At 42.5% G+C, this 143,411-nt stretch overlaps 7 protein-coding genes and 1 long non-coding RNA gene across 10 annotated transcripts in view; 3 read left to right on the forward strand and 5 right to left on the reverse strand.

Annotated features, from left to right (window-relative positions):
• Window positions 1-4,194, forward strand: part of LOC126402920 (RNA-binding motif, single-stranded-interacting protein 2-like) — a 25,864-nt gene extending 21,670 nt beyond the window's left edge. The window contains exons 13-14 of the mRNA XM_050065273.1: window positions 60-150; window positions 1,571-4,194. Coding sequence (XP_049921230.1) covers window positions 60-137 — 78 coding nt within the window. The 3' untranslated portion in view covers window positions 138-150; window positions 1,571-4,194. The remainder of the gene's footprint in view (window positions 1-59; window positions 151-1,570) is intronic.
• Window positions 4,195-12,784: 8,590 nt separating this feature from the next.
• Window positions 12,785-22,050, reverse strand: senp1 (SUMO specific peptidase 1). Its single transcript, XM_050065683.1, has 18 exons — window positions 21,414-22,050; window positions 21,110-21,168; window positions 20,815-21,002; window positions 20,647-20,722; window positions 20,351-20,543; window positions 20,095-20,233; window positions 19,881-19,999; window positions 18,139-18,422; window positions 17,911-17,974; window positions 17,657-17,695; window positions 17,470-17,554; window positions 17,219-17,359; window positions 16,639-16,767; window positions 16,313-16,516; window positions 16,140-16,219; window positions 15,939-16,023; window positions 14,052-14,147; window positions 12,785-13,969 (listed from the first exon to the last, which is right to left on the reverse strand). Exons 1-18 carry the CDS (start codon window positions 21,545-21,547, stop codon window positions 13,907-13,909), a joined length of 2,178 nt encoding a protein of 725 aa, XP_049921640.1. The 5' UTR covers window positions 21,548-22,050; the 3' UTR covers window positions 12,785-13,906.
• Window positions 22,051-25,196: 3,146 nt separating this feature from the next.
• On the reverse strand, window positions 25,197-32,476 carry LOC126402974 (protein lifeguard 2-like). The gene is made up of 12 exons (XM_050065353.1): window positions 31,827-32,476; window positions 29,758-29,848; window positions 29,578-29,666; window positions 29,339-29,403; window positions 29,178-29,231; window positions 29,018-29,068; window positions 28,892-28,931; window positions 28,718-28,755; window positions 28,429-28,516; window positions 28,182-28,277; window positions 26,703-26,756; window positions 25,197-26,602 (listed from the first exon to the last, which is right to left on the reverse strand). The coding sequence occupies exons 1-12, from the start codon at window positions 31,839-31,841 to the stop codon at window positions 26,453-26,455; spliced, it is 831 nt and encodes a 276-aa protein (XP_049921310.1). The 5' UTR covers window positions 31,842-32,476; the 3' UTR covers window positions 25,197-26,452.
• Window positions 32,477-32,621: 145 nt separating this feature from the next.
• On the reverse strand, window positions 32,622-35,397 carry mfsd5 (major facilitator superfamily domain containing 5). The gene is made up of 2 exons (XM_050065352.1): window positions 35,249-35,397; window positions 32,622-34,853 (listed from the first exon to the last, which is right to left on the reverse strand). Exon 2 carries the CDS (start codon window positions 34,770-34,772, stop codon window positions 33,324-33,326), a length of 1,449 nt encoding a protein of 482 aa, XP_049921309.1. The 5' UTR covers window positions 34,773-34,853; window positions 35,249-35,397; the 3' UTR covers window positions 32,622-33,323.
• A 1,781-nt stretch (window positions 35,398-37,178) lies between these two features.
• On the reverse strand, window positions 37,179-50,946 carry nr1d4a (nuclear receptor subfamily 1, group D, member 4a). Its single transcript, XM_050064174.1, has 8 exons — window positions 49,829-50,946; window positions 42,853-43,152; window positions 42,671-42,759; window positions 42,219-42,363; window positions 39,440-40,023; window positions 39,156-39,341; window positions 38,811-39,021; window positions 37,179-38,671 (listed from the first exon to the last, which is right to left on the reverse strand). Exons 1-8 carry the CDS (start codon window positions 49,848-49,850, stop codon window positions 38,475-38,477), a joined length of 1,734 nt encoding a protein of 577 aa, XP_049920131.1. The 5' UTR covers window positions 49,851-50,946; the 3' UTR covers window positions 37,179-38,474.
• On the forward strand, window positions 41,389-45,853 carry LOC126402304 (uncharacterized). Its single transcript, XR_007571169.1, has 3 exons — window positions 41,389-41,443; window positions 41,748-41,845; window positions 44,432-45,853. It is a non-coding gene; the product is annotated as an uncharacterized LOC126402304 (long non-coding RNA).
• Window positions 50,947-52,817: 1,871 nt separating the features above from the next.
• Window positions 52,818-100,206, forward strand: rarga (retinoic acid receptor gamma a). Of its 2 annotated transcripts, XM_050064175.1 has the most exons (11): window positions 52,818-52,957; window positions 53,097-53,212; window positions 59,079-59,144; window positions 66,395-66,757; window positions 92,856-93,004; window positions 94,062-94,203; window positions 95,258-95,421; window positions 95,834-96,010; window positions 96,653-96,857; window positions 97,094-97,252; window positions 97,502-100,206. In XM_050064175.1, the coding sequence occupies exons 4-11, from the start codon at window positions 66,589-66,591 to the stop codon at window positions 97,864-97,866; spliced, it is 1,530 nt and encodes a 509-aa protein (XP_049920132.1). In that variant the 5' UTR covers window positions 52,818-52,957; window positions 53,097-53,212; window positions 59,079-59,144; window positions 66,395-66,588; the 3' UTR covers window positions 97,867-100,206. The 2 variants fall into 2 exon arrangements, with proteins under 2 accessions (XP_049920132.1, XP_049920133.1); XM_050064176.1 differs by lacking the exons at window positions 52,818-52,957; window positions 53,097-53,212; window positions 59,079-59,144; window positions 66,395-66,757 and adding an exon at window positions 77,860-78,409.
• A 3,509-nt stretch (window positions 100,207-103,715) lies between these two features.
• Window positions 103,716-118,764, reverse strand: calcoco1a (calcium binding and coiled-coil domain 1a). 2 transcript variants are annotated; one of them, XM_050065368.1, is made up of 15 exons: window positions 118,553-118,764; window positions 117,105-117,269; window positions 116,912-117,014; window positions 113,208-113,410; window positions 112,803-113,015; window positions 112,358-112,500; window positions 112,180-112,249; window positions 111,910-112,065; window positions 111,320-111,574; window positions 110,249-110,374; window positions 109,772-109,867; window positions 108,781-108,868; window positions 108,365-108,600; window positions 107,977-108,068; window positions 103,716-105,775 (listed from the first exon to the last, which is right to left on the reverse strand). In XM_050065368.1, the coding sequence occupies exons 2-15, from the start codon at window positions 117,234-117,236 to the stop codon at window positions 105,748-105,750; spliced, it is 1,941 nt and encodes a 646-aa protein (XP_049921325.1). In that variant the 5' UTR covers window positions 117,237-117,269; window positions 118,553-118,764; the 3' UTR covers window positions 103,716-105,747. The 2 variants fall into 2 exon arrangements, with proteins under 2 accessions (XP_049921325.1, XP_049921324.1); XM_050065367.1 differs by having other exon boundaries at window positions 112,358-112,506; window positions 118,553-118,763.
• Window positions 118,765-143,411: the final 24,647 nt, after the last annotated feature.

Below are 143,411 nucleotides of genomic sequence, written 5' to 3' on the forward strand. Positions count from 1 at the left end.
TTTAAATTGTTACGTGAAACAGTCACTCATGGATTTAATCTTTGCTTTCTCCCTCGCAGGAAAGTGCCGTCCAACAACCTGTTGCCATAGAGACACCCACAGAACACACAACCTACACCTACCAGCATAACAAGTGAAGAGTTCGCAGAGGTGGGTTTTGATCATTTCCAGTGTCTCTGTGTTTGTCTCTGTACATGCCCACATCTTAAAGAACACTTCACCCCACCAAATGAGCATTTGTGTAACATTTACTCATCCAGTGTTACATCAAATGTGCATCTGCTGAACGAAGAATCCAAAAACAGAACCTTTTTCATGAATTCAAATCAAAGGCAACCCCGTTTAACAAGGGCAAAACTATATCAAAACATCTGTTTACAAACTCTCAGACAACTCGAGCAGCATAATCCAAGTCTCATTTATCCAGTCGTAGGCTCAGTACTTCCCAAACAGTCAGCCCTCTCTAGTGGAGAAAGTGAAACTTATCTATGCTCTCTTCAAACCAAACTCCATTGACAAAAACAGTGATTTTACCTCACTGAACACAAGAGCTGCTGGTCTGGTGCTGCTGGTCTACAGCTGCCTCAATCAGTTAGTTTGTGTTATTGTGTGACTTTGGTAACTCCAAACTAACCCTTTAAAACACTTAAGTCACACAATAACACAAACAACCTAACTGACTGAGGCAGCGTTAGATCAGGGAGGTAAAATCTCTGTTTTTGTCAACAGAGTTTGGCTTTGAAGAGAGCATAGATAAGTTTCCCTTTTAGTTCAGATTTCTGTCAGATAGGGATGTATGTTTTTCAAGTACTGAGCATACGACTGGATGAACTAGACTTAGATTATACTGCATGAGTTGTGTGAGAGTTCTTCAACAAATGTGTTGTTATAATGTTGCTGTTGTTAAATGCAGTCCCCTATGACTTCAATTCATCTAGAATTTTTCGTGGGGGCATGTGAGAAAAAGTTTTCCTCACAAATTCAATGTAACACAGGGTGCGTAACTGATATCCTCCTAACACCCAAACTTTTGTTTGTTATGCATTTTTAATTCCTCCTAGCTATTTGGGATCAGTAGGACCCAATAAGTATAAAAAACTAAACATTAGCAGTGATTATTGAGTCCAAATGTCCTCAAACAAGACGATAATAAAGTTCAACGTCTTCATACGAGTCCTTCCAAATTAACAGTGTCTTAGCTTGTTACTGTTGCTAGAATTGTCCACTTTTGTGTCAGGATCGGCCGCAGACTGAAAGATGGCTGCCACCTTGTTTTTACATGGATTAGTGTATTGTGCTTTTACTACCACTAGATGGCACAAAAAGTGTCCATGAACAAGGACAACAGGTCTAAGTTAAGTAGAATGAAGTATGAGGTCAAGTAAACCTGAAATGTGATGTCCTCATATGAGGATACAGAGTCTCAGGAGGACATACAAATGGTCATTTGGGGGATGAAGTATTCTCTAAATCCAAAAATATTTTTTGTCTGCTATGTCGTTACTGCAAAAGGAGACAGTGCAGCTGTAGCTCCTGTGTCTAATTGGCTGGTCTTGTCACCTTGTGTCAGATCTTCCTCTGGAGCCGGAGTGACTCTCAAGGGGCCCCAAGTGCTGACAGTCGGCACAGCGACTCCTCACGTAAGGCACCAGACACTCGGGAGGAACACGGACTGTTACACAGAAAGGACACAATAAAAAAAAAAAAAGATATTTTCTACAAACTCATATTTTAAAACAAACTCTTTTACTCCAAACATGCAAGGCTGGAGGCTAACAGGCAACGGGAAATGGAAGAACAGAACAAGGAGCTTCTATTTTGATAACAGTCACACACACACTACACATGTTTAAAAGATTTTTTTGAACGTTATTCATCTTCTTTTCTAAAACTACTCTGGGGAGCTAGAACGAAACCAGGAAAAGAACATTTCAGCACCACATTTTATTTTGAGTCATATTTTGTTTTGACCTTTTTTTCTTGTAAGATATGCTGATTTGACTTCACTTTTTTTGTCTGATACTTTCAGGCTTTGAACCTGCCTTTTTGTACATAATTCTTTGTTTTGGTGTGTTTCTAGCTTCATGTGTCCTACTTTGATTGATCGGTGCAAATATTTGAAAGCTTAAAAAAAAAGAAAGAAGTCATTCAAAAAGCTGATGACTCATGTTTCAGACAGATATGGTGCTGACTTGGATTAGCGTCTCTCTAAGTGGCAGCAAGTTTATCAGGTATGAAACCTTACCTGAGGTGGTATCGCTTCTTTTTGGCACTTGACTCTCGAGTAATTTATAGTTCCAACAATCTCGACAAAGCTTCAGACAATCAGACGATCACAAAGAAGAGAAAATTTAGGGATGATTTCAAAGAGAAGACGTCTTTAAAAAAGAGCTAAATAGATTAAAAGCATTCCAGAGATTATTATCAGAAGGTTTTAAATATTGGTTTGTGTCGAGCTGCTCCACTTGATGAACTCCAAAGTTTCTTAACAGGGATCACATCTCACACAGAGCTGCCTGTAAATAAGAGATTTAAATTTATTTAGGCTTTCTTTTGATTTCCTTTGATCAGTGTAGTAATGCTTCAGTTATTTTAATAACAATATTATACCAAATTGTCTGAACACAGCAACGTATGAATTGCTGTTTTCAGTTTTGTCCCTTTTAATTAAAAGGTAAGCTGAATCTGCATTACATCCCAAAAAATGTATTTTCTGAAGCAAGATGTTGTTATTAGAGTATGAAGTTCTTATTACACAGACATGGAGATCAACTGGTAAAGCGTGGCTCTGTCCTGTTATATCCTCAGAAAACACTATCAAGGTTTATTATGGATGATCACGGCCAGTACTGAGATGCTTAATACTGGCCATCGTTGTGTGTTTGCATCTACTTCTGCATTTCTGTTTTTCACCCTCATGGGTTTTTTTTTTTTTTTTTACATTTCTTATTTAAAAGTTTTTTTTTAAATTCAGTTTTAATACTTTTAAGATTGATCCTATTTTTCAAAGAAGTTTTGTTTTTTATTTTTGATAGTGTGTTGTGTGCTTCAGATAGCGAGAAATAGATGTTTTTAACTTCTTCTTTTTTTTAAAATAGTGATTTGTTTGTATGTTTGCATACTTCACTCGGTCTGGTTTCAGTGTTGATGTCAAAAAACTTTAAAGGGGAACACCACCTACTGTAAGAATTCAAACATGTTTTTTCCATGGCCTAGGAAAGTTCAATTAATATTTGTGAACATGAGCTGCTTTCTCTCAAAGCCAGAAACCAGAGAAGTAAGTTTCAAACTTGTGATGTCATCAAGTAAGTCTGCAGCTGCTCCATAGACAATGGCTGATTTTTATATCCAAATGAGCCTTATTCTATTGTAAGAAATGTTCCCATATAGACGAAAACCCTGTGACGTCGCAGTAAAAACAATCACTTCCAAAAAGGGAACTGGCACTTGATTAAAATTGCAGATATATAAAATTGGCAAACTTGTGTATTTCTTTTGTCATTTTCAGCTGTAACTAACATTTAAAGATGTATAGTCAAACACAGTGGTCTGACCTATCTGATGTTTCTGCTCCACTTATTTTATGTGCTGTGTATCTTTGCTAGCATCTTTGATAAACCAAATCTGCCAGCACAGAAGATACAAATGTACTGCTGTAGACAGGGGACGCAGCGAAACGTATTTTTGCCACCTAAGAAAAATCAGTATATTACAGGTTGTTTTTAATGGAGCCTGGTGGGTTTGCAATAATGGCCTCGGGTACCTGTCAAAAAAGGATATCTGACGGCAAGGTAAAGTGGGGAAAATATTATACACTTAATTTTAGGTAGATAAAAACTAAGCAGGTGAGTATTGTGCTGTTTCATATAATGTACGTGACACGGAGATTTTCTACCTGAAAGTTATTGTAAACATTGTGATTAACATCTTTCCTAATTCATTGTCTATGGACATGCTCCAGACTTTATACTTGATGACATCAAAAATTTGAGTTTTGGATTTAGGAGAGAGTTCATATTTACTAATATTTTTGGACTGTTTTAACCCAGGGTGGCACTGTGGTGCTGCACTGTCGCCTCACAGCAAGAGGGTTCCTGGTTCAATCCCAGGAGGGAGCCCTTCTGTGCAGAGTAGGCATGTTCTCCCTGTGTCAGTGTGGGTTTTCTCTGGGTACTCCGGCTTCCTCCCACAGTCCAAAGATCCGGCTTCCTCCCACAGTCCAAAGACATGCAGGTTAATTGGTGACTCTTAATTGGCCGTAGGTGTTAATGTGAGTGTGAATGGTTGTCTGTCTCTATGTGTCAGCCCTGTGATAGTCTGGTGACCTGTCCAGAGTGTACACCGCCTCTCACCCAATGTCAGCTGGGATAGGCTCCAGCTCCCCCGCAACCCTCAAGAGGATAAGCGGTTACGAAAATGGATGGATGGATGGATGTTTTAAACCATCGCAATAACATGTATGAATTTGGAAAAAGGGCGAGTTCCCCTTTAATGTTCTGTTTTGTATTTTTATTTTATTTTTTTTACAGGTATTTCAGTTCTGTCTGTGTCACAACTGTTGGCACTTTGCGAACATGACTCCTGATCATGGATGAATTATGTGTGCTAGGTTCAGACGCATTGTTACAGAGTTGTGCCCCAAGCAGTTGGGAACAACGTAAGAGAAATATATGTTCAAAAACCTCGACTTACCTCATCCTGCCAGAGAGATGTAGATTCAGTTTGTGTACAAGGTTCACAGGCAATAACCGACTACACGAGATCTCTTGGCTGTTCACAGCTGGTACTGTGTCCACATCCTTTAACTCTTCCGTCCAATGTTTGGAAAACACGCCCAAGGTCTGATGATCTATGCAATTAATTTATTATCCTTATAAATGCAATACTACAGATATCCAAGAGACACCTCACATTACGACGATGGATCACCTCACAATACGACGTCACATTCTGGCTTTTAACATTTTCATTTTACATACGTTGAGATTTGTTTGTTTTCTGACTGACACATTCATCGTGGGTTCATTAGTTGTTGGTATAATTGCTGCGTTAAAAGGGAACTATTTCATACCAAAATGTGGTTGTTAATATGACTGTAAAAATGTAGGAACTTTGAGTAAAATATACGGCAGGTGAGCTTTATGTGAATGAAGGCGGGTGTTGCCCACTTGTCTACCCATCTTTTTTTTTTTTTAAACCATGTAGCTGTAATTCACCATTCCATCCAGCTTCAATTTTTATGTTCTGGTTAGACTTTGTGTGTCTGGTCCTGTTTGTTAACTATCTTTCTTGCTGAGTAATTGATGCAGTTGGACATTTTCATTTCCAGGAGAAAATTAAACTTCACAGAAATGCCTTAGATTTCACTGGAAGGGATAGTGAAGTGCTACTCAGATTTGATGGGCTTGTTTTTTTCATGCACTGTTAATGATGAAAAGATTTTTGTTATATCAAAGTACTCTGAACATAGATCTACGAAGCAAAGAAATCATTTCATCTTTAATATTTTGTGCTCCATTGTCATTCCATTTTTTTAAGAATCCAAAATATTGAAGAAAAACTGAGCGGTGGCTTATTGAGTCTAAAGAACTATTGCTGCTAATGTTGGATTGCTAAATGTTTAGAGATCTTTTAGCTGAAGGTCATTGAATATTACAGTTACACATGGGATCAGTTTGTAACTCATGTTCAGAGATGTCTGTGCAGTCTTCTGTTTGTTTTGTGCATCAAACGACCTCTCCTCAGTAAATGTTTGTCTGTCTGTGCCATGATGCAGGTCTTTGTCTTCTTCATAGAAAAAAAACCCAACAGCTATTAAACTTTTAACTTGGTTTGATTTTGAACTTGTCATTTTTTTAATAAAAATTTTTCACTGTGGTTTGTGTGCTTTTTGTTAAACAGCGAACCATTGGTAGATTATACACTGAACAAATATTCAAACGTTTTCAAATACTTTTTTATGCACTCAATAGATACATTTCTCTCACATTTTGATGACAAAATTGTTAAAACCTGTGTTAGTGAACATCTCCTTTTTCCAGATAATCCATCCATTTTACAGGTGCGGCATATCAAGATGCTGATTAAACTGTGTAATTACTAAACAGGTGTGTCCTGGGATGTCACAATGAAAGGCCACTCCGAAATGTGCAGTTTGATCACACAACACAAAACCACAGATGTTGCAAGTTTTGAGGGAACTTGCCATTGGCATACCCGTGAACCTAATGTTCATTTCACTACGGTAAAACATCTCCAACGATGTTTCTGTAAATTTGGCAGTACATCCAACCAGCATCACAACCGCACAAGTCGGATGACAAACTGCTGTCAGGTCAAAGCCCTGGTGAGGATGACGAGCATGCAGATGATCTTCTCTGAGATGGTTTGCGCAAAAATTCTGCAGTTGTGCAAATGAATTGCTGCATCAGCTGTTTGGCTGGTTGGTCTCAGACGATCTGGCAGGTGACAACGCTGGATGTGGAGGTCCTGAGCTGGCGGGGTTGCTCATAGTCTACAGTTGTGAGAACGGTTGGATGTACTGCCAAATGAACATAAATGGCATTGGCGACAGCTCATGGTAGTGAAATTAACATAAAATTCATAGGCAACATGCAGCAACGAGCATACAGATGAGCTTCACTGAGACGTTTTTGATGGTTTGTGCAGAAAGTCTTGGGTTGTGCAAACCAACTGTTGCATCAGCTGTCCTGATGGCTGGTCTCAGATGATCTTGCAGATGAAGAAGCTGGACGTGGAGGTCATGTTTTTGTGTAGTTACACGTGGTCTGCAGGTGTGAGGCTGGTTGGATGTACTGCCAAATTCACAGAAATGACATAAGAGACATTATATGGTGGAGGAATGAACATTCCTGTAATCAGCATGACAATGGCACACTCCCTCGAAACTTGAGATAAAACTGCACATTTCAGAGTGGCCTGTCTAATCTGCATCTTGAGCTGCCACGCCTGTCAGGTAGATGGCTTATCTCAGAAAAGGAGAAGTGCTCACTAACATAGATTTTGAAATATTTGTGACCAAAATTTGACAAAAATATATCCACTGAGCACATGAAAAAACTCTTCTGTTTAACTTAAACCTGTGAGAAGAAACTGTGTTAACTTTTAGTTCAGTATATCCTGTAAAAGAGATGATCCATGTATAGTTTCCATACCATTTCAAATCATTCAAAATTATGAGTTCCCAAAAAATCTATATAGGGGCTCCACAAGCAAGGAAAATACTTTCTTTCCTTTTCATGGTATGTTCATCTCTCCAAAGCTAGACAGGCTGCCAGTTCTCATATCCACAGTCCAATATAAAGTGTATCCATGTTACTCCATAAAAGTGCAGTAATCCATCTGGCTTGTCAGAGTCCAAAGTCAGTGAGAAGCTGCAGAGTTTCAGCAAAGTCCCTAAGGTACATCCCTGTGAACAATCATCTTTATTTACTTTAAATAACAAAAATGTGACAAATAAAAGCAATGGTTGGGCAGATCAGTGGATTGAATCTGTAGGCCCACTGCAAAGTCTGACAATGTGTTAAAATGTGGATATGGTAAATGGATGCTGCGCTTCGATGCGCACAATGACGTCACATTTTAGCAACGCAAAAATTGAGGGTTTTTTTTTCTTAATCATGATAAAAATGCCCCGACAACTCATCCAGAGGACGGCTGCTGTGGTCCACATGTTTTTATTAAATCACCCTGGAATCTGTGTGTAAAAGCAAAACTGTCTGATATCCAGAAAGCTATCAAGGTCACTCACCGTTAGATCCTCACTCATCCTGTGGTGATAAATTAAAATAGGCCTAATTAATGCAGTTACTGGCGCTGCGCCACGTGCGTAAAATGCGCACAGCGCCTCTTTAAAGTGGAGACGCACATATCGATCCAGCTGCTGTGAAATGACTGCAAATATCGAATAACTCAAAAAGAAAAGACAAAAATAAAAACAGTCACGGTCATCAGCAGGCCTCAGCTGTTGATAAGACTGAACATGTAGCAGACAGTATGAGTGAGGACGCAGTCAGGTGTGGAGGCTGCATCTACATAGTTAGATATGGACTTGATCTCAGGCCTTTTGAACATGATTGGATGAGACTCTACATCACAGAGGTGAGATGTGACTGTGACATCACACGTGCATAAAATGGAGGTGAAGGATTCCACGGTTGCTATGGTTTGTCTCCAGGTGCATCATTTATACACGAGATCATCATTTTAACACAAACAAAGCCGACAGCGGTCAGAAAAGTTTTCTCTCAGCTCTCAATCGACGATTTCATCCAACTTAACGCTTCTGCTGAGGACTTGTTGCATCCCGACGAGGACTTCAGTCTCACAGACACTCACGGCCAGCGACTCAACTAACTTCCATCATGGAGACTGTAAGACTTCAACACTGTGACTGTTTTTCTGTGTTTTACCGTCGAGGCTTTGAAAGCTCACACATACATTGTTAACAGGCTTTTGAAATTGAAACTCACAAAATTTGACATTTTAATATCAAAGAGGTGAATTCAGAACAAAAAAATCAGATACATGGTTTTCAAAGTACTATATTAGTAACACTTTATCTGGATAGTCCATCTACAGATAGTTTACAGAGAATCTGTAACATTTCAACAGGTTATTAGTTGAGATTCAAGTAGTGGCTGCTAAAATTAAAATACTTAGGCTATTTCTCTTATTTGCTTTCATACACTCCTCCCCACCCTGTAGATCACATGGTATATGAGAGTGGGAATATTTATATTAAAATACTATTTATTAACCTCAGGGGAGACTGTACCAGATCAATTCATCTGTTCATTTAAAAATAAACAAAAACATTCAAAATGGCTGCCTCACTGAAAAAAATAATCATTGAATCAACTTCTGTGCCTCATAAAATAATTTATATCACACATGTATATCAGCCAGCTTCCAGCTAGGGTACAAAGTAATATTGTGAATTTAAGTGTAGCCATGAGTCCAACTCTGAAGTACATGAATTTACTGTGTGATTCCCAGCAGATATGTGAACGTAGTAGTTTGTGGTAATTTAAGGAAGAAAAACTCAGTTTGTTGAAAGGACTAATCATGCTCATGAAGAGTAATGTCATTTTCTCCAGGAAAGTTGAATTTGTTGCAGAAAAATGGGACATGAAAGTCTCATCATTCAGTGCTGTTTGTTGCATTTACTGTACTTGTGAAGCCTCATACTAACATGACTGTGTATTGCAGCCTTCTGCACGCAGGCCACAGAGAGCCAGGAGGCCTGCAGCCCGCAGACAGTGCCACAGTTGATCTATATTGAGCCAGAACTATATCTCACAGAACCAGTTTGGATTATCTGGTGCTAATATTGTGTTAAAATGCACTAGAACACAGGAAATGGCATCTACTTAATTGAAAATGTTCTGGGGGAGGACCCTCTGACCCCCCCAGGGATTTATTTCCTTCATACATCCATGTCTCTGTGTGTTCTTCACAGTCCAATGTTGTGTCTACACAGTTCTCGTGGATGCTGATCCTAACTACAAACTAACTTGAGTAGTCTGTCTAGTTAGTCTGTTTTAAGGCTGTATAATGTGCCATTTGTATAACATATAAACATGTCTAAAGTGCCCTCGAAAACACGCAGAACTTAGCGCCCTCTTCAGTGGTGAGAACACGCTGTATGTGCCCTTTTTTTTTTTCACCCCTGCCCTTCAAAAAGTCTGTGCACGCCACTGCATGCTGAGGTATGTTTGAGTCAAAATCATCAATCTGCCAGTGAAGGTTTTTAATCACATATTTCATTATGATTTAATTTCTGTTTCTTCTGCTCCTCACAGGTACCTGGATGGCCGGCTGCATCCTTACAGTCTGGTGTTGGGGAGGCGCATCAAGCAGAGGCTCTGGGAGCGTCTGGAGCATCCAACGCTCACCGAACCAGTCCGTGGGGACGGACTGGTTCGTGTGGGTGCGTCATACAGGGTTGAACACTATCCTCCCCAGTATGAGGTGGACACTTCAGGCAAACCAAAGCCCTGGAGACCGCCACAGAAATGAGCTAAGCACTGAATATTACTCGTGTTAGCTCAAATATGTAAATAGTTTGTAGTTTAAGTTAAGTTGTGTTTGTTGTTTGTTTGTTTTGTTTGTTACCAGCCAATTGCTGCCACATGCTCCACCTGCAGACATTGGACAAACATCTCCACCAGCAGCTTCTGAAGTTTCCTGCTCCACCTTACATTAATAGCCTCTAATAGCCACGGTCAGATTCAAGCTCTGCCATCCAACAACCTGCACCTCCACCTGCAGATTCTGGCAGACTGCTGTGGCCAAACCTCCACCTACTACACCCTCTGCCAGCAACCTGCAACTCCGCCTCCATCAGCAGATTCTGGGAGAGAGCTGCAGCCAAACCTCCAGCTACCGGCTCTAAACTGTCCTGCTCCACCCTACACCAAAAGCCTGTCACAGCCACCATGAGAGTGAAACTGGCCAAACTTCCACCTACAGCCTCTGCCAGCAACTTGCAGTTGCCACCTCCACCTGCAGATTCTGGCAGACTGCTGTAGCCAAACTTCCACCTACTACACCCTCTGCCAGCAACCTGCACCTCCACCTCCACCTGCAGATTCTGGCAGACTGCTGTAGCCAAACTTCCACCTACTACACCCTCTGCCAGCAACCTGCACCTCCACCTCCACCTGCAGATTCTGGCAGACTGCTGTAGCCAAACTTCCAGCTACCACCTCTAAGGTGTCCTGCTCCACCCTACACCAAAAGCCTGTTAAAGCCACGATGAGAGTTAAACTGGCCAAACCTCCACCTACAGCCTCTGCCAGCATAAACTGGCCAAACCTCCACCTACAGCCTCTGCCAGCAACCTGCAGTCACCGCCTCCACCTGCAGATTCTGGCAGAAAGCTGCGACCAAACCTCCACCTAATCCAGCCTCTGCCAGCAACCTGCACCTCCGCCTCCACCTGCAGATTCTGGCAGACTGCTGTAGCCAAACCCCCAGCTACCACCTCTAAGGTGTCCTGCTCCACCCTACACCAAAAGCCTGTTAAAGCCACGATGAGAGTTAAACTGGCCAAACCTCCACCTACAGCCTCTGCCAGCAAACTGCAGTCACCGCCTCCACCTGCAGATTCTGGCAAGGAAGTTGCAGCCAAACCTCCACCTAATCCAGCCTCTGCCAGCAACCTGCACCTCCGCCTACACCTGCAGATTCTGGCAGAGAGCTGTGGCCAAACCTCCACCTAATCCAGCCTCTGGCAGCAACCTGCACCTCCGCCTACACCTGCAGATTCTGGGAGAGAGCTGCAGCCAAACCTCTAGCTAAACTGTCCTGCTCCACCCTACACCAAAAGCCTGTCACAGCCACCATGAGAGTGAAACTGGCCAAACTTCCACCTACAGCCTCTGCCAGCAACTTGCAGTTCCCACCTCCACCTGCAGATTCTGGCAGACTGCTGTAGCCAAACTTCCACCTACTACACCCTCTGCCAGCAACCTGCACCTCCGCCTACACCTGCAGATTCTGGCAGACCACTGCGGCCAGACCTCCACCTAATCCAGCCTCTGCCAGCAACCTGCACCTCCGCCTCCACCTGCAGATTCTGGCAGACTGCTGTAGCCAAGCTTCCACCTACTACACCCTCTGCCAGCAACCTGCACCTCCGCCTCCACCTGCAGATTCTGGCAGACTGCTGTAGCCAAACTTCCAGCTTCTACACCCTCTGCCAACAACCTGCACCTCCGCCTACACCTGCAGATTCTGGGAGAGAGCTGCAGCCAAACCTCCGGCTACCGGCTCTACTCTGTCCTGCTCCACCCTACACCAAAAGCCTGTCACAGCCACCATGAGAGTGAAACTGGCCAAACCTCCACCTACAGCTTCTGCCAGCAACTTGCAGTTGCCGCCTCCACCTGCAGATTCTGGCAGACTGCTGTAGCCAAACTTCCACCTACTACACCCTCTGCCAGCAACCTGCACCTCCGCCTCCACCTGCAGATTCTGGCAGACTGGTGTAGCCAAACTTCCACCTAATCCAGCCTCTGCCAGCAACCTACACCTCCGCCTCCACCTGCAGATTCTGGCAGATGGCTGTTGTCAAACTATCTCCAACTGACTAAACCAGAGTCCCTCACTGATGCCTCCACCTACAAATTCTTGTAACAACTGTAGCTCCATCTCCACCCTCCTGCAGCAACCTGCACCTCTGACTCCAAACCTGTTGCCATGTGAAGACCTCAGTGGAACAGCAGGGAGCAGAGATCCACTTGTAAATATAGCCTTCATAAATAACCTCCTTTATATCAGTTCTCTAGGCCTGTGGCTTTTTGAGAGATACATCCTCATATAGGTTAACGATAAGATGGATATGGATAAGATAAAATGATTCATCTAGTAAGTATCTTTTAAAAATGTTCTTTTCACACCTAATTGCTCACACAACAGTGACAGCAGATTGCTTTCTGCATATAGATCAATTAATACAAAAAAAAGGGGACAAAAGAGTCTACATTGACGAGAACTATTGCCACTTATGGTAAATATTTATAAATCTTTTAGCAGAAGGTCGCTGAATATAATCCAAGTCGTATATGGGGGTCTGTTCATAGATATCTACCCAGTCTTGTCTGTTTCTTTTGTGCATCAAACGACTGCTCCTCAGTAAACATTTATCTGTGCCGTGATGCATATCTTTGTCCCTTTCATAGAAAAACCCTAGTTATTAAAAATGTAACTAATATCTTACAAAAGACATGATGCACTTTAAAAAAAGCCGAGACACACGTCCAGGTTCTCTCATGTTTATCAAATGTGGCAGTTTTTTATACCAAACCCAAAATAATCTTGAGGTAATACACAATGAACAGTCACAATACATGAGAATTTATTTCTAAAACAGACTTGAATCTAGATAAAAATAGATACGAAATACGTAAAGAAAAAGTATATTACACTGTTCAAGAGGCTGTATATGTCTTAACTATGTACAAAGTTCAAAATATACTGAATATGCCCAAAAGTTGCTGTAAAAGAAAAGAGACTCTGAAATACATAAAATAGACTTTGAACTTCAATTTACAATCGATTTTTATCAAGACAAGGATTTTTCTTTTACCCCTGCTGTTTTAGGGTGTAACTAAGACTGTTTTGTTCCACTTGCAAGTCCGTGGCAAGATCAAACATTCTACGTTCATTATAAATCATACTCTGAGGCAATGTTTTAAGTCTTTTGTGCCTTTTAATCAAACAAATTACAAAAATAGTTGTTTTAGTTGAAATGTTTATATTAAGGAGAAAAACAAAAGCAGAATAAGTCTCATGCCCAGTTCAAAAGAGACAGATTTTAAGACTAGATGCCACTTAAATTTTAGTTTTCCCAGTGAAGTCAATTTTCATTTGAAAGTACCATGAGTATCAAACACTGACAGTGACGACAAAATGTAGCGTTACTGTCGTTATAAAAATGATGCAGCATTATGCAGTCACATCCCTGTAAGACAAAAACATGTAAACTTTGTATGTCTGCATCAAGCTGAACATTGCAGCTCAGAGTATGGTTTGTAAGTCAGTACAGTTCTGGCTGGGCGATTCAGAACACGCAGCGTTTCAGCTGCTTTACTGATACTCCATGGGTGCACCAAAAAACAACAGAGTGGAGTAGAGGACCGGGAGGCAGTGCTTGGTGCTCCAGCAACATCCCGTCAGCTACAATCAGCTGAGGGCTTGATTGACATTAAAGGATGCAAAGTAGCAGAGCTGGTTCCTGATCTGATGAGCTGGTGTGCAAGTCTTTCCCAGAGCAGGATGTCTGTAAGTGGATCCTGCTGTTTAACGTAGCTCAGCCATCGTTGTGACTCGTGTTCCTCACGTAGCGAGCTGACTATACAAGTTCACAACCACGCTAATATCACAACAGCTTGTGGTTCACTATCTCCCAAACCATCCTTCTCCTGAAGTAGGGCATGTGTTTCTGTGAAGAGAAGAGAGGCCACGTAAGACATTTTTAGGCTACTACAATGATAATTACTAGATAAATATTTGTTTGTGATTACCTGTGTGAACGTGATTGGCTTGTCTTTGGTAATGTAATCTGCATATTTGCACGTGAACATTCCACAGTCACTACCATTCATCTGCTGTGGGATTTCCTGAGGGCAAAGGAGGAATAATGATGTTTCATGATGTGAAATTCACTTCCTCTCATGTTTTAGTGTGAAGTTTTTCCCTAGGCCAGCATCCAGTATCATGAGACATTTTGTTCTTGACAATGCAAAAGCATAAATAAATTCTGCTCGGCAGCAGTTTCTCTTCTTTTGATATTTTAGATGTATCCCTGCTAAATGATCTAGCTCATTTATTAAAGTGTAAAAAAAAGTCACAGTAACACAAAGCAACATTATAAATGCTGCCCAGTTCAGACCTAAGATTCGCGACAAGACGAAACCGTTTTAAGACCACTGCAGAGAAAAGTTGCAGCGGTGTGAACTGGCCGGTCTGAGCTCGACTCAAGCCGGCTGATGGTGCCACCTGCAACAGCGCTGATCAAATCACTGACAGCTGGTTTTAGAACATAAAGAACGTCACCTGTCTCACTAGCCAATCAGCTTGTAGTGAAGTCCACTGGACAACTCAAAATGGCCGCAGATGACCGAGCCCCTTTCTGTCCTCACGTGTGCTCGCTGTATGTGCTTGTGCCGCGTCCCACACACACTTTCTCTTTAACTAATTGCTGCTGCTTACTCATATTATTGTAGCATATTTATTAAGAACACAGTCCATTTGATGCTCGTTTTGTCTGTTTTTCGCCGACCATCACTACTACAAATGCAGCTGTAGCCAGTATCTCACTATCATTACGCTCATTCATATTTTAAGAAGCTACAAATTATAATCAGCCACAAAATAGGCCTGAAAAGCTGGAAATCAGAACAGAAGTACAGAGAGTTGTTGCATAGAGATGATGCACTGTCTTATCTAGTTGCATTGCTGTGAACCCGCAGGTTTTTAGAACGTTGCAGAACAGCGCATTGCAAGTACTTGTATGTTTCAACTCAACTTGTCGTGAATCTTTGGCCTGAACTGGGCTTTAAAGAGAAACACAACAAATTACTAAATTAAGATTAAAAGAATTCATGACCAATGTTTGCCTTTTCTGGATTCCCTGTTCACTGTGTGGAGGAATGCGAGAAAAAACAGGTTTTCTTTGCTAATTCAAGGCAACACACAGTGAGTAATTTATCATCAAATGGTAATTTTGCAGGTGACCTACTAGTGGGCCCTATGGTTGTGCTGTAGATACAACCAGCAACCAGTAAACTAACACTTTTTCCACAGGTGCATCATTCTGAAGCGAGGAGATGTGCTGCTTCCCAATATTGCCCGCTTGATGGATGTGCCAGGGAAACAAAGTAGGCTGTATGCCAGCAGATGATTTATAGGCTTTTCCTTCTCATGTAGTGCTGGGAGAGGCTTTCCCCCTGTTCACAAGCCCCATTATTTGTCAAACTAACTACTAGCTACCTAGAATTCACAACAGGCTTTACACAAAACTTGAAGAAAACTTTACAAGTAGCTGATGTCATCTAATCATTTGCAAAACTACAAAGGTGGTGCAAATAAAATAACTGGAAAAATTAAACAAAACAACACCATGAATATGATCCCTCGAATGATCTTTCCTCAAATTCACCTGCAGAAACCTTGTTACGACTTTTACTTTCTCGACATAGTCAAGTTTGATCGTCTTCTTGGTCACTGGTTAACAATGCCACAGTGCAGCATGAGCCTGGACAAGCTGACTAAGGATGAAAGCACGATTTGCTCCAAGAACTACAACCTGAAACTTTCTATTCATAATGGAAACCTATCCCAAAATTCCTAAATACATGCAGTTTGATGACACAGCACAACTAGTTATACCTCATGTGTTTAGGACTTACATTGCGCTTTTTGCTGTGCATAGTCCAGCCTGAGGTATCCAGTTCCTTGCCCTTCTTGTCCTTACTTTCCTGTTGCAGGTAATCACTGGGGAAACAAAAATTAATTACTTTACACACACTTTGATGGATCATAAAAATACATTTAGCTCTCTGAATATATATCTCATGTAACAAACAAACATATCTGATACTGAAACTTACAACAATGTTCGGCATGCTTCATCGTTGCTTCCTCCCATAGAATCAAAGTACATGATAGCCTTTTTGCGGAAATCCACCACCTGAGAGAAAGAGTTGCACGATTAAAAATGTACAAAATATATAAATCCTAAGACTGTTATTTCCAGGTTCACAATAATGTAACTGAGGCTTACAGAAAGGCACCAGTGCACCCCCAAGTGGACAGGAACAAGCAGGATGTCTTTAGAAAAGATGTCCATCTTTTTGGTCCAGCGGCGGACAGCAGAATAGCCGCTGCTGCGCAGCTTGGGATAGAAAAAGGTGTTGAACGTATTGACTGATGGCAGGTTGGGATCCTTGCTGCGCTCCACCAGCAGGTTCATGTAAAAGTTGATCACCTTGGAGAGAAAGGAGGTAGAGTTTCGATTAACTGAACAATCAAAACTGTATGGCTCAGTTGTGCAACAATTATTACATACACAATATAATCTAGGTCATGTTTTTTCTAACATGTACTCACCTCATCATTGAGCCAGTTGAGGTTGCTGAGGGTCTGCAGATCCTTGCGAGTCAGGCTGAGACCAAAACCTTCACTTAAAACTTCATGATTAGCCCCTCTCAGCGCCCTGTTCACTTCACCCTCCATTTCCTAAACAGAGAGACAGCACATATGTAAAAAAAGCAGGATGTTATATTCATTACATCTGAATTTGCCCCAAAAATCATACAGCTTGACAGCCTGCAGAAACAAAATAGCCAATAGTTATAACACCCTGTTTTATTTTGAATTCTAGAATTTTAATTATGTCCCGTTTTATTATTTTAAATCAAAAACGGTGACTTAAATAGTGGGGAAAGATTATTTGCTTAACTACCACTTAATTTAGGCTGCATAGCGCACTTAATATCAGCCTGAGGGAATTTACAATAAACCAACATGCATGATAGAACACCATTCAGGCAAACACTTTGCCCACTCTTTACTTCCAATTGCTTTTCTTCTTCATAAAAATAAATACATAATCTTCTAAGTGGAGCAGGTCTATTTGGTGGGTCATTAAAATAATTTCTACACATGACAAACACTGCATGCTCCACACCTCTGTGAGTTCAGGAAATTCTGGTTTCTCTTCCAAAGGCTTCGGTTCTTCTATCACAAGAGTCAAAGGAACCTCCTTCTCCAAAGGAACTCGAACGTGGACCTCCACATCTGGGCTGCGCTGCCCCTCTTCAGACAGGCGCTGGGAGCCAGTAATAACATGAAACAAGTTAGTGGGATAAAAAAAGGACGAGAAACAATGGATAATATAACACTGAATTTGAAAGGAGGGCTTCAGTGGTGCACGCTTACCTGTCGCAGTAGCTGGGCAGCCAGGGCCTCCTGCTCTTCTATCTGTCTCCGTCTTTCTCTCGCCCGGGAGTCATACATACTAGTCCTACAGTGACAAAAAATATATATATATATATATATATGTTCAAACATATTATCAGTGAATAATGGATCAATAATATAATTAAATACACTGGTGTGTACTTACAGTTCTTTGATCCATAACTCAGCTTGGAAACATGGCACACTGTTGAGACAGAGAAATATGTTATTGTATATGAAAATCAAACACTTGAGTTAAAATTAACAACATTTGAAATAAAAAGTTTTGACATATATGTCTTTGACAAAGCTTGTTTACTCATATTAGACATTGCGTCACTATTTACTACAGTGAAATGTAGCTTGTGATAAAACAATGTAAGAAACAAAATATCAACACTGACCGACACAAATACTAACCTTGAGCTGTTTTGCTTTTTACCCTTTTGTTCATTTACAATAATTACAGAGTCACCATCATGTGCTGCAAGAAAAGACAAGGAGATTACAACCCAACTAGAAATACAAAAGCAAGGAAATATTCAATTCACCTGTGATATCTATATATCATATAGCCAGATATATCTGTTTCACAATGGCTATATTTATTTTTATTAAGTGCACAAACAACTGGGTGAGAAATTTTACCTGATGATTGTGTGTCCTGAGAAGAGTTATCCTGCAGAGCAGATGGGGAGGGAACTGATGTGAGAGTAGCTGCTCTGCTGGAGCTGAGGTCCGTGTCCAGAGACCATGACTGGATCCCTGGCCTGCTGGAGGCCCCAAGTGGGCTGGGGAGGTTGCTGGAGCTCTGGCTAGACATCCCCCTCGGGCTGGGGGGGCTGCTGGGTCCCTCTGAAGTTTCTCCTGCTGCTGACCCAGCAGGAGAAGAGAACTGTAGCAGTCTGCGGCTGGTGGTCAGGAAGCTGGTGCTGATCAGAGAGCGACACGGGTGAGATGAGAAAGCAGACATTATCTACGTTAGGGATGGGAACCTTTAGGCATCACATGATACGATTTGATTACGATTCAGAGGGTAACAATTTATTATTAAACGAAAACTGATGCATCTTGATTCATCAAAATTTTGGATTTGTAAAGGCCTACAGGTTTATTTTTTCACTGTGTGACTATTTACTACTATTAAAACATAGTGTGATGTTTTTGTAATGACCCACAAAAAATGAACAGATGAATTTACATGTATACAGTGTGGCCCTTGTCCAGGACCCTTTTATATTCAAATTCACAAAAGCCAAAATGCATCTACACCCAAACTTTTAAACCAGGGGGTGCCGGGCAGATTGTACCCATCTCCGGTCGCTTACTTAAACCTACTGAGGATATGAATGCTGGTCTAGTGTTCAATGTTTGCATACCATAATATTCCACCAGAAATGCAATGCAATTCACGTAATGTTGAATAATAAATGTTTTAAAAAATAAACTGTATAAAAGCATTAATTAGAAAGCACCAGACAGTCTCCTGTCTTAAGCGGCAGAGCAGCGTGTAGGCTCTTTCTCTGTGAGCACCGGGGAAAGTCAAGACGGTGAGCGGGCGGGCCGGCCGCTGGGTGTTTACGGTGAAACAGACTGAGTACAGAGTTGATTTAAGTTGCTTAATGCTGCACCGGGTGTTGGTCTCGTTTGATAACCTTACTGCTGATTGCTGCTCTGCTTCGTTAATGTCCCTGTCTGGCATAGAAAGTTTTCACACTATACTTCACGTTTGTCTCGCAAATTTAATTATTTAGACATTAAATCAAAACAGGCCTCTAACTGCTGCTTTTTGTGAAGATGAAATACAAGTTAACTTTAGCATGTCCGCGTTGTAAACTGTCCAGGTGCTGCACTGACCAGGTGGTTGAGTTCCGCCTCTTTCGCTCTGTCAACATCACATTATTAATAAACATTTAGAAACTCAATCATTAAGATTTGTGAATCGATGCCGAATCTTCCAAATCGCAATGCATCAAAAAATCAATTATTTACCCTAGCCCTAATCTACATGCAGTCCAGAAAACTCAAAGTGATCAAGGATAGACACAGAACTATTAAAATGTATTAAATGCAGGGAGGGTTTGTGATTGCAGCAAAGATGGATACTAACTAATAGTTGTATTCTTTGCATGCCAGTTCTAGCTACAAAGCATACATGTGACTACCACTCAGGATCACTCAACAACTTCAAGGCTACACAGAGTGAGCAACTGACATGAAAACTAGAGGTTTGGATAAAGTACTACTGTTGAGTCTGTAAGCTTTTGGAGCCCCCCACTGGCCTGTGACTGAATTCTGCCAAAATGTCTGTACTCTGTATTCCTCTACATTAGCATTAAGAGTTTAATTACAGCATTGTTTAAGTCTACTGTATTTGTATGAATACGTACAAATCTCTGTGTGACCTCACAATGCCATGTGAGCTGCCGTTGTGAAGGAAAGATGACTGACCACCGGAGACCATGGTCAGAAGCTGCCTGTAGACCTCTTTCTCCTCTTCACAAACAGACTGGACAACACACAACACACAGAGGAGAACCATGAAATTGACAGAGAAAGGCAACAACTGAGTCAGAAGGAAGTACATTTTTCATGATGTCTGACCTCCTGTGCTGTACAGTGGCGTCTGGCACTGTGCACGCGCCCAGATGAGTTGCTGTGTGTTGGGCTCTGCACTACTTTGATGGGAAAGGTCTTCTCATACATGCTGGTGCAGGAGCTGCTTGCCGCTCCACTAGAGAAACTGCAGACACAAAATGACAGTGAGGCATTTAAAACATCAAACTGTATAATGACACATCGTATGACAAAAAGACAGCAATTGAAATGTTTTCTAGAAGGACAAAGATGTGAGGAATACCTTGGTGTGGTGTATGGTCGGAGGTTTAGAGGCCTGCCTAGTCGTGGAGAAGGGTGCAGCTTTGGGGTGAAAGAGGGCGGCAAGTTGACTGAGTGCCCATTTGTTTTTGGCACTTCACGATGTGTAGGACTCATGCACACTTGTCGCCTACAGACTTTTGATCCCATAACTGACTTCTCGTTGCGCAACCATTCTAGAGTTGGGGAAATATAACAGTACATTATTATCTTACTACTGCACAAACATCAGCAACCTTGATGCAAAAGCTTAAACAACATTTCGAGTCACCATCTAACCTGATTTGGATGTTTTCCACTCCAAAGTTGTGGAGGGAGCAGCAAACGTCTCATCCAGACAGTTCCTGTCAACAACCTTAAAATAAACACATATATGACATTATTAAAAAAAGGCGGAAAAAAATGTGTGGCATCTCTACAGTCAGGCCCCAAACATTCATTCCTTACCGGCATCCCGGCCCAGACTGCTGCTGATGTTGAGGGCTCTGGCTGAGGTTCTCCAGGTGGAGGACCAGGGGAGGCAGGCAGTATATTTCTCAAGGTAGGGCTCACATTGTTCCTCATCCATGTAGCCACAGTGGAGCTGTGATTCTTAACCCCTTCAGCTGCAACCTTGACTGTGTCAATAAGATCTCCTGGATTAATTCAAAACAAACGAGCAAGACTGTAAGCAGGGTGGATCTGATTTAACTATATCATCTCATATACTCACACCATAATATGTAACAAAGTGAGTGATTACCCATTCTTGATTTCTTTACGATTAAGCCATCTTGTGCGATGTTATGTCCATCTTCCAAACTAAAGGCAAAAACAGGTTGATACCGTGACTTACCGTTAATAACACAGAAATTAAAATGAACATTTTCTTCTCACAATGACTAATGTTTGATACCGTAAATGCATAGCAAGGCTAAGAATGGCGGTCCAACAGTAGCGGTAGTAACACTGTCACATACAATAACTTCAAAGTAAATTGGGGTCGGTCTTTTTAAACCCACTGACTTGCGGTTACACTGGGGAATCATGCTGGGAACAGTTCATACCATTCAATTGGTCTTTTCCTTCTTATCGGACTTTCCCTCGGTGCCCGGTGTGCATCAGAGTGCTCCGCAGCTGGTACACCATTGCGAAGATTGGCAAAGCTTGTTTCAATCCATTCGTAGATTTTATTCAACATGGCTCAAAAGTTTGGGAATTAACGCCGCTGGTTTAAAAATAAATCGCTATAGCTGCTTTCAGTCTGCCTGTCAATATAGTCAAACCAGAGGAAGCTAATGCGCTTCATTCGACCGAGGCAGGTTAGCGGAGGCTATTTCAAAGGCTAATACTCCTCACAATTATCATTTTACTTTCGCAGGAAACGAGCTAACCGTTAGCTAGTTAGCTGGGAACTCGCTAGTTGCCTAGCTAGCAAACTATGCTAACTGCCTCGCTAGCTAACGTTGTTAGCTAAACGGCTAATTTATGGAAGTATGTTTAAATCCCAGCAGGAATGCGATAAGTCGCAACCAACGCGTTCGGAAAAACGGCTATCATTTTGAGTCACGGCCTAACTCATGTATATATCCTGAACGTGACTTTAAATTGCATATAAACTCGTTGAAGAATGTTATCTCCCGCTTCTTCCTCATTCAAAACCACAACATGGCTGAACAAGACGCTCCATCAATGCACGCTGTGATTGGATGACTGGATGCTGTAAATTCGAGTGTACCCGTCATCTACTGGTTGATTGCAGACTGGAGGAGACCATTTAATATCACGTCACGGCCGCCGGCATTGACTTCTGAACACAATTTTATCACATGTACACACCACATGCACGCGATTGTTTAGCGTTAAGCTACTATTTTTGTCACTCTCATGTCTTCTGTGTGTCTTTCGCACTCACACACGGACACAATTGCGCGTGGAGGAAAAGCCGATCTTGTGTTTTCTGAATTTTGTAAATAAATTTTGAATGAAATAATCGCATTTTATGCAAAACACATAGGCTAGAGTCACAGTGTGAATTCCCACACGTCTTAATCATTCAAAATGAGACATAACATGATCAAAATGGTTTTCAGCACAGTAGCCTTTCTCTTTCTGCTATAGGGGAGACCAGGGTCAACTGTGACATCTTAAAGGATAATTCGGCATTTTTCAACCTGGATCCTATTTCCCTGTGTAAACTGGTCAAAGAGACTGATGTGAACAACTATTTTTTGAATTTGGTCCAGTATTGAGGGAGCGGTAACACACTATAATGGAAGAACAAGGGGCAATTGAACACAGTCACCGTATGTCCATTAAATGTGGTTATTTTCACCACAGAGTAGCTCAGATTGTTATTATAAGTGCCTGAAGTGTCTCTTTAATTTTCACTTGATCCGGTCTGTTTGTTATTGCCTCACTGCTCTGAAATATCACAAGATGTCTTCAATTACAGCCTGTTACACGGCTGCTGCCCACTCGCTCATTACTAGACCCATTTTAAAAATTGTTGTTCACATCAGTCTCTTTGACCAATTTACACGGGGAAATAGGGTCCAGACTGAAAAAATGCTGAAGTTATTCTTTAAATTGCACCAATCAGAAATGAGGCAGAACAATGAAACTCATGCACATGGTCTGTGATTGTCCCTCTCCGCCTGCCAAAGGACAAACTGATGTCTCATACACTTCAAAGTTTTCCTGCCAAGACTAATTTTTGAGGTTGAAATAATTTTTTCTTCTACAGTATTTTCCTCTTACTGTCTTAATTAATCTTAATGTCGATGATAATGATATATTTGGCATTTTTAGCTTCGTTGTTTCTACCCAGCAGAGTATTTTGTGTGGTATGGTTGGGGTCAATTAACCAACACCATCAAAATGGTGTGCAGCTTAGCACTGATATTAAGATAGGCGGGTTTTTTTCTAATAATTTGAGAAAAGTGTTTTGTCTTCAGTTCAAACACCTATAGCCTATACTCTATTTACTACATATTTTGTGGCTTGGTTCCATGGGCAAATCTTTTGCCTCTCATGCCCTGTTCCACCAAATGAGCTCTGGCTCTTGAACTGGTTTCATTCAGGACTCTTGGAACTTTGGCGCTATCTAGTCAACCAGCCCATGTTTCCACCAGTTTTGTGGAACCATTGTAATGAAGGATGTGCCAACTTTTGTTCTGTTATTACAGATATTTGTTTTTGCCCTAAAAACAAGCATGACCCAACTATTAATGACACCACTGCACACTCTTTTTTGCGTGGCCATTTCTCACTTGACTCCTCCATTGTTGCCCTTTCCATCCTTTCTTTTCAACCTGTAGAATATGACATGCTCAAAGAATCAACTTTGCGGTTTCTGATCAATTTATTTTTGGTAGAAATGCTCTGAATGGTTCAAAATTAGGTGCAAGAATCCGGACAGAAGTGGTTCCACAGTGGTGGAAATGAAAATCAGTCTGGTGACCACGGTTCAAGTCTCACCAAGACCCATTTTCTCACGCTTTCAAACTCTGCAATGTCTATGACTCAAAAGTTGTCTTTGCTTACTGTCTTGATATTGCCATATGGTCTGAAAATAAGTGTGGTTTTCAACTGCTATTTTTGATTTTTAATAGTAGCCCAGTATTTAAACTTAAATTCAAAACCTGGTTTGAGCCATTTACTTTTTACACATCTTATAAGGTACATTTGTAACATCTGTAATTGTACCAATCAGAAACAAGACAGAGCCACAAAACTCTGACATTTTTGTTTTGCACTAAAAGACGAGGCCTCTGTCTTGACACTCATTTTACAAACAACACTGTAATGATGGATATTAAATTGTTTAACTACATCTATATTCTTGGAAGTTTACTGCGATCCTTGGTATTTCTATGAAGGTAAGTGTGTTGTTACAATCGCCTCTGCACATGGAGGTGGATGTAACATTTGACTTCTAGTGTTTCAATCAATACCGTTGCTCTAACATTGCTTGTAAAATCAATTGATGACTGTCAACAAATACAACACAGATACAAGTTACCTACATAAAAACTGTATCCAAATAGCTCAGGAGGTTTTTGAGTATGAGGCCAAAACCAAAAAATGTTACAGTTGCCCACGTCATCCCCTAAATTAAATTGCCACACAGCAAAAATGCAGAACGGGAAGAAATCCTGTTCAGTAAAAAGATAGAATCACATTCTTTAGCATAGTAGTATAATTTGTCCAATAAAATGTTATTAAATACGAAACAAAGTGTAAAATATGACAGCAACACATGGCCTTTATGGTCTTTCTTTAAATACCATTAGCCTAAATAATTGTATGGACCAAACAGCCGGAGGAAAAACTGAACACACAGGCACAAAAATACTGTTTTGACCAAAAAAAATTATGATAGGCCGAAATATATTCCCACTGTGTGCGCTTATTTGTTCACAAATCAATAGATACCCACTGGTTTTCAGGTAATAATTTTTATAAACGGTTCACAAATAATCATAGAGGGATCTTAATATACAGCTGAAATAATCAGAGAAGTCTTTTATCTGCAGAAGAGTGCTGGTAAATAACACACCTAAGACGTGCATTGCATATTAATGACACAAATGTGTTGGCAGGTAATTTAATCATTGGAGAATATTTATAATATCATTAAGACACCTCCACAACGTTTAGTTGTTTGGGCTGAAAATATTAAACTGAAATTAAGCTCCCTATTCTCCAATGAAAAGTGCCATAATTAGTTTTCCTAAATGGATTTCATAAATTGAGTTTCTTAGTAATGAAGAATAGTAGTAAAGGTTATGGAGAGGTGTCAAAGCATTTCATTATTTATCAAATCAGACAGACCCAGTGATTCCATTCATACACAATCACCCTTTAATAAATCAACACAGTAACACCAATGCTCCGGTGAAATGCAGGGTGCTCTGAAAACAATACACTGCATCAGTATCATCAAATGAAGGTAATCCAAGGCCACTTTAGACGACTTGCGAATTAATTACAAGCTCCACCCTTACCATTTTATATAACACACTTTCTGAAATATATCATTCTGTCATAAAAAAATAAACTTCAAATGTCATGAAATATACAGCATTCAAGCCCTTCCACAAATGCAGGCCTTATCAAAAGTTAGAGTAAATCCATGCATGTTTGGCACTGTCATGTTTGTATTTAATTGTCACCACTTCAAACCAACTAAATAGGTTCAATTAATATTAAGACCAAAAACTATAATGCCGACAATCAGTGTTGGCGTTTCCAGTTCAAACACACGTTAGACAAATAACATACTAATAATAAACAACACAAGAATGTGAATGCAATGAATGACAGTCTCAGAGTTAAATGGAGTAAAACCAACACATATTCAATAAATATGAGTAACAAATCAAGGCAGAGATGAGTAGCTACATCCTAAATCCAATATAATATTTTCAGATTGTCATTCAAAAGCAAAATAAAATCCCCTACCCTCCAAAAACAGTGAAGGGGTTTCTTATTACTCACAGTATTGAGACAACATTAGACATGCTTGAGAACACAGGAAGAGTCACATTTGTATTAAAGTTGTGCTTTCAGTCACAAAATCAACACCCACAGCAACAGCCCAAAGATAGGCCGACTACACTTAGTATAGTTACGGCTTTTTAAGAGTCATGCATAATGTATAATAGATCTCTTAAAGAGCTCTGACATCTATTGTCTGCAGGACATTTGTGATATCTAGGCAGGCATGGACATGACGACACCCATACAGCTTCGGATGAACACTCACAGTATGTTTTATCTACGTTAAATGGAGGAAGATTACTGATTGTTTCTCGCTGGTAAAGCTAGTAAGCTAACCCCATAATGTGGCGTGGGTTCACAACATGCTAAAGAAGAGGGGAAAGGCTGTAGATATTTTGGATGTGAATGCTAACGCACATCTATGTACATGTATAGCTGTACAAAAGATTCACAACCTATTTGTGGCCATATCAGTATCAGGCAGAAAAAAATTAAAATAAAATGGAAAGCACTGCTATCACAATCACCAAAATTTTAAAAGACTCTTATCTAGTCTAAATTCCCGTCCCTTCTCTTCAGGTAAGAAAGGTGGGGCAATGGGTTACTCTTGTTTTGTTCCAAAGATTTGGAGGAAGAAAGAGAAGATGTAGATGATATCCAGGTAGATGTTGAGAGTGGCGAAGACATACTCTTCTGGACTCAAGGTGTAGCGCTTGTTGCCCATGACGAGCTGGGTGTCAAATGCCAAAAACTGCAACAGAAAATAAGTCAGTAAGTAAGACATATTGTTTTTTATTTCTGATTCTGATAGTCAATAATATACAATCATGTCCATCAATAGCGGCTCTTACCATGGTAAACAGGATGGCTCCCAAGGCAGCGTAGGTGGCGTCCAACCAGGGTACCTAAATGGCAAAAATGACATGATTAGATGCGATGCTAGTGTTTAGATAACCACATGAAAGGTGCACCATGTAACATCTGAACAGAGGTGGGAACAAATAGCCTATATCAGAAAGTATCCTATTATAAATTACAAATACTTGCTTATAACATGTATCAAAATCAAATACAAATTAGTGGTGTGACAAAATGTATACAAGAATATATTCTATACAAATCGATATTATCACATTTCAGGCATTTAGTAGCCTTAATATGGGTTTGACCTTGACACAAACTTTACATTGAAAACAATAAGCTCTGCTTATTTCTCACATCGGCATATCTTGGAGGTGATAGGCTACGAATTCAGGGGTGCATGCTAGATGGTTTCTGTCAGTCAAAGCAACCACTGACTAAATGAGTGAACAGAAAATTGACACGCAACCGGAGGAACTGAACAGTTGGGCCACGCTGATGCACAAGTTCTTTAAGAAGACTGGGCATTAAGCAGAACAGTCTGACTAGCTACAGTCTGAGGTCTCAAGACTTAATTGTGTTGCCTGTACTTAGTGCACAGACTGAGCTGGGAAAGAAAGTTTTTATGGGCTCTGCTCCTCTCACTTGGAATAACCTTCAAACTACAGTATGTGAACTGGTCTCTCTGTCTGATTATAAAGCTCTCACAAGTACAAGGATGAATGAATCAGTTGGTTCTTGACATTGTGTGTAGGTGTCCTTATATTTCTTCTTGTAGTTTGGCTGTAACTTTTTGTGTGCTGCTGTGTTGGCCAGGTCTCCCTTGTAAAAGAGATAGTTGATCTCAACGGGACTTATCTGGTTAAATAAAATAAGGATGCCTTTTTCAAGAGCAATAAATATAAATGCCACGGAGAAAGTACATTTCTAAGATCTCCAACTTTACAAGCAACCAAAAGTGCAAAAAACATAACCATTACAGCAGAGAGGGCTACAGTTCAAAGTAGTAGAAAGTGGTAGAAACCTCAGGAAGAGCAACTGAGGAGGGATCCCTCTTCCAGGATGGACAGACGTGCAATAGATTGCTAATTGTTGTACTTTTTTTTTTGTTCACTTTAAACATTGAGGATAAAATATGTCTTATTTGAGAATAAAATGAAACAAATACACAAATAAATACACAAATACAAGCTCTTAAAGTATTTTGTTTACAATTTACGTCTTATTTTTTCTGTCCAGCAAAATACAAATTACAAAATACTCAAGGTAATTAGATATGTATTCGAAATAAATTTCATTGAAATAATTCCTTACTATGTGTTTGCATTAGTCTTATGTCAAATATTTGCCAGACTTTACATAATACTGAACGTAACTACTGTACTGTAATCTTGGTGTCTCATCCTCCACACACAGTCTTGCATGACACACAACTGATGTAACTGCTTGTTTTGGATCGTCATACTTACATATTGAAAGGGAAGGACGAGCGCCAGCACCAGTCCAGAGATGAACATGACCATGCAGAAGACGAAGAGCACGCCTTGGTATGATGTCACATCAAGCTGGATGGAGAAAACACATGAAATCAAGATGAAGTATGTTCATCCAGAAGCATGAAAATCTGACACACGTTAATGAATTTTACTCTCAATGCTGCATATAATATATCACATAATATAAAAGCACAGCAAAAGAAAAATGACATTTTCTCACCTTAGTTTGGAAGCTGAAGATTGTGACCAGGAGACAGACTGCTGCTGTGATGCCCAGACACATCACTACTGACTTGGTGTTATAGAAGCTATTGAGACAAGAAACATCCAAACAATACATGCTGAGAATGTTTCAAGAAAACTAAAACAGAGTTCACAACACAGTTTTTGGCCACACACACAACCTCACATACTACGAAGAACAAAACCATTATCTGGATGCAGCAGCCATCATAAGAAGAGTCTAAAGCAGAGAGACAGAGACAATGTAAAGTAACTCAAGACAGTACCTGGACAGCATCCCTGTCATGTAGGAGAGCGAGAGGGTCTGAAACAGGATATATGATAGTCATGTGAGAATGCAGGCACTTGTGTAAAATCTCAAACCATGTGTGGTGAGCATTAACTTTCATAAAATATAAAAAAATGTATTAGTTTTAGTTCATTTTAGCTGTTGTACTTACAAAGATGCACAGCAGAATCAGATTCCATGGAAACTGTCTCCTGTAGGAGTGAGTAACACAGTTTTAACATTGTAGGCGATTTACTTTTTTATGTTCTACATTTCACTATGACAACTTTTACCATACCTTGGTGCAGAGCAGCAAGACAGGGTCAGATATGTGACAAAGAACACAGCACTGTTGGACAACAAAAAAATTGTGTCAGTTAGACAGAAGTGACATGAATCAAAAATGTACAGAGTAACTCTGTATTCCTGACTTGACACTGACAAACTGTGTGACTTACTAAGAGGCCCAGTACCAGCCAGGGTTGGCTTGAATGTAGTCCTTCACTGGGTCACTAAAAGAAACATAGTCTTTGGTTAGCACAGTACCCAGTGAATCTGATCAGAATTACCTGTTCAATATTGTTAAACATGAGAGAAAACTGGTCTAACTAACACTCACCAGAATGTGAAAAGAGCCACAATAGCGAGGGTGACCAAAAGCTGGATCATCAAGATGGCGTACACCTAAAAGAAAGCAAGGCAGAGTCAAAAAAAAAGGTTGTAATATTGTGCTACGTGGACTGGTATGTGCTGGTCAGGTGTTCAAAGTTTAACAATGTTCATTTGAGGTAAATTATCAGTGATACATTCACAGCAGAGCTAATATTGTGATCAATGTGATGCTAAAGCTTTTGATACCTTACGGATGAAGACCCTCCTGATGTTGCGATCATCCCAGGTGAACTCTGTGAGCATCTCAACATCATTGTAGCACGGAGCACTGGTGCCTAGACAACACATTTATGTTGGACGTCAATCTATTTGTTGAAGATAATGACACAGTAACTTTATCACCTGGAGGATTAAGTGTTGTCATACCTGCCGTGGCTTCCTCATAGCTGGGAGGAGCTGGTGGCACTAAGGCCTCTCCACTGGAGGATCCATTGGTGGACTTGTTTGCAAGTGACAGCTGATACAGCAGCACAAAAGACGAAGAATTAATTATCTTTTAGTTTATAGTCGGCTGCACATTTCAGGTGAAAGTTAATCAATATCTGAAGGAAAAAACCCTGCATTTAACAAGAACTTGGAGCTGTGAAAGGTTTCAGATAGGCCTGCTCATCTACCAGTGTTGCATGTGTTTATACTGCTCCCCAGAGTAACTAGTTAACTAGTGTGATACACATACATATAATCTCTCCTTGAAAATATTAAGTTGTAAACATCTATGGGTCAAACTAAGGATCACAATATAATTCAAACCATTTGGCATGGGCAGATTATGAGACAATGGGCCCCTGGGCTCCCACTACCTTTTCTACACAGAAGCAAGAAAACCAGACTTTGTAGTGGTTCGCCTATTTTTGCGTCTCTGTGATATGATTTTGTGTCTTTTTGAGGTAATTTCATGTCTTTTTTTTGGGGTAAATTTAGTCTCTTTGTGGTCATATTGTGTCTCTTTGTGGTGATTTTGAATCTCTTCCTGTTTGTTTTGTGTTCATTTGAGTAACATTTTGCAAGTGAAGTGAAGTTCTCTTTGGCCCCTGAGCCTGTGCCCATTAGACCTGTTCAGTAACCCATCTATGCAATTAAGCACTATTACAAGTGAGTCATACTGCAGGAGCTTCTCCAGCTTGTTAAATGAAATATGAAAAGCATAAAGATGTTGCTGTGTGTGTTGTATTGTACAAGGGTGAATTCTAATAATTTATTTAATCTATTTAACTGTAGCAGCACTGGTAAAGCAAATGTTTTTTTTATTCATGATTTGACAATGTTATAACTAAGCACAGGCTCAATTATTTGGTGATACGTTATTGTTTGGGAGCTAGATCCAGACATGCTGTAGTTACGTTTTTTGTAATTAGTGTTCCTCCACCAGGAAATTTGGAGTCAAACACTTAATTTCCACTATTCTTGTGAATATTTATGCATAAATGTTTGCTTTTGTTGTATTAATTTATGGTGAAAACATCTTTTATTTCATAACATTTCATTTTATCAAAATAAAAGTCATTTGGTACTTTAATGTTTTTTGTTTTTTGGAGGGCAGGGGTGGGGAAGATGACAAATGCTGCACATTGAAGGGGCTGAAATCTACACCTAGATACTCCAGCCTTAATTACATCTATTTGACTCGAAATGCAGCATTGTAAACAATATTTTGTTCACTTAACCCACTTTTCCATTGAAAATGAGTGCTTTGGATATTATTGTAAATTATTCTGAATCTCATTCAATGGTAAATTATGGAAATCCTAATAATAATCATAATAATTACGCTCTGCATTTAAGCTATATAACGTTTTTAATTACACAGAGTGATTAAGGTACTTGGCCTACCAGGCTGGACCTGCAGTCTGCCCTGCCATCTTGTATTTTATACTTAAGATCATGCCCCAAATCCTCAGTGAATATGGAGATGTGACTACTTTCGTAACTAAAGTTATAGTGGGATAAAAACATCCTTTCAGACTGCTTTTTCAACCTGCCCCGGAGAGAAAATCGGTTGTCATGGTGACGCAACATGGTAGACCAGTCTGTGACGCATTTCATTCACATAAACTCCGGTTTCACTCCACTGCTTAACACTGAACACCACAGCATACATGACAAAATGTAACAAGGATAAGACACCATGAGTCGGTTATGTAACAGCTATTTTGCAGCTAACATTACACAGAACAAGTAATTAAAATCCACTACCCAAGTTCTAGTTATCATTCATTGAAATGGATATATCTAATGGTATGTACAGCTGAATAGCCGACATTGCTATTAAACATTTCACAATAGTGAATCTAAAGGGAGACACGCATGTCAGTAGGCTGTTATATAATAACCGAGGCCCAATACAGAAAATCCAAAGACAGATCTATTTTAATTGTCGTAATTAAAGGTAGAAAATGACCAAAATATGGACTGAATGCCATGATGCAAACTCATACCTTGCCCTGTGTCATGATGCCTGTCTGTCGTCCCGCAGTCTTCCTCTGTGTGCCAACCAGTCAATGGGGCTGTGGTGTCTCCTTTCTTGATAACGTAGTTCTTGCAGAGTCTGTCTGAAGGACTGACAGCTGTGAGAAACGACCTCGGATTGATAGTGCTCTTCTTGCTTGCTCACACTGGACACCCTCTGACGATTTAGTGATGTAATCCCCAAACAACGCAGTTAGGACTCGTGCAGATACCCCTCCCTCACCCACGGAGGGATGTTCTAGCAGCATCCAGGTGAAGCTGCACCATAGAGAAAGGCTGGGACTGTACCACAGCAGCAGGGAAAACGGGGAGGACGGATGCCTGCGTGGTGCGTTATGAGGACAGGAGTCCAGAGAAATCTGGAAATACGGTCTGCAGCAAAAACTAGGAAAGGGATATTTCTAACTTTACTCAGTGCTGAATAAAATGTTGTCTGTGGGTTTAAAATAGGTCTGAAATTACCTGGAACACAAGTGGCTTATATTTGGGGAAGGTGAACAATTTATAACTGTAGCTTTAAAATTAATTTCCATTTATTATCTACATAGCATTCATTTAAATAAGTGCAGAATTAAATTTAAAAAAATAGTAGTTATAATCTGCTTAGGGAGTATTTACTGATAATACATGTTCCCTTAAAAAAAACAATCCCAATATATGATATTGCATCATGTGGATTATTTGGAAACCCCAACTGATACTGCTGAACAAATATTATAAAACTTCAATATGTGGCAAAACAAATTCTGGTTACATCAAACAACTATTCATTATGTACAATATGTACACTTTTATTTAAAAGTGTAAAGAGCACAGATGTGTTAAAAATAATACAGAAAAAAATGTCCTGTACTGTAGATGGTGCAGAAGAAGCATTCAAAGTCAAACTTAACAACTTATTTCTTGTTTAAATTTAAAAAAAACACACACAGACGGAAAAGAAAATACAGAAGTATTGTAAGAACTGACATTCAGATTCTGGTCTACACGCTAGTTATCTTTGGATATTCATTGAGCTCTCTGTGAACTATTTTCACGTCTGTTTTTAAACATATGATGGAGCTACTATATTACTGACCCTCATGGGGATACAGACAGATGAAAACAATTATATGCTGTCAAACACATCTGTGGACACAATGAGGCAATAACATGTTATCTGGAATACATCATGGAATGATGCAGGAGTTTTGGACACTTCAGCAGTTTGCTTAACAAATGAAGGTCGATATGGCCATGTTCCAACAGACAGGAAAAACAAAAAAGTAACAAGGCAATATGTAAAAAATGAAAATTCAATTGAATTTTAATCTCCCAAAACACCCCCTTTGGACTTTAATTTCCTTCACTGATAGATATGGCAAAATATAGACTTATGACTATTTCAGTGGAACACATGAGGTCTCTACTGGCACATTACATTTGAAAACAGTAAAGCATAGATGAGTGTAATGTGGTCCTTCTATTCAAAACATCTCCCCCTCCCCTCTGGTTCCTTCCAGTCTCAGGTCTGTGTCATTTCTGCCTAGAGTGAACAGACTGACTACAGCCATCAAAGCTGCCAGCATCATAACTGCACAGCCTCCAAACATGTGTCTGGTGCCGCTGCCCTCCTCCCCTGCACCTGTTCCTGATATCTCCCCATGAAGCGCCAGCAGCCCCAGGCAGGCCAGCAGGTGCAGAGGCAGCCGGAACCAGGCCAGCACCCCAGCGCGCTTTTCCTCTGGGATCACCCTGCCCTGGAGAAAGCTGACTGCAGGGAAGTAGAGCCCACAGGCCAGCTCCAGCAGCAGGAAGGCCAGGAAGGATTCACGAGGTCTAGGTTGGCCTGGGGTAGTTGAAAAGGTCAGCATGAAAAGGGAGAAGAAGGCCATCAGCACAGCCAGGCAGAGAACATGGCCAGGCTGTAGACGGTAGCGTGTGGAGGTGGCTAGGCGGTAGAGCAAGGAGCCGGCCATACTGGCAGCCATCAGACAAGAAAACACTATTCCCAAAGGAGGCCCATGAGGGTCCAGTACCGGGGTCCACAGGAAAACAAAAATGTAGAGGACACTTTCAAACAGAGCTTGCACTCCACCTAGGAGCATGACTCTCTTGTCTGACAAAAGGCAGCGCAACCCATCATGGCAGCTGCGTGAGAAACGGGCCCTCGCAGACAAACGGGTCACACCTCCATTTGGAGCACCTAGAATAAGTTTATGTTTGTCTCCCTCATGGCATTCTTCAGCCTCTTCCTTGCCCCAGTCTGTTAGTACCACCCAGCCACAGCCCATCAAGCAGGGGACCGCCAGAAGAAAGGGGGCCACTGGTCCTAGGTGGAGCCATTCAGCCAGCAAGTTAGCAACTAGCCCTGCTCCCACGGCGAGCCCATGATTCCAGGTAGCAACTTTGGTGAACGTACTTGGGATCCACTCCTTGGGAAAATCATGGACATCTACATGACGGTGCACGTACCAGGCTTCAAATGTGGTGGTGAGTAGGGATGTGGACAGACCCCCCAGGATCCGACCCACAATCAAAACAAAGTAGTCTGTGGACAGCTTGGTGAGACAACAAGCAGAGTAGGACAGGCAGAAGAGAAGACATGTCTGTCTGCGGCCCAAGACTTGAGGGAGCCATCCTGAAAAAGGAGCAAACAGAACACAAGAGGCCAGGCCACAAACATATAAGATGGCTATTTGAGATTCCAGGAAGCTGTAGTGGCGGTACAGTTTGTAGAGGTAAGGACCCTGGAGCCAGTCTGCCCACAAAGCCAACAGGTATGCCCGGAGGAATATACTCTGGAAGCGACGGAAAACTGGGTTGGCTGTGGCAGTAGGAGTAGACTGAGGTGGGGTGAGACGGCGCGCTGCGAGCTCCAGGACAACACACAGGGCAAGCAGGAAAATGATGGCAAGATATGCTGTCACCAACATGGTGTGATAAACTGCACCCACTTGAGGTCAAACCTGGGGTCCCGGGGCGTTTTCAGCTCTCGTCTTTCTATTTCTCAGCACCTGAGGAGAGAAAGGATGAACAGGATGTACATTCAGAAAGATGAACGTTGACGTTACCGTTGAATAAGTTGTTAATCTGTCATGTGAAGTCGTAGCTAACTTTGCTAATAAGCTTGAACTCCAACGAATTTAGTTAACTGCTCAACTAAAACTACATTAATCAGTTACGGAAGTTACCTGCATCTATGACGGAAAGCTTGACTTGTGACAGTTCAGTTTTGTTTACTTAAACACGTAGGCTACAGCGCTCGAATGTACCTATGCTGCTGTTGTTTAGCTAGCGCTAGCATCCAAGCTAACCTGCTACTGACGTTAAAATAAAACGTTATAACTTCCGTTGCTATCCTGCCATACGTTTCCCACCATATTGCAACATACTATATGATATATCTTACCGTGCCGTTTGACATCGGTCCCATATTAGTTTCACGACGTACCCAAGTGATAACATTAAACATATCTGTCGATAAGTGATGGTGTATAAACGGCTACATAGCTAACAGAGCATTCACTTCCGGGATCCGGGATCTGTGATCTCACCACAAGATGGCGGCACTGCTTTGCTTTCTGAGCTCCAGGGGAAGGAGAAAGTTGTTGCCAGACTTTCTCAGAGGGCCAGTCCACTCCAGGTTGGATTTGATTCATTTACTAAAACTTGGTCATTTAAAGGAACTTGCTCATGAGAAATAGTTTGTAGTTTTTCTATGTTTTTTGATGAACTCCTATGACTCCAACGTTACAAATGTGTGCAACATGCCAAAGGCTAATGACCATGAGCTACTGTTGCTCTGCTCTGTTTGACCTAGTTTTAGCTTTGAAGGCAGTCACGCCTCTAGGTGACTTTAACATGCACACCCAAACAGCATACAGGCTATAAACCTGTGTTAGATAATGACAGTGCCATCCAGCTGATGCAAACTGTAGTTGTATGTAGTTGTACTCCTCCCGGAGATCTATACAGTCCTAACCAGTGGTGGAAGAGTACTCAGATCCATTACTTAAGTAAAAGTACCAACAATGTAGAAATATTCTATCGCAAGTAAAAGTTCTGCATCCAGAAACCTGTGTAAAGGGGAACACCACCTACATTAAGAATTCCAATATGTTATTTCCATGGCCCTGGAGAGTTCAATCAATATTTGTGAATGAGAGCTACCCTCTCCAAGAGCCAGTAGTCTTAAACTTGTGATGTCATCAAGTATAAAGTCTAGAGCTGCTCCATAGTAAATGTATGAGTGCCTGATTTTGTGGACCCACAGATGTTTGTTATTTTTTTAATAACCAGATGAGCTTTATTCTACTGTAGTGCTCTGAAACAGAAAATGAACCCATGTACTCAGAACACTCCCCTGGCTGCTCTCAGTGTCATCTGTGACATATTTTCAAATTAATTTTCCATGCAGTTGCTCCAGATTTTACACCCTATGACATCATAAATTTGGGTTTTAGCACCCTAGTTTTTTTGATCTGGGAGAGAGTGTTTCATGTTGAGGCTACTCATATTCTTGGACTCTCTTATACCATAGAAATAATATGTATGAGTTTTGAAACTGGGCAAAGGTCCTCTTTATAAGCAGGGTGCAAAACTAACTTTTTTAACTACAGCCAAATGGCAAGTGTATCCCCAAATTTTACCAGCCACTCAATAGATTACCATTGATTTTTTTGGCTAGTGAGGGTAGCGAATCTACCAGCCACGTGCATATTTTAGCAGCATTTGGCTAGTGGATGGTGCTAAGTTTGTACCCTGAGTATACTGAGTACTCACAACAAAATATGATTAAAGTACTAAAAGAAAAGGTACTCGTTCTGCAGTAAAATGTCTCTTGTGACTGATGTATTATGTATATGCCATTATTAGATGTAAGAAGATGAAATCTGAGGGGTCATGAGATGATTAACGGGAGAGGTAAGGAGAAAAAAACAAGTTCTTCTACACAAATATTTGATTTTTAATGTGTGAAATATGTAATACTTTGACCTCTTTTGGCCCTTAACAGTTATTGAAATTAAACGTGTGAGACATTTGAGGGGAAAAGTCTCTTTGGTGCTTTTATGTAAGAGGTCACGAGTCAAAAAGATTGGAAACCAGTGGTACAGTATTTTGTCTTAACAGGGTATTATATTTTACAAGATTATCATATGTTTTTATGTGAAATCTTAGGCAAATAGCCTGATGTAGTGTAGTAAAAAGTACAATACCTCCCTTTAAACTGTAGTGCTGTGGAAGTATAAAGTAGCATAAAATGGAAGTGTGGAAGTGCCTCAATACTTTACTTAAGTACAATACCTGAATGGACACAAAAGAATGACACACAAACAGAGTAATACATAATTTGAACTTTATATCATTATATCATTTCTATTTAGGAAGAAAGATTTACAAAATGTACAAGATGTGCTCAATCAGCCTTAATCAAACAAGCAAACAGTGAGAAGACCAATCAAACACGATCTCTCACCCAAAAATATCTCTTGTGTTTGTATGACAAACATTGGGGGCAGAGGAAGGGTGCATGTGGAGTGAGTGCTGGTGATTTCAGGGATTATGCTGGTTGGTTACATCATCTGATAGCAGGAAGTGCGTCGAAGATGTCTGAGAATCCCTATTACATTATGCTCCTGTGCAAAGCCCCCTTGGCATGGCCAAACCCCCACCTATTACAGGAAGGTCACTACATTCTTCTTTACACCGAACTCATCCGTCCGATCCGTCACATCAGTTCAGTCATTGATACATAGACATTAGGGTAACATAATATTTACAGCAACAAAAATTAACAAAGGAACTACACAACCCAACATGCATGGGGCGTCTCCATCAGTCCAGATGTCATACGATATCGTGACACAGACACAATGTTTTTGTGAAATAAAATAAAATGCCATTGACTTATGAAGTTGGCATATTCAAACCCAAGGTGTGCCGAATGCTTTCTGGAATAGTAAGAGACAGAATGAATCCTCTTGTGTACAAGTGACACGTTAAAATAGTGGTCTCATTCCAGTACTAATGCAGATGGTATGTTTGTGAAACAGTGATACACAATTACCTTAATATTTCAGATTCAGCTATGTATTATATACAGGTTCCCTTTCTCTTAACACAGACTGACATAGTCAATCATCACTAATGGTCCCTAAATATAACTGTCTTTCAACTGCTGCTTAGTGATGGCCTGTTGATACTGTACGGTTTTAAGGAATAAACAGAAGTGAACTGGCTTTTATTCTTAAGTACAATGAGTATTATGAGCAAGTGCACAAATGATTTGTCCAAAAGGATAATACTAAATCTACATGATAATTTATTTTTTTACTGGAACAATGTCTGTCAAGAGGTGTTGAGGTTTATGTGTATACATGAGCTTGTATGTGTGTGTTTATTCATCCCAAAACATAGTATGAAGATCAATAGTGAGTCAAAAATAAGTTTGCTGCTGCCCTCGGTTATCCTGAAAAACACTCCTCAGATTGCACAACTCCTTGTTCCTCAATTTTCAAGGAAGTCCTCTCCTTGGAAGATGATATCTGTGCAGATGTGTGTGTTTGTGTGTGGTGTACTTAATGTTTCTCTGTAAAACAGTTTGTGTCTGTGTGCTCCACAAAGAAGCGGCCTGCTCAAGGGTCGATGCGAAAGGCCAACAGTTTGTCGGAGTGCAGATTGTTGAGGGTGCGCAGGTCCGGCAGGCGTAGGAGGAGTTTGGGGAAGAGGGCGGAGTCATCTGGGCGACGGCGAGTGATCAGTGACCTTAGGGCACGGATCAGACCCTCCTGTAGCTGTTCCACAGCCCGCATGTCTGAGATGCCAGAACGATCTGAGGAGCACAGAGGACGCCAGTGTGAGTGGTTGACAGACACAGTTACAACATTATTGGTTTATTAACAAAGCGTCGCTGCCCTGCAGCTTTTACCACTGTATTTCTACTCATTAAGTAAATAGTGTGCCTCTCTCACCTGCAGAGACCAGCACCACAGCCATAAAGAGGGCCATTTCATCAGGCTCCAGCCCCAGGGAGCCCAACTTCTCGCTGAACTCAAACATTGCGTCCAGTAGAGAACCCATGCCCAAGGCCCGCAGAGTGGATAGGGGGTAAGTCTGGCCATTCAGGAAGGTCACCGTACGCTCCTCAGCATTAAACAAGGTACAGAACCTCACCATCAGAACCTAAACACGCACGGTACAGAGACAAAGGAACACAAAGATAAGTTTGAACCAAATAATTACATGAGTAATACCTGATGAGTCACAAATAAGGACTCACATATTTTAAATAAATCAACTGGAATGTCTGTCATTACCTGAAAGGTGCCTGATTTGAGCAGCATGACTTGGTCTTGTTGGCTAAGCTCTTGAAATCCTGGGATGCCCTTGGCAAACTCTACCACCTCCTTGACAGCAGGAGTGAAACACTGCGAGAATGATTCCCATATTTCCTGACTCGTGCGCTCTGCCCCTGATATGGGCCATGCGTTGAGGGGACAGGCCTTAGAGGAAAACAAAGACAGAAAAAATCATAAGTTGTTGGTCAGACAAAACACATCACAAGAATATTGATCTAATTTAGTATGCTTACTGCTCTTACCAGCACTTTGGCTCCTGGAGCTAATTTCCATGGGCAAGTGGGCTGGTTTTGGGTACTTCCTGCATTGCGGAAACTGTTATGATTGACAGAGGTGGCCCTTTGAGAGGTTGTACTGTTGGACTGCTCATGATTCTGGTTTGTTGACACTAGGTAGGTATAGCGGTTGTTTTCCACATTGTGGAATGTAGCCTGGTTGTCATTGGGGGCAGCTGGGCATAGAGTGGCAGACGCAACAGGGCATGACTGATAACTCTGTGCAGGGTTGGGGTGAGAGGAGACTTGGGTAAAGTTGGCATCCTGAGAAAAGGAAGATGTGTTGTTGTTGTTATTGGTGGTGATGTTAGCCCTCTTGGCTGCTCTCTCCTGGCTGTTGTTGTTGCTGCTGGTGAAGATGTCACGGTAGGCTCTGGAGATGGCCCCAATGGCCTCTTTTGAGTTGCCATCTTCTGGGCTGCTGGGAGCATCCCTCACCGAAGATGAGTCCATGTCCATGGCAGCTGACTCGTTTAGGCTGTTCATGTAGCTCTGCATCTCATCCAGAAGTCGCTGCTTCTCTCTCTTGGGGATGCGGCCAAAACGCACAGCTAGGGAAGACACAAGAAGCAAGGACAGATTAGCTTTCAGTCATTGTGACAACATGGACATTGACACTGGACATGTTTTATGCCTTATGTTTTCAGAGTTGTATGTTTTTTGATTGGAAAGAATGCTGTCTAAAATTTCATAAAATTATGATATATGCCATTTAGGAAAGACAGGACTACTACTGTTACTTATGCCGGCTATAAATTAGATTAAGCATGGTGAAACAGTTTCCTGTTACACCTCTTTATATATACATAAGAAGCATGAAATCACCTTAAGTGTTGAATGATTCAAGAAGAATCACACAAGTTGTGAGATAAAACTTCCCTCTCCTCACCCATATCCCCCATCCCCCTTTCCACAGTAACCATCAGCTGGAGAGGCTATTTATAGACCCCCTGCTACCATCTGCCTCATCCTCTCCTCTATCCACCCCTGTCTCCTTCCTCTCCCGCTCCCTCCCTCCGTTTGTAAGTAGGGCAGTGGGGCAACGTGAGCGTGATGTCACTGGTACTGAGATCGTGAGAGGGAGAAGGATGAGAGAGGTGGGCTTGAAGCGCATAAATGAGTTGCGAAGACAGTAGTGAGAACATGAAGAGGACTGACATGAGAGACGGTGATGCATGGAAAGTGAGAGTGTATTTGTGCAAGATGGAGTTAGATAAGGCAGGAAAGTTGAGCTGGTACAGCTTCAAAGACTTTTGCAAGTATAGCATGTCTGAATCTTCTTTTTGAAAGTGGAGCAGAAAAACTGTATAGCAATTCCCATATGTTATACGTAAGCACTTTACATGAAGCCACAGTGTTTGGTCAAGTGAAGTGACTTGGCCCAGTAATATGCACAGTACATATTGCTATGTTTACCAAATATACAGTAATCTGTTCATTGCCAGCAGGGTCCCTTGATGAGGATGGGGCCAATAATGTGGCATGAGATTAATCCCTTTCATCACGGTTAAAAAGAAGCAAATGCAGACTAGCGAGCCGGTGCTCTAAAAATTATGCTCTGGTTAGAGGAAGAAAAGTGTGCCATCATGCCAACGGACTTAATAATTTGCCTATATTGCAGAGCCAAAGTCACACAGCTGCCTGGTGTGAAATCAGGGTGTACTATTTATTGTGGGCTGCAGGCAGTTGCATGCGGTTTTCCTGTTTTCGTAATGATTGAGGCAGAGCAAAAAGGGGTTTCTAGGTTGTGGTCCTGAACGCTTTCGAAAATCTCCTCTAAAAGGGTCGACCTGACTGTTTGTTCTCTCACTGAGTCGTATTTTGCCACCCTATTTTCTCCGTGCACCAGAAGTGTCAAGCACATGCAGAAATAACACTAACCTGTTTACTAGATTAGGCAATGCAGGGTACTGGAGGGTGGAGATAAGCAGAAACCATACTGAGAGGAAGAAGGCAGGCAAACTACACCAAGTAGGTCATGATGTATGCGTACACTAAAGGCCCAATTCTGTATTTATTTTCTAGGTCAGCCCAGCTGTTTTCTTAATCTGCCATGATAGGTGATCAATCAATGTTGAGCTATCAGAACTAAAACTAGGTGATGTGAGCATCACGCCTGATAAAGTCTGTCACAACGGCTGGCTGTTTTCTGCACCCTTTGCTTAATTGTTGCCCTATCCCTCATTAATTGCGGTAAGATATTCTGTGGGCATACACAAGGTAATCAAGTTGACCCTGTTCCAATTTCCTAAAATAATTCCTGTGTTTTCTGCAGTTTTCCAGATGATAGATAGCTTCGGGGACTTCAAGGCTCCTCTTCTCATAAATCATTGTCTGAGGGGGAGACGCAAGAGAGCTGAGGGAACATGGTGGGTACGTGGATGGGGAGGGGCTGTGCTGAACAGGAGTGTGGAGTATTGTGGGAGGATGCTGCAAAGGGCATGAGAAAGACACCTAGAAACTTAAGAGAGAGTAGTACAAGGCCAGATGGTAATCTTTGGCAGTGCAGTGACACAGTAGAAGGGCAAGGCAGGTGCAGGTCTGCTGATAAAGTGAGTGACTGAGCCAGTGGCACGATGACCTCAAAAGACTTTCCGCATTACATTTTTCACACAGACCTACATATTAGTACCGTGCCTCTTTCAGGCCGCCCATTTCCCTGCTGCTTTGGCTAATCAGAGCACTGTGGCATTCTGGCAGAGCTGCACGAGGGCCTCTCTCGTTAAAATGTGTCAGGATGTCTCACCATCTCTTGACATGCCAACGGAGAGGCATTTCTTGAAGCGGCAGTGCTGGCACCGGTTGCGGTTCATGCGCATGATGAGACAATTCTCATTCTTCACGCACATCTTGTAGTTGATGTTCTGCTGGATGCTGCGGCGGAAAAAACCCTGAAACAAACAAACGAAAAACAATCTCATGAAACTGGTGCACCGAAAAGCAACGCATTGTTGTAGCATTAATGGTCCACTACTTATTTTCTGCAGTATCAGTACACCGGTACTAGCTGCGCTTTCTCACTCTCTCTACATTTATTCTGCTGTTCTCGGCTACTAACCAAGAAAAGAAGTCGTTGTTGTCACGTTATAGCCTTGTTACATTTATTTTTATCTTATTTTTTCCCCGCGGTATTGGAAATGTTACCAAATATTGGTATTTTTCAAGTTATTGTATCGAAAACAGAAAGTCCAGGCTTACCTTGCAACCCTCACATGCATGCACACCATAGTGGAAACCAGATGCGATGTCCCCACAGACTTTGCAAAGCAGGACCATTCCTCCTGTCTCTGTGGAAGGGTAAACAGGTAGTTAGATAAGCCGAAAAACTTTAATAAACGTATTCATCTTTGAGCGCATCGACACAGTGAGGAAACACTTACTTGTGAATGTTCCTGTGAACCCGCATGGCCTCTTTCCCGCGATGGGGTGTGCATAGGTATGCTGTGGAGTGGCTGCTGCAGGGGGGGCACTGTAGACGTCTGGGAACTGGAATACCAGTTTGGAGGACGGGGTGGTGCACCCACTTGCCCTGTGTTTCAACGCCCCAATCTCTGTGAAGGTAACTTCCTCTGGAGATGAGGGCTGGGAGTGTGAGGAGGGTGACTGGGTCTGGTACCCACTGGAGGGGCTGCCAGGGCTGGGGCTGGAGCTGCCGGAGGACCCTGCATACAGGATGACTCCTGCAGAAAGGGGAGAGAAAAGAAGACATCAGACCTGTGAGCTGAGAGTTTGTGGTCAGGTGATTCAAATTTTAGTTAAAGCTCCTAATTAAAGCACACAATGTTTAAATGTTTCATAGGAGTGGCCAGATGGGGCCACTGAAAATCTTGGGGTGGTACACCGAAACCAAAAGCGATAACTGAATTTCAGGAATTCTGCTCTGCTGTTGTAGTGCAGCCTATAGGCCTATCTATACAGCCTAACTTTAGAGCGTTATTAAGCCCCCCTACTGACAAGCTGCGCTGACATTGTTGGAACCAAGGGATGCCTTAGGTTGTCTAGTTTCACAATATACCACTGTCTTCGGGTATGTATGTATCTTCTAGCTTAAAAAATGAGCCTGCAGCTGTGGGCACCTTTCTTTAACTACCTTCCAAATAGCACAGCACACGTAGTACGCAGGTGACATGGTACTATAGACTGGCACCCTTTGAGTAAAGCTCTATAGACTGGCACCCTTTGAGTAAAGCTCTATAGACTGGCACCCTTTGAGTAAAGCTCTCTCCTGTGTGTTTTGGCTCTCTGAATTAGTTGTGTTCCCCCAACTTGTGCTTCTTATGTAGGCTGTGCGATCTCTATACAATTATTTCCCGCCGTGTGAATGACTTCATGTAATGCTGCTGCCCTCTGATTGTTTCTTTTTTACAATCTAAAGGTCTGTGATGTGCTCTTTTCTATCTGGACAAAAATGAGCACCCCACAGCCTCTTGAAGACACTAATATTGGCCTCCAGTTATTTTCGAAAGAGGGACCAGTGATTGTAATAGAAGGGCCATGGGCCCCCTGCACCCCCCTTGGTGGCGCCACTGCTTACTGATTTAAAAAGTCATTGGCTGAATATAAATTGTATCATAAATTTAAGTTGGCCATCCATATGTTTTTAAAACCGCTCAGCTACTGTACATCACTGGATGTGATGTAATGTTGCACAAATTGCAGGCAGCAGTGAGCAGCTCTGACAATTTGCTGCGTCGTTGCCTCATCCTGAGTGCAATAGGCGTAATGTTGCGCTCAAGCGGATAAAGTGGGCGCTAAAAATACTGCTGGTTGCACAGCAACAAAGCAGACGGGTATCCAGCAGGAGCACCAAGGACGCGTTTTTTCCCTAAATCAAATCTGCGTCATGCTAATGCATTTATATAGGGACCGTGTAAAATTTTCTGTTGTTGAGCTGTGGCTGTTTCTGAAGTTTCGCTTTCCTCGCCCCCCCCCCCCCCCCCCCCNCTCTCGCACTTCTAGTCATGCGTTGTGGATGAGCTGAGACACGGCCTCACGTGTCTGCGGGGTCTGCTGCCTCCTCCGCTCCAATAATAGCCTCGCTCCCCTGGCACCGTGCCCAGCGCCAGCTAACAGCACGACACCTGACCGCCGCCTCACATGCATGGACTCCTGACACGGTTACTGCCCGAACCAAATCCGCAGTCTCGTGTTGAAATACATAACAATCTCAAGTCAGATCTGTGTTTACAAACACACGCTGACTGGGAAGCTCCCCGGGCATGAGGTGGCAACAAGTCTCAGCCACTGCTGTTCGTGCGCCACCAACAGTTGGAGAATGTGAGTCACGTTTTTGCAAAGGAAAAGCCTCAACTGTATGGACCGGACTCGTGTAATGTTACACTAACAACTCAGTGTACAGTAGAGAGACCTTCAGAATGACAAACTGCATGCAAATCAAGTTCAAAATAATCTAAACAAATATAGGTCCAATTTAAAACTCCATTCATGATTGGCTTGCACATGCAACTGAGTGAATTTCCAACATCCACAACTTGTGCCATGGTGCTTCAACCAACTCAGCCTTGTATATGGAAATCATGCATTAGATGCAGTCGGCCTGTTGCCCTTTGCTGCACAATGTATTTGTTTTAGCTCCACTGTTTTGATAATCCCCCAGGCAGCACGTGTTGCCGGTTTGTTGACTCATGCCAGAGCCATAGACAGACCCAACAGACGGGCAGGCCTGAGCCTCACCTCTTCCTGAGCTTACATGCAGACAGCCACAGCCCAGCCCCCGCTCCACCCAAACACATTGCATGTCCACCTGAAGGCTCACATGTACAGTAAGTGTTTATGAATGACCCCTAGAGCCGCTGTGCTGTAAACACTGTCAATTAGCAATCCCTTTTACAGTCTGCTTTCATGCAGTGCAGGAAGGAAACTATAAAACCTGCATGCATCATGTGTCATAGTGGAAAGGTTAATACAATTTAAATGTAAACTTTGCACGCTCCCTTCTTCTTCTTGCCCTATTGTGATTACAGATTAGCGCTACAGAAGGCAGCACTTGTCATTTGCACTCATATCTCTAAGTATCCACAATACAAAGAATAAAAACAGCAGTGCTATTTTTATTCTCTGCATGGGTAGCTTGTAATATCAGTTTCCAAATTGAACTGTTGTGGAGGCATTCCCTTACTTCACATTACATGAAATTCCTTCCTCAATGCCCATGTTGAGCTTAGCCTACCCGTGCAAACACTAATCTGCCTGGGACTGGAGGCAGGCAGAGAAACGTGAGCAGTGAGCTTCACAGGCGCAGCAGCAGCAGCTCCTCTCTGTTTGTCTCTCGTCCTTTATCTCTTACTTTCACTTGTTCGGCTTATAATGCAGGGGCATGGAGAGCCAGCAACACAGGAGAGATAGCTTACAGTTAAGGTGACCATATTGTGTGTGTTTGCCCTTGTGCTGCAAAGTGTATAAACACAGCATGTGGTTTGCTTCTTTAGAGCAATGCAGTGTTTTTATGCTATAGTAAAAATAATGTAGGATATAGGCTGCAAAAAGAAGAGTTGTGCTACTGAGCATTGCCAATGTGTGAGCACTACTTGGGTGTTTGCAGTAGACTTCATTAACTCAGGCTTGTGTAAGTAGGTCAATATCACAGGAACTTGATAGAATTGTATGAGCCTCCAGCATCTCTCCAAACTGATGCAGTATCACACTCAGGCTCATTCAGTCACCAGAGGAAGTGTGTTAGAGGATCACAGAGGATAGCTGTGATGTATAAGCACCATGATGTGATTTAAAATCTTTAGTCTAATATCCTGGGGGTTTTAGGGTGACTGAAATTGCTTCATGTCTGGCACGCGCTCTGTCAAACATAGATTGGAAAAACATCCTTTTCAGGATTGTGCGATTTTATCACCAACATGCAGCCTCAGTGTTACTAATCCGCTATCTGTTTCAGCATCGCTTGGAGAGCGCAGCGGATGAGAGGAGAGATGTTATATTTAACAGCAGAGTCACGTTCCAGCTGAAACGCACCCTAAGCGGATGTGCGCCCTGAACCGATGAGTTGGGGACAGATGTTGCAGAGTCAAAATCGAGTCAGCTCCTACCGCACTGTGAGCTGTGTGATTCAAACAGGAGGTAGGGATGGGAGGGGGGGCGCTTTCAATACAAGCAAAAGGCGCATGAGGCGGGAAAACGTGACGAGAGAGAAAAAAGTTAATGCATGGAATCGCTGACCCACTGACCAAGCTCACCATCACCGCAGGCGGCATCAGCACAGAAGCGTCCGTGAGAGCGGGGAAGCGGCGGGGCGGGAGGAGGGCCCGGGTATCTCACGCGTCGCACGCGGCTCTGCGAGGGAAGCCACGTGAGGAGGCTTTTGACGGAGCTTTCACTGGGAAGACATGAAGCTGCTGCGCTCCAGCCAGGAGCCAGAGCTTCTACAGCCCGCCAGGGGCTTATAATTAAAGAGCCAAATTAAATAGCGCAGCATGTTATGCGGCCGGGTGGTCTGACTGTGCAGCAGCAGCAGCAGCAGCAGCAGCACCGCCTGCACTGTCAGCCAGGCGCTGTATCTAGTTTAGGAACAGTAGGTGAAGTATCAGTATGTGGCCAGACCCAAGTTTATACTGTGAGGGAATGCCTTTGATAATAACATTCACAGGCAACTGTAAAATCATTTAATTTCTGGTGCATTATTGCACAGTTTAAAATACACTTTAGTTGTTTTCTTTAAATCTCCTCTGATAATGAAATTACCCTTCCTTCAAATATATTAGAATAGGGGAGAATGGGTTCAGTGTCCCACTCAGTTTGTTTCATTCAGAGACTCCATGCTGTCAGTAAGCCTTGCATCACATGTCCTACCATATTTTATTGGGGTACTTTATTATTATTATTTTTTTTAGATATTTCATTTTCTTTTTGTGCACAGATGTCCTGAATATATTGACTTTTTTTTTGCATTGATCTCAGTCTGTGAATCTTTTTTGTGGCTGTCCAGCTTAGATGCAGTTTTTTGTCACAGTTTTGCAGCAGCCCTAAGTTGCAGATATTTCATTACCCATATATTTTGGGTATACTGTTTGAATTTTTGGCTCTTTCTTTTTCTTTATTTTTACTCGCAATTGCATAATGTGAAATGTGAATTTTATTGTTAATTTCACCAGCCTTCAAAGTAATGTGGTTATTTTATTTTATATTTTTTTTATATTTTATTTTATTTTATTTTATATTTTATTTATTTTTTATTTTTTTCCTCGGGGGTAGCGGGATGACACTCAAAAAATTTTTGGCGAAGGATACTCAAACCCCCTTTTTATATGTGCAGAATAATGCAGAAAACTTCCACCAGGGGCGTGCCAGAGGAGGAACATACTGTACATGTGTGCATAAAGTTATGCAGCCGACTGTGGGGAAGGTCAATGGGTCTGACTTTATCATATGAGCATCATTTGGCAGCTAAATATAATCTAGTTATAGTACAGCTGAGCACATTTATATTGGTATCAAGAAAGACTATACACAGCTGACTCACACATCAAAGTACAGTTGAGCCTTCACATGAGGTCAACGATGTTTCATTAAAATACTGAACTAGGCAAAAACATATTGCATGTTGAACAATTTGCATAATGAAAATTTGGGAGTATGTAAACTGTCAAAACTGAGCTCCAATATGCTTATAAAAGGTAGGAATACATAACAGGCCAAGTGTGACAGTATATATCTGCATATGATCTACTTGGATCTATTTTGTACTTTGTATGGCACAAAAGAATCATTACAATAATCTTTTCGGTGAATTCAGCCTTTGCATGCAACCCTCCCACCCATTCATCTCTGCAGATGAAATGGGGGCTCTGTGTCAACGCACACACACACACACGCACACACTCACACACTCACACAGTCATACACAATCTCATTTGATCTCGACTTTATGAGCCATACAGCCCCACCACTGCAGCCATATTTTTGCCAAGTTATGATGATGTTTATGAGCTTTGTTTAGATCGCCACACTGACCTCATGAGTGAGATGAAGTCATGTGCATTCCAATAACATATTGAAACATTAAAGGTCAATGAAACCAGTTCAAGGTGCTCACTTACATTTAGATTGCTGAGAGGAGAAATATATATGTATATTACCATTTAAATAGAAAGTAAGCAATGATTTGAACAGTAAAATATCTAAATAAAAGATTGCCACAAAACCAAACATCCTCTAAACATCAAACACCAGTGAAGCCCAGCACATGCAGCTGACTAATACTACAGCTATTACATGTGATTGCTCATTTTACTGCCTTCCTTGTTCCCTGACAAACACCGGTTTGCTTTATCAACATAAACACAAAGTCATAACTCGAGTGGGTTTAGATGAGAATAGCATGTTGACGGTGCACAGGCTGCGCCCATCACCTGTGCTGGAACGTGACTGTCGCTGTTGTAAATGATTCACCGTCAATTAGTAGAGGAGAGCAGGAAGCATGTGCACCTTTGGCTGACCTCGAGAAAGCGCTGCCTAATGCTACTTAACGGATGGGGGTCCTGCGGTTATCAATTTTTATGCTGCAGGCGATGGCCTTGATTATAGAAACAAACACGCCCTTTACGCTCAAAGTGTCTTTGTTTTTTCCTCCAGCGAGATGATAAAGAGGTAGTTGTAAGCAGTTACAAGTTCTGGCTCTGGAAGATTATGATTACAGAGACAGCCAGTGTACAGTAGCTCCACGTGAGTTTGTTTTCATGGAGGGAAACAGGAAGTAGCCAGTCTCACTACAACCATATGGTGCGGCTCGCTGTCAGGAGAGCTGCACTCCAGGCGCTGCGTTTTGACATTTGAACGCAGCGCTGTAACTTTTTTTTGACAAGTTTGCGTAAAGTCTGACAACAATGATGCACTTTTATGGAATCAAGGAACAAGCTGAAGTGATTAAATTCCCAAAGAGGGAACTTGTGCCAAAGTGTCATAAACCAATACAATTACGCACTGTATTCAACCTCTTGCATGTAAAAAAAATCACATTTCGTGCATATAAGAACTCACACATACACAATTGCTCATACAATTTCTAAATATGCACATAAATAAAATTGGAGCTTTAAGTGTTTTACACAATCAATCAAACAATACATAATGGGAATGCCACTTTGCGTTAATTAAATATTTCTTACATTTAAATAAAAGTTATATTTTATTTAAGGTGTAGGCTGAGTCATAGCTAAAATGTCAATGTTAAAATGATCTATTGATTGCTGGCAACATGAAGAATGAAACCGCTAAACAATGGTCTGTTAATCAATTCTGACTCCCAATCAGTTGAGGCATGCCAGACATTGCTATCATAATGGAGCGGTTGCCACATGTCAAATATAAAGTTTAAATGAATCTTACCTCCACCAGGGCTGTTATCCATATCTCTTGTTGATGTCAGTCACTTTAAACAGGCTTGAAGATAGACGTCCGTGAATGTCACTAGACTGGAGCAAAAGTCTTTTGTAGACAGGTGAGAAAGTCAATAAACAGCTTTGCGTAAAACACCTGCTCCATGGAGCGCACAAATGGGAAGAAGTGATGGAAATGTGTCCAGTGCGCGCAAAGTTGCTTCCCAGTAAATTGCAGACAGGTGTTTCTCTCTCTGAGTGTGCTCAGATCTGGTCTGACAGAGGTGAGTTGTTCAGGCTTGTCTTCTCAAAGATACCTGGATGCCTTCTGTGCACAGGATACTGCGCCTCGGCTCGAGCGCGTGTGATGTTGCACGAGCGGAGATTAAAAGATTCTCATGAATTCCAAGAAAGTGGAGTCAGCAAATCCGTGAACGGGGTGTCAGGCCTGACATACACACCCACTGATACAAACACCCACATCAATCACGTTTGCAGGTGAGTAAGAAATGTGACCGCCTTTCCGTTCGCTCAACTTGTGTTGTGTGTGTTTGTGTGGGATTTGGCTCACTCTTTGTATCTCGCGGAGTCCCTTCTCTCCCTCTCTCTCTCCTTCACGCTTTTGTGCCTTTTCATTGGCGGGGATCTGGGGCTGAGGGGAGTTTGATGCGCTTATTCGACCGTGGTATGTGTTCAGTAAAGCCACGCTACATGTGCGCGCTGCATGTGCCGGGGAGAGCGCTGCCCTACTGATACACATTTTATGCAAAACACAGAGCGTGTGGTGCGCAGGGATGGAGAGATTGGAGGATGAAGCACATGGACAATAGGCGTGGCTCACCGTGACTGCTTGTTCTCTGACAAGCGGCGCTGCAAACGGATGGTAAACACAGAGACACGCCAAACAACAAGCGTCAAGTTCAAAGCCCATGTGCCAAAGGAAACTGTAGATGTGCAACTAAACCTATGTCACGGCAAAAAGCTGCTGTTGGAGCGAGACGTAATGCAAACTTTTAACTGTAGCTAAAAATAAGGGTTTTGATTGTGATTGAAATGTTAATTCCTGTTTGATAATTTAAACTTGTATAAATACTTTCACATGATATTTTCAAAACTAGATCCACTCTGCACGCGTCAGTTTTCACACTTTTTATTTGTAGTTATAATTTGAAAATGTGTTGGCGCAACTTTAAGTTCTTTAACATTCATACTGCAACAAACTCTGAAGCCTGCTGTGTATCAACATGCAGGTCAACTGTGCACAGCTTGTGGAAAGCGCCCCCCAGTGGCAGTTCATGGCACTGTTACATCTGTCTATCTATCTATCTATCTATCTATCTAGAAAAAAGTTTCTTACAGTGTCAATGTGAGAGTACACATTGATATTGCAAACCACTAGCTTTTGAAAAAGCATCCATGCACTCATAAATGTGCAGAAATCTCTATAATAATCCAGCTTTCAGTCAGAAATTACATTCAACTGAGTATTTTTTTTTTTTATCACTTTTTAGAAGTTTTTCATTTATTTTGATAGTTCATAGCTCTAGCGCCTCAGCTAAGTCTGAAACCAGGTTTATTTTTGTTTATTTCCCTCTATTTTCCCTCTCTTTTTACATCTCAGCTTTTGAAAATCAAATTCTGACAATGTAAATACATGTGTTTTTGAGTTTTCATTCACTATTAAAGTGATACGCTATTGCCTAAAGGTCTAAGGTTATCAGAAATGACTATAATTTGTAAATATTAAGACATACTAACTAATTATACTTCCTTTTAAGTCCCCTTTTAAAACATACTTTTATCGGACACCCTAAGACTGTCTTTTATTTCTTCCATTTTTATACACTTAAGTGTTTTTATCAGTTCTTTTAAAAGTTGTTGTTTTCATGTCTTGTCTGTTTTAATTATTAGCATGTAAAGCACTTTATAACTGTTTTGAAAAGTGCTTTATGAATAAACAATAGAATAGACTTAATTACAGAGTGATGAGTCTCTGTGGGTGGAGGGAGGTGGGAGGAGTGGAGAAGTGGTGTGGGTATGGGAGGGCACCCCTGTGACTTTGAGGATGATGGTCAGCTTCTTCTTGCTCTCGCTCTTGTTATTGTTATTTTTCTTTTCTTTTTTTTAAATCAAATTATTTTATGTTGATGTACAGTATTTGCACTTTATTTTACTACCTTATTTGATCCTACCTCTGTGCCTACTACAACATTTGATCCCTTATTGATCTCAGGGTATCATGCACAATTGTGAAGTTCAGAGAAATGAGCCTTAAATGTAGATGTTGATTATATGTGGAATCCATCTGCTCAATAAAAGATATTTAAAAAAAACAAAACAGTATTGCAAAAATATTGCACAAGTTGACTCATTATTGCAGATGATAATATAGGGTATTATTATCATTATTATTATTATTATTATCTGAAATAATGGGTCAACGTTTGCAATACTCCTTTTAAAAAAGTCCTAGAATTTGTTATTATTACATATTGAGTACAGCATCGCACTGGTAAATTAATAATATTTTTTATTTATTAATTTTTTTATTATCAACTTTCAGATACAAACGTTTTTTTGGAAATTAACCTGATGTAATGGTTTTATTAAAAAGCTGCAATTAAGAGTCATTTGTACTAATATATAAGCCTGTTTGATCATTTTACATCCAGTAAGTTGCTTTAATGACTCGTTCACTCACCAATGTTGCTTTAATCCCTTCCTCATGCTTATTGGTGTGAAGCTCTCTCTCTCTCTCTCTCTCTCTCTCTCTCTCTCTCTCTCTCTCTCTCTCTCTCTCTCTCTCTATATATATATATATATATATATATATATATATATATATATATATATATTAAGTTGATTATCCCCCCAAAAGATTATACTCAAACTAGACAGGCAAGGAATAGCAAATTTAGTATTTATCATGACTCAGCCTACTTATTTTGTTGTTACGTAATTACACATTTGTTTATTGGGATTTTCCATCTCCCCCTCAGTGACAGGATGGGTGCTGCAGTCCTGCTCTCCGTCACTAGGGGGCGTCACAGTGCCATAAATCCACCCTCACGGTAGCTTCCCATCGACGCCCCAGTCTGTGAGCTGCCGGGACACAGTGACGGATTGGCAACAAACGAAGGTAATCTGACAAATGACTGAAATGATCTCTGAAGCGTGAGACCAAATGGCGTGATCTTTACAAGCTGCTGTGTTGTAGTTGGAGGACTTCTCAGAAGACTGCCCCCCCCCTCCATGACTTTGTTTTGTCTCCTTCACAGAAAAACTTTCGGCGGTGTGCGTGCGCTCCTTCATCCACTATTTATGTTTCAAACTTCTGGGGGGAATGTGCTCGCGTTTGGAGCCGAGGCGTACGCTACTCCAGGCGAAGACGAAGGTAGGATTGTGTACTTTACATAAATCATCTCCTGCCGTGATTAATTGGATGTGTCTGAGGATAAACGTAGCTCGAGCTGCGTCAGTCCGGGTGTGTTTACTGTATATGTGTGTGTAAGACTCAAGCACTCATCATGAGAACACGTTATGGCAGGGCACGAGATAATTACAGGCTGCTCAAACTGTTTGGGGACTGAGCAGAACAGAAGTCGTTGCCAACATACACACCTGCAAAGCACTGCTTTGCCCGAGGCTTAGAAGACAGTCTTCATATGTGTCTTTCTGTCTGTGTGTCTGTCTGTCTGTCACCCATCCCCTAACCGCCCCCTCTCTTACGCACCTTGAATGTGTGCTTTATGTGAATGATGCCAGTGAGGTGTGTGGCTGATGAGAGACTTCACTTTATTCCAGGCTCAACCCCCTCCCTGGTTTGCTTTAGATTAGCTTCCAGGACGGTTGATTAAACTCAGGAAAGCAAAGCAAATGAGTAAAGAATGCAGAACATTTTCCAGTAGTAGACTTTGTGGAATTAGCCTCATGATCAGCAGAGATGGGTTTTTTTTCCTCCATCTGTGCAGAAAAATAGGAAAAGCAGACCCTTAACATGCTCGACTTATACCATATCCATATTTATATACTAACCCTGCATGCCAAGAAGCAACAGCGAATGAAAACTTAGTGTTTTTTCATGTTTCCTGCTCAGTATTTAGTGCCCAACTTTCTCACAAGGGCAGTTTTATGTGCAGGGAAGGAGGCATGGAAAAGAAGACCTTTCCTTTTGAGCTCACAGATTTGCAGTAATTACAGAATCACTTCCATATGTGGCTCTCTGGCTGCCTTCTCGCTGCCCCCACCACCCCTCTCTCTTCTTCCCCAGTGTTCTCTCTCTTTCCCTCTCCTCTCTCTTTCATTTGCATTCTCCCCCTATTCCTCATTTTTTCTGCTTTTTATTTTTTTGGCTTCACCCTCATGCACTCAGAGCGAATTTTTTTTTTTTTTTTTTTTAAACCACAGCTTAAACAAAGTTTATGATAATCAGAACATCCTGGCATTTTTGGCAAACGGCTGTGCTTTTTGGTGATTCAATTAGACCACGCTTGCCAGAAAAAAAAAAGAAAAAAAAAGTTGTGTGCTTCAGTGAGAGAAGCAGGCTAGAGAAAAGAGACATGGACGGGCGAAGGGAAATGTTGAAGAATACGGAAATATGAAAAAGAGGAAAGCAAAAGAATGGGAGCTCAGTGAAGAATTCAAGAGGCAGGAACGGAGCGTGAAGGAGGGAGAGGTGGAACAGAAAATGAGGCAGCGAGAGAGAGAGAGAGAGGGAGGGCTGGAGTAATGCTTTTTGACAGAGGTGGGTTCAAGATGGGTTCATGGTGACATCATGGCTGATTTTTGAGGAAAGTATAGACAGGAGAGCCGTTCACCTTTCATTGGACACACATGTTGGGGAATAGGCAGAGCGCTCATGTGCTGGCACACACGCTGGTAGCTGCGTCGACAGCCTCTGAATGCACCCCAAAAATATGCACGAAGAGCACACGCATACACACACACACTCCTCTTTTTATTTTCTCCTCTTTTCTCCCTCTCCCCCTCTCGTTTTCCCTTAGTTTCTTCTGCAGTAAAAAAGCTTTTGGCTGGGTCTCTTAACTGTTCCAAGCTTTGTGCTCATTTGTTTTTGTTAGAGGAGTACATAGTGGTATATGCCCTTCGGTCCCAGAACACATACATTTCTCCTTTGCCATGAGTAACTCATTTTCCTGTGAGTAGTATTCCTCTGTGTATGTTTTTACTTCAAGGCGGTTGGACTCTAAATGAGCGCACTTTGCCAGGCGGGATGAATGAGCTCCTTCATTTCACAGGATGTGTGTTTAAGTCTGTAACCAAGAAAGTGCAAGCAAGTGTATATTTGTGTGTGTGTGTGTGAATGTGTTTCTGCATGCGTGTGTGTGCGCAAATGAGCGGGGTGTGTGTGTGTTCGCCCTGCATCCCCTGCCTGTCTCAGTGTGGCACCAAACTTCACATGACATCAATCTGAATGTGGGGAAATAGTGATCTCATTACAGGCATCTTGTTACTGATTAAAACCTGCCGCCACAGGCACCAGCTCCCTGCACCCCTTCTCACCTCCCCACCACCAATCCCATCAACCCCCCCCCCCGCTCCTCCTCTTCTCCCTCCCTCTACAATCCATCCCTCTCTCCGTCTCACCCTCCAGTTCTCTTTCCCTCCCCTCTTACTATTTCACACCCCTGTCTCTCACATTCCCTGTACCACGGGCCCTCTCGCCTTCTCTCCTCCCCCCTCCCTCCATCTCACTTTAACCCCTCTAACCTCACTTCCTCCCTCTCTTGCTCCCTCCATCATCCCCCCTTTTTTCCTCTTTCCTCTCCTCTGCCAGCGAGCCTCAGGCCTCTCCTCCACGGCTCCGCGAATGCAAATACGTTGAATCTAAAGTGGAAACACACGACCGAGTACGATGTTTCCATGAATATTTCATATCTTCATAAACACACCCAGAGACGCTGCAAAAGCCGAACAATGCCTGTGTTTGCCGGGTGACTTCCTGTGAGGAATTGCCTCTCTCTCGCGTTCGACTTTTTGTCAGAGCACACTGTGTCTGGATTGATGTCAGGGCAGTGCGTTATGATGTCACAGGCTGAAGTTAATGATACGAGAACGGACGGGGCCATAGGCCATGTTTCCAGTGGTGCCCAGAGAGAGAGATAGCACCCTGATCTATCTTCATTATCCCCCACTCTGCAGCCTCCCAGACACAATGATCATAAATCTCTGCCTGGAGCACACTTCACTGACACTGAAACACAAACACTAGTAACCTCTGACCTTCTCACTGCTACTGCCTACGCGTACTCACCCATGCGCACACACACACATATTCACAAGAGCAGACGTGCGTGTTGCAAGATCTCACACACACACATGCGTAAAGCTTAAACACAACCCCTGCTCAAACTCACTGTCATAATTTAATAAGGAGGACAGCATGCTCCGCGTACTAACACACACACGACTGTCATGTATACTCTGACACAGATGCATGGTCTAAGTCGGCCTGATGGCATCACACTTTACAGTTCACATCACTCTAATGGCTGATTTAGAGTTCTCGCAGCGTCCTACGGCAGTATTTACCTTCCTGTTTCATATTGTTTTCATATTGCTGATTTAGTACTGCTATGTAAACAGTTAAGGGATTTCTATTAGCCTTAGCGGCCTCATAAGCAACACATAAATCAAATGTAAACGAGATAAGGATCAGCTGAAGTGCCTTTTGCCGTGTGGCTCAGATCTGCGCTTCCTGAATATAAGGTTTCTGCAAAAAGGCAACACTGCTTATCCATTCATTCCCTCTGATTATGTACCAGCAAATCCACATCAAAAAATGCATGAAAGAGCATTTCAGGCGGCTACTGTGGACCATATGTGGCTGTTAGGATTGGAAGCGCTATAGGAACGACGAGAGCGAGGCCGGGCACTTGTGTTTTTTATTATTATGATGGCTTGACTTTATCCTGGAGACATATTGGGGTCAGTGTATTTGGGGATAAGATCTCCGCCTGTATCAGGTCAGTTGATTTACAAACAGAATACGTAGCGGTTATATCAGGTCTTAAATGTACAGATAGCTGTGAAGACCAAAAGAAAAGTTCCACATGCTGCATTGGTTTACGATTCTGCCTCAGACTGAGATTTGTGAGGATGTGAAGTGATGCATGGCCAATATGCCTGAAGGGCATCGCTTTAGATGAAGTTTCGGAATAAGTAGTGCATGTATAAGTTGGTTATTTTGAAAACGCTTGCTGCACTTACTCGGCTCTGATATTAATTAAACTAGATTTTTTCGTGTTTAAGAAACATGCATGTTTTTACATTGGCTTGTTTTCCTCAGGAGGTGTAGTTTATCTTAGCTCTGCTGCGGAGGTAAAAGTGCCCGTTGAGGTGCCAGTTGAGGTGTGCCCTCTCCCTCCCATCTCTGAGGTTTGAGGTGCTCCCTATAACCAAAACAACTTGAGAAACATTACATTCAGAAAAACAGGGCACACGCCCAGAACCACAAACACATAAACACAGATCTGAAACATATGATCTCATATGGAGAGAGGGGCATGTTCAGGGGCACACCCAAATCTGTCGCTGCTGCTGCCGCTGTTGCAGCACAGCTCTGCCATCTCACACGGGAACTTCCCTGCAGCTGAATCTGAATCTGAATCTGATGTGCCACGGCTAGTTTCATTTTCATAGCTGAAATGATTTTAGGTGAAGAAATCGGCAGATGTTTTTTTTTTCTCCAGTAATCTCTGATTTAAAAACAATATTCCTAACTGCATAATGTTTGGCAGGATGTTGACAGATGTTGTGTAGCCTAAAAAATGTTGGATTCCAGCTTTGGATGCCAAATTCTGGTTTTCATTTATCCTCAGTGAGAATGTTTTAGATATTCTATCAGTTTTCTTTGTGTCCGATACTTCCTTAATTAGTTTCATAAGGGTCCTCGTACTTTCTTTAATATTAAAAGGGAACTGTGCCATTTTTCAAAACGCACATGTTATTCCTATTGTCTGAGACGGTCCAAAAATATTAGTAAACATGAGCAACCCTTCCAAATCCACAAACTAGAGTGCTAAAACTCAAATTTGTGATGTAGGGTAAAGTGTGGAGCTACTGCCTAGACAATAAAGCAGTCAGAAGAACGTTCTGAGTATATGGGTCCATTTTCTGGTTCACAGCTGAGAACACTACAATAGAGTAAAACTGATTTGGGTATAAAAAAGAAAACAAACATTATGTGAGTCCACAAAATCAGTCTCCCATTCATTGTCTATGGAGCAGCTCCAGACTTAATCCCCTGTGACATCATAAGTTTGAGACTTACCCTTCTGGTTTCTGGCTTTGACAGAGAGCAGCTCATGTTCACAAATATTGATTGAACTTTCCTAAGCCATGGAAATAACATTTGAATTCCTAATTTAGGCGGTGTTGCCCTTTAAGTCCTGTCAGTGGTAGCAGCATCAGCAGTGGTAATAATAGTAGTGATGTGATGTCATCGCTCTGGGAAGATTGTCATACAAACATTACAAGCAATAAAACACAGTGCCAAACACAAATATGAGCAAGACAAAAACAGCACCTACAGGCCTGTAGTGAGCAGACAGGTGAGGCAAAAGTCCATCATGATCTCATGAATCGCTCACACCAGAAATAAAGGTGAAACTACTTAGACTCTGTTGGAATTAAACCCATTGGCTCGCCATTAAAGGATCATCTGCACTAAATCAAAACATTGTAATCTGTGTTCAGGACACTTAAAAACGTCCTCTCCTGTTAAACTGTGAATTTATCGATCAAACACAAATGATCTCAGATCACGATACGGCTCCGCTTTTCGACATGTGCAAACAGTTCGTAGGTAGTGCAGGTAAACCAACTCTTACACCAAGAAGATGAAGGAGAGAAAAAAAGAATTCACCCGAGAGACAAAGAAGGGAGAGAGAATTAAAAACAGAAACTTAAGCTCTCTGGGCCTTTTTCTTCCCTCCAGGCATTTTGTGGCTTGTGAAAAAATGTGCTGTATATTTGAAGTGTTGGGTCACGTGACAAAGGAAGGCTTTATGAATCAGAGAGTATAATTATTTCTTAGTGAGTGAGAGAGTGTGTGCCTGTGTTTGGGGAGTGAAAGAGTGATTTTTAAGAGGTAGAGACTGCGAGGGAGGAGGAGGAGGAGAGTGCAAGTCGGGGAGTGAGTGAGGGAGAGAGTGAGAGGCTCACTGCTACTCTGTCTTTGCTGTCAGAAGGACTCTGATGAACGTACACACATCTTTTCTCCTTTTTTTCCCCCCGGCTAGCTCCGCTCATCAGACCGCTCCGTCAGCCGCTTCATCTGACCGTCTGTCTCGTCAACACCAGAGCGGGTGAGTATTTTATCCTTAAAAAGTTCAGATTGTGTAACTTAAGTCATTGTTTGTCTTCCTTTTTCCTCTCTCGCTGTTAACAGAGGGAGAGACTGCACTTTTTTTTTTTTTTGTTGGGAATGGGTCGACAGTTTTAATTGAAGACAGAGACTCAGTGTGCAAAACACTTGAGAGGCTTTCAGACAATTAATCATTGTTTTCCCCGAAATCCGACCACATTTTTCATGTGTAAACACCAAAACGTCCTAACACACATGTTTGTTTGCATGCAGCGCTCAAGCGTGTTTGTTTCTCTCTGTTCTATTAATGTGAGAGTGACACTGAGTTTATATGAAAACATACTGGAGCATGTGTGCCGGCATGTGCTTGTGTGCACATATGTGCTTATTAGTGAGTGTTTCAAGTGTTACCCAGTGCCTGTGGAGCTCTTTATTATTAGCATATGTGTGTGTGTGTGTGTGTGTGAGTGTGAGTGTGAGTGTGTGTGTGTACACGCTTGCATGTGTTTGATGTGTATGAATGTATTCACCAGAGGAGTAACCAGTCCTTGACCTGTTTTTTTTTATAAGCAACATATGAACACTTGGAAAAGAGAAGCATTGTTTTCCACCTTTTAAACAGCACAGGCTAATTCCTGTGGAGTGAGGTGTGTCTGAAACTCTGCTCTTAGTTTACATCCAAGTTTACTCATTGTGTTCCCATAGTTAGCAGTGTGTCAGTGCAGATTATTTATTATGCTGGCGTGTGTGCTAGGTTAACAGGTTCCACTTGTTACAGCCGTGTGTAACACAGTGCCTTCAGTGCTGTGTGATTTGGATATCAGACGATCAAGCAGCTGATGTCAGAGTGTAGCTTTGATTTTATCGCTTCAGCAGCAGTGACTGGTCAGTAGGTAAACCGCTGCAGCTGGACTGTCTTGGCTTTGCACCTGCTGTCCACTGCTTATTTCCCCTGGCGGACTTGACATAAGTGTGAGGGACAGTTTGATCGAAGCGAATTGAAAAAAAAAAAAACCCATCCACACGGTTGAGTGAGGGATGCCTGCTCGAAGGCCAGTGATCTCTGTGCCGCCCTCCGCTGTCATCTGGTCTATCAGTTTGACTCTGTCAGTGACATCTGGAGTGGAAGAAACGGAGCTCATCTCTGAAGCAGAGTAATATCAGTCGTGCTCTGCTCCTCCAGAGCACCACCCGTGGGTCTTTTTTTTTTTCATTCGAGGACGAGTCGTCCATGCAGAGCAGCTTTTACCTTCATGGTGTTCAGTCACAGCGTTTTGCTCGTCATCTCTGACAGTTTGGAATCACTTATTATTTGTGCTCGCTTTTATAGGCTCCAGATGGGTATGTGTCATTACTCATGATCCATGTACTTGTGATCACAAGTGTGTCAGCTGTACCAAAAAACATTCTCACATTTTTGTGGCTGTAAATATTTACACATCAAGCAAATGACCAGCCTTAACATACTTTAGTAGATGCTCACATACTGTCAGCAGTAATGTAGCAGTAAAATGTGCAGTATGTTAAAGGAAATGGCTGCTGTGGAACGAAATCTTCTTTAGATTAAACATGTTCAAAAGTCTTTAAAAAATAATTGAAACAGGAGAACACAGTATTTATAACAACAATAAGTAATTACCATTTTGTTTGTTAGTATCATTCCTTCAGTAAAACCATCCATGTTTAAAATGTCACAAATTTGTCACAGATTTCTAAACCTGGTGTGTTATGTAGTAATGCCTCTCAGGTGCAGATAAATCTGAGATTTTGTGGGAACCACTGAAACAACTGTTGCCCCATGAAAGCTCCTGTATTGCAAAATCTGCTAACAGTCCTCCTTTGTGACATGACTTTGAGCTGTAAATCTGGGAGTTGTTGATACCTGTCTTTTTCTGGAATTTCTATAGCAATTAAGGCCAAGTTGTAGGGAGGGGTTAGACAGGTGGTTTTAGGGGGCTCTCTGCTACCACACTATAATTAACAAGGAAACTATCTGCACACCATTTCCTATGTCTATTTTTGCAGGTGTGCCGCTCTGATTGTGAGGATTTACATTTTCAGCCTGCCTTCAAGCTCTCATTAAAAGATCTTCTGGCACAAAGTTGAAGTTGTGTGTGAGTGTGTGTTGTGCTGCATGCGTGTGTGTGTTTGGGCCTGCTTGTGTCTTGAGTGTTGCTTTGACTCCCGGGGCTAAAAGTGGCAGTGGTGAAACCCATCCATTATGCATCTCTTTATACAGAGAAAGGATTGTTTTCTCACTGAGTCGAGGGAAACACCTTCCTCGCCACCTGTGTGAATCATATAATTACAAAACAGGAGGCATTAGTGGCACCAACCTTTCAAATCCAGAAGAGTAGCCATCATGCCGACTGTTGCCACCCTAAACTTTCTTCTATTGCTTTATTTCCTGTCTCTCTGACTCTCTCTTTATTTCTCAAAGTTTCTTGCCATCATCTGCCTTTGCCTTTTCCTGTTGTGGTGTGTTTTCTTGTGTTGCTGGACCCACTGCTGAAGTCTTCATGTCGAGCACACCAAAGAGCTCTACCACATCATGGAAACAGCAAGCTGTCAGGATGACTTCATCATGTCACAAAGTGTTTTATGTCTCTCTGACTTCTCACTCTTTCCATACTTCTCTTCTCCACCACTGCGAGTCAACACAGTCTGTTTTGTAACATTATGTTCAAACAAAGAGAAGAAAGAGAGAACGAAACAAAGATTTAGGGATTGGTGTTTGACGATTTTATAGATTCAAAAACCAGGATTGCATAATGGCACTCCCCAGTGGCACTCATGAAAAACAATACCTCTTTAAGTGACAAGTGATTACACAGAGGTGCTACTTTGCATTGTTGCCGTAAGCAAAGACGTGTTTGTGTGATGCCAAGAGCAGTCAGATGTCAAACAAGTTTGAGGCGAAGGAATGCCGGTCTGTTTAGAGACACTGGGCTGTCTGTCACTAGGTGTCTCTCTCAGGGCCATTAGCCAGCCACTTGTTGAAAGACCGGGAGCTGTCAGCTTTGCATCAGATAGCAGTGTTGAGGATATAGTTTTCACAGCCAAAATACTGCTGACGCCAGCAACGAGATCAGATAACACTCCCGTGATGTTTCACTATGAACATTTTAATTCATCTGTCACAGTCCACAAACAGTGGCTCTGTGTGGGCACATTAGGCAGTGATTATGACACTAAGTGATCATGTTGCTCCGAGCAGTTGGAAAAGCCAGTCTGTCAACTCAGTTAGGACACATGGGCTGTAAAATCATTGTTTAACTGCTGTGGTAGGATGACTTCACCCACGACCCAAAACTTAAACATAACCCTCTCCGTTTCCTTTACGAAGTTACTGAACATAAATCACTTTATGATGTTGACAATCGGAGGACAGTGCCTGGAAGACATACAGAGTTTTCTGTCAAAAAAATTAACAGGAGAGGGCAAGTCAGAGGTGGAAAAAGAGTGAGAGGATTCGGTGATTCTGCCAAGCTTTCCCCTGCCAGGATACATGGTACAGTTCATTTGTCTCGAGGCTGTGAATTTACAATTCAATCCTTCCAGTAAAAAGGTTTTGACTTGCTGCTCTGCTGCCTGGACTGACTGGCACATATTTTTTTTATTTCACCCCTGCAGGAAATTTCTTAAAATTACATACTGTGGCCTTCTGGGGAGTTCAGGAAACCCAGAGAAAACGTGTGAACCCGCTCAAGCTCAGAAAAGCGAAACAAGTTTGAATTTGACTTCAAAGGCAAATATCCACAAAGACAAACATACAATTATAACTCAATATAACATCACACACAGTTACTGTAAAGTTTTTTTCTCTGTTTCCCTTACTGCAACAAGAAGCGTCTTCCAGTTAGCGAAACCCGGGCCAGCCATGGCACCCAGAATCCTGCTCTTATACGCCGAGTAATCACCTGTGGTTTCTTGTGCTGACTAAAAAACCCACTGCCTTTCTTGGTTGTGTGGTGCACAGCTTCCTGAGATGCCGTGATTTATTTGTTATGTTTGACTGCAGTTCTTATTGCCTGAGGGGCCTCACTCCGTCACAACGGTTAAGGCACAATTGTTGTTTTGCTCACAGAGGATTTGATACCCTTTGTTTGACAGACATTCAATCTGTGGGAACTGTTCTCTCTCTCCCTCTTTGTCTGTTTCACTCTTGCTCGATTCTACGTCCTGCTACGTCTTTTTGTTCTCAGCAAAACAAGGGAATCTCATTCTCCCTTAAGCGTGTCTCGTCTTGTGGCGCTGTCTCCAAATTGTCCTCTTGATTGATTTCATTTCATTTGCTACATGATAACAATCAATGGATTATCTCAAGTGTAACCAAATGAGTCTGATGAACTGCTGTGAGGTCTGACACGCCACTGTTTACAGAAACAACCAAAGTAAATTTAAACTGCTACAGCGCACCTCTTAGGGAACGACGGAAAGTCCCAGCAGCAGCCGTGAACCCACTCATAGCCGGCCCTGGTGCTCCTCGGCTGCCTGGCTGCTTGCTGCCTCCTGTGTGCCCCCCAGGCTCAAGGGAAGTGGGGAGGCCCTCCATGCCCATTTGGCCCTGGCTAACAGGGGATGAGGTCACTCCAAATTCCCCTTATCCCCTTATAGCCCCAGACGGGCTGGCGAAGTGAGCCTACCACAGGACCCAACATAAAACATAAATGGCTCTGTAAAAAGCTGCTGGGCTGATGTGACTCATTAAAAAACACTGGCGCCAACTCTTTTATTAATTCATTATTGTGTTTGGGGAGAGTAAAGTTACTGGGTTCTATTTTAAAAGGCTGTGTGTGTCTCTCTGTACTCCGTAGCTCTCGACTTCTTTCTTCCTCGGTTTCTTTCGTGACATATATGTGCGAACGTAAAGCGGCACTGCGGTTTATTGTGCTGAGGCAGGATTTTCCGCCTGCGTCTGTTGGCTCGAAACCCATTTAAAGCTTAATTTTTTGGATTAATATACAGTTGCTTTCAGTTGTGGGAACACAAAAGTCACACACACACAAGCACACAATCTTACTCTCCGTCGTGATCCTTCTTTTTCTCACACATCTTCCTTTTTCTCTTTATTGTTCTCTCTTCTCCCAGCACTCTCAGACAGATTGCGCTGCCTTTATGGGGCCTGGTTTGAGTTCATGAGGCAGATACCCAAACGGGCCAAACGCTGGCCAAGTACATGCTCATAACACACATGCACACACACGCACACACTCATTATGAGCCTGTGCGTTGCTGGCAGTTTTGTTTTTCCAGTCTGTACCTCTTCTCCCATTAGGCCCACTGTGAAATCTTTAGTGATGTTTTTGTGTGTTAGCCACACAGTGGAACCGCTGCACAGGGTCATGGTACAAGTTGTATAAGCAGTAGATGGATGGAAATGGGGAGCGGGTGAAGGAGGCGGGGGGGCAGAGAGGATTGGGTATAAGGACATGATTATAGAGAGGAGATGCGGGTGGGTCAGAAAAGGGGGAGTAAAGAATATCAAAAGTAGTTTAGATGAGGGATAGACTGAAGAGGGGGAAAGAAAGAAAGAAATACAGAGAGAAAGAAGGAAAGAAAAAGAAAGATGGCAGTATGGCTGTGTTGGCAGGATGGGGGTGGGTGCCTATCGGCGGCTGCTCCTTCCTGAAACGTGGCCACCCGAGCCTGCCTGGGCCCTGGATGCACATGTGGAACAGTTTACTGTAATGGAACTCTAAATTAGTGGTGGTTTGAAGCTGCCTGCAGCAGTAGGGTGTAATTAACTGGCTCTGTTGAAAGAGAAAGAGCCAGAAAGAGAGGCAGGGAGGGAGCCAGAGCCCTGGAAAAGGCAAGGGGTGAGAGGTGTGTGTGTGTGTGTGAGCGTGCGTTAGTGGGTGCTCTCACACATGTGTCGAGGCCTTTTTTTTCAGTGCTTGATTGCATGTGTATGCGTTTCGGACTGTGCGGTGCATATGTGTGCGTCTTGGAAAGCTCTCCCTCTTTTTCCTGGGCACGGCGCCACCTCCTAGTGCCCCCCAGTGCCCAGACCCTGTCACTGTTCCTCTATGCGTTTTCTCTCAGTTCAGCAGTTCACCGGTTCAGCCTTAGATCTTTTTCCGCCGCGCCCCCCCACTCCCCACCCCCCCTCATTTCTTTGTTTATACCGAATTCATTACCAAGATTTTTTCCCTGCCTTTTCTCCCGGATTCACAAGCCACAGCAGTTCCAAATTCCTTGGCTCTGCTCTTTTTCAAAGCCACATTTAAAAAACAAGCTGATCACACCACCCACTCATGAAATCACGCTAGGGAAGTGAAAGTCAGAAAGAAAACATGAAAAAGAAAATGGGGAGGCTTTGCTGGGATTTTTTCCCCCCCTTCTTGTATTAACAGTCAACAGTGGGGCATAACTGCAGCCTTGTCCACACTTGAGCCTGACTTGTCTGTGCCTACTGTGTGGAGTCACAGTGACGAGCGGGCTGCAGGAGGTTAGAGCCAAAATGACTCTGTGGGATGGGAGCCTGACCTCAAGAGAAGATAGTTGGAAGTGACAGCAGCAGTTAGCAATCAGTGGATCTCATTTTCCCTACCCTCTACCCCCATCGACCCCCCCGCCCCCTCCCTCCCTTCTTCATGGACCCCGTGTCTGGGCCTCTGGTCCTGGGGGAAAGAGGCAGAGAGGCAGGCTGCTGTGCTAGGCTGGCAGCAGGAACAGAGGAGCTCTTTATAGTAGAGTTCTGGTGATTTAAATCATATGGCATAGCCTGGAATCACTGTAGAAGTCTGGAAGCTCTTCAAAACTGCAAGAACAAGAGCTCTCTCTCTCTCTTTTTTTCCCCTCCCTCCCTCCCTCTCGCTCTTCCCTGTTATAACTTTTTCCAAACTTCTTTCTTATTTTCTTTTCCCCTCGCCCAGTCCCAGTTTTTCTGGCTTTTCCTCTCACAGCTCACTCATTCTTTTTCTCTCACGTCTTTATCTGTTTTGGTTCTCGCCGTCCTTCCTCACTTCCTCTTTCCTTCCCATTCCCTCATACCTGGTAGCATGAGGCTTGCACATCCTTCTTACATTAGAGCGGTGGATAAACTATTCTCCGTCCCAGAACGCAGATGAATCGTGGTCTCAGAGTTGACATGAGGTGAATTTTGTTTGTGGAGTCCGGAGAGGCTCTCGAAACAAACCGCTGATTGTATCGTCATGTTCGTGCCAATCACAAAACACTTGCACTCATGTTTTATGTGGTGAAATTATTAGCAGGCAATAACAAATCTCTCTGCCTTGTCTTCCTCAGAAAAGTGAATTGGATGACCCCTCTAAAGTGGAGTCACTAAAACCAGAGGCCTCATCGTCACTCATCCATTCCCCACATCCTGAGAGTCTTCGAAAGGACACGGATTTCAACTTATCCGGGGATTTCCAGGTGTTGTGAGAGCCGCTACTTTCACCCAGCGGCCTGCCGCAGACCCCTGGGTGTGCTTCACTGCCATGGCTACCAACCGGGAACAGCAGGTGGGTCATATGACCGGCTTCCCACCTGCTGTCTACCCCTTCGCCTTCAACTCCATGAGAAGCCACTCCCCCTTCGACCTGCTGGCCAACAGCAGCCTGTTTGGGAGATTCGGTGCTGACCTGCCCAAAGAGATGGCCGCTCTCTGTAAGTCATTTTCATCACAGCGTGCGTGCTGGACTATTCCTCCCTCTCACGTATCATTTTCCATTTCAACTCCAACTACATGTAGAGTCCATACCTTAATTTAAGGCGAGTCACATTATACAATTTGGACGTGCAGTGGAAAGAGGAAAATACGGCTATTTAAATTGCACTTCATTATGTGTAATTTTGTGGAAATGGAAAACCTTAGGGTCTGTTTGTGATATAGGACGAGTGGTATGAAGAAAAAAAAAAGCCTGCAAAGAAACCATGAAGAAAAAGTCCACTTTCATCAATACAATGATTACTCTACTCCTGTGGTTTCCGTATAGATGCTCGTAGATGGTGTGGTTTTGACCACAAACTCTGGCTCTGGCTTCGCTCGTGTGTGTATGTGCATGTGTGTGTATGTGTGTATGTGGACCTCTCGCAGAGCTTTTGTGAGGCAGACAACCCACAAGTCTGCAATTAGAGACAAAACAACATTCTTTCAGTGTGAGGTGATGAGTGCTCTGAGCATCAACAAATATTTGAAAACGAACACAATTGCAATTCAAAGTCTTATCCATGTGTTTCTTTAGCATGACCACACAGCTTCTTGTTGGAAAAAAAAAAAAAAGGTGAGCTGAAGACCGGTTTCAAACAAACAACCAGACATACCACAACAGCTTGCTCCAGCAGTGTCAGACTTGTAGTTTCAGACCTGACCACAGGGGGCACTGTTGTATGCTGAAGCACTAAAATGGGATGATGCATGTACCTCAGAGCACAAAGAGGAGATTGTTGGCAATCCAGAGTGTTTTTCTGTCATGGAAAAACTAGTAAGATTACACACACGTTGCCGACATATATTGCTCTTTGTTCTACACACCTGCTGGTTTCAAAAGGCAGTTTTTAAATCAGCGTTAGGATTCTAGGTCAGGGAGTATCCTTGTATAAAACCGCCGTTGAGGATGTCTGTGTGAGAGAAAGGAAGACAGAGAGTAAAAGAACAGAGGGAGCACTTTGGTTGAGGTTAGGGCTTGAGGTAAAGGTAAGCGGGAGTTATTTGAAATCTTATCTGGGTGCAGTGCTAAAGGGGCGGCAGGTGGTGGTGGGTGGTAGGTGGTGGAGGGGCTATAATGGGTGTGGGTGGCAACAGCTGAGTGCAGAGCCCCCCTGCCTGTGTGCGCAGTCCCCCCTCTCTCCCCTACCACAGCATGCCTGAGCACCTCTCCAGCCTTTCAGCCGTCAATCACTACCTCACCCTCACCCCCTCCTTCCTCCTCGCCGCTGCTGCCCACCTAATCCTCAAGGTATTTTCATAGAACCAGAGCGAGCGAGAGAGAGAGAGAGCACCTGGGGGTAATGTCCTAGTGTGGTGGAATCCAAGAACACACCCTGCTAGGAAAACACACAGATACACACATGCAAACACACCACCAGAGACACTCTTCCCACTCTCTCTCTCTCTCTCTCTGCCTGTCGCTCACACACAGAGCACTTCTTTCATCTAAAAACTAGAAACATACCCCTGACGCAGAGTGAAATCCCACCGCACTGACAGATGGATTCTTTTTTGGGTTTTCACACTGGCATGAGTTAAAACAAAAACAAGTATCAAAAGCACAAACAGACGCAGGCAACCACATGCACTGGGGCCTTCATACATGACTGCTTGTACTGACACATCCACGCTGGCAGTGGTATCGTTCACAAGGGTTAAGGACTGCAATTATTCGGTCTAAGCTCTGTGGCAGGGCTTAAACAAGGCTGGGGTCAAAGATTAAGTCGGGATCATAGTGACAATTAGCGTCGACTCGGCTTTATGTGCGTGGATTGACTTCTTTTAGCTGAACCTTATTATTAGCTGATCAAATCAATGTAATATTGGTCTAGTTTTATTTACTGTGAATATTAGAATCAACATATTTAGTCCTAGGAGTCTCAAATCAGCACAAAATTGAACTTTTTCTGTATTTTTTTACCCAATTAATTACCTTAAAGTACATAATAGAATATTAGACAATAGAATATATCAAAAGCTGTGGCTAATGATAATCAGGTCATGACTGTTTTGGCTATTTGAGTAGTTGTGTACTCTAAAAAATGTCATGACATAGCGAAACATGAAAGTTCCTAGAGACCAAGAAATGTCCTTGAAGTTTTTTTTTTTTTTTTTTCTTCAGTTAATCGACTAATGGTTTCAGCACTACACACGCCTGCAGCTATTTGTGCTAAACCTCATTCAGAATTACAACCGAGTATCAGTTCAGCTCTTGGCCAATGAATGGAAAATTATCAGCTGCTAGTATCAGCTTTTAAAACATCCTTTTGGTGTATCCCTTGACAAGGAATGTTACAAGTCATTTTACTGACAGCAGTCTCATTCCCCCACTCTCTTAAACGTTAGCGGGGAAGACAAAAGGCCTTGGTTTGGACATTCCCCAGGCCCTGTTTTTTTTTTCTCTCCTTCTACTTCTTCTCCAGGAGTTGGCTTAACAGGCCTGCTCATTGTTGTCAAGGCTGTCTGTGGGCCAGACTGAGAAAATACCTTCCACATAAAGGGAGTAGCACTGCGGATATTTCTGTGTGTGTTTGTGTGTGCAGTAAATAGTGCTGCATTCTTGCCCGGCTTCAGAGCTCCGTGCGTAATTGTTGTTAGAAAAGGTAGCCTGGGTGACACCTACCTTTGTTGGGCGTGCATGCTGCGCCGACAGGTCGGAGCACCTCCCACGGCGGCGCTGTGTTTTGGCACCAGAGTGTCTTTGGAAATACCTGTTTTGCACAGTGGTGGGAAGAGACAGGAGAGGGCAGAGATGGCTGTGTTTGCACATGCAGAGATAGCAGGCTTTTCTTTATTCTTAACGCAAACATGGAGGAAGTAGACCCAGAAAACCTTAGAGCTTCACTTCAGCGTTCAAGTCATGTGTGAACTCCCACTGTGGGTGTGCTGCAAGACTCCCATCCTTGCCACCCATGTCTTTATAAACGAGCAAAGGCGTTTGTTCATCCATGAGAGGGTCTGACAGCTCTCTGTGCAGTGTGTAGCAGAGGCCGTTATCAGTTGATCCCTGTCATTATGGGAGCCCTTCAAACAAACAGTTGGAAGCCCATTAAGGCCACTTACTATGTGATAACATCACCACTGAGCCCTGAAACACCTCTATAAGCTTTCACCAATCAGGGCCGGAGCCCTGGCCCCAAAGCCAGCCACAGGGATGTTTTGAAAAGCTAGTAGGTCATTTCCTTCAGCCCACATGGCTCGGACCAAAATCTGCAGTCCTTAGCTGGGCTCGGACTTTCCATTCAGACCGTAATTTTGAGCTTTATGTTGAGTGAGAAAACCCATGAGAGGCTCAGCTGTGAACCTTTTCAGCTGCATCACAGTGGGATGAAATTAAAAGGATTGTATTAATAGAAAGGAATGAGTAGCGTGTTGAAACTTGTGTAAAAGCTGCCTGAGACTGCTCAGTTGTGCCTCTAGTGGAGACAAGGTGAACAGCTGTTTATGTAAAGTGTGTGTTGGGCATGGATTTATACAACACACACACACACACACACACACACACACACACACACACACACACACACACACACACACATGCACACACATTAGCATACTGGCTGCCAAGCATGTATGCATACATCCTTGTATGCGCATGCGCACGCACGCACGCACGCACACGCACACACACACACAAACCATTAAGTCAGACAGACTGTGAAAAGGACCAAAATGTTCCAGCAGAAAAGAATATCCTCATGCAGAGTGACATAATTAAAAACACTCATTGCATTCTTAAACACACACACACACACACACACACACACACACACACAAGGAGGTCATGTTGGCTTAGGGAGCTCAGGGAGTTGCGTAAAGGAGCCATTTTGGTGGGAAATGTGGTATGAGAGGGAATGTAAAAGCGAACCTTTAAATGGAGGAGAGGGACAGCGGGGAAGGATGTCGACGAGCAGAGTGAAGCTCTCCGCTGGATGCGGAGCGGAGCACAAACAGCACATTGTGCCGCTTTATTTATTTTCATAAAGGTTGAAGTGCTGGGTTTCAGCCCGGCCTTGGTGGAGGTACTGTCGGTGGGTACGTGCCTGACTGTGAAGGTTTGGATTTTGCGTATGTGCGTGCTTATGTGGGTAAGCTGTATATTTGAGTGAAGGGAGGGAGGGGGGCAAAAGAGAAAGTGAGCTATGTATGGATATGAAAATGATGAGCTCAGCCCGGCTGCTGCCGCTCACTTCCTTGAAGGCACAGGCTTCCTTACAGACACAGAAAGAATCCCATCTCTGTTTTCTTCTTCCCTTCCTGTTTGCTCTTCAGAAACGGTGATGTCACCGCTCTTTTAAAACTATGAAAGGCCCTCAGAGACACCTGAAAGTTATATTTTCTGTTTGCTCTTGAGAGCAGAGCTGATCCATCTCTGACCTCTGTCAATCTCAGTGTCGTTTACTGATCTCTGTCAGATTTATTGAAGGGGCCGAAAAAACAGCCAGTGCCTGCGGTGAAAACATTATAAATGAGGATTTCGAAGAATTTCAGGAAAAAACTTCAGGAATGAGACATATGTAGTCTCTTATTTGAACATTGCATATGGATTATAATCATTTAAAAAACTGAAACTGATTTGTAATTATGTCTGAGGTGTATTTTGATACATTTCAATACTATCATCCCTGATCTCTGATTTAGGATCACCCTCTGCCAATGTTGTGCATCTTTCTTGAGAAGTATTGAAATCATCATATTTTCTGAGCCTTTATCAAAACCATGCAAGAAATCAATTCTGGACAGTTTCTGTATATAGGTCAAATCCTGCATGTGTTAAACCAGAAGTGTAATCTCTATCCTCTATCTAGTCTACAGACCTTGTTGTGAGCAGTTTCATGTAAGAACTATCCTACTTTACACCAAACTACACCCGTCAACCATATCTCTGCACAAAAGGAAGCATGCATAGACGAGAGGCTCATGCTCATGACAGCATTAGATGTAAACATTAATGGCGTCCTCCTCAGTCGAGCTGTGGTGCTAGGTGAGCTAGCAGTAGTTGCCCACTTCCTTCCGCTCTTTAATGCGGTTGGTGGGTGTAGTTCTATGGAAGGAAACTAGCTCCTGCATTAAACTGCTCACAACAACGTCTGTGGATTATCTTGAGTAAGCGGGTCTAGTGCCATTATTTTGGAGAGAAGGCAGACATCTCTATGGCTGATACCTTCAACACTCAACAACAAACACAAAAACAATTTAGATTGACAGATAGCAGGTAGGTAAGAGGAAAATATGTACTTTTGATTTTGGGCTGAACTGTACCTGTTATCAGGAAAAGCACCATTATAGCGCCATCTGCTCGCTTGCATCTCTGCTCCTGTGACCATGAACTACATAGCAAATTAACAATGCAAGAACTGGACAATTTGTGTGTACTTGTGTGTGATGACAGCACGTGTAAGCGCTGTTTGGCGGTGTCCTTGATCTATCAGTGAGACTGGAGCCTCCTCTGCTTTAATAAACAGCCCTGCATCGTCTGACATCCCGGCTTTCATCTCCCTTGGCGACCGCTAGCCTCAAGATGACAGCTCTCCGAGGCGCTCCTCTCTTTTTTGGAAATCGATTTCCCTCACATTGCTCTTTTTGTATTTTTCAACCATCGCTGGCCATGGTTCAATAGATGAAGGGGAAAAAACGGACTGAAAGGCCCACTTTGTTTTTCCAGTCAATTTAAAGCACCCACTGAAGGAGTTTTTGTGAAACTGAGTGGAATATCTGCTCCTCCGATGATATCCACCTAAACCCTGTCGGCTTATGCACTCTCTTGAATTCCCTTGCTCTTTTCTCTCTCCTCTTTCTCTCTTTCTCCTCAGCCTTCACCTTGGATTTCCTCTCGTTATCCCTTTGTGCAAGTTGGAGCCAATTTGCCCTAAGTGCTTGAAACTTTTTTGAAACTTTTGCGTGTGTTTGTGTAGTAAGTGTGTGTGTGTGCTTGTGCCTGCATGCCTGCGTGTGTGGAAAGTCAGCAAAGGTTGCTGGTAAGGGAGAGGCCACAGAGTGTACTACAGCTCTGACACGATGACAGATGAAGATAAAGAGGCTACTATTAAAAATGGGAGGGGTCTGTTTTCAGATGGGCCTTTGTGGGCACGTGCAAGAGGAAGAGCGCGCAATGGCGAGAAAGGAGGGATGGGCTCTCAGAAGGCGTGGGAGGGCACACAGGCACAGGACAGGCCTATGAGAACAAGACGGGGGGTTTCGTATTTTTGGCCGCACAACTAAAAGATCTTTCTTTTTTCCCCCCATAGAACACGGGTAGCGAAATGTCATGACAGTGCAGATAGAGGGAGAGGGAAAGACGGAGAGTGAAAAAGACTGTTGAAAGATGGCCAAGACTGATAGGGCTCTGAAAAGTAGCTCTGTTAGGCCTTTGGTGGGACCAGCATGTGAACAGAGGCCAACATGGCCGCCGCTGAGAAACGGGCTCTCTCATAAGTCATGCCTCACTCTCCAGACACCTCTCCTCAGTGACACATCAGGTATCTTCAAGAGATATATTGTGAGAGAGTGGAGTAGATGAGTGGATAAGATTACATGTCTCGTCAAAGCTGAACATGTGTAAAACCTGCGGCTGGGGGAGTAGTTGATGGATGTGATGAATAAGAACGCGAGGATTGCGCTCTGTTTTCGCTAACAAACAACAACGTACCGTCACTCAAATAAATTATTACTTTTTAAAATGAGTTTATGAATGTTTTTGGGTGCATTGATCTGGTTCTTTTGGCCGTTCATAAAAGAAAGACTTCAGTGCTGGAATTATGGTCTTTTCATAAAACTGGGCTGTCTATCAGGATACAAAAACTTGGTGCTACATTACCAGAGAAAACAGAGAAAGCTTTTGCTTAAGAAGTAGAAAACCCACAACTACCCGAATGCACTACGCCACACAGGACCAATAAATACCCCTGTTGGTGGTTGACCTAATTTGAGCTCTTTTGTTTTGACCAGGCCCCCAGGAACACAGCTCAGCCTTGCTTTTAATATTTCCCAGTGGCCACTTGCGGTATTGCAGCGGAAAAAAATCCTCTACAGCCTAAACACATTTTCCCAGTAGACCACTATGATAAAAGAGACATCTGTAAAACTGTTGACAGGACACCTCGAGCTGTAGACAAGGTCAAATATGACTCTTTCTACTATGAACTTTTCATCCAGGAAAGTTTTATATTTGTAAAAATTTCCTCAAGCCAAAAAAAAAATTAATAACCTCTGACATCATCACAATGTAAAGTTTATGAGCCAAGTGGGAACTAGGGAGAAACACCACTGTGCATATTCAGTGGGCCACATACTGCGGAAGATAACACAGAATCTAGAAACTTTTATGGTGACTCCACTGGACTTAATGGCTGCCATCTTGGGGTCCGTTATCTAGTTATTATCACACATCTATGGTTTTGTCACAGGAAACAATATGGTGGCCAGCTGATAACAAGGGATAATATATCTTTCTAAAAACATTTGAGGCGAGACACAGGCAACGCAGTAACAGAAACTTGGTTTATATTTGATCAGCGCTGCCAAGTTTGGCAGTCTCATCTGAATTTTGTTTTTAGCCCTCGTTTTTAACACAGGAAACTGTATGATACCCACTTCCTGTTTACTAACTCTTGGGCACTGCTGAAAAGTACACTAAAATATATTTCTGAGAATGTTTTAGGGCAGAAATAGGCCATACTGTGAGAGAATCTTGGTTTACATTTGATCAGCACTGCCTAGTTTTACAGTTTGATCTGAGTTTGAGACAGAGAGAGGAGCGGCTCTCTTTCAATCCACTCTCATACTCTTTGTGTCCGTGGTGGCGGGCACAAGAAAAGTGGAAGTACAACCTATAGATCAAGCAACAGCTCATGAACCAGCGAAATATGTCATCTGGCAGATCTGACCTGGGCAATGAGCACGGAGATCTGAGCGCTGGTGTGATGGAGGAAAGTTACTGTAGTTAATTTACACATACTACCCTCATTGTTGTGATTCTAAGCTGGTTGAAAATCAGGTTAGTACAACAACATTAACTTAAAAAATATATATATAGGCTGTCTGGGTTTTTTACTCTGTGTGTGTGTGTGTGTGTGGTTGTTTCTGAGAGTGTGTGTTTCTGAGTAACCTGAATCTGTCTGCGGTGGGAGGGCGCTCTGAACTGGTGTTCAGTGTCTCTATCATCACCGGCAATCTGTTTCAGCACGTCCACACACTGCACACATGTTCACATCAGCAATGAAAAAGCTCTGCATTCCTTTCAAAATCACCATGCCGCGTTTAGCGCATAGGCATTTGAAAACAAGCCATCTTTATTGCCTCACACACCACTGCGCTGTTGACTGCTTGGCTGGAACCTGAACGACTGTACACAGAGGAAGTGGCAACAATGTGCTGTATACGTCTTATCTGTAATCGGCATCACAGCGTCAGACAGTAGTAAAGCCTGATTTTCCTGGGCTCCGGCCCACGTGGATCCATAAGCAGTTTGGGAGCAGCTGACCGAGCGTCTCTGTCTACTGTATAGATAAAGAGATGAAACATCACATCACAAAAGAAACATTAAAGTATTCTGAATCTGTGTAGAAGCCTGATCTAATCAGCTCAATTAAATGTGATCGAAAGCAGCAGTCACACAAAATGACCAGTGAGTTGGCAGCCACTGAAAATGAAACCTTTCCAAAACCAGAAACAAAAGCAGCGAACTTTTTCAACTAAAACAAATCATGCAGTTAGGAAAAAATGGCCATAGGGAACTTGATGAAATGGGGAGAGTATTTGCAGAAACAGATGGGGGGGGGGGAATTAAGGAGAGCGATGGAGAGACTTGTGAGCCAGAGAGTGAGGGAGAGAAGGAGGGAGGGCAGGATAAGTTTGGGGGGAAAGTTAGTGGCCCAGTGGGGGTTTCTTCTAGAGTTCAACCTCTCTGGCTGGGGAAGGAAGGGGAGGAGGGAGGGGAGGCAGGGACCGGCCTGGGTCAGCAACAGTATGGAGTATGTGTAGATTAGATGTCTAAACTCACTCCGCAAAACCCTCTGAAGCGCTGGAAGACTCTCAGCTCGCAGCGCTGTGTGCCAATAAGCGGAGAACCTGGGGTTAGTGGTCTGAATTATGGTCTCAAACACAGTAAAAAAGAAATGTCAAAACCAGGAGAGCGTCGGATAAGGTCCATAAATCTCCAAAAACAAAAGAGCTTCAAGTGTGAGCACATGATATTATAAATCGATTGTGTTGCCGGTCCAGAGAGCAGCCCTGGCAAACAACTCTGATGTTACAAAGAACATTTGAACACCAGGGGATTAGCCAGTTTTTAGTTTCCAGGATGCTGTTTGAAACTAGCAGCGAGAAAGAGAGAGAAAAAAAGAAAAACACAGGAAACAGACGAAAGACGAGTGTGAGAAGAATGCTTGTGGATCATAAAAATGTGACTCGTGGCAGCGATGATTTAATCTGAAATGCATCCAGATCAGGACTTTTTTTTTTTTCTTTTTGGGATTATTGTGTAAATGGGTGGAGAGGTAGAAAAAGAAAAGAGTTTGACAACAAACTGCTAGCAGGGGGCATCTTTGATATATAACAGTGTGTTATCTAGCCTCACTGTCCTATTCCTGCTGTCATAAAGCTTCCTCTTTATGACTCGACAGCTGTATGAAGAAACACATAAAAACTACTGATGTTGTTTACTGTTTGATGCAACAAAAGAGCTGTAAAATGTGTGTGTGCCTGTGTGTGTGCAAGGCCCACATGTGTGTATATGACTGCTCGAGTGTGCCAGCTCAACAAAAATAAACAAGATCTCTCAACTGAAGGAAAAGCTTTTAGGTCAATAAACATTTTAATCGAAATCATTCAAAATAGCCCGAAACGTGAAAACACGGTTTTCTTCATGAGACAGGAAAAAGAGTGAAGTGTGAGACAGACGAGGAGGAGGGAGGGGAGGGCACTGTGTGTTTATGGAGAGCGTAGCCAGCAGCACAGATTGACAGGAAATGTTGTCTTTTTTGCCTGCTGGGCTGTACCACTTGTACTGGCCTGACAGGGGGGAGATGAATGTGCGGGGCACACAGACTAAAGCCATTCTATTATCATATATCTCCCATTGTATCGGGCTGTTTGCTTTAGCACAGCCAGAGTCAATCCGTCTGCTGAGCAACAGTTAGGACCAGTGACAGACTTTTTTTTATTGACCGCCTATTGATTTCCTTTGATTTACCGTCACTGTGAGGGCACTGCTATGCTTTATATTGAATTATTTTAGAGATGCGCGTAACAGCCTGCATTAAAGAAGGCTTAATGTTTGACAGCCACATCACATCTGCATCCTTGCATCTCTGTGTATTTCTTCATGACGGTTGCTGAGAGATAAATCACAAACAAGGTCAAGAGAACCTGCGAGAAGTGTGAGCGGCACATGGTGTGTTTGTATATTGGGGGTATTTGTCTGTGTAAATGCACGGCGGGGATTGAGCAAGGCAGCCCTCATTTATCACTGTTAAAGCACTTCCAGAGGGAGAGACAGAGAGAACTGCCCATCCTCTGTTCCCTCAAACAGACAGAGAGGAGGGAGGGATCTACCCTGGCATCTGGTTTCTGGGTTCAACCACAGCACAATGTTCTTTCTCTCCCTCTCCCTCTCTGGCTCGCTTTCTCACACACACATACTCACCCGGCCAGTGGCTGGACTTTAATATGGTTATGATTAGAGACGGGGGCTCAGGGAAGGGAGGGGAGGGGGCTCATATTTACTGCAGGGGAACTGGGGGAGGTGCGATGGAAAGACAGACAGAGACAGGGACCAGATCTGAATGGGACACGAGGGGAGGGGGACTGTTTGTTTGCATTCTGGGCTGAAATATGAAACACAAAAGCAGCACGGACAAAAAAAGCAAAAGAAGAATGGGAATAGAGTTTTGTCCTCTAACCAGATCAGTTCTTCCTCCAGTGCAGGCTCTGCTGGCCGGCCCCCTCTCCTCCCTCTCCCTCCCTCCCTCCCTCCCTCCCTCCTCCTGGGTCCCTCGCTCTAGCCCTCCCTCTCTGGCATTCTCTCTCTCTCTCTCTCCACCCCCTCTCAGAGCGTCATGCCGAGGCAGTTGGTTCGCTCCGCCGTGTCTGGGGCTCAGCGAGAGCTGTGAGAGGCTGTTATTTAGGTCTGTTACAGCAGACAGGGAGCAGCTCACCCAAGGGCAGGGGGAGAGTAGAGAGTCAGAGTCACGCTCAGCTCAGCTCAGCCAGGCAGGAACCAGATCTGCATTCCAGCTGAGAGGGAAAGAGGGGAAACTCCAGCATCGGCAGGAAAGGGCAGCAGAGAGAGTGACAGTGAGAGATAAGTGAAGGCAGGGAAGGGGAAGGCAGCAGATTCAGCTAGCTGTTGCTGCTGTTTGTTGTTGTCACTGCTTCAGAGGGTGACGTGAGCGGTGGACGCAGGGGCAGGACGCAAGCAGGACTGAGCGCTCATAGTGATTTTTGCCGAGGGCGGGGGGGTGCCATGTTCGACTGTATGGAGGCTCTGGGAATGGGCCCCCGTCAGCTCTATGATGTCACCAGCCGCGGTGCATGCATGCTGCGGAAGGCGAGCCCCTTCTTTGCGGGGCTGGACCCCTTCGCTTGGACAGGCAGTGCCAGCGTTCAGTGTAAGTGGCATCCTGTTTGGATTTCTTGTATGACACAATCATGTCTGTCTGTCTCTCCCTCTCTCTCTGTCTCTCTCTTACTGCTGGCTTGCTTACCCCTCAGGGCTCGGCTAAGGGGGCTGCTGTCAGGGGCTAGAGAGCAGCACAGGAAAAGACTGGGACAGACAGTCTCCTCTCCTCTCCTCTCCTTTCCTCTCCTCCCCCCCACAGCCCACAGCCAGTTTGAGCTGCTCAGCCATCTGAAAGAAACTCTCTGCTATGATATGATACGCGCTGTGTGTGTGTGTCTGTGTTTTCGTGTACTTGCGTATGTGTGCATGTGTGTCCATGTTTGACTTGTGGGTTTGAGCCCATGGAGTCAGGTTTCAGTGACAATGTGGAGCCACCTGAGGTTTGACCTTGCCAGGTGCTGTATGCTCAAAACAAAACTATGAGTATGCACAGATGAAAGACAGTCAGGAAGAGAGAACACTGGCGCTTTTGGATACTCAAACAGGCTTAGCTCATCGTTCTCTCTTAATGTGGGTTTGACGCTACAAGTTTGATCACTGAAGTATGTCGCCTGAAAGGTTATTGACAAATATAGCCCGTTCTGTACTACATATGTTAAAAGTTTTGTGTAGGCTGCCGCAGTCCTCATAGGTCAGAGGTTTGTTTATGCTTCTGGATACGAGATGGATAATGATATTCCTCTGGAGCCATGAATTAATAAGTAGATGAATTATTTAATGAATAAATGGATGAATAAATTAGAAATGTGGAATGCATACACAGTCTTAAAAAGCTGAGGGATATTCTTTCTTTCCTCGCATTTTTTCAGTCTCGTTTTTCCTCACGCTGCTTCCTCCTCTGACTTCAGACAAGGCTCTGACTCTAACAACAGGCCTGTCTCTGGACAGACAAAACTGGGGTCCATTTCCATACACTTCCAGGGGGCCGCTACCGCTGTGAGAGAGCGTGTGAGAGTGGAAAAGGAGTGGGGGGTGTGTATGCATGGTATGGGAGAAGTGTGGAGGAAGCCAAGCCAGATATGACAGTGGAAAAACAATCAAGAATACAAGAAGAGATAGAGCAGAGGGACAAACAGCTGAACTGTGTTTTTGTTTTCTTTGTGGGGAAGCGTTTTGAATTTGGGTCTGAATTTTTGTGTGTGTATTTTTCTGTTTGTTCGTCCTCCTGCTTTTTGTTCCTTTTTACTGCCTCTCGGGGGGAGTCATCTGTCTTCATTAATCGTGAAGACACCAGCGTTTCAGTGGCTGTCATGCACACTGGCTGAGCTTTAATGAAGACAGATGCCCTGTCAGTGGAGGCCGAGGCCAGGGGGGACTCCAGCCAGCCCAGCCTGCTCTGCTTAAAGCAAGGGGAGCCCTGATGATAACAAGATGAGATTTGTTTATTTAATCAATCAGGCCTCTATGGCCTCGCCTTTTAACCCACACACACGCATACATTTGAAAATTAGGCCGTCGGATTCCACAAGTACATTTTTCTTTTGGGTCTTTGTTTCCAGAAAATCAAAGAGATAAAAAAAAACTCCTGAGAAGCTGCCCCGAGGGTGAGGGAGCTGAGTCTAGCAGAGCAGAGCAAAGTGGAGGCTGGTGTGGTGTACTGTTTCAAGCCCTCTGCGCCCAATAACCTTTGTAAACAAGGCAGCCCTATCCCCGCATGAGGAGCCATATAATGCCTCTCTTTGCTGAAGCGGTTGCCCCTCATTGTCCTCATCAATGAGGCTGATGAATTGATGTTTGAGTCTGATATCTCATTAAGCCAGCCCAGCTGCACAACAGAGGGACCTGTCTGGCTCCTAATGCCACGCTCGCACTCAGCACGCACCCTGCACACAAAAAATAACCAATGGGTTTGTAAAAGGAGTCACCTGGCTCTGGCATGATACTCAGCAATGAATTACTATGGTCAAACTGTTTTTTTTGGTTTGTAAAAATAATTCAACAGTGTGGGAAAACGTGTGCTTTGGATAGAATTTCATGAAGACAAAGTAGAAATCTTCAAATGTTTGGTGTGACAATCTGAAAAACGTTTGCCCCTTAAATCTTACCCCAAATGAGTATATCCTATTGTGCTGGCTGTAAATCTCCTGCGGTGATAAGTGTCACTGTTGTTGGCCGTTGGCCCGGGACAGTCAGAGGACTTAAAAGTGTGTGGTCAGTTTTCCTGTTTTTTTTGTTCGCCAGTGGAAGACCTCAATGTCAGAGGTTAGTGAGAGGCTACGGCCTGGCCAATGTCAGATCTACACCATGTGTGGCGGCCTTGTCAGCTCGCTGAAAAGGAGACCCTTTCAACCAGCTTGGCTTGTGTAATGCTCTTAAGTGCCTTATACCACGGAGCTGGTACTACATCTGAGCTGCCCCGCGCGTAAGGATAATGGACACTGATTTAGTCATACGTCAATGAGAACTGAATTAGTCAACTGCCAGGGAAGCCATTTGAGAGAGCCTATGCAGACCGATCCCCTCTCTGTCAATGTTCATTTGCTTAGAAGAATGAGGCAATTACGATTAGCAGTTCTCCAGGGTCAGAAGAAGGGGAAATGTGTTATTCTCACCAAAACACACCCGTGGCTCGATCTCTCTGAACACTGTTTGGATATTAATTGTGATGCTCGCGAGCGATACATACAAGAGAGTGACATGGCAGTAACAGATTGCCAGAGTGATCCATCACTGTGTGTGTAATCACACACATGCACAGGCACACACGTCTCTTTGTTTTCCCTTAATGTGCTGTTCAAATGTGAATTGAGGAGCTAATTGAAATGGGGGTATATCTCGGCAGCAATGGCAGAGAAATAAGAGCTTCCTGTGACCGCTGGCACATTCTGGCCCCCGATCATTTTCTCCCTGATGGAAGTCCGCAGTTATTTCATTATAATTACAAAAGATTCAATTAAAAGATTAGAATGCCTGAGGGGGCAGGAATGGGAATAGATAGTGGTATCTTGGTTAGGGGGGTGGTGTATGTGTGTGTGAGAGAGAGAAAGAGAGGATGAAGGAGACTTATAGTGCAATGGTTGCAGTTCTAATGAGGATGTGTCAGTGCTGTTATATATACATAAACCTTGTTGATCCTTTCCAGATAATGTCAAATGAATGTGCTGAAGTTAAAAGGCTTAAGTAGTCAGCTGGTCCAAGGTCACTGAGTCGTAATTGATACGACCGAGGGAAAGACCTTCACTTGTCTCTGAAAACAATTATGCCAGTGCAACTAAATGAGCTGTTTGAAGTAGAAAATCAGTTCAGATTGAAATGTACAAAACACTGAAGCATGAGAGGAACCTTTTCTGTGCTGTAATTCCAAACTGTAATCAGAAAAGCGACTAATTTTAGAGTGCAATGAGTGGAGAGCTGCTATTTCGCTAAGCTGCTTGCTGGGAAAAGGCGCATTAGGGAAGGTGTATATAAGTGTGTATGCATGCATAGACGATATGTGGCAATGTATGTGTATATGCTGTCGGTATGTCTTCATAATACTGTATTTCGAAATAGATTAGGCAACTGCAAAAATCATTTTGTCGTATTTCCACTTGCACTCTGCAATGACAATGAATGAAATCTGAACCTATAATATTAAAGTGCGGGTAAAGCCAAAATAAATATTGGTTATGAGTTTGTCACACCACAGAAAAATGTATCACTTACTACCCAGCTAAATTTCAATGATGGTCATAAAATAGTGACAGGGACGTGTCAGCTGAAGGCGCTGAGCCAAAGAACGAGCTGCTACAAAGTGACAGACTCTTGTTAGCAGCTAACCCAGTAGCACAAAGCACGCACACCCTGAGCCAATGAACAAACCACTGCGCAGTGATAGACTCTTGTTAGCAGCTAACAGCAGCTAATGATAGCACAAAGCACACATCCACAGCAGTGAACAGTAAGATTTATGATCGGGCTAAAACGAGTAACCGGTATGTTCGTGACGGCTATTTGCTTTTGTTTTTATGATTGTGACATTTAACAGTTTTTTACTGAAGTATTTATTAGATTGAAATAGCTGAGAGAGCTTGTTGAGCACAGCCAACTCTCCACTCACACACAGGGAATGAATAAGACGACACTGATACTATGCCTGCTAATGTTAGCTTCTATGTTGTAGGAAAGGGGTTATGTTAAGTATGTATATATATTTATATGTATATAAATGAGTCCTACACAGTTCCCTTTACACATGTTTCACAACAAGTATTTCTGACATGTATAATGTGTTTAGAAAGAAATCTCAGACTTTACTTTACCTGGACTTTAAATATGATTTAGGTCAATTCTAACCATATAGGTTAGTAATAGGATATTTACTGTATATATTTCATTACAACATGGAAACATTTTCACAGCATGAAGCCATATTCAGTATAAGGACTACTTGTGTTGCAGTATCACACCACCTTGCTAACAGATCCGTCTCAGCCCTGCAGTAATAGCCGAGCCCATTAATAGGCAGTGCCGCCTATAAATAAACAGTTTCAATCCCTGCAGTTGCTTAAAGTTATTTCCACAAGCCCCCTTTTCATGTGTGGTTTTTGCTTATGCATAAATATGAGCGTGTCAGCCCGTGCTTGCGTGTGTCGAGCCTGTATGTGAACTCCTATATGTCAATGTATGCAGTGTTTACGTGCCGGTTTGGCTGGCATTTGGGCACCCAGACTGCTGTGTCAAATGCAGAGACAGACAATGTGCCAGCCTGGATTCCACAGTCCTGTGTTGGAATCCAGCTCCGCTCTTAACAGCGTTTATAGCCCCTCTGCAGCGTCAGTCACACCACTGTAAATAAAACTCATCAACCACCGTGAAGAGGCTGGATCTGTCACCTCGGACTCACTGTCCAATCTTCCCGATGTTTTTTAGAAGTGTTTCACAAGAGTACTTACGTGGAAACATTACAAGGAGTCTCGTTCAGCTCCATAACTGCAGAAAACAACATGACAGAACAGGCTGTTATGAGGCAACTGGGCCAACAGTTTGCCCCTTTGTATCAGCAGAGTATAAAATGTGGACTTTTGTAAGTTGTTTCACAATAGTTTGCTGGTCACAGAGGTATTGTGGCTGCCCACCCTAACACCCATGTCTGGCTGCTGCTATTGTAGCTGTTTACTGAGAACAGCTCTCTGCCTGCCAGGCACATTTTCCCTTGTACAAAGGCGTGGGCAATTGGCAGGCAGTGTCTGTATATGTGTGTGTGTGTGTGTGTGTGTGTGTGTGTGTGTGTGTGTGTGTGTGTGTGTGTGTGTGCACCTTGCCATTTGTGTGTGCGTGCTGTACTCACGCATGCACCTGTGAGAGTTTATTTCGCTGGTGAGCACGCAATGTACTCTTGCGCTTGTGCGTGTTTGTGTATATAGTATACAGTATATAGGAGTGTGCATATGTCAGCTCGGAGCCATGTGTGAGTCGAGTGTGAAGATAGCAGTTCTGTTACCACCGTGTTATTGACTGACAGCTTGGCTCAAGCGTTGCTAGGGGCTCACTGTTATGAGAAGCAGAGGGCTCGGACAGCCAAGCCGGGACTAGAAACTCAGACGAGCCCGACTGTCCTCCCTCTGTGTATGTGTGAATGGGCTGTGTTTACGCAGCCGACAGTGTTTGGCAGGGAGTGGTGGGCGGCTGGTGTAGTACAGCTATTATCTGGGCTCAGGGGTGGAGAGTGATGGAAGAGAAGTTGGCCGAGGCACGGAGGGAGGGGAGGGAAGGCCCGCTGGCGTTGTTTTCGCTTGGACATTAGTCAAATTCTGCCAATGTGCATGTGTGCAACTGCCATGACCACTGTTCTGGAAGTGGTGCATGAGTTCATTTGTATATACTACTTTCATTACATCATTTGTTTGTGTGTGTATTTTGCCTGTGTGATCACTGAGGGGGAACAGGTGTGTGTGTGTTTGTACTCCAACAGGCCTGTAATTGTGTGCCTAGCTGACAGTTTGGGACTTTTTAATGGGAAATATGTCAATGTTATATTTATATCATGATATGAGACTAGATCTCATCTTAGATGTGGTAAGTGTTGTCTTTTCCTGGTTTTAAAGCTGCATTACAGTGAAGTGATGTAATTTTCTGAACTTACCAGGCTGTTCTAGCTGTTTTATTATCTGTCTTTACCCACTTAATCCTTAAATCCACATTACTGATGATTATTTATCAAAAATCTCGTTGTGTAAATATTTTGCTGAAGCACCAATATCTAACCCTACAATATTGCTATAATATTGATATTGAAGTATTTGTTTTTTGTTTACCCACTGACTATAGTTGTTTTCAGACCGCACAATTCTGGGGACTCCTGAGAGGAACTGCACACTAGGGAGCTCCCCCAAGAAACTACACTCATTCAAGGCTATTTTTTTCTGTGTGTATTTGCACTGCCAATTTGAACACTGATGTGACGTTCTGTAAAACTGGTGGTTTATATAGCAACGTCCATTTTGCTTTGACAAGTAAAAATCATGTTGTTTTTCCTTCGTCACATATATGGTCATTAAAACCTAGACTTCACTGGCGGGCCATTTGTCCGTGTGTTCCATTTTTTTTGTCACAAGCTGTTGTTTGTGACTTGTGTAATTTACACGGCTAACAAGTTTTTTTTAAAAATGGGGATTGCTGATGTTGCATTGGCTGTGTTAGACCAATCAATGTGCACTTATGACATCTGGACCAATATGCTTACTTCACTTGTGCTGGGAGAGTGCCTACTCTGAAATAGGAGTTGAAACAGTTCCTCAAAATGGGGTTAAATAACTACGATCATTCCCAGTTCCTCTGGTGCGTAGACAACAAAAAGGAGGTTTCTTCTACTAGGTTCTTGGAACTATAAAAAAAGTTCCCCTGGTCCAAAAGCACCTTACATTTACACGTGCAAATGAAATCAGGTTATACGCAGAAATCAGGTTAAGACAGGGAACAGGAGAATGTGTCCACATCTTGAAAACTTTACATACAGCTGGTCAGTGATCAGATTTCTCTTTAACCTACTGTCATATTTTTGATCCAAGACCACACAGTTTTCCTTTTTACTGTGCGCATATGTCCGAATATTACTACTCCATCCACAGCTGTGGAAACTGATTATTTATTCTACTTTCTGTTTCTGTTTTAGTCAGATTTTGGATGTATTTATTTTGGATACATGGATGCACAATTACAGTAATGACCTTTCCTTTCATCCCGCTGCATTGCATTCACAGCGATGCATTCCCTGTGCTGGCTCTGTTATAAACCTGCGCAAACATGGCTATGAAATCAGATTTCTCCTGCAGAAATGTAGCTATCTAAATCTGGGTTTTTTTTTTGTAAGAACAAATAAATCAGGTTACTGCAGAAAAAAGACAGTTACCAGGTAACTGAAGTGAGTGTAAACACACTCACTGCCTCAGCGGGCCCCTGCAGGAAATGTCTTGCTCTGAATCTGACACAAGAAGTGCATTCTCACTTACACACATGACATGCGCTCACAAGCAGGTATGCATGGACACAGAAAAAAAAAAGCATATGCTCTGCAGTGACTACTCTCAGAGAATACGTCCATGTTTTCACTGTAGCATGACCAGTGATTAAATGAGAGCCGGCTGTAGTCATCCTGTCAGTAGGCCTGGATTTATCAGCTCCTGCTCCGCTGTTTGAGCACCTCACATTTGCCAGAAAACACTGAGAGAAAACCAGCCAGCCAGACAGACAGCCAGTTAGACAGGAAGCGATCCAGCAAAGGAGTTCAGGGCTGCTCGGGATGATTTATGTGTTGTTCAGGAATGCTGAATGAGTTCAGGGTGCACTTCTGTTATGGGAACTGACTGAATGGGCATTGCTTGCCTTCTCTGTGACGTTTTCATGTTGCCTGAATGGTTATAGTCTGAATGTCAAAATGTGACATTATTGCCCCATATTACCATGGAACTTCCAACAAATCGAGAGGCAGACAGAGAAGGAAGTGAATCACTGAGGCCCCAGTCTGAATTTCTTGTCAGTGCTCAGACAGCCTCCGCCCAGACGCCGAGTTGGGCAACCTGTTGGCGGTTGGTTGCCAAGCAAAAGTGAAAAACTCTGATATGCATCATTGCTCCACCAAACTACTCAAAGCAGAAGTTTCTCAGAGCGACTTCTACATCTGATATGACTGCGAGTGTTTTTGCCAGTTTTAGGGGACTTTGTGCCAGTGGTTTAAAAATCAACACACACGCATGCACTGCAACTCACTCAGACATCAGGAAGCCACAGTCATTTTCTGGCTGTTCTGTTACTGTCAATCTGTTAATCTTACTCCCTGTCTCTGTTTTTGCTTTTTATCTCTCTCATAGAGCTGTTTCGAGAGTCCTTTACAAGTGAAAAGATAGAGTACAACCGTAGCTGTAAATGCAGATTGTTAGATGGAGACATCCATTAGATGGCCAGGCTGAGGAAAAAAGCAAGAGGAAACACTTAGTGTCGTGTGAGCTGACGCATGGGCACACACATTTATATGTTGAGTGGGAATGAACTGTGTGTTACTACTTGTGGGTGTGCTTGTTCCTTCCAATAAGAGGTTTGCGTTTGCACGCTTTGGTCTGCCGTGCTTCCCCAATGAGCTGGAGTGAATACTACTGTTGTTGTTTACGTTATCCTCCTTTCCCCTCACTTCCTCTGACAGAGTGAGGCTGCAGCCAGGGCCGGCTACTTCTACTTTTGTAGGTTTCTATTGTTGTGGAGAGGAAGCAATAGCAATTGAACGAGCGCGAGTGGCCTTGCCAGAGACAGACAGGTGAGAGCCAGGGCTACAGATGGTGAGAGGAAGTCTGGGAGGATGAGAAACAACCTGAGGATCAAAGGACTCAGGGTTTGCCTCGGTGACTCTCCCCTCTTCTCTCCTCACCTCGCCCGTCTGCCTGCCTCCGCTCTCTGTCTGCTTCCTCGCCTGCCTGTGAGTTGTCCTGTCTCCCTGACATGATCAATGGCCCAGGCCTGCGCCGCATTGCCAGGTTTGGGTTCACTCTGCAGTCACCGGAGGAGAGCCTGTGTTCCTCTCTGTCTTCTGGTGGGCAGATGAAGAGTCAGCTGGAGCTCACCGCAGGGATGAGGGGGCACATTTTTTCCACAGATCTGCACTTGACTGTCTGCTCTTTCCTGCACCACCCATAAAAAGGCTAAAATTCTTTCATTTAAAGTACATTTCCTTTCATTTCCCCTCTCTTTTTTAATACCTCCTTCCTCAGGTTTTGTTCAAGGACGTTTGAAGGAAACCTTTGCAAGGTTCATGGGGGACAGGCAGCTTGGTGTGCAAGTTTGTCTGTTTGAAGCCAACTTGTGTGTTTCTTGACAGGGTTGTGTGGTGCAGGAAAGGGGAGGAGGGGGCGTTGCTTGCTGCCAAATGTTGGCTTGGCCGACTCCATCAAGAAAATATCAAAAGGGCCTTTATGAGGTGCTGTAAAGAAGAAAGGGTGTTTTCAGAGCACCACCAGACTGCGAGGGTAATTCCACTTTTTAAAATGTGCCCTGAGGATACAGGCTTATCCCACCTGCCGCCTTTCCTGCTCTGCTTGTACGCTTTCTTCGGGGGAGCGAAAGATAAAGAAGTGCGAAGTGTGTGTGTGTGTTGGCAGGAGTTTGTAAGACCATGTCATGTTGTGTCACTCTCAAAAGTCCAGAGTTTTGTCATTAGCACTCATGGCAGCTGACATATGTTAAAGCGTTTTTCTCCACACATCCGTCTGGACTCAGATCATATGCGTGCATCATGTGCGTTCACACGTGTCCGTCTCTCTCTGTGTTTCATGGCTTTCTGCTGGTTCTGACAGAAGGGTGTAAATTCCTGTAGAGGGGTGTGTGTGTGTGTTTTAATGTCTGGTTTCTCACTACTCCTGGCCAGTTTGGTGTGTTTTCACTGCTCAGACTTGAGCCATCTCCTGGTCGGCAGCCCAGTTTTATCATAGAGCTTGTTTTAAAAGACAGCTTCGCAGGGCCTCTTTACAGGCATGTGTTTGTGTGTGTGTGTGTGTGTAGGAGCCCAGGTAATGAGCTTTCTGACAGCTGTTGAAAGGCGTTGCTACTGCTCAGCACCTTTAATGAAAGCCTCCCCCCTCCTTGTCAACACACACACATTCCTCCCTCCTTCCTCCCAGCTTTTGACTTCCTCACCATATAAACTATTCCTTTCGCAGTTGCAGGCAGGTTACATTGTGAGTGATTGTGTAACTCAACACAATAGAGAGTTGATAGACCTCCCACCTAAAAGCTTGCAGGTGACTCAACTGTGTGCAACAGAGCTTGAACAGAGCAGCAGTATCACATGTAAGAAGGTGTAGCAGCGAGGGACATAGAGAAGTGGCTACAAAAGCAGTGACGGAGATCCTCCGGAAAGACTGGTACTGGCAAGAGGAAGGAAATGAGTCTGTTGTGTGGGACCTTGTAGCAGAAGCCTCAGAGGGATGGCAGGAAGATGTGGGCAGAGAAACAGAGAAGGAGAGTGAAACATGCTGGCACGGCTGACAAGGGTGTGGTACTTTCTTTTCCTCTTTCACAAAGCCTAGTTCTTCATAGAAACCTTTCAGCACGCTACTGGTCACTCAGTGAGCACCCTGTGGTGCTGTAGCCTCTGCCACGGGGTAGAGGGCCAAGGGCACCCTCGAAGGCCCCACCTAGTGTGCCAGCAAGTCTTCCAGCCCACTGTTCACCATCCTCTCTCAATCTGCTCCCCTTCTGCCACTGCTGTCTGCCCAGTGCCCACCCCTCTTTTTCACAGTGAGCCCTACTGTGTGCCCCTCTCTCTCTCTCACACACTGCCTCCAAGTCTCACACACTCTTTTACTGCCCAGTGCATTCGACAAGAACACGCAAGCTTTACAGGCTGTTTAATGAAGGTAGAGATGGAGACAAAGGCTCCACATGCCCTTGCTTGCATTTTAACACGAACAGAAAAAAAACACATGCACAATGAGCTGCGCACACACACACACACACACACACACACACACACACACACACACAAGGATATTTTAATGGGGAACAGTGGAGCTCACTAGCGCACTGTTATGAACAGCCCTGCATTTGCAAATCAAATAGAGGCTGCAGAGAGTGGACAGTGCTGCTGTCAAATGACATAAACACAGAAATGTGTCTGTGCCGCTCACTCGTGTACTATACCCTACTGTACTGTACTGTATGTGCACTGTCCTCACACAGCCTGTGCATTTGCTCCCACATGCCAAGACTAGACTTGTGGAGCAGTGTCCCACTGAAGATTCAATCACACCAACGAGACACGTAGACAAAATCTGCAGGCCTATTGTGAAAGAATACTTGTTACCCTGCCAGAATGTCATATGCTGCTTAGTTAAAAGGAGTGTGTTGCAACACAAAACACGAGATGCATAGTCACGGCTTTTGCTCACATACATTAGGAACATTCCCGTTTCCAGTTGAGTGAACAACAGGCAGCTTCAGTGTTACCAGAGAGTCTCTGTTTTTTCTTGATCGTCTCTTCCTAGTCGCTTGCCTCCTCTCATATTGTTTCTGTTGAATCTGAAGGGATGTCAATTGGCCCAGTTGACTTGACCTAGAATTTAATGTAATTGACCTAGTTGAAGTCACCTTCAGCTAAACAGCTATTTCTGTCGTGTGCAGTTACATTTCACATCTAATGAGGTTGTGGAGAATGATGTACTGCACATCCCACTCACGCTGAAGCACTTTAGTGTAATGTACGCGGGTGGACGGGGGTTGTTGTGTGTGTTTGTTGCCGGTGAATATTATCCTCCTGTGTGCATGTGTGTGTAGTTTGTAGCCATTGAATAGTATCTGTGTGTGTATATGACCAGGGGATTAGGACTGGTCATTGCAGCTGGGCCACTTGTGCATAGAGAGCACTGAGGGAAGGGATTAGGGAGTAAACTGATACTTAGCAGGAAACGAAGAGTGGCTACTGGTAACCCAACTATCCCTCCTTCTTGCCTCTCTTATCCTCTTCTCCTCCCCCCCAACAACAGCAGCCACCCACCTATCCCACTCCTCTCATCTCATCCGTCCGTCATCGGCTCACAGGCCTCGGCCGGCGGATTGTCATGCAAATGGTGCCCCAGGCCTCAGAGCGCTGATAAGGAGGGCCTCTCATTTCACAGGGCTTTGTTTTCTAAACAGTGATGAGCTGAGTTGAGGAGACTGGGGAAGGGGCTCAGGGCGGCTGCCTGAATGGGCCCTCTCACTGTGGCGCCCTGGGGTAAGTGGTGCGGGGGATTTTGGATGGAGCGGGCTGAATGAGGCGAGGTCTGGGAGGCGGGTACAGGAGTCATGTTCTCTGGCAGGAACCAGGTTCAACGTGTTGACGGAGACTGATGTATTTTCTCTCTCACCACTGTCCGAGTTTTCTCCAGGATGGCCTTTCTCTCTTTGGCTCGCTTTCTTCCTCCATTTAGACGCTGTCAGTCAGTGTTCGTTACTTGACGCCACATATGGTTTGTCCTTTTCTAAGGGGTTGTCAGCGCTCGGTCCGGAGCCTCATTTGCTGCTGTTATTATTGCATAAACACAGAGGTTCATGGCACGTTCAGAGGGTTTCTGCTCTCCCACTGACCCTGCTGCTTTGTTACATTCTGGCCAGGGAGATATGAGAACTGCTGTAGAAACATTCAGCGGGTGTAAACTTCAGGTTTTAGATTGATTTGCACATTTGGCTTTGGGATGGCTCTTAAAACTAATGGAAAACATCTTTGCCTCCAGCAAAGTACAGCTTTCAAAGGAGGAATTTGAATGTGGATTCTGAATAGGCAAATATAAAAATGCATATGAAAAACAGATGTTTGAGCAGCAGGCAACAAATGAAAAATGTCTGACATATTTCTGTTACTATCATTAATGAGGTAGTAGCCGGGCAGTCGCAGCAGCTGTAGAAGAAGTGGTAGTAATGGTCAGCTTGGTCTTGAACAAGACTTGCCCTCAGGAGCAACTGTGTCCTCTCCTCCCCCTTTCCCCCCTCGGCCCCTTTCTCTGTTTTTTATCAAATTCCTCTTTTTATGCCCCCCTTTTTTTCTTCTTTTTGAAGTCTCCCCTCTCTTGTAAAAAGCCAAGCTGGTGGTTTTTGCTTCAGCCTTGGGTGTGAGAGAGGGGAGGAGGGGGGTTGTAGGTTAAGTTTAGGCTAGCCCTCTGTGCTTTCCATTGAAGGTGCTGGGGGGAGGTGGGCGCAGTAAAAGTTAGAATTTTAGAGCCTCCCTGTTTTTTATTTTATGATTGGCTTTTTTTACGGGCTGGGAGCTACAGCTGGTGGTGTGAATAGCTGCCCAAGGTGACCGAGTCCCAATAAAGTGTAGGCCAGCCGGGCTGGGGCCTCCAGTCCAGCCATGGGACCGCCTTTATAGGCCGCCTTACGAGCCTAGGCCTCTATTAAAACCTGGCAGGGCTGCACTGAGGAATTTAGGGCCAGGAAACAAGAGAAAAATAGGGTTTGTGTGTCAGGGGGTGGTGGGATGCAGAGTTAAGGGGGGTTGAAGTTTGAGGGTAACTAAGGGTGAAAGTTGAAAGAGGTGCTGCTGGGTAAGTGGACGTTCAAGTGTGCAGCGTATGGATTCCATACTTCCCCCGAGCAACATGTGTGTCTGTGAGTTTGTGCAGGCTTGCATGTGTGACGGGGGTCTGGTGCTGTGTGTGTGCAGCGGCTTATGTTTCTCAGGGGAAGTATGGAATCCATACGCTGCACACTTGAACATCCAAAAGAGCCTGAATGTGTTCCTCTTTGGAATAAAGTGAAGTTTAATGTACCATAGCAAGTATGCGACTCGAGGTAGCGCCGACGTCACAGCCGAGCTTGAAAGATAGATGAAGACTTTTGCAGGCATGTATGTTTGACATGTGTCTTCTCTGTGCGTGCAAGATGTCATCATGTGCTGGTGTCAGTCTGTGGAATGAGGAAGAGCCAGCTTTGACTCCTGACTGTAAAGCTCATTCTGCTACCTGGCCTTATCAGACAAGCTGTCGATCAAAAGCACTCTTGCTTACTGCTGTAAAAAACAGTTTTGTCTCTGCTGTCAGACAGCCATCCTTCATTTGTTTCTCGGCGTGCACACGAAACAATAAACTCCCCGAACCTGCACCTGAGTGCTGCCCTAGGGTTGTAATTGGTGCCTGGAATAATATAAACTGTAGCCAGTAGTTCATACTCTATTCCTCCTTCTCTCTCTTATCTTATCATTTCTGTCCCGCAGAGCGACAAGCTAAAAAGGAGCATGTGATAATGTATCTCAGTCCACCTCCAGGCCAACTAAACATAACCGTTACTCAGCATCTCTCGCTGGCCCCACAAATCAAATTTAAAAGGGAAAGCTGTCGGCTGTCATATCATATTTGAATGCAGTTCAACACACTCAATTATCTTCTACATGTATTGACAAGTGCACATTTGACATTTCAGTCTAGCCGTAGGACGGCGATTCGTGACAAACCATGTGCTCATGTGCTGTCCTTTTTTTTCTTTCTTCTCCATAGCGGTGGAGACCCAGAGCACCAGCTCAGAGGAGATGGTACCCAGTTCTCCGTCTCCACCTCCCCCACCTCGTGTCTACAAGCCCTGCTTTGTGTGCCAGGACAAGTCCTCAGGGTACCACTACGGGGTCAGCTCCTGTGAGGGCTGCAAGGTGAGAAGAACCTGCCAGAGCTGTTTGAGCTCTGCTTTGTCTGGATGTATCACATACAGTTAGAAAAATGCTGGCTTGCAATTAGAGCCGCACTGAATAGCTTGAAGCTTCCTTCATAACATTGACATTCATATTCTTAATCAACATGCAAATGCTGCTTCTGTTTTTTCTTTTTGCATGTCTGTTCATTTTGATTAAACCTGGTATTTCTGCACAGCTGCATATAAAGATAGGAGATGATACGTTGGATTGTTTCTGACTCGTGTGATCCAAACGTTTCCAAACGTATTGAAAAGTGATAGATGTAATCATTCCCAAAATTTACAACAACAAAATATTCTTCTTCAATCTATATTTGCTGGCGTTTACCCTTTAAAAAAAACACATTTTCACTATGGTTTGGACTCCCACTTGCCACACACAAAGGGAGGCACGCACCTGTTTCAACAGGAGGCTCTAACAGCACCATAAATTTCAATGATTATTATTATTTCATCATCATTTCTCTCCCTTATTGGATTAACCTGCTCCCTGCATGTATTTATGTGGACAATACTGCTGAGTTATGTTTATTAAAGAAAGATGTTTAAAAGACCAAGTCATTTACTCTGACTAATCACTTTCAGTTTGAGTATCTTGATAAAGGATTTAAAAATATTCAGGGTGATAACAAACTATGATGAGGAAAATTTGAAACTTCAGTTGAAAACCTTAATAGAAATGTCAAATGTAAAAAAAGAAGACACACGGTACAGCCCTAGTTAGGATTTATTTTAGATATTAGTCACCTGTCCTTTTCATGAAGATAAGAGGGTGGGTTCGACTGAAACGTGGAAAATGAAGTGAAAAGGCTCAATCACTATAACACAGAGTTAAAATGTAAGAATGTTTTGTTCTCTCCTGCATTCAAGTTAGAAAAAGAGAGGAAAGAAGGGCGATTATGAAAGAGAAACAGTTAAATGTCACATCCTAAATTTGATGACTTGACTATAATACACAATCTCTCTCTCTCGCTCTTGCCCTCTCCCCTTTTGTCTCTTGCTTCCTGATGCTCCAGGGTTTCTTCCGCCGCAGTATCCAGAAGAACATGGTGTACACCTGCCACCGAGACAAGAACTGTCAGATTAACAAGGTCACACGCAACCGCTGCCAGTACTGCAGGCTGCAGAAGTGCTTTGAGGTCGGCATGTCCAAGGAAGGTGAGCCCTCCGAGACCTGGGTCTCAAGAGATGGAGAGACCCACTTCCAAAACATGGATATTCACTCATGTGTGAATATCCACAGACACACAGACACACACACACACAGGGCTGCAGATTCTTTCAGACAGATCAAGACACAGTGAGATATACCCGAGTACCTTGGAGACGTTGGCAGGCAGTTTAAATTCTACTTGGCTCGGATCAGATTTTTTTTTCTTTACCACCAAAGGAAAGATCTGACCTGATTCACACGGTGTGAACTTATTGATCTATTAATGCTCAGTCAGAGACTCTGGGAAACTATGCAGCAGAGAGTGCAGAAGCAGATGATGAGCCTCGCAGGGGTGGTGATCAGGGCGAGGTTGGGCACTGTACCAATCATATGACTAATCGCTTTACGAAATGATCCTGACTTCCTGTTTCACCACAGAGCCTCGCCCCTCTGGCCAGCACAGACACTGCTTTCATTCATAAAGACAACAGAGCAGAAAACAAGATTTTGACTTTTTACAAAGCTGGCGGCGCCAGGATTCACACAGTTTGCCGAATCCAACACAGTTTAGTGACCTTTTTAGTGTGACCCTGTGTGTGTAAGTGGCAGTGTCTTGCCCTTCACAGAGCCCGTGGGACATGTATGTGGGTGTAATGTTTGTGTGGGATGTGTGTTAAGACCGGGATCACATTGTGCCTCTGCTATTACTGGATATCCTGAGAGGAAGGAAAGTATGGGAGGAGGAGGGAGAGGAGGCAGAGAGTGGAGGACCAGCTTATGTGCACCGGTCAAGTGGATAGAGAGATGGACAAGGAAGAGAGCGGGTGATAAGAAAGAGATAGCCAGTGTCCGTCCCGTGCTAAAGGAAATATGTTAATACTGTTAAGAGCAAACCTCCGTTGCTACTGAGTTCTGGTTTCCACCAGCGAGCACGGTGTCCTTGACAGTGGCGAAAGACATAGAGCATGAGTGCAGTGGATGTTTTTACTTGTGATCACAGATAAAGAAGAGGAACATTCTGTTGCTGATCTGTCTTCCATTTTGTTTTTCTGTACAAAGCGGTGCGCAATGACAGGAACAAGAAGAAGAAGGATGTGAAGGAGGAGTTGGTGCTTCCAGAGAGCTATGAGCTGAGTGGAGAGCTCGAGGAGTTGGTCAACAAAGTCAGCAAAGCTCACCAAGAAACCTTCCCGTCACTTTGCCAATTGGGCAAATACACCACCGTAAGTGGCGAACACACACCACACAACACACACACACACACACACACACACACACACACACATACCCTACACACCACTGTTCACTCATACTGTGTGTGGCAACATTCTTCATGCTATGCCGTCACTGAGAGCTCCCAGATTGCATGCAAAGACGTAAATTCACCGTAGCTTTCCCAACATAGTAGTGGTTTAACTAATTCAGTTCCCCATTAAGCCATCTGTGTGGCCTCTGAATGATTGATGCAACATGTAAATGGATTTTTTTTCTCTCTTGATTGATGTAAAATGTAAATGTGTTGTGAGGCTCGGACACGCTCGTTCTTGATGCAAACAGGGTTGCACACCACCTCTGTAACAATGATCTGTGTGTGTTTGGTTGTGTGTGTGTGTGTGTGTGTGTGTGTGTGTTCAGAACTCCAGCTCAGACCACCGTGTCCAGCTGGATCTGGGTTTATGGGACAAGTTCAGTGAGCTCTCCACCAAATGCATCATCAAGATTGTGGAATTCGCCAAGCGGCTGCCGGGTTTCACCACCCTCACCATCGCTGACCAGATCACTCTACTTAAGTCTGCCTGCCTGGACATACTGGTGAGGAACCAGTGTTTTGGTTCTTCCTTTTGTCCTCTTCACTTACTCTTTACTTACAAATAAATTTACTTGACAGATGAAGGAATACTGACATCTGGTGGCGACTAGTGGTAGTGCAGGAAGGTTTGTTCAAATAATAAGCCTGCTGAATCTTTGGCATGAGAATTGTCATATTACTTAACCAGTTACGTCAGCAATTAAGATTTTTGCAGCAAAAATATGTGAAGAGATTGTAAAATATGATGATTTGTATGATTTAAACTACTAAACAACATATAGGACTACAAGCACAGCTGAAATGGTTAGCCGAATTATCAATGAGGTGATTGACAGAACTGTTTTGTTAGTTTCAGCCATGTGTTATGGAAAAAAAAAATCATTATTCCAGCTTCTCAAATGTGAGGATTTTTCTGCATTTAGGACATTTAATTTGACATTGTCCTGATACATACTTTTTCCTATGTAATAGCTTTGTAATGTAAGACTTTTACTTGTTACAGAATATTTTTACAGTGAAGTATTAGCACTGTAAAGTTCACAGTATTGACACTGTGAGCTGATACCCATCGGTTAAGTTACTGACAATGTTTTGGTGCTGTAGAAAACCTTCTTACAAAGTTTTCCACCCTCTCTTGCTCACAGATGCTGAGGATCTGCACACGCTACACCCCAGAACAGGACACTATGACCTTCTCAGATGGGCTGACTCTGAACCGGACTCAGATGCACAACGCCGGCTTCGGACCACTCACAGACCTGGTGTTTGCCTTTGCTGGCCAGCTTCTACCCCTGGAGATGGACGACACAGAGACTGGCCTCCTCAGCGCCATCTGCCTCATCTGTGGAGGTACTGCAGCGTGCACATACACAGTGACACAGTTGGTTGTAAAGAGGAAGTGGTTTTGGTAAATCTGTTTCAGTATTCGTGGCACTACTTTCATAGTATCAGTAAGACAAAGAGCTAAAAAAAAAAAATGAATGTGTGAAATGATTTTATTTATAGTAAAACTTTTTTCAACTCTAAATTTTTACATTTCTAGTATGTAGCAAAGAATATAATATAGTGTTTCCACTCTTCATCAGACCGCATGGATCTAGAGGAGCCTCAGAAAGTTGATAAGCTGCAAGAGCCTCTACTTGAGGCTCTGAAGATTTACGCCCGCCGCCGGCGCCCCAACAAACCTCACATGTTCCCCCGCATGCTGATGAAAATCACCGACCTCAGGGGCATCAGCACTAAAGGTCAGTGTGAAGAGAGTAAAGCTGAGAACAAGGTTTGATTCTGAAAAAGGCCTCACCGCTATCATAACCAATTTGTAACAGTGTTAGAAGAGCTGGTACAGATTCACTGACAAAGAGGGCTTTGTCAGTACCAAACCTCTACGAGCGTTAGTCTTTTGGTTTTTAGTTGTGCTCCCTATGTGACAGGGGGAACGTGTCTTTAGAATACTGTTAATAGTTAACTATAATCATCATGTTATTTGCTTCCAGGTGCCGAGAGAGCCATCACTCTGAAGATGGAGATCCCGGGGCCGATGCCTCCTTTGATCAGGGAGATGCTCGAGAACCCAGAGGCCTTCGACGACCAAACAGAGGGCAACGAGAGCCCGCCACCTCCGCCACCGCCGCCGCCACCTCCACCACCAGCCCAGGTCAAGCAGGAAGCCGAGGACGAGGACGACAGCTGGGCCACAGAAAACGGCAGCGAGCCATCGCCGGAGGAGGAGGACGAAGACGACGACGACGACGTGGGGGACGAAGATCGAGACAGGGGCTCGGACAGTGACGGGGAGCCCTGGGGGGTCCTGGATGCCATAGATGGGTCGAGGAAAGGCCTCATTGGGAGGGCGCAGTGAACCGAGCATTTCATACAAACATGCACATACAGGTTCAAACACACATACACAGAGACATACAACACAACCTCACTCACTCTTCCACCTCAACAAGATGCTGGCCTTCCCTTCCCTCTTTCTCTCTCCGTACTGCACATCACTGTGTCCTCCACAGCAGAGCACAGCAGAGCCTTATGTGTACAGACACTTCTAACTCAGGCCACATGGTCCATGACAAGTGAACTACAGAAAAATAAAGTAAAGGAGAGATGACAGTAAAACCGTATGAACTCCTGGCGAAGCCAAGAGAGAATTTAAGGTGACAAAAAGAACAGAACAGTCTCTTTTTTTTCCACTATTGTTGTTTATATCGAAATAGGGGAACGGCCAAAACCAGACACCAGAACTGAGCAGTTGATTCCGATGGATTACAACAAGCACATTTCTCAAAAGAAAAACAAGAGTACAGGGCAAAACCAAAATGAGTATGCTAATCTTTTGTTTTTTTGTGGTTATTGCTTTTGAATATTGTTTTCAGTTTTCTTTTTTTTTTTTTTTTCAATTTATGAATAAGTCCATACATATCTATATACCATTATATTTTTTGTCTGTATTTGTTATTCTGGTTTTATATATGAATCCTTTTAGACAAGTTTTTTTCTTTGAAGAGCTTTCCTGAGAAGATATTCCGAGGGAAAGAAGGGTAATCAGAACTGGCTGGGTCTTCCTTATCAGCTACATATGCTTAGCTGGGGCTTTTTTTGGGCACTTTGGCTCACTGTGGATGTCAATGATAATCAACCCAGAGAACTATTGTTATGTTGCAGTGACTTAATCAGTTTCTGTTATCAGGGAATTGGCATTATTCTATTTTGCTCTCGTTGCAGCCGGCTAATGCTGTCAGTGCGGAAAGTAAGTATCTTTGTGCCAAAGTTAGGAACAGTCATCTTTGGAGCATGAGTTTGACTACTGGCAGGGACTCCAGCCACGATCCAGCGATCCTCACAGCAGCAGCTCACACATGCACTAACACAAACCTCAATCTCACACACTCAAATGCCAACACACACACACACACACACACACACACACACACACACACACACACACACACACACACAGACACACACACTCCGCTTGCTCTACCCTCAGCTGTAGCAGATGTGCCGACCTGGCATCGAGTGCCCGGACAGAGATTTACACTTGACCGTATATGTAGCACTTTTGTGATCCTCTATTCAAGCAAGGCACATCTCCTTCTCTGAGAGCAGAGCAGCTGTCTGTGAGCTCATATCTCCGTTAGCATGTCCAAACTGATGACAACATTTAGAAAACAATCAACCTTAGAGCACTCCCCGATGATGTCAGTAGACGAATGCACACTTTCAGCAAGGATTTTAAAGAAAAAGCATCCACACAGTAGCAACATCATGCATCAACGATCATAGACATATGCAAGTCGAAAGCAGGAATCTTTATGGAAGACATTTTGGAATCAGACTCAGGGCTTTTCAGTAAGGACCAAACCCTAGCTGCTTTCAGGCACGCTAGAAACAGGCAATATTTATGTGTGTATTCTTGACTCCGTTTTTTGATCAGCTCAACCCCTCTGCGTGTACATAGAAGGTGACAAGTCTTGAGAAACAGCGTGGATGCCAGTCTGACTCTCCCCAGAGGGGGGACAAATCACCGTGGTCGTCATCGCTGCCCCCGCCTGTGCTCGCGCTGGCATCCATGCAGCAAACTGCCTTCTCATCCCAAAAGCCATTATATCATCTTGTCTTCTTGTGTATATCCTCACTTCTCTTTAAAGGAGCTGTGGAGGATTATGTGTTCTCATGTATCATTTCTTTATTGCCAAAATGTCTCGGTAGGCGATCAGCTGGGAGAGCGCAGCTGATATACAGTACAGAGGTTTTTTCTGTCTCTCTTTGAAGCAATATGAACATTCTCTCTGTAGCAGTGAGAGGTCCCATCTTCTGAGTATGGGCAGGTCTCCTCAGTGTGTGTGTGTGTGTGTGTGTGTGTGTGCGTGTGTGTGTGTGTGTGCGGGCATGTGTGCGTGAATGCTTTAACATGTTTTTGAGTCATTGGGTGAATGTCCTCAGCACGGTGCTGTCACGCAAAAAAAACAAAACAAAACTCTTGTGTGATGACCTCATCCCTTCTCTCTCCCTGCTGGGCTGTCATGATGTTAATGATGGTGACGCAGGCAGAATATTGAGATTATGTTGTTTCATGTTTGTTTTTTTGTTTTTCAACATGGCCAAGGTGTTGTCTACCCTCTGTTTATGTCAACTCTTGTCATACAAAGAAAAGCCATATAAACAGTAAGAGGCACAATAAACTACTTTTGTGAGATTACTGGACATTTTTATTTAAAATTCCTGCAAAAACATCTTATATGATCATGAACATCACACACACATTCAAAATTATTCACGAGTGTACTGTCTTCTAAAGCTGTACAGAAGTATCTTTAAATATGCAATACCACATGCATCAGTAGAGGGAGCTCTTGCACCATGGCTGCAGTGTGCCCTGCATGCAGCAGTGTTCACCCTGCATTGAGGAGGATAAGAGCAGGGTCTGTTGGGTCATGGAGAGCTGTGGGTGCAGAGGGTAATAAATCACAGCCTCCTGCTGAACAAGGACATCAGATAAAGGTCTGTCCCTAAGATTTGTTCACTCTGCAGTTGGGGGTAACGTAAAGTCCCATAGTTTTGTCTCAAAGATAGAGTGGTTTAGGTAGTTAAAAAGTAAACCTATCTCTTATGATTTATTCTAACTTGTACAGGAAGATGTACACCAAAACATAACATCTAAGATCAGATATAATTAATGTTGCTAAATTATACATACATAAGATGACACATCAGATATTACTGGTCGATTAATCGGTTCTAGATGGTGCAAAGATGCCAAATGTTGTCATATTCCAGCTTCTCAAATAAGACATGCTGCTTTTGATGTCATTGTGAATTGAATATGTTGGGGTTTTGGACTTTTTGGTCGTATAAAACAAGATATTTGAAGACATCGTCATGAGCTCTACAAAGATCTGATGGACAATTTTCCCCTTATTTATAATGTGTATCATGTTTTATTGTGATTAATTGACTAAACTAAGGCAGTAATTGTAACATAAATTTGGGGGCACACATCCTCCCACTTATTAAAATACACTCACGTGACCCCCAAACACACACACACACACACACACACACACACACACACACACGATATATTGATAAAAATATGTACACTGGCATTGCCGTCCAAAATAATCATTAGCAAATGCAACATACTGTCATTATTGCTCCCAGTTTTAGTATGATAGTGTACTGCAGTTCTTTGTGTGGTTTCCCCAAGTGGCATTTCCATACCCAAGCAGAAGCTAGACTGCTGTAGGTGCAATCAATGTCAAATCAAACACTGCACTGTCTCTCATTACTCTTAACTGTATTAAAAACATTGGAGAAAAAATTATGGGCCCCCCTGGCAGATTTGGTGCCCCCACCCTTTGTTGACTCCATAGCTACGGCCTTGGACTAAACCATTTATCAAAGAAATATCTGGCAGATTAATTGATAATGAAAGCAATCGTTAGTTGCAGCCCCAGATATTAGTCATGTCCATATTGGAGGTCTGCCAAGGAAAATGAAAGTGATGCTTCCAGCTAAACAGTCAGAACACGGTCCAGCATGCGCTTGGATTTTATTGGACTCGTGTGATATTTGATCTTTTAGAAGAGAGCATCACCTGAATGTGGTTTGGTAATGACCTGTGAAATGTGAAAGGACATCAGGGCCTTAAACTCAACTCAAAGTCAACACATTTGTGAGGGTATCTTTAAAACCTGGATGTGCAGACCACTTTCAGAACAAGCAAGTGAATAAAAACAAGAAAACACCTTTAAACATTTTTCAGTTTCCTTGTTAATGTCACCAAAAATCAAGAGTTATACATTTGTAACAAATTTATCACCCTGAGTACATCAGTGTCACTGATAAGCTCACACTCTCTTGACATCCTGATAAAGAACAGGAACCCTCTTCGTAAAGGGCTACTGATAGTAAACATCTCTCTTTTTTTCAGCGCACCAGTGTGGGATACTAATGCCTCACCTTGATTTTATTAATAGACAGAGAGAGAGAATCAGAGGAGGGTGATAAACAGAGATGAGATTCTATCAATTATATGATTGCTTTAATTAACTATCATTAAAGACAGATCAATAACGCCAGACTGGAATTAAAATAAGGTCCATACATTATACACTATTTTACAAGGAACAATCAAATGGCCTCATATACCGAGCCCCTGGAAGGTGTTGCCATGGGAACCCATGGGAGGGTTTGGGTGTGCTTGGGGGAATTTAAAGGAGCCTGCGCAAGATTTCTATATACTCATCCTTCCACATCAATGATGCTGGATTAACTAATTACTTTAGGTATGAAGGCTTATTCACTGGAAATTAAAAAAAATGTGCAAAAAGAGAGGCCCCTGGAAAAAAAGGTATAACTGTACAATGAATTAATAAAGGGTAAAAATCTCCCTTGTAATATTCTTGCAGCCTCAGGACATCAATTATTCATAAAAAATAGTAAAGAATCCATAAAAGTAGGTCATGAGTGCGGCATACCAAAGAAATTAATTTGAATATTTAAACAGAGAGCGAGAGCACATCCGCTGAGTTTGCTCTGAACATGAGCAAACTGCAGCGGTACCTCAGTCAACACACAGGAGAGATAATGGAGCAGGAGAGGCTGGCTCCTCAGAGAGTGATCGGGAGGATAAAGCTCACTGAACCCAAGTGCTCCTGGCAGCAGTTAGGGAGGAAGGGCCCGGGCTCAGGGTGTGATAAAGGTAGAGAGTGACCTGGGTTTGATGTGATAAAAAAACTGGGGTCTTTCTATGTGCACCTAAAGCTATATACAAGACAGAGAGGCGCATATGTCATGTACTGGATGCACGGGTCGCAATGTGAAACAGCACATCATTTACAGTGTGCCTCTTACTCGGGTCAAAACAGACAAAAAGGACATGTTCGTCATTTGTTACATATGCAGCGAGTCCGTGGAGGGTTGGGAATCAGTCAAGGGAGGAAAGGAGAGGTGAGGGGAAGGTGAGAAACGTTTTCAAGTACAAAGACCATAAATTTAACACCTTCCACTGTGCGAGCGGAGAGGCAGGCGGGCGATCTTAAAGAAAGGGTAATGGAGAAAGTGATGAAGAAACGGGTAAAGGTATCTGTGACAAGAGTGAGAATGGAGGGTGTGCCAGCTGGGAGGAAGAGGGAATAAACAAGGCCAGGTAGAGGAAGGGGTGATTTGGGGAAGGGGAGCGAGAGCTGGGGAAAAGCAGGCGTCGGGGTCATAAAAACTAGGAGATGTGTTCTGGCCTCTGGGTCTTCATATCTTTTACATTTCTAATTAAAAGAGATAAAGAGTGAGGGAGTCATCAATCCCACAGTGATTTCCCAGTTAAGGTTTTAGAGGGGGCTGTAAACTAGGCAGCCCGGCATCATTGATTTTATAATTAGCTATCGTCACCCCAGACTTAAGATGGAGGGAGTGTGGTAGAGGGGAGCTTAAAAGAGGGAGCCGGAGACTGCCCGAGGAGTGGGAAGGCACAAGGATGAAGATGATGAGGAGGTCAGGCCTGAGGGAAGAGTGCGGGGAGAGCCAAAAGGTGAGTAGAGAGAAAATCCAGAATGAGAAAAATCTGAATCAGGCAATGAGCCAAAAGGGAATACAGGTTATATGGCTGTGTGAAAAGAAATGGCATAGTTAATTACCAGTGAAATGTCATGTGAGGATCAAAATATTGCTATGATCTTTGGCCAGAAAAAGACACATTACACCTAATAATGGATACATAAACCATTTTATTATACAGAACCCCGCCCAAACCCTGTTACATGACTGATAAGAAAATACACGGCGGTGTACATGTGGGATAACCTTCGCACACAAAACTTCAAAACAAACCATAACCACTGGAGCTTTATTGCAACCGGAGACGGTGTCCCGACGAGGAGCACTCGTACTGGAGCTCTCAGTGGAACAGCAAAAAACATAACTTCCCTATAAGACATAAAGTCAGATTACAACCACAAACGAGGACTATGGAGAATACATGTAGTGTAGCGTGCTATCTTCTGGGGAAGGAATACCAGGCTCCTCAAAACACTCCCACTTTTATACAAGGAGACTCAACATGTACTGCAACACCAGAATACCCAGTGACACAAGGTAAACGAGAGGTTCGTGATCCTGTTCCTTCAGTTCCTTTCACCTTAAACTCAACATGCCGGCATCATTCCCTTTCATTAGCACCAATATCTTGCAACAATATAACTCATATATCAAATCTTAATATAGTCAGAGTGAGTATTTGAAATGTAAAAACATAAAGTGTAGATAAAATATATACGTAAACACAACACACAATGGTAATGATTAAGATGATGATGAGAGGACATATCGTTAAGTATCCATATATCAACTTTTCATCTAAAAACTCTTCTATAGTAAAAATAGGGTGCAAATACAGCAGATAAAATCAAGCATCAAAGTGTCTAGCAAATCCTCTTTTAGCCAAGCATGGAAAAGTTTGTCACACATTGCACAGACAGTTGTGTGAAAAATGAAAAACCCAAACACAAACTAAACCTGAATATAGTTTCATTGCAGCATAACTCAAGTTAATTATAAATAGAAAATCATGAAAAATGCATACAGTATTGATTAAAAGGTAGGCAGCAATTTTTATTAGGCAGTATATTGCCATAGGGCTGGGGGAAAATACCAACACCATGTCATGGTGTCAGGATCTATAAAGATGATTTTCTTTGACTCTTTATTTTCATTGTTTTAGGCACAAATTTAGAACTGCATGAAGATTTCTGTACAATACAAACCGTAACAAACGCTAAATATCCAAATGGCCAGCTAGTAAATTAGCATTTCAATAATTATGTAATGTAAAATCCAGGATCGTTAACGTGTAAAAACCGCAGCTGATCCATAGTGAAAAGCTTACGAGCGTTCATTTTTATAATAATGATGATATGACGTTACTAAAGTAGAAAGTTGCATCTGGCATCTATTTAATAGCTTTTAAACACAATCTGTTCAATAAGCTTTCTATTTCAAATGCTTGTCCATCTTATAGCGCGCCTCTGCGTCACTAAATCTCCTTAACTGCATCTGCATGACAACAATCAACTGCTAACGCGTGCAAGAAAGTGCATATCAAATCTTACTTCTGAGTAAATGGAGGAGAAATATGATGTCATAGACTTACATTACTGCAATATAATTCTAGCATGATGCTGTATCATTACTTTATGCTGCCGTGAATAGCGCTCAAAGCTGCTGTGGAGAATTTAATGCTGGAATAGAGTTTTGCCATGATTTCCAGTGGAGCCGGGCCTGCACAAAACATCATAATTACAGTGCCTGTCATGACTCCTAATCACAAATGTCATAAAAACGACATAACATCCATCGTAAAGCTCTCGACATAGCAATGATTCAACAGAAATCATTCTGCTACACCCTGCGAACTCTCAAACGCCAGAGCCCATGCCCCAAAAGCACGCCGCTTCAAACTGTGCTACAGTCTTATGTCAGCCATAAACACGGTGTTGACCTGCCACCATGAGCATTATGTCATTCCTAACAACAAAACAGCTAAAAAAACACAACAGTCTAAGGAGGGGAAAACCGAGGTTCACGGCAGATACGATGTAAATTGCATATTAACATTTTGTCTGTGTGGTGAGTGAGCTGTATATGTGCTTGTTAGTGGAAGTTACGTGGAACCACACTGACTCCAAGAAAGTCCTCCTTCTCCTTTTTTTGTTCGCTGTGGCCGTGGCTGGATGTCCACTGGTTACCATAGTGAGGTGTCGGCCAGATCACTGGAGGAGGACACAAAGCAGAGTGTGCGTGTGTGGAAAAACTGAAAGAAACACACATTCTGGTTGAAAGAGGAGGTTAGACTGAAGGAGCGGGTGAGTGGGAGAGAGAGGACTTTAATGATGCTGAAAATTGGCCCGTGACTGCGGTACACCCCTCAGGTAAATCATTGCTACAGCTTGCTGTCAACTTATCTGTCCCCTTGTCCTCCCATCTCGCCCCTCCCACGCCCCGGCTCTGTCTCGCACAGTCTCCCCCGCCTCACCCTGACTCAACTTCTTTTACGACCACATATTCAAAACTTCCATCTTCCAGCCATACTCGCCCTGTCACCATAAATAATTGGTCACATGTGTCTGTGTGCATTAGCAAGCTTTGAATTCATTGTGTACGAGTGAAACCGTTTCAGAGTGAGACCCGAGGTAGAAAGCAACTTACTGATCAGCTACTATGCTTAGCAAAAATTTAAACTATTCCATTCTTCCTTTTGAGATACTTTTACTTCTCTACATTTAAGAAAGAAATATGATACTTTTTACTCCGCCGCATTTGTCTTGCTGCTGTGTTCACTAATTACTTTGCAGAGTAAGGTTGTACACACAAATCAAGTCATGAGCTCATAAAATATGACGCATTGCTGGAGTTTAAAACCAGCCGGCATGACAGGGAGAAATTTGTTGGCTTGTTTGGCCTCAAAGAAATTTTCATTTTAATATGCAGCCAGGAATGCAAAGCCCCATTTTTCGAATAGTAAATCTTCAACTGTGCTCGATTTGTTGTGATTCACTCGCCCTTCATTAATCTAAAATAAATCCCACAATATATTTCAAGGGGAGGGCAAGTAGCATGTCCATGTGTCCAGTCACATTATTTTCACCCTTTAGAGGCTATAACCACAGTACGATATGAAATAGTTATGTCAGCGGCAACATTAAATACTTACATGTGTAACAGCGTGAAAGACAGTGATGGAGGAGTTACTTAGATCCTTTACTTAAAGGGACAGTTCACCCCTAAATCAAAGTTGTGAGTGTGTGTGAGTTGCCGAGTGTTGGAGATATCAGCTGTAGAGATTTCTGCCGTCTCTCCAATATAATGGAACTAGATGGCACTCGGCTTGGGGTGCTCAGAGCCCAAAAAATACGTTTGAAAAACTCAACAGCAATGCCTCTTTCCAGAAATCATCACCTGGTTACTCAAGATAATCCACAGACCTTGTTATGAGCTGTTTCATGTCGGAACTATTTTCTTTCTACCAATCTACACCTGCCAACTGGAGGCAGAAGGAAGCTGCATCTACTCATGGACGAGAGGTTCATGCTCGTGACAGCACAGGATGTAAACATTAACAGCACCCTCCTCGACTGAGCTGTTAGCTCAGTGGTGCTGGGTAAGCTAGCAGTAGAGGCACACTTCCCTGTGCATGGTGATAAGGTTGCCAGGTGTAGTTTGGTATAAAGAAAATAGTTCCTACATGAAACTGCTGACATTGCTGTTGAGTTTTTCAAATGTTTTTTTTTTTGGGCGCTTTTAGCACAGTAAGCTGAGTGCCATCTAATTCAATTTTATGTGAGAGAAGACAGACATCTCTACAGCTGATATCCCCAACACTCTACAACTCACACCAAAACAATCTAGACTAATAAATAGCACTACAGGTAAGAGGAAAAATACGTATTTTCTGATTTGGTGGTGAACTATCTCTTTATGTAAAAATACCATTTCAACAATATAAAAATACTCCATCACGAGTAACAGCTCACAGACAATAACAGACAGCTATAACATGACAAGAAGACCCAGCAAGACACTGCCTGTTTGTTTGTGAGAGGTCACAAGCTTGGCAACCACTTGTTGAATTGTTAACACTGCACTGTATTATGTAGCGGAGCAGAGGTTTGAAATAGCATAAAATACAACTACTCGAGTAAAAGTACAAGTATCTCAAAATGGTACTTCAGTAAGTTAGATATTCATTAATTTTCACCACTGGTGAAAGAAACTTCTCCTCAAAGCCACGAACATTTTACTGTAAATACAAACACTTCATACTTAAATACTGGAAAGAATTTTGAATGCAGGACATTTAATGGAGTATTAATCCTATGATACCTAAGAGCTATGGGTATAAGCAGTTTTTCCTCCTGTGTGTGTGTTTATATATTCTGTGAATGATTGTGTGTGTCTGAGAGGGAGGCTGTACCTGAGAACAGTGTCCGTGTGCTCAGGCAGCAAAAGTGCTGTTTCCTCTCCAGAGCTGTGCCTTCCACACTGAAGTGTATCAGATTCCTCCTCCTTAACACCAGAGAGCCACACACACGCACACACACACACACACACACACACACACACACACACACACACACACACACACACACACACTTAACACATGTCTGTCCAGAGGCTATTACAGTCTAATAACTTGCAGAATAGCGGCCTAATTGCTTCTAGGAGATAATGTCTGTATCAAACGACCCACTGCCCATGTTTAACTGGTGTGCACAGCTATCAGCATGAACACATAGCTCATTTTCAGTATCACATGCAATTAGACTATAGTGATGCTGAACGGCTCAGATAGCGTGTCTCACCGAATCAGAGCTGTGCGCCAGAGTGTCAGCGTCAGCCTGGTGGGGCGAGGAGAGCGGGGCTGGCTGGTTGATGACCACTGCGCTCCTCTCCACTTCCCTGGGGGAGGGAGGAGGGGTGGCAAGGAGCAAGGAGTCCGGCTGGCCCTGCTCACACAGGCTGTAGTGCCCCAGAGGTCTTGGTGGACGGAGGGGCTGCAAAGCCTCTGGGTTCTCGTCCTCAGAGTCAGATAACGCACCTGCCAGATAGAAACACAGGCAAAGAGAAAGCGGTCACTTTTCCTCAGAGCGCTGCTCCCGTCACCCCGGCGACACAGGCCATTCTGAGCAATATTTAGTGTTGCTGTTGAATGATAGTTAACACTTTTATTGTTCACATCTGCAGGGCATACAGTAGATTAATGTCTGGCTCCATTCACCTGTAGAGGCACTCGGGGCAGCGCTCCACTTGGCACTGGCCGCTGTTCCCATCTTCTGCTCCAGCTGACAGATGTACTCCATCAACTCCTGTAGTGGAAAATACAGCCATCATATCACACACCAGGGCGGGACTTTCATCATGGCTTCAGCAAGCAGTCACCCTCATAACCCTCATGATGTCCAACTTCTTCCAAGCCAAAGCCACATAAAATTGTTACACGGCAAATACACAAACACCACACTTGCTATTATATAAATATCATTATCACTGTTCAATAAACATTTAAACATTTGTTTGATTTACGATGTGTCACAGATTGGCGGCTATGCTCCCATATGGCAGATGTTAAAATTAATCTGGACACTGATTTTTAAAACATTGACCATCTACTCTGCCAGTAGCAAACGAATGTGATGGTGGTTAGCCAACAAAAACTCTGCAGGCACTTTAACAGCGGCAGCACTGACTGCCCTGAAATCCACTGATTTATATTGCACTATAAACAATTTATATTGCACAATAACAACTAAGAAGACAACAACAGACAGAAGATTCCCAACACCTGGGACATTCACAATCCCTGTATACTTGTGTATATGTTACATCGGTAAGCTTTAGGACATGAATACATTATTAATACGGCACTTTCACAAAAACAAATATTATTCATAGAGGCACTAAGCTTACGAGTGGTACAAATTGTAACAAAACCTGTGCTAATGTAATGACCGAAATACAGCAGTTGTCAGGTGATTAGAATAAAACAATTACAATTTACTTGTTAATCCATACAAGCCATTCATTAGCCTTGAGGCTTTATCAGCTGATAATGAACAGGGCACAAGGTCAGTCAATGTGACACCATACGTGCACTGTTTACACATGAATATACCATCTCAAAGCAGGATAGTTTTCCCCTTTTTTGGACAATCTCTCCGTCAGCACAGATTCAAGTTGTCCACTGTGACTTATCAAACTGTGTTTCTCACCTGTTTCTCTGCATGTAGCTGCTCCTTCTCTTTTTGGGCGACCCTCAGACTGGCCTTCAGCTCCTGGAGCTCCCTGCGGGTTTCACTCAGCTGAACCTAGAGGCCAGATATCAGAGGATGACAGGAAATGTTAGATTTCGAAGGGGACACAGAGGACTTTTATTTAGACAAAATTAAAGACATTTACACCATAAATTAACGCAGAAAAGGCACAAATGGGTGCTCAAAATTTTCTGGATGAGGATCCCCCATTTTGTATGTGTCCCCAAATGTTAAAACTGTGCCGTATACAGAGTGAAGTTACAATGATAGCTTGAGATTTTGAAGAATTACTTTTTAAAGAGATTAGATGAGAAGATCAATACTACTCTCATTTCTGTATGTAGTTTAATTCACTGCAAACACACTGAAGTCAATTCACAAAATGACCCTCTAACAGAACACTTAATACAATAACTTCTTAGGAGTCTTTCTCACCCGGTTACAATCCTTTTCTCTCCCGAGCTCGACGTCCAGCTTCACTCTCTCCATTGTCTCCTCCTGAAGCCTCTCCTCCATCCTCTGCATCTCTGTGTTGAGTTTCTCCAGACGCTCCTGGTCCTTCTGTCAGGGTGACACACATACAGAAGTTAAATTGTTACTAGTTTACTCACTTCATGTCAGTCCACTGACATCACTCCATATCTGTCATACTGCATCTTTACTGGACTTTTGCTACTGCTGCTAAAGTTTGCACACTAGTTGTACTTTTATATACATGTTTTTATGCCTTAATGTAATACTTTGAACTTGTATTGGCTAGACTTTAGTATAAATAATAGATTTGAATCTTATTGTTTCTTAAAAGAATTTCTTTGCAAAGTATTAATAATAAATCAAATATAAATAGCCACTTCTCATCCATAGATGTCCATATGTTTTACAAATTTTGTGGTTATTGAAACTCCAGAAGGAAAAATTAACCTTTGGACTAACCCTTCCCTCCCCTCCCCACCGTGGCTGGCTTCGGATGAGCTGTGATGTCTAAGTCATATAATATTAAGAGTGACAAGAGAAGGAAAAAACATACAGGGATGCAGGGAAAATGAATAGCCACAGAACAAAAAAAAAAAATCATCTCTTAAAATATGTGACTTATTCTCTTTGTAAATCTATGTGAAGTTTTAATAGCGTGCACAATTCGAGGATGACGCATTTGCAATTTTGTTATGCTTGCATTGTTACAATGAAGTGTTAGAATCTTGAATCTTCTCGGTATAAAACATAAATTTACTTCAGGCAATGAGGCCACTGGACCATGTGTGGAAAATTGAGTGAACTTCACAGTTTTAGCACATGATGACATAAACAATGTATCCCACTGTGGAGAGCTAAGGAAACATTTTAGCTTATAAGCCAACAGATGCATCTAACAACACAACTCAGATAGTTAAACAGTAACGGGGCATAAGCTTAATATATTCAAAACTTCAACTCTACCAAGGTACAAATACATGAAATCTTCTAAATTCTCCACTTCAGATTTGATGTTCTGCAGCACTACAGTACCTCAGCAGAGCGCTGCAGGTTCTGCCTCTCCTGGGCCCAGCGGGCTCTTCCCTCTCTCAGGGCCAGACTGGAATCTGCAAGCTGCAGGGTGAGCTGGGCAGCCTGCAGACGAGCCTGATGCAACTCAGCCTGGCCGTGGTCCCTCTGGGCCACCATGGCACTTAGATCACTCTTCAAGCCCTCTGCAGCACGCTCGGTCGTGTTCAGACGCTCCCGTAGGGCCCGCATCTCCTTCAGTGTGGCCTCGTTCTCAGCCTGGTAATAGAGGGACAAGAGAGCATGTGTTGGCTACATATCTGTAACTGTTAGGTGATTTGTTATGCAACACCAGTCCTGAAAATAACTACTACTGACTTTGGAATGCCACAATAATCTAATCTAATCTAGCTGGGGCTGGGTATTGGTACTCAATACCTTTAAGGTATTGACTGAAATAACTCTGTACCAAGTTGTATCAAAACTTCTATCAAATGATAGTGGCATTTGATTGTTTTTGCAAACACATCTAGTATCTCTAACTATCAACCCAGGGATTAATCACAACCATCCTTTCAATCCCAGCTCCTCTGGGTTCTAAATAAATGTCCGACCTCTTTCCTGTGGGCAGTGGTGAGCTTCTGGGTGAGGGTGGTGATGCTGTTTTGGAGCTGCAGGACACTTGTGTCTCTCTGGGCCAGTGAATTCCTCAGGCCCTGAAACTCCTTGGACAGACTTCGAAGTTCACCTTCTGTCTGTTCCAGTTTGGTCTGAAACAAAGACAGAAATTACACAGATGGGAAAAGACAGTGAGAAATGAGAGAAAAGAACAACGAAGACACAGGTTTTAACATGATATACAGCATGTTCTGAATTATTACTACCTGCAGGCTCTTTCTTTCATTCTCCTCCTCTTTTCTCTGAGCTCCTGCCCTCTTTGCTCTTTCCTTCATCCTGCACACACAGATTTGGTTAGTACTGATAATCAAAAGTATTCATGAGATTCACATAAAACAAAAAGGAGAAGAGACATAGCAAAAAAAAGAAAAGAAAATGTCAAACCTTTCCAACTCTGTCTCTCTCTCCACAGTTCTCTGAGTCAGGGTTTTGATATCCTCCTCCAGCTCTTTGATTCGCATTTCGCTCGCCTCCCTCGCATCCAATAAAGCACTTTTCTCCTGGGCTAGTGATTCTCCAAACGCCTGCTGCTCCTAACAGACCAGAGGCATTTTTAATTTTTATGAGGAATTTTAATTTATCATGACATAGGCTAGGCTACCCATATAAAATGCTTCACATTTAACATTTCAGTGTAACAACCCAGACATTTTATTGAATTAATGTAGATTTTTATATTGAAAACAAGAGGATATTGTTTGAGCAGAGACGTGCTTTTTATCTGAGAATAAGGGCACAGACACAAAGAGAGGTATGGAAATGATAACAGGCAAATCAGTCCTAGTCAAATGATCTGGCACCCTGTCATTTGCATAGCTCTATACACCACCTTCTGCTCCATCTCCATCTCGTAAATCTTTTCTCGACTGTGCTTCAGCTCTCCTTGCAGTCTGGTGATATCACTTTCTATTTCTTTGCGTCTCCTGTCCCAGGCGTCCCTCGCCCTCCTGTACTCCTCCTTCTCTTTCTCCCTCTGCCTGTTTGCTGCCTCCAGCGCCTGCAGCAGCTCAGCGCGCTCTCGCAGACATTCCTGCAGTCGACTCTGACAAGAGACAGGAGGAAGCAGGCAGCGGATGGGGAATCATAATTGTGCTGTAGTCTTTGTGTGCCAGCAGTAAACAACAGTATTGATTTCCCAGCATATGTGTTTTATCAGCACTCATTAATTTTGCAAAACTGAAAACATACTCTCCTTCACTACCTTGTAAATCTATTCTGTATTTGTTATGCTCACCTGCAGCAGTTCGGCCCTGGGCACTACCAGCAACATATCTGTGCCTCCTTCCTCTCCATGGGGCTCCTCCTCAAGGGTCACCAGATCCTCAAGTGGCTTCGGAGCGCAGAAAGTGAATTTGGAGCTGCGGGAGCACACTTCCCCCTTAGCATCGATATATGCAAACTCATACTCGTCGGAGCTGGCCTTGGGTAGGTAGGAGGCTAAAAAAGAAGTAGAAAAAGACACATGTTGACATTAATTATTAGTGGAAAATAATTGTTTCAAAGTAGCCCAAATATAATTTTAACTGGCTTCTTCAATATAGGCTATTACAGGTGGGAAAAAAATCAATACAGCTTAGTATCGCAATATTTTGTGTAGAAATATTATATCAATACTTGGATGCCAAGTAGCAATTTTTTATTATAAACTTAAACTTTTAGTAGCCTACCAGAATGATAAAATAAACTGCTTTTTCAGATTCATTTTGCTGCAATAAAAATGACTGAAGTGAGATGAACAAACTAAAAACTTTATTTCACTAGATAAAACAGATGTTGATAAAGCTCTTCTTTGAGGACATCATTCTCAGTTAAAAATAGGTAATAAATGGCAATATATAACAATAGATGTTTTTGCATTTGTCAACATATTGCTAAACCTTTAAAACCGCAATGATATTGTAACATGACTTAAGTATCCTATTGTATCGTGGGGCCTCTAGTGATTCCCATCCCTACTATATATTGTGTTGAACAAAAACAAAGTGGAAGCTAAGTGCACAGTGGATATATAGGTAAATGCCTTTAATTTTTGGGAAAGCTTATCCAGGGTGTCTGCAGGTATCAGAGAGCTTTAATGCTTTTAAAGACCTGATCAATACACCTTTTAACCGAAGTTAGGACATATTTTTGGACAAATCGTGGTTTACTTATTAAAGTGTCGCAGGTAAGCATTGCAGGCAAGTAGTAAAGATGTGGTCTTTAGCAGAGGTTAGTGTTATGTAGAAATATGGTTATCATAGTGAGTAAAGTCAATCTACATTTGCCAACAGGTAAGTGCAAGTATGAAGTAAAATGACAGTATAATAGTTTTTGTTTTTTTGTTTTTTAAATTAACATTAGAAATGTGGACTTTTACATAGAAAAGCTTCAGTCATTTTCACCAAAAGAAATTAAAAAATTGGTAAATTAGATAAAAATGTCTAAAGTAGTTCAGACCTCACAAATTCAAACTTAAGACTATTTAATGACTTTGAAGGCCTTAATGTTGTAACATTGAATTTAAGACATTTTAAGACTTTTTAAGGACCTGCAGACACCCTGTAATCACCTGTTAAGATTGCTATAAATCTCTATGAAACAGCCCGAAGCTATTTTGGTATTCATAGCCTTTATAGAGTTTGTGCATTTTATTTGACATTTATATGGCTTTAATATTGTAATGCATAAAACATTACATTTTTAAAATTATATTTCCAGTAGATTTTTTGCTGGACTGCAGCAACTTTAAATGAGCATAATGTTGCAGTACAGCTTCCGACCGACAGCGGCAGCACTGAGGTCATTCAGCACAGGTGAGCAAGGGGAAAAAATGGCGTCGTGCGCCATTTTTGATTTCACGGCGGTCGCAAACACTTCAGTGGGAATTAGCTGAGGTTTCGTCACATTGTACTAACCTGGTACATACTTTCTCCTCCTGATATATCATTAAGAAGTCCAGCTTGCCTCGACTGACTTCCCGTTTTCTTCCGTCGAAGTATTTAATGTGCACAGGAAGCTGAAACAGGTTGGTGACTTCAACGGTCCTGATTAGGACTATGTTAGCTAACTTTTAACAGGTGTTTCTTCCCTTTGGAGATGCCTCTTAAAGTAGAGCAAAGTATCTGCTTTATGGCCACATATGGTGCTTAGAGATATACTTACATTTGTAAGATACACTTGTTCTCTGTCTAACTGGGGGTCAGCTTAGTTGAAAAATATCGACGTTTATCTCCATCCGTTCAGAGTGATTAGCCTTCGTCTTACGACGAAATTTGTTACCTCGTCAAATGATGCTAGTGTTTAGGTTACCGTTCGCCTCCGCCTACTGAAGTCAAAGCACATCTCCAATGTCTTAAAATGTGTCTTTGTATGAGTTAACCAGCGTTGACAATGCTACTAAATTCCCTGTCTTACTGGGGTTCGCGTTAGCTTAACGTTAGATAATAATATCGACGTTTATCTCCATCCGTTCAGAGTGATTAGCCCTGGTGTTACGACGAAGTCTGTTCCCTCGTGGAATGATGCTAACGCTAGTGTTTAGTTTACCGTTAGCCTCCGCCTGAAGACGTAAAAACACATCTCCCATGGCTCAACATTTGTCTTGTTCGTATGATATATTTTGTTTGATAGCAGCCACGTACACATCCAAGAAGTAAATAGGCTTTGTTTAGAGTTTGTTAAGTTGTTAATTCAGTGACTTCACTGTGAGGACAGGTGCTCTGAGGGGCAGCCTGCGTTGACAGGTGCTGCTGTTTGGCTAGCTCCAACAAGCTAACTGCTCATTAAACAACAACGTTTTCGCAACCTGCTATATTTTTACACATAGGTACTATATTAATACGATACCTGTTCGGTAAGAAGCAAAAATAACCTTTTGTTAATGGTGCTAGTCATGTTTTCTGTCTCATAGAAAGTAGAGTTTCCCTGCATTGACAGTGCCACTAAATGGTTTCTTGTTATTAGCATACAGTTGCATCTTCGTTTATTTCCTTGTTTAACCATATGCATGTATCTCCACATTCTTAATCCTCTTTCATTTCTGTCCTCTCCTAATAACAGAGGCAGGAGCTGATGATGTTATACCTCCAGCTTCCCACTCTGACCGGAGAGCAGCCAGCCACAGCCCGTGACTTCATCCAGCCCATAAAGTAAGCTAACCTAATATTATCCTTATCTCACACAGGCTATAGCTTTAGGATGATTTACTTTTTTCTGTTTCACAACACGTGTACAGTAAAGGGGGCCAGATGGAAAACAGACAGGAAGAATGACATACAGCAAAGTTTATGAGCTGTATTGTAACTTACAGCACCCGCTCAGGTCACAGTGCAGGCAACCTTTTTTTTTAAATCACTGCATCGCTGATGATGATAAGGAACCATCAGCAGTTTCTTTAGACTTTCCTCCCTCTGCTCCCCTTCCAATGCAGAATGACATTGACAGTTAAGTTAGTGATAAATCACTCTACTAGAGGTCAATGCCACACCTGCTGCACACGTGCCCCTCACACTGAATCAGGCTTATCAGTTGCCACTGATAGACAGGACAGAGAGAACACTGTATTCTCCCATGAGTAGTGGTAGTCAGAACAGGCTTTGACAAAGGCATTGTCTTTGACATCCTCATTACTCAACCTCCTGCATCCTAAAGAAATTCATTCAAACCATGACAGAGACTGTGTCTGTGTTAGAGAAAGTGCTGTGAGTGATATTTCTCTTTTGTACGGGATATTTTCCTTTTGTACATCTGTGGAAATACTCTTTTAAGCTAGAAATAACTAACATTTTCCTCTGCTCAATACGGCAGTCGCTAGCCTTTTGTGTACAAGAGAGCAATTCAATTTACAGAAACATCAATCTCCCGCTGAAGGTTTTATGTGCGGATCTAAGCACCGTACCAGTATAGATTCTGGCTAACTATGGGAAATAAAATACAATTAGAAAACAAGGGCATGAGTACCCTGGAAGTGCACACAGCAGTTGACATCTGTGCCCTCTTGATAGTCGGCCGGGGCCAATGCCCAAACAAATGTGTGGTAGTCCTTCACTGACGACCATCCCACCTGAGGAAGAAAACATGCTGTTATTTTACTGTTGAATACATGTACTCGTTATTCACTTGATTTTTGTGACAGTCATTAGATTAACAATACCTTGAAGAGCCCTATCCAGTCATTGCTGGCCCAGTTGTGCTGTGAGCTCAGTGTGTAGTGGCAGTCGACTCTGCTCTGAGGGAAGTAACTGCAGCCCACGTTTCTGAACTCCACCAGCCAAGCCTTTTCCATGGCAACACACAAGAAAGGCAGGCTATTCTGCACCTACAGGAAAAGAAACACAATGTTCAAACATGAGTTGGTAATTGTTCTTTTGGTTATTACATCCAATTTCAAAGTAGAAACTGACACACATGGATAGATGAGCAAATTGTGAAATAGGTAAGAGGTGACTGCTGGAGAACAAACAAGACAGAGCCGGCAGTCTGTGAATATTTATTCAGTGTAAGGAGATATCCTGACTGAGCACACACTTCGGGAGAAGCCACCAGAACTAAACCGCAGTGACAGCGTGGCCTTTGAGCAACAAGACATATTACATGTTTGTCAGTAGAGCTATTTTCAGTCATCGTCAACATCATTTGCTATTGTACACCGTCACGTGTAAGCGTGGAGTGCAAGGTGTTTGGGGCCCTCCAGCATGTACAGGGCTCAAATTACACCTGCAAATACACTGTGAATTTTGAGGAATTCTTGCCGGCAGTTAACCACGTGGAGATACGTGTCACTTACAGAAAGCATTATTTATTCATTTAGCACTGTGTGGGGGATTGAGTCCTCCACGGGTCATATGTGCTAAAATGCTGGATGTACCCTGTCATGACATAAATTAACCAGATTAATATGACAACTAGGGTTGGAAATTAACTTCTTTGCCTTGTGGATTTCTAGGATCTTCCAGCCACTTAATACATTACCATTGTTTTGTTTTTGGCTGCTAGGTGAAGCAAATTCAGCAGCCACTTGTATGTTTTACCAGCATGTGGCTGGTGCTAATTTCAAACCCTGATGACAAAATGTGCAAGGAAAACATCTAGAAGGAACTCTTACAGAGCACGTTGCAATTGTGGATTAACTGGTTCTTTCCCATTCTTTATATTTATCTCCTGTGGTGGAGTCATAATCCAATGTAATTATGTGGGTGTTGAGTTTTCTATTTTAGTAAAGCATCACTCTGAACTTAGGAATGAGAGCAGAAACTTTGGTAAATATTGCACAACATTTTGCAGATGCCTTCAAAACCAATATATCAGTGGCAAAACTATACAGTAGCTTTCGGAGGGTTCACATTACATAGCACGAGGCTTGAGGCCCAACAGTAGCACATGTCGAGAAAACTGTGTGCCGTGCATGTCGATGCAAGCTTAGGAAGATAAACGTGTAAACATGACAACTAAAAGCACATTTGAAACTGTACTCGGTAATTATCACTGTCCAATTAGTTAATGTGCTGCGCGTGCACGTCAGGCGAGACAATAACAGGCTTTGTTAAGTACAAAAGACATCTGCGCACATTATCTCTCGGCCGTCTCGCGTATCTCGCTTACCTTTTAGCGCACTCACTTCTCTGAAAACGGTCTAAACGAGCCGTCTCTGTATCAGATACAGGAGTCACTGTGCGTGACAAGACAACAAAAACATGAGAGAAACAGACGCGTTTTTCCTCCTCGGGCTCAGTTGCTCCACTAACCCGAAACAATAACAAAAAAAGCCAAAGCAAAACACAAGCATGACAGCTTCACTTACACCGCGGAATTATGGGAGCTGTTGTTCACCACGTCTATAATATTCTGCTGAACAACCGCTCTTTAAACTACAATCCCCAGGCTCAAAGCAGAAGAACAGAGGTCGCACTGGACGTAATATGATGCTTCTCATCAGGGACCGTTGTTTTTCTCATCGAATGTGAAAGCACAGAATTCTATTGGTTGTCCGACAGAGGTGTGCAGAGTGACCAATGGAAATCAGTATCTCTTGTGTGCGATGAGGAAAACAACGATTAGCGATTGAGACTGCGAAACGGATGTGCGGAAGAGAGCAATTTGACCCTTTTTAAAATTTATGTTATGATTTTTTTTTTCACATGCAACGTTCACCTCACAGTCAACAAAGATAATCTTGCATATTTTTTTTGTTTGTTATTATTGCGCATATTTTTAGCAGCTGGAAGTTGGACAATACACAGTATGAAAGCTATTTAATTTATTTATTTTATTTATTTGTTTATTTATCAGGGACAATGCATATTAATGAACAGTGAACTGTAAATATACCGGAATTAGCCAAAAGGCTAGTTTTCATCCGCAGTCCCTGGCCAGATCTGAGTTGGCAGCCTGAGTAATAAAAAAGTTAGAATGACATGAATTTGAATGACAGTAAAATATAAGTTCTCTGCTACCTGCACATAATCTATTTAATTTAATAGTTCTTTGTTTATTTATTTATTTATTTATTTATTTTTGGCTGATCACTTAAATCAATGTCCCATAAGGTCCAGTCAAGCTTTACCGAGTTATAACCAGAACTAAATCCATGTTGCAGGTATGATGGGGATTTTAAGTTTTATCAAACAAGTCATCCCACTTTTGAAAAGCACCTTAGTTTGGCAATTCAGAATCAGTTTTATTAAGAAGTTGGTTTTCACCTACCAGAAATTTTCCATGGTGTTTGGTACATACAATAAACATACAATGCACATATTAAGAGGAAATAAATAAAGGCAAAATACTGCAACAGTCAAGAACATAAATAGAGAATAGAAAAGTCACAGTAAACATATGAAAAAATACTATAACCAATATGAACAATACTGCTGTTTCAGAATTAGAAAGCTGTACAGTTTTGTGCAGCATGTGCAAAACTACTTAATGGCTTGAGAGGCTCAGAGTGTGCCTGCTAATACTTGGGGGTGCAAATAAATCAGCACGATGATGTTACAGCGCTGGACAGCAGATGGCAGCACACCATCTGAAAACCCAATGCTTTACATTCAGGCTGTCACATGCAGACCATATCCCTAAACCATGTAAAACACACAGTGCATGTCTTTTAGCCTCCTCAGGCTGTCTCACGGCATCTTGGTGCACATTTTGTTTTTGTCTTTTTCCATTATGTAGGAAAGACATTGGATAGAAGGAATATAGTATTAAATCAGGCTGCAACATTAGATCTCAAATAGAAAAGTGAAGACACTGAAGGCTGACATCTCCTTAACTTTACATAAATTAAGCCTGCTGCAATTTAGGTTTTGCAAATATTAGGACAGAGCAGCAGAGTATATCACTGGCTGAGTATGGAGATGACAGTACCTCAGGATGCGGAAAATGTTACTCTAAAGTTGCTGAGTGGCAATGTGTTGGAGTAATTTGTTTAATTGTTTGCCTTCGACCAAAATGCCTAATTGTGAGTTTTTATATGAAATACATATTTGAATATCGGCTTTGTAATGAACATAAACTCCATCTGAATAGATTTAGAGCAAGAGTAAATATGATGATTAAGGGTGTTTAAAACAAATCTCCACTGCAGTATCCTCAGTACGAACCAGTTGGCTGCCTGTAACCACAAAAAGCAAAAACCCAGATCACAGACGTGGAGATTTAAATTACTATTTAAGATTTAAGGTTATCATGCCTCAGTAACCACAGCTTAAATAAAGCTCATCCTATGTTATTATAGTTATTGATGTTCTTCCCATAGCCAGCTTATTTATCTCTGCTCATTGATGAGTCAATCCAGTCACACAGTACTTTACTCCTCCTCAATTAGTGAGTCCAGTTTGGCTAATTTAGTCTGTTGAAGACACTATAAGGACGCTTCATGTAATTTTATGCCGACGGACAGTCGATGTTGAGGCCCTATAAATTGTGTTTAAGTGGATTAATAGTGTGCTGAGCCTGTGTGGGCAAAGTGGTGCTGCAAGTAGTGGCTCTCTATGCAGTTGGATAATTAAATAGGTTGTACTGCAATGACTAGCTTTTTCAGGAGCCATTGTTTATGTGTGTCTTAGGTTAGGATGTTGGGAAATGAATTTAAGAAATGTTCTTAATTTGATTTTGTTGCAGCTGTAGGTTCCACAAGATTCGTAATTGGTGTCTTGCTTCTGCTTTATTGTTATTGTTTCAGTTAACCAGTATGAAAAGCCATATGCATGAATATAAAAATAACTCTTTATGAATTTAATATGTACTCTGACTCGTGCTGGCTTTGTACGTGTTTGCTAATTGTCGGGTGTTTTTTGTCACTGTTATTTCAGAGGAAAGTATGGCAGACTTGAGTTAGCCTTGACTTTGAAGCCTCCCTGTTGTGTGAAGTTAAAAGATGGCTGTGCAGTATGTGAGGCTTCACCCTAATAGAGACTAGACTGAAAGTGGATTGTCCATGAAACTGCTTGATCTTGACCTGGCGGCCTGCTGTTATGGCTCCTCTGTCTGTCTTAACCCCCAACCCCTAACACATGCACGCACATATATATATACACACCCATGCATACTTTTTGTCTTTGGGAAGTGTGTTCTGGACTAATTTCAATGCTTTTAAGCATTAGATAGAAAAAAACACCCCACTATCAACTGTTCTGGCACAAAAGCATGCATGCTGTTTATTTATCTGTTGCAGAACTGTTCCACACAAATTTAAACCCTGTCGTCTGCTGATTTCTAGCAGCCTGGCTTGGAATTCCTCTCAATATAAGAAAATGGTGTAGCCCCTGAGTGCTACTGCAGTTTTATTACCTGAGGTGGTCTGTCTGAATATAGCTTACCACATGTCTCATTCAAAGGGAATGGCAGGTATGTGTCACTAGTCATAAATTGTAACTTGCCTTCAGCAGTAATCAGTTGCCAAGGAAACCTCAAATGGGATTATGACCTTCTGTTGTGTATAGGCAAGTAAACTGTTAGAGTTGTCAACATCCAAGACAGAAACATTAAAGATTTATGTCAGCAAACAATTTATTTTCTCATCATACTAAATTAAAGCGCGATGTGTCTTGTGTGCGAATAGAGTTTTTAGAAATACATTTTTTTTTCTATAAAGGATGTCGTATTATTTAAAGCAATCTGCGCTTTTTTTGAGTTTAATAACGGCCATCACTGCAGGGTGAGTGATGTAATAAGTGAGGGCTGTGTGATCATGTAGTCAAGGAAAGGCATTAGAAAGGTAGAAAACAAAGAAAGAGGGAGTAGGAGCAGAGTGCCTGGAAGGAGGGCAGAGTGTTGGGAGGGCGGAGATGGAGAAATGGGGGACGGTGGTATTTAGTATGCACGGCCAAGCTGCCCCATCTGCTTAGCGCAGCAGTCCCTGTCGTATAACTGTCTACAGGCCGTGGGCCACATAAAGAATGTCTCAGATTTGATGTAATTCCGCAAAATTAATGACAGCTTTACTCGGTATGGGCCGTGAGGGAATGATTAGTGTTTGATCGTCCATCTGATCAGTTCCCTTGGCTGGCTGTAGGAGAGATGCCCCACTATATGCCTGCATGCTGTCTGTGACAAGCACACACAGATATACCTATCCCAAAATCATCCCTGGGCCCCCACGCTCTAGTTTTGGCTTGAGTTCTGGTTCCCGTTTCCCTCAGCACAGACAACCAATATCTTGTTAAAGTCTCTGTGCTGTGACACTTCACATCAAAATGAACACCTACTGATGGGCTGGATGCGGGTCCCACTGGTGATGTGATTCTGTACAGGGCAGTTTTTATTTCAGGCTGTGCAGTATTTCAAAGGAAAGTGGGCCAACCAGCATCCAATTTAGAGAACTCAGAGGTCACACTATGACCTTTTACAAGATATGCTTTACTGCAGCTGTGATTGGAATTGGGTATTAGTTTTTAAAAGAGATGGGGAATGGATTGGGAATTTGAGCGAAGAAATTGATCCGCTGGATGGATTGCAGGAGTTGGACAAGTGGAATTCCTCTCCTCCTTTTAATTCAGCCCCACCTCAGCCGGCCCAACCCCCATCTCTTTCCTCCTCTTGGGCTGCTGCGTTTACAAGCGAAGGGGGCATTCTGTTTTACAAGTGAGCCTGGTGCGTCTCGGTGTGCTAGCAACATTAAAATTGAACCCGTCTTATCTGTGCAAAGCGTGAGGCTTTACATCAGAGGCTGTCGCGCTGCTGCCATGAGGCTCCTGTGTGCTTTTATGTAATGTGGTGCAGTCAAAAACCCAGCGGACAATTAAAGTGAGCTGATAGATAAACAAGTGATTGAAGACAGGGGTGTTAGTTTGTGGAATGTAAGGTAGAGTTGGGGGAGGGCAACTTCATTGCTGAGCGGTTTACTATTGTTAACAAGGCCAAATCCAACACATGACACACATTTCTCAGCCAAATCAAGTGTCATCATCACTTTATAAACAGATCGATGTGGGGAGAAATGTTGTTTTCAAAGTCGTACCTATTTTGTGCTGAGTTGCATATGGCAAAGCTAATTTCCCATCTGACCATTAGTACTCTGGTCCAGTACCAAGCACAGGGAGCCTAATTCAGCAAAGGCTTGGGGAGGGTTGTGTTTCTGCCAACACAGATTGTTGGACAGATTGGCAATCCTTCACTGTGTATGGATGCAGTGTTTTTCCCTGAAATTGTTGGCCATTATAACAAATTACTTGCAAAAACACCATTAAAGTAAACAAAAAAACCTCTTGCATCTGTTTTGATGCTAGGCCTGTTCCAGTTCAATTGCAGCTCAGTTCATTATCCTCTCTCAGTTTTCCTCTTTCCTCAGTATTTTTCCATTTTTGTACTCTCTTCCATAACACTGTCTTTCCAAATTACTTGAACGTATTTCCTCCCGCCTGGGTCCCCCCTTCCCAATCGGCATCCTCTGATCTCCTTTCATTCTGCTTTCTTTCTTGGCCCACTCCTCCTCCCCCACTGCTTTCTCTTTCTCCTCCACATTTTATATTTTTGGCTGAGCTGAGGACCTTTCTTAGCGCAGTGACCTTTCTGGTTTTAAATTAAGCCCCACTGCGGCATGTCTCTCTTCATAGACCGCCGGTTACGAGCCTTCAGAGAACCGCAAAAAAATAACGATTCTGATGAAATGGCCCCTTTAAAAAGCTCTTCCAAATTCCTTTTACATTTTTCTTCCCCTCTTCCCCCCTTTCTGGTTGCATTAATATTCACACTAATGAGGAACATCCTAAAGAGCAGACCATGGAAAATGTGAGATGAGATGCATGCACATGCCTCCCCACATGCACATCGTACACACACTGTTGCTCATTGCTAATGGGTTCTAATCAAATGCCATGTATGTTTGAAGTGATTTATGAAAACTGGGCAGTGTAAGCTTGCAATGTGATTGCTTAATCAGATCGAGACCATTTTTCAATGGATAACCCAGTTTGTGGCCTTTTAGAAGATACCATGCTTTACATTATGTGATTAATAGGCTTCTATTAAATTGTATTTAGATGATGAAGAGGGTTTTTTTTTTTTTTTTACTGCACTGAGGTCATGTTGTTACCTGGTTGTTCCGAATTTGTTTCAACACTTCACATATGTCCAGAATTTCACAGTATGATGTCAACGGGCTGGTGCTTTGTTAGAAAACAAGGTGATGATAAACCTCAGCGTAGCATCGTCATATGGGACCTCCCAGGTGCTGAGTAAGGCTGTAATGGCCTCGCTCGCTATCATCATCCTCTGGTCTCCTGTGCATTGCTTTCGGTAAATGAAAATGAGGAATCTGAGTCAGTCAACCAAAGCGTGATACATAAATGCCTCAAATTAAATTGAAACAACATGAGCTGTGTTCGCTTTCCAAAGCCACAATTAAACCATACCTGTTCATTGCACCCCTATAAAACTCAAGACAGAGAAAGCAACAGCAATCACAGGGAATAATCAGAGCAATTAAGCCCTCCAGTCAGGGCTGAGCCAAGGGCTGTTTCGGGCCTCATGGGAAAAGGTTACAAGTGAGTGTTGTAGAAGTACAGTGTCTTGGAAATGCTCTAAATTTAGGTGAAGAACTACCAGTTTTTTTAATGAATACACCTCTTTACTATAATTCAGATGACTTTGGGTGCTATGCAGACATATAACCTTTATTTAATCAAGTAATCTTACTGAGGTCAAAAATTCTTTTGCAAGAAAGACCTGAGTACAGCAGAAGAAATAAGCAAAGAGAGAAGACCACAATCAGATAGATAGATAGATAGATAGATAGATAGATAGGTGGAGACTTAATGACTGATTGACTTACTTTATTAATCGTGAGGGGGATTTAGGCACCCAGTAGCTTACTTATATACTTATATAATTTACTATTACATATATTATTGCACAACATATGCAAAAATGTGTACACAAAGGGATAGGGAATATAAGCGAGAATAAAAACACACAACAGTGAAATGATATTCTAGTTCCAGAACTACAGAGAGCTGTTAGTATAATAGATATGCTTATGATGGTACTGCAAATGTAGGTGGTGAACAGTGCAGGTATTGCAATGTAAAGTGATTAACTTGGTCTTTGGTGTGTACATTAAACATACAAGTAGAGGCAGTAAAGGCAAAGTACTGCAACAGTCAAGAACATAAATATAGAGCAGAAACATTATAATAAAGATATGAAAAGGTATACACACCAGAAACATAGTTTAAAATCCCACAGTTATGTTAAAGCTTTTTAATCTTTGCAGGCATAATTTTTTCCATTGATAGGGCGCATATTATTTGAAGGCAGTCTTTTCAAACTCAGTATTTATCTGTGTGGTGTCTAGAGTTAGCCGGTCCTGAGATCTGGTCTGGTAGTTTTAGAAGCCGAGAAGAGATGTGATATATTAAGTCAGCTTTATTAGACGGCATTTATAAACAAAGATGATGGTATGTAATTCTGTGCCCGATGCTAATGGAGACCAGCCTGCCTTTTCATATAGTGCACAGTGATTACTATATTTATCTCCTGTAATGAAGCATGAGGCACAATGGTACTTTGCAACATTAAAGACTTTTTTTTGTAATTCTGGAAGAGCTTAGCACCATACTGGGTTTATTGCACCGGGAGGATGGCTGTATTGGAGCACATCAGAGCTGCACTTTTTCCAGTTACATATTTTACGTCATAAAATTTCCACTGACACCCTCAGACGCAGACACAGTACCAAGAAAAAAAAAACACTCTGTGGAAAATTAAGAGCAACGCGATGTGGAAATATGCAGACATCAAATATGCTGGGTTTCTCTACTCAACAGATTGGTCCTCTCCGCTAAGGAACGAGCACACTGTAGCCTTGAATATTAATCCCCCCCCCCCCCCCCCCCCCCCCCCCCCTGCNCCCCCCCCCCCTCCCTCGCCTATATGGGCTGCATCTAACAACATGCAGAGATGATTTCTTGGGCTTCTCTCCTAAGGTGCTCCTTGTAGCCTTGGTAACCCTAATGAATTATGGGCCAGCCCAGTTAAAACATGTGTGGTATTACCCCATTCCAGGGTGTGTCCTCCTGGGTGTCTATGAATCACTGATCTCATCAGACTGGTTCTCTCTCTCTCTCCTCCCTACTCCTCACATCTCTCTCTTTCTCTCTCCCTCCCTTCGCTCCCCTCCCCCATTCCCTGTCACACTCCAGTCCCCTGGGGCGTCTGTCTGGGATCTGCCAGGCTCATCAGCGTAGGAGAGGAGAAGGCTAACTGGGAGCCCGTACTGGCTGTAAATCTGACCAGGGAGGGAGGGGAACCTGCAGTGGCCACACTTCCACTGCAGCCCAGTAAGTCCAGCGGCCCCCCCAGTGCACTGAAAAACCTTTTACTTGCGTCAACATGTGCAGGCACACACATGCACACAAATACTCAAGGTAGTTTTTACTCAGGTGTTCAGGTGTTCACTGCCATCATCGCTCACCTGCAAGTGTTACTGCAATTAGCTAAACTTGTCTTAACCTGAGCGTGATAATGAGCTCTCATGCTATATCTTTACCATTTTTTCACATGGCGCCGGTCAATCATGTGGGAAAGATATAGCATGAGTGCTTGTTATCACTCTCAGGTTAAGACAAGTTTAGCTTACTTGTCTTACATGCTAGCAGGGCATTTCTATAAAGGGAAAAATATGATTTAGAGCTTGTAAGATATACAGAGGAAGGGTGATTTATTGTTGATCCATTACAATGCAATGTGTTTGTTTGGCCGTATCAGAAAAACACAATGGATTAAATTATGCCTTGATAGGCCTATATCTGGGACAGAAGTGTCTCCAATGTATACACATATTGTATGCATAGGAAGGACTGTCCTTTTTGTTTAATTGTTTACTATTTGCTAGAAAGAGGATGATGGCAAATGTTTGTTGCTAAGGAGGTGATTAGAGTTGGGTGGCATGCTATCCAAGGATTGAGAAGTATTATTTAATCTATGGTGCTATGCAGAGGTAATTTCAGTTTCAGAATTGCTATAAAGCCCTGGAAGCCTAGCACAGATCTGGACTGCAATGCAGTGAGGTGGGCCCTTCTCTCTCATACATACATTTAGCTGGGTGTGATACCATTCCATACACATAGACACACACCCTCCCTCTCCTTATCTGAGAAATAAGCATTTTTACAGAGTTTGAGCTGTAAAAGGAGAGGAGCAGATAGCCCATAAATCTAGCCATAAAAACGTTAAGTTGTCAGAGGTGCCATCAGCTATCAATCGTGTGCGGCAAGCTGATGAAGGGGAAATAGGTGATAAAAAACAGCATTTTAGGGAAATTATGTCCAGTCTTCCATTTGCGAAGTGCTGCAGTCGCATCACGGCAGAATCTTAATCACTGGCTGGTGTGGCCAGGGACTGTTCCTCGGTGTGACAGTGAGGAGGAGCACACCCTGGTGGGAGGGTTGGATATTGAGGAGGAAAGGAGAGCCGTAGGGGAAGAGGGGTGGGGGTGGGGGGGGGAGCAGTGTTGTAGAAAATTATACAACTAGCATAAATCACTTCTACACTACCGTTTTTCTCTCTCCCTCATTTTCTCGCTTCCCCCATCTCCCTCTCACACTCTCTCCCTCTTTCTCTGTTCCTTTCTATCCTTCATGGCCGTGCATCTCCCTCTCCTCATTTGCACTCCCACTGCTCCTCACCCTGATGGTCCCTATGGCTTTCTGCCCTTTTATTCTTCTTTCAGTCTCTGGCCATGTGCTTCATTTGAAGCACTGCTGGTCACCCACACTACCCCACTCTCCATCCATCTCAACTTCATTTCCACTGTGGTTTGTTTACATGCTTTCTTTATTGATCTGCTTTTTGTTGCCTACCAGGGATTTATCCCCTGTCCATGCAACTGTATTAGCGAACCTTGAGATTGACTTGTCTCTCTAAGATGGTTTAGATATAGTCTGTACTTGAAATAAAAGAAAATACCATCTGGGCTGAAGCTTATTTCACACTTTATCAGACAGCGCTGTGACATGATTCCTGGTTGCTTCTTTATTGTGGAATCCCCCCCCCCCCTCCAAATAGAAAAACAACTGGTGATGGTTTTATATCCAAAGGCATTTTAATACAAGGCGGATTCACTGAAACAGCTGCAAGACGAAAGTAAATTATGTTATACCCCATAGCTGTTTTTTGTATTTTAACTTATGTATAATACAGCGTGTGTGTTTTTCCATGTCAGTGGAAGTGAGTGTGTGCTTGTAACGCAGAGAAATTATAGAAATGCATCATGTGAGAGTACCCTTGCCTATTGAATTGATAAATGCCTTCATTGTCTGATCTGTGACTCCCCCTTTAATCTAAGGTCATTTGTTAATTAATTTGAATAGCCTTACAGGCTCTGGTTGTACTCCAGTGATCTCGGTTGAGTGATGTCATCCCGCACTGAGCAGACTTTAAGCACTGCGAAATGGATGCAGTGATGCATGTTCATCTGCAGTGCCCCCTCTAGTATATTCTTCCCTGTGTCCATTTGTCAGGGGAAGGTGTTACTGAGCACAAAGCAGTCCTGAAGGAGAGAAAAGTGGCAACGCCGTATTTCTCACTTAATAATGGTGACAAAGACAGAGTGGACTATTGATTGAGTATGTAGAGCTTAATAATTCTAGTTCTGATGAGTTTATGAAGTTATGATATTCATGTACGACTGCCACAACGCTGGCTTCGCTCACCAAAGTTACTGGTCAGCTACCAAGTGGTTCTCTTTGGTCCTGGTGGTTTATGTTGAGACATTAAAGATGCTCCCTGGCAGTGATCATGGTTAGCCAAGTCTTGTGTCAGGGGCTGTGCTGCCACCCTTAGTTAGACTGCGGTACTGTAATGCAGTATCCATTCCCACGTCAGTTTTGGTGGGCTACTCTGCAGTTTAGTCACACAGCATGTGTTTGTGACAGAGGGTAGTTTAACAACACATCTAACCTTACTGCATTATAGCTAGTGTACCAGTGAACATGCAGGCTTTATGTAAAATGGACTGTCACCAAGATATACTGTCCACCTGTGTTTGAGCTTTTCTACCCTCTCACTGCCATTAATTAAAAAAGATAGGCATTAACTTTGTGAGCAGTGCTGTCCCCTCCGCTGCATTTTAGGTTTTGTTATTATATTAGTTCACCACGTGCCTCTTAGCATTCTGATGCTTTGATTTATAATTGTTGATCATTTGGTTGATATCTTTTTTTACACATGAAATGTTACTCATTGGTATCTGTTGGTGTTGCTGCTGTCTGAGCATGAGGGCATGAGCATGTTGTTTCCCCACATGTACAGTATATGCAGAGTGATTGCTGGCTCACATTGAAACGTGCAAATGAAAACTGTTAACTGCTCACCAGCCAGAATCTGTCGAGCAATTCTTATTTTTGGCGTATAAACATTGCCAGAAAATCTGAAATTAAAAGGAAATGCTCTGATCTCATTGTTGGATTACCAGGAGACCAGGAAATTGGCTATTTATTGTCTCTGTTTCATTTGTCAAGGTTGCAGTTGGTTTTAATGCGTCGTTTTTAAAAGTTAAGCTTCCAAAACCTGGCCTTCATTTTAGGTTGCGCACTTTTGCAAAGCTCTGAATACCATTATGTTTACTATGTTTGTAATCACGTCATTTTTTGTATGTTTAATATTTTGAAGATTTGATAAACTTATGGGGGTTTCAGATTGTGCATATCCTCCTTGGATCCTCAGACATTTGTATTTCCTCATATTGACACTAATTCCAAAAAATTGCAGATGACACAAATAGCAGAGTGAATATGACAGATTTAAAAGACGCAGGATAATTTTTCTGGGGTTTTCTGCTGTAGGGAGTGGTTTTCCTTTCTGATGAAATGTTAGTGCAGTGACAGCTGTATCTGCCAGGGGGCAGTCGAGCACACACATGAAGGCAGCAGAGAGCCACAGACAGTCCTGCCTCTGCAGATCTCCATTTCTCCCTTTGTGGCAATATTGCTCTCTCTGTTCTTCTATCAGAGGATATTTAAAGCAAGTTGCTAATTAAGCATATCTGCATATCTGTGAATCATTGTTGAAATTAGTACTTCTACCGGTATTTGAATTATTTTGAGTCATGTATATAGTTCTGTGAGGCTCTGCTGTAATTATAAGCTCACTGCTTTATATCCCCTATTAATGTTCTCTTCATTAGCATTAAATCATGTCAGTCATTTTCCATTTGGAGGTCAGAGGAGGCAGAGTGAGGGATGGAGTGAAAATGGTCTTATCTATAGGACAATGTCTGTGAAAAAAAGCAACGTTAAGACTATAACACATTAATGTTAAAGCATTCAAAAAGTTTAAACAGCATACATAAAAAGAACATTTATTCACTCTCCAAAGTAAGCTTGCCAGTTACAGTTCAATGAATTCAAAATGTGGAGTTGTAATTTTGTACCCATAAAACTGTTAAAAGAATTTCATTCATTTCACTACTACTCATTTCACTACTCGGCCCATTTATGAGCAATAAGAAATAGATACATTAATGTTATTGCACATCTGAATAATGGTGCTGCACTAAACTTCTTACTGAACATTCACCGAATGGTTTTGTTTTTTTCCTTTATTCCCAAACCAAAGAAAGTAAAACCAAGTAATGGTTCCAGGCCACTAATGATGAAGTTTTGGAAGCAGGTTCCATTTTTTATTATTATTTATATTCGTTGTAATGCTACTTTATGTGTTTATAATAGAACATAATAAAATTAAATATTGTTGTTTGTTTTCATTCACAAGTAATTTGTTTCCTGCCTCTCAGCACTTTGACTGTCGGCGTGATTAAAGGTTTGCAGCTTTTGCTCAGCGGGTGTTTGCACCAAAGTATGTTGATTGCAGAAGTATGGTTGCATAGCACGCTGTGTAGGTCTATCTGTTATGGTGCTATAAAGGTGATTATATCCTAGGTTTAAACTTGTTTTTTAAGCCCAATGTCACTTCTGTTTCCTCAGCCCTCCGTAGAAGAAAAGTCGTAAACCTTTTTTTTTCTTTTCGAGCAACCGTGTTAAAAAGAACACCTGTAACTCGACACACAGACTTCTCCAGTCAAATGCCAGGGGCAACTTTATGACTCATGAGAATGGGGACACACGGCTAAATAGATAGTTTGTGTACAAGCCTATCTTCTAGTCGAGCATTCCCTTGGTTTCAAACAAAACCTGCATTTGGACAACATCTGAATGGAGGCCATTTTGGCTTGGTCCTATGTTTGCACAGCCCTGGGATTGTGCAGGCACTAGTGGGGGATGGGTGGGCTGCTGCTGCTACTCCTACCCTGAAGACTCCTGTTAATGTTTAAGTCATTCTGGAGCCGCTGGGCTGGGAGACAGATTCAGTCAAAAAGCATTTGAGCACCCTCAGGTCCTCAGAGTGATTTACTGCGTATTTGGACATCTGCAAAGAGCTTTTGCACCTTGAAATTCTCTCTCTCCCACTCCCTGACTATCCCTCTTTGCAGTAGTAAACCCTTGGGAATGTTCTGTCATACTGAGTCACCTTGAAGGTATCCAAGGTAGAGTCACTTCCTGTCACCTTCTCCCTCAATGATCCACCCCTCCCTCTCTTCCACCTCTCCATCTTACCTCATCTTTCTATCACCTTCAAACCTTCTGCTCGGGCCTCAACCACACCCCTCTCGTCTCGGCCATCAGATTTAATGTGTGCTGTTCCTGTGTCTCTTAGCCCACCTCTTGCTCACCAGCTGGACACATCAATCCATGTGACAGGTGCTTGTCAGTCTGCTCCTTACTGGTCAGCAGCCCAAAAAGGAAACACAAAGTCTTAGACAGCACAACTTTATCAGGGGAGGAGAAAATCTGTCAATATATGAACATATCTTTACAGGTTATCTATCCTCACTAACAAGACAAGTGTAGGTAACTGATAAGCAGTTATGAGTAAGTTGCGTTACCTTGACAAGTTGTATTTACAGCTTTGTTGCCTATGGCGGCCACCCTGAGTCAAGTGAAGAGGAGAGCCGTCAGTGGTCATCAATAACAGGTCTGTGTGGTGTGGGTGGTGCAGGCTGTGTGGCATGTGTTTTAGAAGTGATGGCCAGAGGCCTTCTGTCTCTGTAGCTCTGAAAATATGGTGTCATTAGCATCTGTGTCTCCATAACTGGGACTGTTGCTGAAGAGGCCCAAACATATCTGGTATGCAGTGTTTAGGAGGCACGCAGACAGGATAATTGCTGGGCAGAAACTGGCCGCAGCTCCAGACTTTCAAGTGCTCATTGCCTTTGAGCGTTTTACACCCCAAGTGGCTGAATAGCCCCGGCGAAACAAGGTCTGCATTGATTTATTGCTCACCCTTAAGTCTTTTGTTTCTTAAGACCAAGGACAACTCAATCAGCCACCAAAGAAGAAGTCTCAGAATTGAGTTTGTAATATTATTTATGTTTGACTGATTAGTTGTTGCACAAAGGAGTCCGAATGCCATAGAGGTAAAGATGTAAAATAGAGGTAATGTGCTAAACCTTTATCCCTTACTGGTGCATTCCCTGAAATGTTTGACTGCATTTCATAACCACAGCAGCCTCTCTGCCAGTGGCAGTGATTAAACACAAGAACAAAGTGTTCTCGTTGAGGTGGAGTGAGATTTGGAACGTTGTCAGGGTAAATCTGAAACAGTATCTGCATAAAAAATAATTTATGTTGGCTAGCTTTTGTTTGCTGCAACATTTTTCTTGTATGCCAAGCTATTTAATAACAGTGTAACATAAGTGTAGGGCTACAAAGTTCTTATTCTGTTTCTTTGCTTTTATACATATTTAAATATATATATATATNAATGGATACACAAGTGAGACATTTCAAGTAAAATTACGCCAAAGGATTAACTGTCATGTCTCCCTCTTTATCTCTCCATGCCTCCCTCACTTTCTTGTTAAAACACACAAAAAAGAGTTCATAATTAGTTGCATATGGTGCTCAACTGGCATGCCCATTTATTTGTGTGTTGGCCAAGACATATTTACAGTCAAATGTTATGTCTTGCCATAAACATATTTATTGTTATATTATACACTTGTGGGGATGGCACAGTGATTGACACCACAGTGCAGAAAAGAGTAGAGAGGCCGTGTATGACTTTTCATTCCATTAAGAGTGATTTTATACCCAACAAACGGCAAACATAAAGCAACTACATCTTTGTTACAATTATGGTCTTGTCTGTGTTGTCAAAAATAAAGTGTTATTCAACATTAAGCAATTATTGCTTCAATGGGATGAAATAAAAAAAAGCTGGACACAGTAAAAACAACACTTATCCAATGTAACCCAAATGGGTTGTATAAAAGCTGCCTTTATGTAACTTTAAGTTTTGTTTCTGGCTGTGTCAGAGGGGTGTTGGTGCAACCGTAAATTTACTATTTTGTGCCCCCATCCCTAAATATTTTGTTATTTAAATGTGTTTGTGTTTTTCTGTAATATTGGGTACACCTTACACTATAATGCAAGCCAATGCAACAAATCTGAAATATTAGTTAAATGAACTGTTCCCTGACACAGTCTTAGTAGGAGTTAAGATAGTTTGAGGTATACTGTATTCAGTTGCACTATATTATCCAGTGTTTCTCTCATTGTATCCACCAAGTTTGAATTTGTTACCATGTTACATGAAAAAGTGACAGATGCATGTCTGATATTTACATGTTGGAATCCAAACAGACTTTTGCTGGCTACAAGGATATTACACAGTTTGGCTGCATTTTGACAGTGAACGAAATCTGTTAAAAAAAATCTATTAAAACAAATTATCCGTGCACAATAAATGTGTTGTTGTTGCCTCAACCAGCTCAGTCCAAACTCTGTAACTTTTGGCTTGTCTCAGGATTTAGCTCAAATTAGAGCTGGAGTATCCTTCCATTTGAACAAACCCCTGCTTAGCCCTCTAAGGTATGGCTTGAAGTATGCTAAACCTCAGCCAGCAGCCATTACTTGCCAGCACTATAAATGCCCAGATGTCAGTACCTAAGCAAAGCTTGACATGAGGAAAAATGATTAAGACAAGCCGAAGCTCTGATACGCACACAAAACACCAACAGCTGTTGAGAGATAAATATTTCCTCAAGGCTATTGTGTCAATTAAATCCATCAGAACTGACAGAACAACTTCATGTTCATGAGATCCACAATGCTCTACTATTCCCATTGAGGTTAATGACTCATTTCAAATGTACTTTGAAGTTTTTGTGGAAACTTGAAGTTTGCATATATACTGCCATGTAACCCATTCAGTCTCTAGCAAGAATTAAATAGTGACCAAGACTTTCTGGCTGTTTGATTAGAGGGTACGTAATGCCTTCCATGTTGCTCTGAAATGGTTACTAGTGGTGGAGACATAGACTTGGAAGGCGGTAGTGAAAAAGAGTGACATCAGCATGTGTAACTGGAAACATATGAAGTCTAATTACGTAGTATCCGTCTTTGCCGTAATGGAACGTGAGGTTGAACTCCATAACAGGTGTCAAAAAAAGACAGGAAACATTTTTGAATAATTAATATGGGAAAATCGTTGAAAAGGGCAGCAAAGGCCTTGGTGTTGCGATGTTGTGCAGAGGTATATTTCCTGTATTTGGTCAGACGTGGACGAGAGAAGACAGATCCTTTTCTGCTGCGCAGTTTGAACTCCACCCACGTGACCAAATAAGTCCCCAAAGTCACGCTATACTCCACCTTTCTTTGATGTGATGCAAAGGGTTTTGTGGTCTGATTAAAAATAATACTGTTTTCCTTTTGCGAGGACTTTATGACAATGGTATATGCATATACTCGTGTAATTATTCACAGGGACACATTAAGGCTCCAGACATGGGTGTGTGCTCATGAAGACATGGAAAACCCAGTGAAGTCGAGGGAAAACTGCTTAGATGGAGGGAATTAAAGACCTTGTCAAATGACCGTTAGTGGTTAACTCTCTAGAGGTACAGTTGTGGCAGTCAAGAGTGATGCACCACAGAAAGTGAGTCATATTCACAGCTTTTGCAGTTGCAGACGACTTTAAGGACGTGTGCCAAATCCAATCATAAATAAACAGACAACCACCCACTGAAAGTTAAAACAAGCGATTGGAGTAAATTTCATTCCTAAATTTATAGCCCGAGTTCTTTATACAAAAACTGACAGTAAGTGACTGTTAAACAAGATTAAAAAAACAGTTTATTGATTGTAAAAGGTCTAGTAAAGAAGACCTTTATTTTTGAGTTACGATGTGATGAAAAAACTGTGAAAAGATATGGCTCATGAAATATCTATAAATACTCATAATATAGCCCAAAACTAGAGCCTAAGCTTTGTATAATAGTTTTTGTTACACCTAATTTGAGAAGGGAACATATACTTAAACACACATTCCATGTTATACTCCATGTATGTGTCAGTCAAACATAATGCTACCAAGAGATTTTTCCAGCTACAAGTCTACCTCTTTGCTCTTGCACAATCATTGTAGTTACAGAGAAAATATTTTACTCCTCAATAGACATATAACTATAGAGAACTTAAGTGAAAAGCATCTAGTAGGCAGTGCACTGTATGCTTAAAAGTGTGAGATATTTAGAAGTCGTGTTTCAGCTGCACATTCAGCCCAGCACTTGCTGGATTCAATTGTTTTATAGAAATGTATTTTAAATCAGGACTCATAATGCACAAAGGAAAAATAAGCATAGAATTTGACCAGAGTACATACACATTTGTGTTAGTTTAAGAGGCTTTATTTTTCAAGCAATTTTTATTTTCAAAACTTACCTTTAACTGTCCATCAACTAAATAAATTCCCCTAAAATTGGTACAGTGTCTGTATGTGCTTGTAATTGTTATCAAGATTCCAAGAGTAAGCCCTTGATCAGACTGCCATGCCCAAATTGTCTTTTGGCATATCCAGATTGTATCCAGATTGATTTTAGGAAGTCTTGACAGAAACAAAACACATAAAACGCAATTTCTGAAAATTAGATGCAAACCATATTTGGTGGTTTGAAATTCCCATCACATTTCTGCAGATGTGTCTGAGTCTGGATGCTCTTACCGCTCAAATTGGATTTCAAAGTGTCTTTGAACACAACACACAACAACAATGCCAAATCCAGAGGGATGAAAGTGCTTAGCAGATCCATGCTGCTACCAGCAGAGCGCTGAAGAGGTCAACATGAGGAACAGCAGTCTGTGGTCAGATGCCAAAACAGATTGTTTGGAGGGCGACATGATGGACCTCCATGTCTCATGCTTCTGTGTCAGAAAGCTGTGTCACAAGTGTTACTAAGTAGTCACTATATAGTTACTGATGCTTACATTGTTACCACAGCAACCCATGTAGATAGATTGGTGATGTCCAGACACACAAATCTGATCTGATTAGTTGCAGATATAAATGCTGACAGTCTGTTTTTAAGATCTAATTTGAGAAATAAACTTGATTTGCCTGCAGTCTGAACATAGCCTAAAGATCCTTACAGTGAAGACGAAATTGGGATATTTTGGATCTGAACTGCATTAAAGCTGAATGATTAGTGTTTTGTCCACCACTGCACCTGCATCACATCTCAGATTTAAAGGAAATTTGTCATTTTCATAAATTCAGTATTGAAATTGCAAAGCCAGCCAAAGTACATTTAGCACACTGGACTTAAAATGAGAAGTTTAATCTATCCATCTTTATCTATTTCTCTCTGTTTTTATCTCTACATGTCTGTTTATCTGTACTGTAAACCAATCAAACCACTGAAATCATTCTTCTTGATTTATGGTTTTCACTGGAGCTGTGTCAAGTCCTCTTGTGTGCATTTATAGCCTTCTTTGCTGTGTGTGCGTGTTTGTGCTGGTGTGTGGTTCCTACAGCCTGGCATTGTTGGGAAAACCTGTCACGCTCTGATTTGTTTCAATATAATTTAGTCTTGCTTGGACGGATAGATGCACTTGATAGAATGGCACCACTGTTATCTGTCCCATATGGTGATATGATGGTCTGTTGGTGCATGTGTGTGTCTGTGTGAGAAACGTGTAGAAAGACTGGCTCTAAAGCACAGCTCACACTGTCTGTTGCTGGTCCACCCTGCATAAGTGTAAATAGCTTAGTAAGACTCGATCTGCAGTTTCCTTTTAAGGACAGAAAGTAACAGCCTTGAATTTATTTAGCATGGCTGCATAATCACATGCTAATATACTGCAATATTAGCAATATCACAGCTCTGAGCTATACATTGAAAATATCAACGTGTCTCCTGCGCTCTGAATAACTCACTGGTCTATATACTATATCAATATATTTCAATAGCACTCTGAACGAATGGTCCAGTTTGTGCTAGAATGCACTTTGGCACTTGGAGTGACACACCCTGTGTGTGTGTGTGTGTGTGTGTGTGTGTGTGTGTGTGTGTGTGTGTGTGTGTGTGTGTGAGAGAGAGGGGAGAGAGCAGCTTCAAAAAATAGAAAATCAATATGTGGCAGTGAATGTTGACATTGTGCAGGGCTGCAATGTCTCATCCTATATCTCATTTGAAAATATATTGATATACCTTTAATAGTCAACATACTGCCCAGCCCTGAGCTGGAGCCAGCAGCCAGTTAGCTTAGCTTAGCATGAAAAATGAAAGGGCAACCAGCTACATATTAACCATGAAGTAGAATACCATTGACTTCTCTTCTCCACTAACTCTGGGCAACAAATTTTCCAAAATGTTAAACTCTCCTTTAAATCAACTTTGTGACTCTTGTTCAGTACATTAAATGGTTAAAACCATGAAAAAAAATTGAACAACACTAAAAATTAGCTTCAGTTTGAACAACAAAGGCTTGATGACAGAACATGACCATACTGGGCCTTGGTCCTTTTTTAATTTATGAAAATCAGAGTGGAGTATCCAGATAATTTTTCTCCATCGATTGGCTCTTAAATGCTGACACACCGTCTGACCCTCACTACCAAGCTTCCACTATAAAGTATAAGGAATATGCAAGATAGATTTTATAATTCAGTTTTTCACTCTAAATTTTAATATTGATCACCCACGTGTGGAGACCGGCCAGTCACTTTAAGAGCTGATTCTGTGTCAGTCACCTGCATGCACCGCACGAAGGTCAACGTTGAATGTGAATCGGCAGGTCTGCCTTATATCTAATGTATGAAATGTTAAAATGGTCATGCTGCATTTTTATAAATTCACCCAGGCGCCGTCTCACCGTCCACCATTGACGAGCCTACAGCTACCAAGTAGAAATGCGATGCTATTGATTCACCTCACACGTTAACACTCAACTCAGAGTAACACGCAGTCAGAGAGAGATACATGCTCCACACTGGGTCGCCAGGTAAAGATACAAATAATTGCTAACTGTAGCATCACATGGCTAGCAGTTAATAATGAGTTTAACAACAGAGTCAAGCCTTTTAAAAGCTTTGTGTTGGATGTAAGCAGCCGCTGCTAATTAGCTCCTGCTAACACTCTTGAGACAGTCCTTCAGCTCTGCGTTTCACCTGTTTACAGCTGCAGGAAGTTTCTTGATATGGTGGGGTGTCGGGTGGTTGGAGATCAGACCCTCTGCGCAGTCCTGTTGTCTTCCTCTGGAACTGTGAAAGACGTCCACACTGCAACATGTTTTACCCTCTAGGCAGCGCGCTGCAGTTGTTGTTGTTCTTCTCCTCTGTATTTATTAGCGGCTCACAAAGCAAATTTAAAGTTATGTATACTGCAACCCTCTGTGTCAGGTTGTGTAGATGCTACCCTTGTTAAGTCAATGAAAGCAGTCTGGCTTCTTATTATTGGCACTATTGTTTGATTATAATTTTAATTAATGAAATTATAAAATTTAAAATTTATCAGCCTGATATATATCATGTAATACAGACACATGAATGCCAGGACCCAAAAGCTGTAGTTCATTCCTGTGCATGCTACTCAAAGAAATCGCAGTGACCAGCTCTTTTCCAGCAGCAGGGGGTTTCTCCTCTCCTTTTGCACAGTGCACAGTCAGCAGGAGTGGGGCAGGCATGTGGACACTGCTTAGCACAGGAGTGGGAGTTAATATATTATATACTGTTCACATACCTTTACCTTCTTGTAAATTAGAAGTGAACAGTACCTGTATTTTTCCTAAACTGTTTGGTAAAGGATGTTTGAGTCATAAGGTGTACTGAACATATATTGCGTACTGAACTAAACAGTCAAAATAATCTATTCATGTCCAGTACTTGCACACATGGAACAGAAAATCTGGAGCAAGAGTTTTCCCTGAAAAGTTTTTGCAGTCCACTAGTGTTTATCAGCTGTAGCATGCTAGTTGACTTAGTCCGGTTAGCCGGGTTAGATAAGCTTAATGGACAACAATTTGTGTCTAAGTGTATGCCAACATTGTTCAACTGAAGTTGGGTATATGTGAAAACTCAGAAATTTCATTTTACGATGGCATCACTCAGATGTGTCAATTAGCGAATTGAGACAAATACAGATTGGAGGGTGAAACCTTCTCCCCACAGCTTTCAAGCAGCCTCCCACTGCAGGTTTGGACTGTGCCAAAGTAAAAGCTATGGAGTGTTCAGCACTGCGTATAGACGACTTTATTGCTGTTCTGTTGCTAGGGCAACAGCTTAGGTCCCCACCCCCTCCGCGGGTGTCCTGTGGTCTCTGGCACTGAGGCGTTGGCGGTGGATCCTTTTGAGTCTTGTGGGATGTGAGGTGGGGTCCTAACACATCCCACAGATGCTCGATCAGATTGGGATCTGCAGAATTTGGAGGCCAGGTTGACGCCTTGAGCTTTATGTCATGTTCCTTGGCGGGCCATTCCTGAGCAGTTTTTGCAATGTGACGTAGCGCATTATCCTGCAGGAGGGGACCAATTCCATCGAGGAGTGTTGTTACCATAAGGGGTATTTGGTATGCATTAGTATTTAGATGGGTGTAGTGTGTCAGGTGGCACCCACATGTTATTCACTTCGCCAGTCAGTGGTTTTAATGTGGCTGATTGGTGTACATATTTCTGTTGACCTGTTCTCTTTTGGGAGAGTGAAGTATGTTAGATAAAGTGAGATGTACTGCAGTTCATTTTCATTTGGATTTTATTTGTACAAAAAGCTGGAGCACTTTTATATTTTTAGATTTGATTGAATGAGAGTAACAGAAGCCCCTGTAACCTGGTGCAGTTTTGTAAGTAAAGTTATTTAATAGTCAGTGGTTCATTGCCAACATACAACAGAATTTTCACTAAAGAGAAGTTACAAAAATGTTTGTGTATGCTGTCAATTATGGTGCTTAGGAGGGTAGTCTGATTTGGCCAAAGTGGGGACCATCAGGTCAGACTTTTAGAAATTGGAAATTGGAATTGTCAAGAAAGAAAAAATGCAGTGAAAATTGGTACAGATGTCTGTAGGATGAATCCTAATGACTTTGGTGATTCCCGACCTTTAATCTAATGCTACAAATAGATTCACTTGCGATGATTTGTGTTTTAGATTGAAGTGTCTCAAAAATGATTACTTAGGTTACCATATTTTTACAGACATTTATGTAATTAATTTGATGATCTCTTAACTGTATGACAAATTTTTTGCTAAATTAATGACATTCCCATCAGCCGCAGCTGTACTATGCTTGGTGATGGTTAGTAAATTTTAGCATGTTGACATGCTAAACTAAGATGGTGAACACTGTCAACATCATAGCTGCTAAACATCAGCATGCTAGCATTGTCATTGTGAACATGTTAGCATTTAGCTCAAAGCATCACTTTATCTTAGTAGAACCTCACTGAGCCACTATCATGGCTGTAGACCTTTAAGATCTTTACAACAGTAAGCGTCTCTCATCCTGCATGCCTGCTTGGATCCGCAGGGTGCCTCTGCGCTCCTCATGTGAATAAACAGGCAGATAAGTGCTCCACAAGGACATGCTATGTGCACAGTGTGCGGTAACCATGGAAATGGCTTCTGTGCACTACTGTATCCCTGCGTATACAACTGTATTTTCTTTATGAATAAAAACTAATCATAACTTTACACATCAAGTCATGCAGATGCCCTGCCATGCGATAGTCCTCATTTTTATGTCCTGACAACTCTTTTATACAACAATTATAAATTTCAGTGTAGGGCTGACAAGATATCACATTTTCACTACATGATTATCATGGCCAAAAGAAGTCACACAAGAGGTACTGAATTATTTACATGATATCTGATATGTTTATTATTAACATCATTTTGGATAACCGGCGCCTTAGTACCTGCCCGCTGGCCTCTCATTGAAAAGACCTTCATTCTTGTTTAAATATGACTTTAAAATTGTCTTGGGTATTGTCCCAAATATAAATATATACCTTGAGATTTTCTTGGACTGTTTAAAATTACCTTTGTTAGGCCTTCAAAACCTTACCTAGACGGGGGGGTCCTCAGTAATTACAGACTCTTTTCAAATCTTTTTTATACGCGAAACCAGCCCAGACGCTTGATGAAATCGTTAGCATTATACATTTCTGCAAACAATGGATATGCTACATTCGTATGTTTAATGCATATCATATCAATATTTCTAAAGGGACATAGTATATGATCTGACTTAATCATCAGGAGGTGAAGGGTATAGTCGATGGCATGACATGTAGGACACTTGCCAAGCTGCAGACCACTGCAGAGTACTGTTGAGACAGCAAACAACAAAACTGGTTGTTTTTTAGCAGGTCATCCCTGCGTTTTACAGTGGCTTTTTAGTCAGCAAAACTGATTTTTTTTGTGACTTGTTGCTTTGCTTCCTGCTGGGATAGTGCCACAAAAAGTAGTTACAGAGACGTCGCTGCTTTTACAGCCAGAATAGTACCACCTGAAGCGGATGTTTGTTAGTGAGACACTGCTGTGTTTTCAGCTGGGATTGGGCTTCCAGAACTGTGTATTTTAAGCCACAACATGATCTTTTCCTAACCATAACCAATTCTTTTTTGTGCCCAAACCTAAACACACATTAACCCTGGTGTTGTTGAAATGTAAAGTTTCAATGTATTCGCTAATAATATTGTACAAATGTATCGTATCTGTGATTTGCAGAAATGTACAATGCAAGCATTTATGATTGGGTAACTGGGTTGGCGAGTAACTGGAAAACTATAAACAGGAGATGTAAGTTAGAGATGCCTTTGTTCCTACCTTCTGTAGAGCTAAATTAAATGCGTCAAACGGACAGTTTCTTTCAAAATCAAAAAACAATTTTCCCTCTTACGTGTAGTGCTATTTATCAAACTTAATTGTCATGGGGCGTCGGTGGCTTACTGGATAGAGCAGGCGCCCCATGTACAAGGCTGTTGCCGCAGAGGCCCGGGTTCAAGTCCAGCATGTTGGCCTTTGCTGCATGTCATCCCCCCTCCCTCTCCCCCTTTCACACTTGGCTGTCCTGTCCATTAAAGGCAAAATGCCCCCAAAAATATCTTTAAAACAACCAAAAAAAAAAAGATTGTCTTGGTGTAAGCTGCCAGGTGTTGGAGATATTGGGTGTAGAGATGTCTGTTTCCTCTCAAATGTAATAAAACTAAATGGCACTCAGCTTGTGGTGCTCAAAGTGCCACAAATCATGACCTGGTTGTTCAAGATAATCCACAGGCCATGTTGTGAGCAGTTTCATGTAGGTACTATTTTCTTTCTACTGAACTACACCTGCCAACCGTACTGTGCAGACGTTGGTGTGCATCTACAGCTAGCTTACTCAGCACCACTGAGCCAGCTAATGTTACAGCCCAGCTGAGAAGGAAGCTATTAATGTTTACATCTGCGCTGTCATGAGCACGAGCCTCTTGTCCATGAGTATATGAATGCTTCCTTGTGCACATTGAAATGGTTTCTGGGTGTAGTTCAGTAGAAAAAAAACATGAAACTACTTACAACAAGGTCTGTGGATTATCTTCATAACCAATTTATGATTTCTGGAGACATTGCTGTTGAGTTTTTCAAATGCATTTTTTGGCACTTTGAGCACCCCAAGCATCTGGTTCCATTATATATTAGAGAAGGCAGACGT

This window comes from Epinephelus moara, chromosome 16 (genome assembly GCF_006386435.1).
Source record: "Epinephelus moara isolate mb chromosome 16, YSFRI_EMoa_1.0, whole genome shotgun sequence".
NCBI classification, from domain to species: Eukaryota; Metazoa; Chordata; class Actinopteri; order Perciformes; family Serranidae; genus Epinephelus; species Epinephelus moara.

Bases quoted from the DNA above. Each gene is read 5' to 3' on its own strand.
- senp1 (XM_050065683.1), bottom strand. From the start codon at position 21,547: ATGTTGAATAAAATCTACGAATGGATTGAAACAAGCTTTGCCAATCTT. The intron at 20,544-20,646 runs GTTAGATGGTGA...CCCCAACTCTAG, and splicing joins GTGGAAAACATCCAAATCAG to AATGGTTGCGCAACGAGAAG. The intron at 13,970-14,051 runs GTAATCACAAAC...TTCTCTTCACAG, and splicing joins AGCCAATCACGTTCACACAG to AAACACATGCCCTACTTCAG.
- LOC126402974 (XM_050065353.1), bottom strand. The intron at 29,667-29,757 runs GTATGACAACAC...TGTGTTGTCTAG, and splicing joins CTATGAGGAAGCCACGGCAG to GCACCAGTGCTCCGTGCTAC. The intron at 29,069-29,177 runs GTAAGTCACACA...GTTGTCCAACAG, and splicing joins GGCTGGTACTGGGCCTCTTA to TGCTGTGTTCTTTGTCACAT.
- mfsd5 (XM_050065352.1), bottom strand. From the start codon at position 34,772: ATGTTGGTGACAGCATATCTTGCCATCATTTTCCTGCTTGCCCTGTGT.
- nr1d4a (XM_050064174.1), bottom strand. From the start codon at position 49,850: ATGGATAACAGCCCTGGTGGAG. The intron at 42,760-42,852 runs GTAAGTGTTTCC...ACCCTTCCACAG, and splicing joins GTTCACAGGAACATTCACAA to AGACAGGAGGAATGGTCCTG. The intron at 39,342-39,439 runs GTAAGAGCAGTA...TTTTCCTCTAAG, and splicing joins CTCCAGGAGCCAAAGTGCTG to GCCTGTCCCCTCAACGCATG.
- rarga (XM_050064175.1), top strand. From the start codon at position 66,589: ATGGCTACCAACCGGGAACAGCAGGTGGGTCATATGACCGGCTTCCCA. The intron at 66,758-92,855 runs GTAAGTCATTTT...TCTTCTCCATAG, and splicing joins CAAAGAGATGGCCGCTCTCT to CGGTGGAGACCCAGAGCACC. The intron at 94,204-95,257 runs GTGAGCCCTCCG...TTCTGTACAAAG, and splicing joins GGTCGGCATGTCCAAGGAAG to CGGTGCGCAATGACAGGAAC.
- calcoco1a (XM_050065367.1), bottom strand. From the start codon at position 117,236: ATGGAAAAGGCTTGGCTGGTGGAGTTCAGAAACGTGGGCTGCAGTTAC. The intron at 113,411-116,911 runs GTACTCATGCCC...CTTCTTTTTTAG, and splicing joins CTGCTGTGTGCACTTCCAGG to CCTCCTACCTACCCAAGGCC. The intron at 112,066-112,179 runs GTAGTAATAATT...TCTTTGTTTCAG, and splicing joins ATGAAAGAAAGAGCCTGCAG to ACCAAACTGGAACAGACAGA.